Source organism: Ambystoma mexicanum, chromosome 11 (assembly GCF_040938575.1).
Source record: "Ambystoma mexicanum isolate Mex_15411 chromosome 11, UKY_AmexF1_1, whole genome shotgun sequence".
Lineage (NCBI taxonomy): Eukaryota > Metazoa > Chordata > Amphibia > Caudata > Ambystomatidae > Ambystoma > Ambystoma mexicanum.
Genome location: NC_090934.1, coordinates 523,751,556 through 523,895,734, shown reverse-complemented (window position 1 = coordinate 523,895,734; position 144,179 = coordinate 523,751,556).

Genomic DNA, 144,179 nt, shown 5'->3' with positions numbered 1-144,179 from the left:
CTCATGCCCAGTGTCTCACCCCCCCCCCACCTCCCGGTCATGCCCTGTGTCTCCCTTCTTTCCCCCCCACCAACCGCACATGCCCTGTGTCTCTCTTCTTTCCCCCCACCCCCTGCTCATGCCCCGTGTCTCCCTTCTTTCCCCCCACCCCCCGCTCAGCCCCGTGTCTCCCTTCTTCCCCCCTGCTCATGCCCCATGTCTCCCTTCTTTCCCCCCCGCTCATGCCCGGTGTCTCCCTTCTTCCCCCCACCCCCCGTTCATGCCGCGTGTCTTCCTTCTTTCCACCCCTCCAACCCCGCTCATACCCTGTGTCTCCCTTCTTACCCCCAACCCCCCGCTCATGCCCCGTGTCTCCCTTCGTTCCCCCCACACCCTCCGCTCATGCCCCGTGTCTCTGTTCTTTCCCCACACCCCCTGCTCTTGCCCCGTGTCTCCCTTCTTCCCCATCCCCCGCTCATGCCCCGTGTCTGCCTTCTTTCCACCACCCTACCTCCCGCTCATGCCCCGTGTCTCCCTTCTTACCCCCCCACCCCCTGCTCATGCCCCGTGTCTCCCTTGATTCCCCCCACACCCTCCGCTCATGCCCCTTGTCTCCCTTCTTCCCCCCCGCTCATGCCCGGTGTCTCACCCCCCCACCTCCCGGTCATGCCCTGTGTCTCCCTTCTTTCCCCCCCACCAACCGCACATGCCCTGTGTCTCTCTTCTTTCCCCCACACCCCCCGCTCATGCCCCGTGTCTCTCTTCTTCCCCCCACCCCCCGCTCATGCCCCGTGTCTCCCTGCTTCCCCCACACCCCCTGCTCATGCCCCGTGTCTCCCTTCTTCCCCCACCCCTGCTCATGCCCCGTGTCTCCCTTCTTTCCCCCCCACCCTCCGCTCATGCCCCGTGTCTCCCTTCTTCCACCCCCACCCCCCGCTCATGCCCCTTGTCTCCCTTCTTTCCCCCCACCCCCCGCATCTCCCTTCTTTCCCCCACCCCCTGCTCACGCCCCGTGTCTCCCTTCTTTCCCCCCACCCCCCGCTCAGCCCCGTGTCTCCCTTCTTCCCCCCTGCTCATGCCCCATGTCTCCCTTCTTTCACCCCCCGCTCATGCCCCGTGTCTCCCTTCTTTCCCCCACCCCCCGTTCATGCCGCGTGTCTTCCTTCTTTCCACCCCTCCAACCCCGCTCATACCCCGTGTCTCCCTTCTTACCCCCCACCCCCACGCTCATGCCCCGTGTCTCCCTTCGTTCCCCCCACACCCTCCGCTCATGCCCCGTGTCTCTGTTCTTTCCCCACACCCCCTGCTCTTGCCCCATGTCTCCCTTCTTCCCCCATCCCCCGCTCATGCCCCGTGTCTGCCTTCTTTCCACCCCCCTACCCCCCGCTCATGCCCCGTGTCTCCCTTCTTACCCACCCACCCCCTGCTCATGCCCCGTGTCTCCCTTCATTCCCCCCACACCCTCCGCTCATGCCCCTTGTCTCCCTTCTTCCCCCCCGCTCATGCCCGGTGTCTCACCCCCCCACCTCCCGATCATGCCCTGTGTCTCCCTTCTTTCCCCCCACCAACCGCACATGCCCTGTGTCTCTCTTCTTTCCCCCCCACCCCCCGCTCATGCCCCGTGTCTCTCTTCTTCCCCCCACCCCCCGCTCATGCCCCGTGTCTCCCTGCTTCCCCCACACTCCCTGCTCATGCCCCGTGTCTCCCTTCTTCCCCCACCCCTGCTCATGCCCCGTGTCTCCCTTCTTTCCCTCCACCCTCCGCTCTTGCCCCGTGCCTCCCTTCTTTCCCCCCACCCCACGCTTGTGCCCCGTGTCTCCCTTCTTCCCCCCTCCCACCCACCACTCATGCCCTGTGGCTCCCTTCTCCCCTCCCAACCCCCGCACAAGCCCCGTCTCACCCTTCTTCCCCCCCACCCACGCTCATGCCCGCTCATGCCCCGTGTCTCCCTTCTTTCCCCCCACACCCTGCTCATGCCCCATGTCTCCTTTCTTTCCCCCCACTCATGCCCCGTTTCCCTTCTTTCCCTCACCCGCCACTCATGCCCCATGGCTCCCTTTTCCCCCCAACCCCCTGCTCATGCCGCGTGTCTCCCTTCTTTACCCCCCACCCTCCGCTCATGCCCCGTGTCTCCCTTCTCTCCCCCCACCCCCTGCCCGCTCATGCCCCGTGTCTCCCTTCTTCCCCCCCACCTCCCGCTCATGTCCCGTTGTCTCCCTTCTTTCCCCCGCACCCCCTGCTCATGCCCTGTGTCTACCTTCTTTCCAGCGCTCATGCCCCATGTCTCCCTTCTTCACCCCACCCACCGCTCATGCCCTGTGTCTCCCTTCTTTCTCCCCCACCCCTGGCTCATGCCCCTTGTCAGCTGTTCACCCCCACCCCCCGCTCATGCCCTGTGTCTCTCATGTCCCGCCCCACCCCCTGCTCATGCCCCGTGTCCATCTCCTGTACCCCCCACCCCCGCTCATGCCCCATGTCTCCCTCCTGTCACCCCCCACCCCCTGCTCATGCCCTGTGTCTCCCCTGTTCACCCCCACCCCCCGCTCATGCCCCTTGTCCCGCCCCACCCCCCGCTCATGCCCCGTGTCTCCCTTCTTTCCCCCACCCCCCGCTCATGCCTCGTGTCTGCCCTCTTCCCCCCACCCCACGCTCATCCCCCGTGTATCCCTCCTGTACCCCCCACCCTCTGCTCATGCCCCGTGTCTGCCCTGTTCCCCCCACCCCCGCTCATGCCCCGTGTCTCCCGCGTGTTACCCCCACCCCCGTTCATGCCCCATGTCTCCCTTGTGTACCCCCCCACCCCCCACTCATGCCCCTTCTCCCCTACCCCCCGCTCATGCCCTGTGTCTCTCTTTTGTTCCTCCACCTCCGCTCACGCCATTGGCACACGGTGGCCTGCGGAGGGCCGAAGAGCGGGATCTGCTGCCTGCACAGTTAGCTCAGGCCCCGTGTCTTCTTCCCGCTCCCCTCACCCCCGCTCATGCCCCATGTCTTCCTCACGTTCCCCCCGCTCATGGCCCGTGTCTCCCCTGTTCACCCCCAACCCCTGCTCATGCTCCGTGTCTGTCCTCCTCCTTTTCCCCCCACCCCCGCTCATGGCCCGTGTCTCCCCTGTTCACCCCCACCCCCTGCTCATGGCCCATGTCTCCCCTGTTCACCCCCACACCCCGCTCATGCCCCGTGTCTCCCCTGTTCACCCCCACCCCCTGCTCATGCTCTGTGTCTGTCTCCCTTCTCCCCCCCACCCCGCTCATGCCCCGTGTCTACCTTCTTTAGCCCCTCTACCCCCGATCATGCCCTGTGTATCCCCTGTTTCCCCCACCCCCCGCTCATGCCCCGTGTCTCCCCTGTTACCCCCCCAGCCCCCGCTCATTCCCCGTGTCTCCCCTGTTACCTCCCCAACCCCCGCTCATGCCCCGTGTCTCCCTTCTTTCCCCCCCAGCCTCCCGCTCAAGCCCCGAGTCTGCCCTGTTCCCCCCACCCCCCGCTCATGCCCCGTGTCTCCCGCGTGTTACCCCCACCCCCGTTCATGCCCCATGTCTCCCTTGTGTACCCCCCCATCCCCACTCATGCCCCTTCTCCCCTACCCCCCGCTCATGCCCTGTGTCTCTCTTTTGTTCCTCCACCTCCGCTCACGCCATTGGCACACGGTGGCCTGCGGAGGGCCGAAGAGCGGGATCTGCTGCCTGCACAGTTAGCTCAGGCCCCGTGTCTTCTTCCCGCTCCCCTCACCCCCGCTCATGGCCCATGTCTTCCTCACGTTCCCCCCGCTCATGGCCCGTGTCTCCCCTGTTCACCCCCACCCCCTGCTCATGGCCCATGTCTCCCCTGTTCACCCCCACCCCCCGCTCATGCCCCGTGTCTCCCCTGTTCACCCCCACCCCCTGCTCATGCTCTGTGTCTGTCTCCCTTCTCCCCCCCACCCCGCTCATGCCCCGTGTCTACCTTCTTTAGCCCCTCTACCCCCGATCATGCCCTGTGTATCCCCTGTTTCCCCCACCCCCCGCTCATGCCCCGTGTCTCCCCTGTTACCCCCCAGCCCCCGCTCATTCCCCGTGTCTCCCCTGTTACCTCCCCAACCCCCGCTCATGCCCCGTGTCTCCCTTCTTTCCCCCCCAGCCACCTGCTCAAGCCCTGAGTCTGCCCTGTTCCCCCCACCCCCCGCTCATGCCCCGTGTCTCCCCTGTTACCCCCCGAACCCCCGCTCATGCCCCGTGTCTCCCTCCTGCCCCCCGCTCATGCCCTGTGTCTCCCCTGTACACCCATACCCCCCGCTCATGCCCGTGTCTCCCCTGTTACCACCCCACCCCCCGCTAATGCCCCGTGTCTCCCCTGTTACCCCCCCAACCCCCGCTCATGCCCCGTGTCTCCCTTCTTTCCCCCAGCCTAAAGCTCAAGCCCCATGTATGCCCTGTTCCCCCACCCCCCGATCATGCCATGTGTCTCCCTCCTGTACCCCCCACCCCCGCTCATGCCCCGTGTCTCCCTCCTGTTCCCCCCACCCCCCCGCTCATGCCCCGTGTCTGCCCTGTTCCCCCCCACCGCCCGCTCATGCCCCGTGTCTCCCTTCTTCCCCCCCACCCCCGCTCATCCCCCGTGTCTGCCCTGTTCCCCACACCCCCGGCTCATGCCCCATGTCTCCCTCCTGTTTCCCCCCACCCCACGCTCATACCCCATGTCTCCCTCCTGTTCCCCCCACCCACGCTCATGCCCCGTGTCTCTCTACCTTGTGTACCCCCCAACCCCCGCTAATGCCCCGTGTCTCCCTTCTCCCCCCACCCCAGCTCATGCCCTGTGTCTCCCTTCTTCCAACCCCACCCCCCGCATCTCCCTTCTTTCCCCCACCCCCTGCTCATGCCCTGTGTCTCCCTTCTTTCCCCCACCCCACGCTCAGCCCCGTGTCTCCCTTCTTCCCCCCTGCTCATGCCCCATGTCTCCCTTCTTGCCCCCCCCCCCCGCTCATGCCCCGTGTCTCCCTCCTGTTCCCTCCACCCCCCCGCTAATGCCCCGTGTCTGCCCTGTTCCCCCCACCGCCCGCTCATGCCCCGTGTCTCCCTTCTTCCCCCCCACCCCCGCTCATCCCCCGTGTCTGCCCTGTTCCCCCCCGGCTCATGCCCCATGTCTCCCTCCTGTTTCCCCCCACCCCCCGCTCATACCCCATGTATCCCTCCTGTTCCCCCCACCCCCGCTCATGCCCCGTGTCTCTCTACCTTGTGTACCCCCAACCCCCGCTAATGCCCCGTGTCTCCCTTCTCCCCCCCACCCCAGCTCATGCCCGGTGTCTCCCTTCTTCCCGCCCGCTCATGCCCCGTGTCTCCCTTCTTCCCCCCCACCCCCGCTCATCCCCCGTGTCTGCCCTGTTCCCCACACCCCCGGCTCATGCCCCATGTCTCCCTCCTGTTTCCCCCCACCCCCCGCTCATACCCCATGTCTCCCTCCTGTTCCCCCCACCCACGCTCATGCCCCGTGTCTCTCTACCTTGTGTACCCCCCAACCCCCGCTAATGCCCTGTGTCTCCCTTCTCCACCCACCCCAGCTCATGCCCTGTGTCTCCCTTCTTCCAACCCCACCCCCCCGCATCTCCCTTCTTTCCCCCACACCGTGCTCATGCCCTGTGTCTCCCTTCTTTCCCCCGTCCCACGCTCAGCCCCGTGTCTCCCTTCTTCCCCCCTGCTCATGCCCCATGTCTCCCTTCTTGCCCCCCACCCCCCGCTCATGCCCCGTGTCTCCCTCCTGTTCCCCCCACCCCCCCGCTAAGGCCCCGTGTCTGCCCTGTTCCCCCCACCGCCCGCTCATGCCCCGTGTCTCCCTTCTTCCCCCCCACCCCCGCTCATCCCCCGTGTCTGCCCTGTTCCCCCCCCGGCTCATGCCCCATGTCTCCCTCCTGTTTCCCCCCACCCCCTGCTCATACCCCATGTATCCCTCCTGTTCCCCCCACCCCCGCTCATGCCCCGTGTCTCTCTACCTTGTGTACCCCCCAACCCCCGCTAATGCCCCGTGTCTCCCTTCTCCCCCCCACCCCAGCTCATGCCCGGTGTCTCCCTTCTTCCACCCCCACCCCCCGCATCTCCCTTCTTTCCCCCACCCCCTGCTCATGCCCCGTGTCTCCCTTCTTTCCCCCACCCCACGCTCAGCCCCGTGTCTCCCTTCTTCCCCCCTGCTCATGCCCCATGTCTCCCTTCTTCCCCCCCACCCCCCGCTCATGCCGCGTGTCTTCCTTCTTTCCACCCCTCCAACCCCGCTCATACCCCATGTCTCCCTTCTTACCCCCCGTCCCCCCGCTCATGCCCTGTGTCTCCCTTCGTTCCCCCACACCCTCCGCTCATGCCCTGTGTCTCTGTTCTTTCCCCACACCGCCTGCTCTTGCCCCGTGTCTCCCTTCTTCCCCCATCCCCCGCTCATGCCCCGGGTCTGCCTTCTTTACACCCCTCTACCCCCCGCTCATGCCCCGTGTCTCCCTTCTTACCCCCCCAGCCCCTGCTCATGCCCCGTGTCTCCCTTCATTTCATTCCCCCCACACCCTCCGTTCATGCCCCTTGTCTCCCTTCTTCCCCCCCGCTCATGCCCCCTGTCTCACTCCCCCCCGACCTCCCGGTCATGCCCTGTGTCTCCCTTCTTTCCCCCCCACCAACCGCAAATGCCCTGTGTCTCTCTTCTTTCCCCCCACCCCCAGCTCATGCCCGTGTCTCTCTTCTTCCCCTCACCCCCCGCTCATGCCCCGTGTCTCCCTTCTTCCCCCACACTCCCTGCTCATGCCCCGTGTCTCCCTTCTTCCCCCCACCCCCGCTCATGGCCCGTGTCTCCCTTCTTTCCCCCCCACCCTCCGCTTTTGCCCCGTGCCTCCCTTCTTTCCCCCCACACCACGCTTGTGCCCCGTGTCTCCCTTCTTCCCCCCTCCCACCCACCACTCATGCCCCATGGCTCCCTTCTCCACTCCCAACCCCCCGCACAAGCCCCGTCTCACCCTTCTTCCCCCCCACCCCACGCTCATGCCCGCTCATGCCCCGTGTCTCCCTTCTTTCCCCCCACACCTCGCTCATGCCCCATGTCTCCTTTCTTTCCCCCCGCTCATGCCCCGTCTCCCTTCTTTCCCTCACCCCCCACTCATGCCCCATGGCTCCCTTCTCCCCCCACCCCCTGCTCATGCCGCGTGTCTCCCTTCTTTACCCCCCACCCCCCGCTCATGCCCCATGTCTCCCTTCTCTCCCCACCACCCCCTGCCCGCTCATGCCCCGTGTCTCCCTTCTTCCCCACCACCTCCCGCTCATGTCACGTTGTCTCCCTTCTTTCCCCCGCTCCCCTCGCTCATGCCCTGTGTCTACCTTCTTTCTACCGCTCATGCCCCGTGTCTCCCTTCTTCACCCCACCCACCGCTCATGCCCTGTGTCTCCCTTCTTTCTCCCCCACCCCCCGCTAATGCCCCGTGTCTCCCCTGTTCACCCCCACCCCCCGCTCATGCCCTGTGTCTCTCATGTCCCGCCCACCCCCTGCTCATGCCCCGTGTCCATCTCCCGTACCCCCCACCCCCGCTCATGCCCCATGTCTCCCTCCTGTCACCCCCCATGCCCCGCTCATGCCCTGTGTCTCCCCTGTTCACCCCCACCCCCCGCTCATGCCCCATGTCTCCCATGTCCCGCCCCACCCCCCGCTCATGCCCCGTGTCTCCCTTCTTTCCCCCACCCCCGCTCATGCCTCGTGTCTGCCCTCTTCCCCCTACCCCACGCTCATCCCCTGTGTATCCCTCCTGTACCCCCCACCCCCGCTCATGCCCTGTGTCTCCCTCGTGTTACCCCCCACCCCCTGCTCATGCCCCGTGTCTGCCCTGTTCCCCCACCCCCCGCTCATGCCCCGTGTCTCCTGCGTGTTACCCCCACCCCCGTTCATGCCCCATGTCTCCCTCGTGTACCCCCCCACCCTCCACTCATGCCCCTTCTCCCCCAGCCCCCGCTCATGCCCTGTGTCTCTCTTTTGTTCCTCCACCTCCGCTCACGCCATTGGCACACGGTGGCCTGCAGAGGGCGGAAGAGCGGGATCTGCTGCCTGCACAGTTAGCTCAGGCCCCGTGTCTTCTTCCCACTCCCCCCACCCCTGCTCATGCCCCATGTCTTCCTCACGTTCCCCCCGCTCATGGCCCGTGTCTCCCCTGTTCACCCCCACCCCTTGCTCATGCTCCGTGTCTGTCCCCCTCCTTTTCCCCCCACCCCCGCTCATGGCCCGTGTCTCCCCTGTTCACTCCCACCCCCTGCTCATGGCCCATGTCTCCCCTGTTCACCCCCACCCCCCGCTCATGCCCCGTGTCTCCCCTGTTCACCCCCACCCCCTGCTCATGCTCTGTGTCTGTCTCCCTTCTCCCCCCACCCCGCTCATGCCCCGTGTCTACATTCTTTAGCCCCTCCACCCCCGCTCATGCCCTGTGTCTCCCCTGTTCCCCCCACCCCCTGCTCATGCCCTGTGTCTCCCCTGTTCACCCCCACCCCCCGCTCATGCCCCATGTCTCCCATGTCCCGCCCCACCCCCCGCTCATGCCCCGTGTCTCCCTTCTTTCCCCCACCCCCCGCTCATGCCTCGTGTCTGCCCTCTTCCCCCTAATCAACCCTCATCCCCTGTGTATCCCTCCTGTACCCCCCACCCCCGCTCATGCCCTGTGTCTCCCTCGTGTTACCCCCCACCCCCTGCTCATGCCCCGTGTCTGCCCTGTTCCCCCACCCCCCGCTCATGCCCCGTGTCTCCTGCGTGTTACCCCCACCCCCGTTCATGCCCCATGTCTCCCTCGTGTACCCCCCCACCCTCCACTCATGCCCCTTCTCCCCCACCCCCCGCTCATGCCCTGTGTCTCTCTTTTGTTCCTCCACCTCCGCTCACGCCATTGGCACACGGTGGCCTGCAGAGGGCGGAAGAGCGGGATCTGCTGCCTGCACAGTTAGCTCAGGCCCCGTGTCTTCTTCCCACTCCCCCCACCCCTGCTCATGCCCCATGTCTTCCTCACGTTCCCCCGCTCATGGCCCGTGTCTCCCCTGTTCACCCCCACCCCTTGCTCATGCTCCATGTCTGTCCCACTCCTTTTCCCCCCACCCCCGCTCATGGCCCGTGTCTCCCCTGTTCACTCCCACCCCCTGCTCATGGCCCATGTCTCCCCTGTTCACCCCCCACCCCCCGCTCATGCCCCGTGTCTCCCCTGTTCACCCCCACCCCTCCTCATGCTCTGTGTCTGTCTCCCTTCTCCCCCCACCCCGCTCATGCCCCGTGTCTACATTCTTTAGCCCCTCCACCCCCGCTCATGCCCTGTGTCTCCCCTGTTCCCCCCACCCCCTGCTCATGCCCCGTGTCTCCCCTGTTACCCCCCCAGCCCTCTTCATGCCCCGTGCCTCCCCTGTTATCTCCCCAACCCCCGCTCATGCCCCATGTCTCCCTTCTTTCACCCCCAGCCTCCCGCTCATGCCCTGTGTCTCCCCTGTACACCCACACCCCCGCTCATGCCCGTGTCTCCCCTGTTACCCCCCCGCTCATGCCCCGTGTCTCCCCTGTTACCCCCAACCCCCGCTCATGCCCCGTGTCTCTCTCCTGCCCCCCCGCTCATGCCCTGTGTCTCCCCTGTACACCCACACCCCCCGCTCATGCCCGTGTATCCCCTGTTACCACCCCACCCCCCGCTCATGCCCCGTGTCTCCCCTGTTACCCCCCCAACCCCCGCTCATGCCCCGTGTCTCCCTACTTTCCCCCAGCCTCCAGCTCAAGCCCCATGTCTGCCCTGTTCCCCCCAGCCCCTGCTCATGCCCTGTGTCTCCCTCCTGTACCCCCCACCCCCGCTCATGCCCCGTGTCTCCCTCCTGTTCCGCCCACCCCCCGCTCATGCCCCGTGTCTCCCTTCGTATCCCCCACACACTCCGCTCATGCCCCGTGTCTCTGTTCTTTCCCCCCACCCCTCGCTCATGCCCCGTGTCTCCCTTCTTCCCTCCATCCCCCGCTCATGCCCTGTGTCTCCCTTCTTTCAACCCCCCACCCCCTGCTCATGCCCTGTATCTCCCTTCTTACCCCCGACCCCCTGCTCATGCCCCGTGTCTCCCTTCGTTCCCCCCACACCCTCCGCTCATGCCCCTTGTCTCCCTTCTTTCCCCCCCACCCCCGCTCATGCCCCGTGTCTCCCTTCTTTCCCCCCCACCCCCGGTCATGCTCTGTGTCTATGTTCTTTCCCTCCCACCAACCGCTCATGCCATGTGTCTCCCTTCTTTCCCCCCCACCCACCCGCTCATGCCCCGTGTCTCCCTTCTTTTTACCCCCCACCCCCCACTCATGCCCTGTGTCTCCCTTTTTCCCCCCACCCCCTGCTCATGCCCCGTGTCTCCCTTCTTCCCCCCAATCCCCGCTCATGTCCCGTGTCTCCCCTGTTCACCCCCACCCCCCGCTCATGCCCCGTGCCTCCCATGTCCCGCCCCACCCCCCGCTTATGCCCCGTGTCTCTCTCCTGTACCCCAGACCCCCCGCTCTTTCCCTGTGTCTCCCTTCTTTCCCCCCCACCCCCTGCTCATGCCCCGTGTCTCCCTTCTTCGCCCCAATCCCCGCTCATGTCCCGTGTCTCCCCTGTTCACCCCCACCCCCCGCTCATGCCCCGTGCCTCCCATGTCCCGCCCCACCCCCCGCTTATGCCCCGTGTCTCTCTCCTGTACCCCCCACCCCCGCTCATGCCCCGTGTCTCCCTCCTGTCACCCCCAACCCCCCGCTCATGCCCCGTGTCTCCCATGTTCACCCCCACCCCCCGCTCATGCCCCGTGTCTCCCATGTCCCGCCCCACCCCCCGCTCATGCCCAGTGTCTCCCTTCTTTCCCCCCACCCCCCTCTCATGCACCATGTCTCCCCTGTTCCCCCTACCCCCGCTCATGCCCGTGTCTCCCTCCTGTATCCCCCACCACCCGCTCATGCCCCGTGTATCCCTCCTGACCCCCCCACCTCCCGCTCATGCCCGTGTCTCGCCTGTTGCCCCCCCACCCCCCGCTCATGCCCCGTGTCTACCCTGTTACCCACCCACCCCCTGCTCATGCCCCGTGTCTCCCTTCTTTCCCCCCCAGCCTCCCACTCAAGCCCTGTGTCTGCCCTGTTCGCCCCACCCCCCGCTCATGCCCCGTGACTCCCTCCTGTACCCTCCACCCCCCGCTCATGCCCCGTGTCTCCCTTGTGTTCCCCCCACACCCTGCTCAAGCCCCGCGTCTGCCCTGTTCCCCCCACCGCCTGCTCATGCCCCATGTCTCCCTCCTGTTCCCCCGCACCCCCCAGTCATACCCCGTGTCTCCCTCCTGTTCACCCCACCCCCCGCTCATGCCCCGTGTCTCCCTACTTTCCCCCCAGCCTCCAGCTCAAGCCCCATGTCTGCCCTGTTCCCCCCACCCCCTGCTCATGCCCTGTGTCGCCCTCCTGTACCCCCCACCCCCGCTCATGCCCCGTGTCTCCCTCCTGTTCCCCCCACCCCCCGCTCATGCCCCGTGTCTCCCTTCGTATCCCCCACACACTCCGCTCATGCCCCGTGTCTCTGTTCTTTCCCCCCACCCCTCGCTCATGCCCCATGTCTCCCTTCTTCCCTCCATCCCCCGCTCATGCCCTGTGTCTCCCTTCTTTCCACCCCCCACCCCCTGCTCATGCCCTGTGTCTCCCTTCTTACCCCCGACCCCCTGCTCATGCCCCATGTCTCCCTTCGTTCCCCCCACACCCTCCGCTCATGCCCCTTGTCGCCCTTCTTTCCCCCCACCCCCGCTCATGCCCCGTGTCTCCCTTCTTTCCCCCCACCCCCGGTCATGCCCTGTGTCTCTGTTCTTTCCCCCCACCAACCGCTCATGTCCTGTGTCTCCCTTCTATCCCCCCCACCCACCCGCTCATGCCCCGTGTCTCCCTTCTTTTTACCCCCCACCCCCACTCATGCCCTGTGTCTCCCTTCTTTCCCCCCACCCCCTGTTCATGCCCCGTGTCTCCCTTCTTTTCCCCACCTCCTGCTCATGCCCCGTGTCCTTCTTTCCACCCCACCCCCCGCTCTTGCCCTGTGTCTCCCTTCTTTCCCCCCCACCCCCTGCTCATGCCCTGTGTCTCCCTTCTTCCCCCCAATCCCTGCTCATGTCCCGTGTCTCCCCTGTTCACCCCCACCCCCGCTCATGCCCCGTGCCTCCCATGTCCCGCCCCACCCCCCGCTTATGCCCCGTGTCTCTCTCCTGTACCCCCCACCCCCGCTCATGCCCCGTGTCTCCCTCCTGTCAGCCCCCACCCCCCCGCTCATGCCCCGTGTCTCCCCTGTTCACCCCCACCCCCCGCTCATGCCCCGTGTCTCCCATGTCCCGCCCCACCCCCCGCTCATGCCCCGTGTCTCCCTTCTTTCCCCCCACCCCCCGCTCATGCACCATGTCTCCCCTGTTCCCCCTACCCCCGCTCATGCCCCGTGTCTCCCTCCTGTACCCCCCACCACCCGCTCATGCCCCGTGTATCCCTCCTGACCCCCCCACCTCCCGCTCATGCCCCGTGTCTCCCCTGTTACCCACCCACCCCCTGCTCATGCCCCGTGTCTCCCTTCTTTCCCCCCCAGCCTCCCGCTCAAGCCCTGTGTCTGCCCTGTTCGCCCCACCCCCCGCTCATGCCCCGTGACTCCCTCCTGTACCCTCCACCCCCTGCTCATGTCCCGTGTCTCCCTCGTGTTCCCCCCACCCCCCGCTCAAGCCCCGCGCCTGCCCTGTTCCCCCCACCGCCTGCTCATGCCCCATGTCTCCCTCCTGTTCCCCCCACCCCCCAGTCATACCCCGTGTCTCCCTCCTGTTCACCCCACCCCCCGCTCATGCCCCGTGTCTCTCTCTGTCGTGTACCCCCACCCCCCTCTCATACCCCGTGTCCCCCCCACCTGCCGGTCATGCCCGTGTCTCCCTTCTTTCCCCCCCACCCCCGCTCATGCCCCGTGTCTCCCTTCTTCCACCCCCACCCCTCGCTCAAGCCCCGTGTCTCCCTTCTTTCCCCCATCCCCGCTCATGACCTGTGTCTCCCTTCTTATTTCCCCCCCACCCCCCGCTCATGCCCCGTGTCTCCCTTCTTAAGTCTCCCTTCTTTCCCCTCCACCCCCCGCTCATGCCCCGTGTCTCCCTTCTTCCCCCCTGCTCATGCCCCGTGTCTCCCTTCTTTCCCCCACCCATGCTCATGCCCCGTGTCTCCCTTTTTCCCCCCCACCCCCGCCCGTGTCTCCCCTGTTCACCCCCACCCCCCGCTCATGCCCCGTGTCTCCCATGTCCCGCCCCACCCCCTGCTCATGCCCCGTGTATCCCTCCTGTACCCCCCCACCCCCTGCTCATGCCCTGTGTCTCTGTGTCTCCCTTGTGTTCCCCCCGCTCATGCCCCATGTCTCCCTTGTGTTACCCCCAACACCCGCTCATGCCCCATGTCTGCCCTGTTCCCCCCACCCCCCGTTCATGCCCGTGTCTCCCTCCTGTTCCCCCACCCCCCGCTCATGCCCCGTGTCTCCCTCATGTACCCCCGCACCCCCCGCTCATGCCCCGTGTCTCCCTTCTTCACCCCACCCACCGCTCATGCCCTGTGTCTCCCTTCTTTCTCCCCCACCCCCCGCTCATGCCCCGTGTCTCCCCTGTTCACCCCCACCCCCCGCTCATGCCCTGTGTCTCTCATGTCCCGCCCCACCCCCCGCTCATGCCCCGTGTCCATCTCTTGTACCCCCCACCCCCGCTCATGCCCCATGTCTCCCTCCTGTCACCCCACCCACCGCTCATGCCCTGTGTCTCCCTTCTTTCTCCCCCACCCCCCGCTCATGCCCCGTGTCTCCCCTGTTCAACCCCACCCCCCGCTCATGTCCTGTGTCTCTCATGTCCCGCCCCACCCCCCGCTCATGCCCCGTGTCCATCTCCTGTACCCTCCACCCCCCGCTCATGCCCCGTGTCTCCCTCGTGTTCCCCCCACACCCCGCTCAAGCCCCGCGTCTGCCCTGTTCCCCCCACCGCCTGCTCATGCCCCATGTCTCCCTCCTGTTCCCCCCCACCCCCCGCTCATGCCCCGTGTCTCCCTACTTTCCCCCCAGCCTCCAGCTCAAGCCCCATGTCTGCCCTGTTCCCCCCACCCCCTGCTCATGCCCTGTGTCGCCCTCCTGTACCCCCCACCCCCGCTCATGCCCCGTGTCTCCCTCCTGTTCCCCCCACCCCCCCCGCTCATGCCCCGTGTCTCCCTTCGTATCCCCCACACACTCCGCTCATGCCCCGTGTCTCTGTTCTTTCCCCCCACCCCTCGCTCATGCCCCGTGTCTCCCTTCTTCCCTCCATCCCCCGCTCATGCCCTGTGTCTCCCTTCTTTCCACCCCCCACCCCCTGCTCATGCCCTGTGTCTCCCTTCTTACCCCCGACCCCCTGCTCATGCCCCATGTCTCCCTTCGTTCCCCCCACACCCTCCGCTCATGCCCCTTGTCTCCCTTCTTTCCCCCCCACCCCCGCTCATGCCCCGTGTCTCCCTTCTTTCCCCCCCGCCCCCGGTCATGCCCTGTGTCTCTGTTCTTTCCCCCCACCAACCGCTCATGTCCTGTGTCTCCCTTCTATCCCCCCCACCCACCCGCTCATGCCCCGTGTCTCCCTTCTTTTTACCCCCCACCCCCACTCATGCCCTGTGTCTCCCTTCTTTCCCCCCACACCCTGCTCATGCCCCGTGTCTCCCTTCTTTTCCCCACCTCCTGCTCATGCCCCGTGTCTCCCTTCTTTCCACCCCACCCCCCGCTCTTGCCCTGTGTCTCCCTTCTTTCCCCCCCACCCCCTGCTCATGCCCTGTGTCTCCCTTCTTCCCCCCAATCCCTGCTCATGTCCCGTGTCTCCCCTGTTCACCCCCACCCCCGCTCATGCCCCGTGCCTCCCATGTCCCGCCCCACCCCCCGCTTATGCCCCGTGTCTCTCTCCTGTACCCCCCACACCCGCTCATGCCCCGTGTCTCCCTCCTGTCAGCCCCCACCCCCCCGCTCATGCCCCGTGTCTCCCCTGTTCACCCCCACCCCCCGCTCATGCCCCGTGTCTCCCTTCTTTCTCCCCACCCCCCGCTCATGCACCATGTCTCCCCTGTTCCCCCTACCCTCGCTCATGCCCCGTGTCTCCCTCCTGTACCCCCCACCACCCGCTCATGCCCCGTGTATCCCTCCTGACCCCCCCACCTCCCGCTCATGCCCCGTGTCTCCCCTGTTACCCACCCACCCCCTGCTCATGCCCCGTGTCTCCCTTCTTTCCCCCCCAGCCTCCCGCTCAAGCCCTGTGTCTGCCCTGTTCGCCCCACCCCCCGCTCATGCCCCGTGACTCCCTCCTGTACCCTCCACCCCCTGCTCATGTCCCGTGTCTCCCTCGTGTTCCCCCCACCCCCCGCTCAAGCCCCGCGTCTGCCCTGTTCCCCCCACCGCCTGCTCATGCCCCATGTCTCCCTCCTGTTCCCCCCACCCCCCAGTCATACCCCGCGTCTCCCTCCTGTTCACCCCACCCCCCGCTCATGCCCCGTGTCTCTCTCTGTCGTGTACCCCCACCCCCCTCTCATACCCCGTGTCCCCCCCACCTGCCGGTCATGCCCGTGTCTCCCTTCTTTCCCCCCCACCCCCGCTCATGCCCCGTGTCTCCCTTCTTCCACCCCCACCCCTCGCTCAAGCCCCGTGTCTCCCTTCTTTCCCCCATCCCCGCTCATGACCTTTGTCTCCCTTCTTTCCCCCCCACCCCCCGCTCATGCCCCGTGTCTCCCTTCTTAAGTCTCCCTTCTTTCCCCTCCACCCCCCGCTCATGCCCCGTGTCTCCCTTCTTCCCCCCTGCTCATGCCCCGTGTCTCCCTTCTTTCCCCCACCCATGCTCATGCCCCGTGTCTCCCTTTTTCCCCCCCACCCCCGCCCGTGTCTCCCCTGTTCACCCCCACCCCCTGCTCATGCCCCGTGTATCCCTCCTGTACCCCCCACCCCCTGCTCATGCCCTGTGTCTCTGTGTCTCCCTTGTGTTCCCCCCGCTCATGCCCCATGTCTCCCTTGTGTTACCCCCCACCCCCGCTCATGCCCCATGTCTGCCCTGTTCCCCCCACCCCCCGTTCATGCCCGTGTCTCCCTCCTGTTCCCCCACCCCCCGCTCATGCCCCTCATGTACCCCCGCACCCCCCGCTCATGCCCCGTGTCTCCCTTCTTCACCCCACCCACCGCTCATGCCCTGTGTCTCCCTTCTTTCTCCCCCACCCCCCGCTCATGCCCCGTGTCTCCCCTGTTCACCCCCACCCCCCGCTCATGCCCTGTGTCTCTCATGTCCCGCCCCACCCCCCGCTCATGCCCCGTGTCCATCTCTTGTACCCCCCACCCCCGCTCATGCCCCATGTCTCCCTCCTGTCACCCCCCGCTCATGCCCCGTGTCTCCCCTGTTCACCCCCATCCCCCGCTCATGCCCCATGTCTCCCCTGTTCACCCCCACCCCCCGCTCATGCCCCGTGTCTCCCATGTCCCGCCCCACCCCCCCGCTCATGCCCCGTGTATCCCTCCTGTACCCCCCACCCCCTGCTCATGCCCTGTGTCTCCCTTGTGTTCCCCCCGCTCATGCCCCGTGTCTCCCTCGTGTTACCCCCCACCCCAGCTCATGCCCCATGTCTGCCCTGTTCCCCCCACCCCCCGTTCATGCCCGTGTCTCCCTCCTGTTCCCCCACCCCCCGCTCATGCCCCGTGTCTCCCTCATGTACCCCTGCACCCCCCGCTCATGCCCTGTGTCTCCCTTCTTCACCCCACCCACCGCTCATGCCCTGTGTCTCCCTTCTTTCTCCCCCACCCCCCGCTCATGCCCCGTGTCTCCCCTGTTCACCCCCACCCCCGCTCATGCCCTGTGTCTCTCATGTCCCGCCCCACCCCCCGCTCATGCCCCATGTCCATCTCCTGTACCCCCACCCCCGCTCATGCCCCATGTCTCCCTCCTGTCACCCCCCACCCCCCGCTCATGCCCCGTGTCTCCCCTGTTCACCCCCACCCCCCGCTCATGCCCCATGTCTCCCATGTCCCGCCCCACCCCCCGCTCATGCCCCGTGTCTCCTTCTTTCCCCCCACCCCCCGCGCTCATGCCTCGTGTCTGCCCTCTTCCCCCCACCCCACGCTCATCCCCCGTGTATCCCTCCTGTACCCCCCACCCCCGCTCATGCCCCGTGTCTCCCTCGTGTTACCCCCACCCCCTGCTCATGCCCCGTGTCTGCACTGTTCCCCCCACCCCCCACTCATTCCCCTTCTCCCCCACCCCCCGCTCATGCCCTGTGTCTCTCTTTTGTTCCTCCACCTCCGTTCACGCCATTGGCACACGGTGGCCTGTGGAGGGCCGAGGAGTGGGATCTGCTGCCTGCACAGTTAGCTCAGGCCCTGTGTCTTCCTCCCACCCCCGCTCATGCCACGTGTCTTCCTCACGTTTCCCCCTGCTCATGGCCCGTGTCTCCCCTGTTCACCCCCACCCCCCGCTCCGTGTCTGTCCCCCTCTTTTTCCCCCCACCACCGCTCATGGCCCATGTCTCCCCTGTTCACCCCCACCCCCTGCACATGGCCCGTGTCTCCCCTGATCAACCCCACCCCCGCTCATGCTCTGTGTCTGTCTCCCTTCTCCCACCCACCCCCGCTCATGCCCCGTGTCTACCTTCTTTAGCCCCTCCACCCCCCGCTCATGCCCCTTGTCTCCCCTGTTCCCCCCCCGCTCATGCCCCGTGTCTCCCTCCTGTACCCCCCACCACCCGCTCATGACCCCGTGTATCCCTCCTGTCTCCCCCATCTCCCCTGTACACCCACACCCCCCACTCATGCCCCCTGTCTCCCCTGTTACCCCCCACCCCCCGCTCATGCCCCGTGTCTCCCCTGTTACCCACCCACCCCCCGCTCATGCCCTGTGTCTCCCTTCTTTCCCCCCCAGCCTCCCGCTCAAGCCCTGTGTCTGCCCTGTTCGCCCCACCCCCCGCTCATGCCCCGTGTCTCCCTCCTGTACGCTCCACCCTCCACTCATGCCCCGTCGTGTCTCCCTCGTGTTCCCCCCACCCTCCCGCTCATGCCCCGTGTCTGCCCTATTCCCCACACCGCTTACTAATGCCCCATGTCTCCCTCCTGCTCCTCCCCACCCCCCAGTCATACCTCGTTTCTCCCTCCTGTTCCACCCCACCCCCTGCTCATGCCCCATGTCTCCCTCATGTACCCCCACCTCCCGCTCATGCCCCGTGTCTCTCTCCCTCGTGTACCCTCCACCCCCCGCTCATACCCCACGTAACCCCCACCCACCTGTCATGCCCCGTGTCTCCCTTCTTTCCCCCCCACCCCCCGCTCATGACCTGTGTCTCCCTTCTTTCCCCCCACCCCCCGCTCATGACCTGTGTCTCCCTTCTTTCCCCCCACCCCCGCTTATGCCCCGTGTCTCCCTTCTTTACCCCCCACCCCCTGCGTCTCCCTTCTTTCTCCCTCACCCCCCGCTCATGCCCCGTGTCTCACTTCTTTCCTCCCCACCCCCGCTCATGCCCCGTGTCTCCCTTCTTCCCCCTGCTCATGCCCCATGCCTCCCTTTTTTCCCCCATCCACGCTCATGCCTCGTGTCTCCCTTCTTCCCCCCACCCCCGCTCATGGCCCATGTCTCCCCTGTTCACCCCCACCCCCTGCACATGGCCCGTGTCTCCCCTGATCAACCCCACCCCCGCTCATGCTCTGTGTCTGTCTCCCTTCTCCCACCCACCCCCGCTCATGCCCCGTGTCTACCTTCTTTAGCTCCTCCACCCCCCGCTCATGCCCCTTGTCTCCCCTGTTCCCCCCCCGCTCATGCCCCGTGTCTCCCTCCTGTACCCCCCACCACCCGCTCATGACCCCGTGTATCCCTCCTGTCTCCCCCATCTCCCCTGTACACCCACACCCCCCACTCATGCCCCCTGTCTCCCCTGTTACCCCCCACCCCCCGCTCATGCCCCGTGTCTCCCCTGTTACCCACCCACCCCCCGCTCATGCCCTGTGTCTCCCTTCTTTCCCCCCCAGCCTCCTGCTCAAGCCCTGTGTCTGCCCTGTTCGCCCCACCCCCCGCTCATGCCCCGTGTCTCCCTCCTGTACGCTCCACCCTCCACTCATGCCCCGTCGTGTCTCCCTCGTGTTCCCCCCACCCCCCGCTCATGCCCGTGTCTGCCCTATTCCCCACACCGCTTACTAATGCCCCATGTCTCCCTCCTGCTCCTCCCCACCCCCCAGTCATACCTCGTTTCTCCCTCCTGTTCCACCCCACCCCCTGCTCATGCCCCATGTCTCCCTCATGTACCCCCACCTCCCGCTCATGCCCCGTGTCTCTCTCCCTCGTGTACCCTCCACCCCCCGCTCATACCCCACGTAACCCCCACCCACCTGTCATGCCCCGTGTCTCCCTTCTTTCCCCCCCACCCCCCGCTCATGACCTGTGTCTCCCTTCTTTCCCCCCACCCCCCGCTCATGACCTGTGTCTCCCTTCTTTCCCCCCACCCCCGCTTATGCCCCGTGTCTCCCTTCTTTACCCCCCACCCCCTGCGTCTCCCTTCTTTCTCCCTCACCCCCCGCTCATGCCCCGTGTCTCACTTCTTTCCTCCCCACCCCCGCTAATGCCCCGTGTCTCCCTTCTTCCCCCTGCTCATGCCCCATGCCTCCCTTCTTTCCCCCATCCACGCTCATGCCTCGTGTCTCCCTTCTTCCCCCCACCCCCGCTCATGCCCCGTGTCTCCCTTCGTATCCCCCACACACTCTGCTCATGCCCCGTGTCTCCCTTCTTCCCCCCTGCTCATGCCCCATGTCTCCCTTCTTTCCTCCCACCCACGCTCATGCCCCGTGTCTCCCTTCTTACCCCTCCACCCCCCGCTCATGCCCCGTGTCTCCCTTCGTATCCCCCACACACTCCGCTCATGCCCCGTGTCTCTGTTCTTTCCACCCACCCCTCGCTCATACCCTGTGTCTCCCTTCTTCCCTCCATCCCCCGCTCATGCCCTGTGTCTCCCTTCTTTGCACCTCCCCACCCCCTGCTGATGCCCCGTGTCTCCCTTCTTACCGCCCGACCCCCTGCTCATGCCCCGTGTCTCCCTTCGTTCCCCCCACACCCTCCGCTCATGCCCCTTGTCTCCCTTCTTCCCCCCCCGCTCATGCCACGTGTCTCCCTTCGTATCCCCCACACACTCTGCTCATGCCCCGTGTCTCCCTTCTTCCCCATGCTCATGCCCCATGTCTCCCTTCTTTCCTCCCATCCACGCTCATGCCCCGTGTCTCCCTTCTTACCCCTCCACCCCCCGCTCATGCCCCGTGTCTCCCTTCGTATCCCCCACACACTCCGCTCATGCCCCGTGTCTGTGTTCTTTCCCCCCACCCCTCGCTCATGCCCCGTGTCTCCCTTCTTTCCTCCCCACCCCCGCTCATGCCCCGTGTCTCCCTTCTTCCCCCCTGCTCATGCCCCATGTCTCCCTTCTTTCCCCCATCCACGCTCATGCCCCATGTCTCCCTTCTTCCCCCCACCCCCGCTCATGCCCCGTGTCTCCCTTCGTATCCCCCACACACTCTGCTCATGCCCTGTGTCTCCCTTCTTCCCCCCTGCTCATGCCCCATGTCTCCCTTCTTTCCTCCCACCCACGCTCATGCCCCGTGTCTCCCTTCTTACCCCTCCACCCCCCGCTCATGCCCTGTGTCTCCCTTCGTATCCCCCACACACTCCGCTCATGCCCCGTGTCTCTGTTCTTTCCCCCCACCCCTCGCTCATGCCCCGTGTCTCCCTTCTTCCCTCCATCCCCCGCTCATGCCCTGTGTCTCCCTTCTTTGCACCTCCCCACCCCCTGCTGATGCCCCGTGTCTCCCTTCTTACCCCCCGACCCCCTGCTCATGCCCCGTGTCTCCCTTCGTTCCCCCCACACCCTCTGCTCATGCCCCTTGTCTCCCTTTTCCCCCCCCGCTCATGCCCTGTGTCTCCCTTCTTCCCCCCCACCCCCGGTCAAGCCCCGTGTCTCTGTTCTTTCCCCCCCACCAACCGCTCATGCCCTGTGTCTCCCTTCTTTCCCCCCCACCCACCCGCTCATGCCCCGTGTCTCCCTTCTTTTTACCCCCCAACCCCCACTCATGCCCTGTGTCTCCCTTCTTTCCCCCCACCAACCGCTCATGCCCCGTGTCTCCCTTCTTTTCCGCCACCCCCTGCTCATGCCCGGTGTCTCCCTTCTTCCCCCCCACCCCCGGTCATGCCCCGTGTCTCTGTTCTTTCCCCCCCACCAACCGCTCATGCCCTGTGTCTCCCTTCTTTCCCCCCCACCCACCCGCTCATGCCCCGTGTCTCCCTTCTTTTTACCCCCCAACCCCCCACCCCCCACTCATGCCCTGTGTCTCCCTTCTTTCCCCCCACCCCCGCTCATGCCCCGTGTCTCCCTTCTTTTCCCCCACCCCCTGCTCATGCCCCGTGTCTCCCTTCTTTCCCCCCGCCCCCTGCTCATCCCCCGTGTCTCCCTTCTTCCCTCCCAACCCCCGCTCATGTCCCGTGTCTCCCCTGTTCACCCCCACCCCCCGCTCATGCCCCGTGCCTCCCATGTCCCGCCCCACCCCCCGCTTATGCCCCGTGTCTCTCTCCTGTACCCCCCACCCCCGCTCATGCCCCGTGTCTCCCTTCTGTACCCCCACCACCCGCTCATGCCCCGTGTATCCCTCCTGTCCCCCCACCTACCGCTCATGCCCGTGTCTCCCCTGATACCCCCCACCCCCCGCTCATGCCCCGTGTCTCCCCTGTTACCCACCCACCCCCTGCTCATGCCCCGTGTCTCCCTTCTTCCCCCCCCAGCCTCCCGCTCAAGCCCTGTGTCTGCCCTGTTCGCCCCACCCCCCGCTCATGCCCCGTGACTCCCTCCTGTACCCCCCACCCCCTGCTCATGCCCCGTGTCTGCCCTGTTCCCCCCACCGCCTGCTCATGCTCCATGTCTCCCTCCTGTTCCCCCCCACCCCCCAGTCATACCCCGTGTCTCCCTCCTGTTCACCCCACCCCCCGCTCATGCCCCGTGTCTCCCTCGTGTACCCCCCGCTCATGCCCCTTGTCTCTGTCGTGTTACCCCCTACCCCCGCTCATGCCCCGTGTTTGCCCTGTTCACCCCCACCCCCCACTCATGCCCTGTGTCTCCCTTCTTCCCCCCCACCCCTACTCATGCCCCGTGCCTCCCTTCTTTCCCCTCATACCCCCCCTCATGCCCCGTGTCTCCCTTCTTCCCCCCACCCCCCGCTCATGCCCCGTGTCTCCCTTCTTTGCACCCTCCCACTCCCCGCTCATGCCCCGTGTCTCCCTTCTTTCCCACCTCACCCCCCGCTCATGCCCCATGTCTCCCTTCTTTTGCCCCCCACCCCCCGCTCATGCCCCGTGGCTGCCCTGTTCCCCCCACCCCCGCTCATGCCCCGTGTCTCCCTCTTGTTTCCCCCACCCCCGCTCATGCCCCGTGTCTCCCTCTTGTTCCCCCCACCACCCGCTCATGCACCGTGTCTCCCTCGTGTACCCCCCGCTCATGCCCCGTTTCTCACTCGTGTACCCCCCCACCCCCTGCTCGTGCTCTGTGTCTCCCTCCTGTCCCCCTACTCCTGCTCATGCCCCGTGTCTCTTTCCTGTTCCTCCCACCCCCCGTTTATGCCACGTGTCTTCCTCCTGTTCCCTCTCCGCTCAAGCCCCGTGTCTTCCTCTTGTCCCCCCCTCTTATGATGCACCTTGTTGACCTCTTGTTCCCCACACCCCCCGCTGATGCCCTGTTGTGTTCTCTTTATACACTCCGCCTTCCCTTTCCATGGTGGCCATCTTGGTAAAAGATTTTTCTTCCTACACCGGGATGCCGCAGGCGTCCCGGTTTCTGAAGAAAAATCCTTTTTTTACCGCCCAGGGGTTCCCACCTTGAGGACCTAGGATGCTAGTGGTCTTTGTCTATTGAAAAGGACGTTATGGTTACGTTGCACTAACAAAAACCTATGAAATTCAGTAAAAAAAAAATGTGTTAAAGGGACATTATGGTTAAGTTGCACTAATAAAAACCTATGAAATTCAATGAAAAAACTTTGTTAAAGGGACGTTATGGTTAAGTTGCGCTACTAAAAACCTATGAAATTCAGTGAAAAAACTTTGTCAAAGGGACGTTATGGTTCCAAGTAAAACCAAAAAACCCTTGAAATTCGCCAGTTATGGTAAGCTAAGCAACCATAACTCGCGCCACCACCGTGCACTGCTAAGACTAACACCCAGGACATCAAAGATGACATCACAAATATCATTGATGACATCACTGATGACATCACATATCTAGCCCCTTCTTTTTTGTTCACTGCCATATCTAGGCCAGGTGGGTTTATTTACTGACAGTCAGAAACGTAACTTTCTAAAGATATTACATTATAGATATTGCTATTCTCACATGTTCTTACACTACTTTACTTGGAATTTAATCGCATCTTATGATGTACATATATAGGGGTAGGTAGAAGCAGGCCTGAAACACAGCAATCATTTTTGTGCGTGAATACAATCATGTAGATTATACACATTTGCTAATGGTACTGCCTCTTGTTGGCTTACTTTACTCTCCATATATAAGCCCCATATTTGTATGCCTTGTAGTCTATTTATGTTTTGTGTGTATTAGTAGAAATATGTAGTAAGTGATGCATTATTTCGCTATTTAGTACATGTTTCACAGTATGCAAAAATCTTATACAGAAGCATTCACCTTTTTATTATATAACTTTGGAAAATTACAAATATAGCACCTCTGTGGTGTATGCTGCAGCCAATACCTACATTTCTGTATGAGTAGGTTACTGTACTAGATAGAACAATTCAATGGAATGTTCTTTAGAACGCTACATTGCGTGATGACGTATGTAATTTATTTCACATCTCCCGATAATCCCTGATACTTTTTTGCCAACATTACATTCACAACCCCTTGTATGAAAAGTAAATGCACATGTGATGTCATCAGTGATGTCATCAATGATATGTGTGATGTCATCTTTGATGTCCTGGGTGTTAGTCTTAGCAGTACACGGTGGTGGCGCGAGTTATGGTTGCTTAGCTTACCATAGCTGGCGAATTTCAAGGGTTTTTCGGTTTTACTTGGAACCATAACGTCCCTTTAACTAAAATGTTTCACTGATATATATATATTGCTTCTGTGGTTTATTTTCTCTTTTGATCCACTTTCAGGAAACAGCAGGCATTTGGACACGGACAGACCTTATTTAAAACAAAACAAAAAAACCCAATTGGCCAATCATTTTTTGACGAAACAATACAGAGAAGTGGAATGCAGCTGCACAAAATATGGCGCACTTTGTGGATTACACCTTTACAGCAGAGCAGGGCTATATTACAGAGAGAGTGCTCTAGTGCAAACGAACGCATTCTTTCGTTGCATTTTTGCAACAAGGCAATGTTTCCCAGCTCTTTGCCCTGTGGTAAAAGTGCATGGAAAACGATTGTGCTTTAGGACAATGTTGTACCGATGCAAAATGTATCTGTAGTTTGGCCGCTCTGCTTTTAAACTGCTGTACAATGTTTAAAAAAAGGCGCGATGTTTGTGGATGTTTCCACAAATTGGAAAGCAGTCATTATGATGAATTCCTACATTTAAAAAATGTACTCATCGGAGTTGAACGTTGTTATACGCTTGGCTAATAACAATTGTATATGGTCACAGTAGTCTCCATCGTTGTTATGATTTGACTTCTTCTTTGGATCTACAGAGGAATGTTCTGAGTGCCAGTGCAGGCTTTGCAGTTTATTACTGAAACTACTTGTTCGTGCCGCAGGCTCAAAATCATTGCTTTTTTTTCGGAGCAAAAATGTATCCGATGCTGCCAGCACACACACACACACGGCATTTGTTGACATGTACCGGTGGGCGTCTAAGTAATAACTCTGTAGTGCTAGACGCTGATGGTTGGTTTGAGTCAGAGCACAAGGAAAGGTGGCCGACAGACGCAAGAAGGTCAATTCCAGCTTAATTCCAGCTTGGAACAGAACTGTGACGGCAATTGACAAAGGCGTAATCACCCCCCTTAAATGTCATCCAAAAGTAATCCTGCCCTGGAAGCTCTGATTTCCATCCCACTGGCAGTAGCCTGGTGCCCCTGCCGCCTCTTGCGTGTCAGGGGCTCGTCCGCTATGCCAATCACATGCTGCCTTCTGCATGGCGTTCCCTCGACTGCCATTGTTTATCATGTCCTGGGCAGCAGACAATGCTTTCATGTGCTGCCAACGTGCTGGCCCACTGTGCTTCACATAATCTTTTCTGCCGGGCTGCTTATTTCTGCAAAATACAGCACACAGAAATCCAGAACAGCCGTGTGCTCACTTAGCTGCTACACAAACTACAATGGTTGGGGAAAAGTATGATTTGCAGATTCCAAACATAGGGCTCGGCACACCTCCTGGCTTTGATTCTGATGATAACAGTCACAGTCAATAACCTTTTGGGATAAACAGGATGACATGGGAATGGAACAGACTGACGGATCTGTCTTTTATGTCTATCGTTTTCATCCAACAACTGAACATTATACTTACAGATGGGGTATCTGGCGCGCAGAATGCCTACAATAATTATGCACAGCAAACATGATTTACAGTATCTGGAGTGTTGTTTATGTGCATCCTAAAGACATATGCAAGTGTTCGCTGGACCAAACGCTACTGCAGGGTACTTGTTACCCATTTACCAACATTGCTGTTTGTTTGTAGAACACGTTATAATTTCTTTGAAATGCACGAGAAACTAAACCAGACATCCACGGCGAGCTCAGTCTGTGAGAAATCTTGTGTAAAATAAAAACGTATTTGTTATGTAATTGGAAGCGTCCAGTGGGAACCTACTTTTTAAATGTACCACTCCTCTGCTACTAGATGAACTAAAGTGTATCCACACTGGAAATTGGAAGAATGATGATGACCTGGGTAGTGTGGCCTCTAAATGCCCTGGAGACAGAGTTAAGTTTGTTGCATGTCTCTGAGAGACAGGATTTCCTTAACTATCACTCTGATGTCTTTCTTTTCTCCGCTTTTTCTTTTATTAGCTTGTATACGTTTTACCTGATTAAGTGTTAATTTAAAGATTTATCAAATATTCAAATAAACAATGTGCTGCTGAGAAAGTCTCTCAGGTTACAGCATGTACCCGGCTGTACGATGTCTCTAAGGTTACGTGTACCCTGCTTTACTATATGAGTTCCTAATCATAACTGGTTTTTGGAGAATCACTGGTTATGTCCATTGCTCTGTTGATATCATAGTTCCAGTGCAGTATCAGGCATGACTAGAAAGTACCCGTTTCCAAAAGGTGTCTGAATTCAATCCTCAATACACAACTGTAAATGAGTGGGAAGAAGACAGCAACGTTTGAAGGCAGTGATGTCTGTTTATGGTGGGAATTTGTTAATGTCTTTATCTCCTTTTCAGGTGCAAAGGTCTTGATGCTGGCGTGCCGGATGGAGATTCACGTTTCTAGGTAAGAGAAAGCGCGAAGCGCAGCACCTTTATTGTCTTTTAAAGCTAACCTGTGTTTTCTTCTTCTTCTCCTTACTAAGGCCGCTGTGGTGCTTTGAGTGGATGAGAGCGCAATGAAAAACAGGCCCCCGGAATCCTTTAAGGTAAGTACAGTGCTGTACGGTTGTTTAATATTGAAAGCAAACCTGAATATGTCTGTTTTCCTTTGCAGATGTTCCTGTGGTGCTCCGGATGGAAGTGCGCCATATCGCAATGGAATTCAGGTAAGACTGATGGACTTCGATGTTTTGGAAGCGCACATTCTAATATTGTTTTTCCCTTTCTCATTATTGCAGGTCGCAATGTTCGAACAGCAGCTGTGGTAGCGGTTCGCCGGAAGTCCTTAAGCTAGTACTCACAGGTGAGTGATGTTTCTTCTTCTCTTGGTTTCCACAGATTACAGCCCAGTTGAGATGCTGAGTGCTGGATGGTGTTTTCTCAGGTAAAACAGAATAATCTTGTTCTTGTTCTTGCAGGATTACAGGAAGATGCTGAAGACCAGGAGCTGGACACGGTGAGCGTCACATTGCTGGTTGCAGAATAACACGAAGCGTGTTCTGCAGTCAGGGTGTGGTTTATATAGCCCAGGTAAAGTAGTACCAGGGAAAGTAGTTCCATGCCTGTCACACCCAAAGACTACACCGCATGGCTTGGTTCTTAGAACTAGACTGTGTGGGTGCTTTCATGTTGGATTTAAAGGCCCATGTACATAAATGGGACCTAGTTTGAACAGCCCTTCCTTCCTACATATGAGCCTGGTGCCAAAAGCGCCAGGACTGGCTCCAGGAGCCCTTTTGCAGCCGTTTTTAAGCCCTCAGGGTTCTGGTGGGAGACAGGTCATGACAGGTACCCTTTGGGCTACCTGGGTATGTGAATGTTTGAAAAACGTAGATGGTTGGGTTAAGGGTCACAGTGTAAAAACTTATGAAGGTATGAGAAATCTTATTACGTTGGAGTCAATTTATGATGCCTGCTCTCCTGAGCTCAGACAGCACTTGGCTGATTCTAAGGAGATAGATGCCAAGAAGTTAGCTAAGGCTGCTGACTTGTGGGTTGCCAACAGGGCTACTCACAAGGATTCTGGGGCAACTTAGAAGAAGGATGAGGCAAAGCAGCCAAAGAAAGATGACAAGGAGAATTCGAATACCTCTAATACAAAAGAGGTCCCCAAACTGCAACATAAGGGTAAACCACAAGGGAAACCGAATCAGGCTAGTGCACCATCTGGATCCAAACCAGATCGAGGTCAGAACAAACCCCATTCATAAAAACATGTGGGGAATGTTATGTTTGTGGGTCAACTGGCAATGTGAAAGGGTATCCCAGATGTAAGGGTAAACCTTCAGGGGTCCACACTGTCTCCTTAGCCTTCTCCCCACTGGAAGAAGTACCTATGACAAGTGGAAACTTTCACCTACTGGCTGATGAACCCATGAGAGTCTCAGCTAGTGTTTCTTTAGTGTCCCTGGGTTTGTGGGAACAACATCATTTAGATGTCTATAATTCCATCCCAGATAATACTAAAGAGTATTATAAAGATAGTGTTCTTGTGAATGGTCAAGAGACTCCTGCCATGAGAGACACTGGAGCCAGCATAACTGTGGTGGATGAATCATTTTTCAAGGTGGAGGATGTTGCTAAGGCACCCAAATGCCTCACCAAGTTAGCAGGAGGCCCCGTTCTAATGCTTCCCCAGTTACCAGCTCTCATCCAGTGTAATCATATGACTATCAAAATACCTGTTATTGTGCAGCGTGAAGTGCCTGGGAGGGTCCTGTTGGGTAATGACTTGAAAACTCTTGGAGTTGTGTCTAGTACACCCAGGCTTCCAAGTAAAAGAACACAGGAGCTCACTAGGCCTGCACGGGAGAGGACCTTGACAGGCTCTCTAGAGGAGTTGATAGAGGAAATTGTCACTCCCACTCCACAGGAGTTGCTAACTGCTATTTCTGGAAAGAAAGAGTCAAAGAGGAAAAAAACAGACATCACCCCTATGCTACCAACAAGGACATCCCCAAGATTGTCCATAGTCACACATGTGACTCCTCCACCTGCTAAAGTTGAGTGTGAGGTGCAGCCTTGTTTGGTTGATCCAGTTTCTGAAGAGTCAGATCTGGAGGAAGACACTGTTTTGGTTAGAGATCTTAACCCTGTTGACAATCCTGAGCTGCAGTCTTTACTTGCAGAAGGTGGACCCAACAGGGCAGACTTCAGCAGAGGACAAAGGGAATGTCCTACTCTCGAAGGTCTTCGACAAAAGGCTGCTTCTCAACTTGATGGGCAAGAGGTTGGAAAGCATAGGTTGAGCTGGGAAGATGGCCTCTTCTACAGTGAACCGACTGAGTCTATCCCTGGGGACTGCAAAATAATTGTAGTGCCTCTAGCAAACAGACTCAAGTTCCTACAGTTGGCCCAGGAGATACCTTTGGCTGGTCATTTGAGCTTCAAAAAGACCAAGGAAAGGTTCTTCTTATACTTCTACAGGACTAAGATGGGTTCAGAAGTTGACACGTTCTGTAGGAGGTGTCACACTTGCCAAACCTCTGGCAAGAGTGGAGCCAAGAATGTGGCGCCCCTGGTTACTCTTCCAGTGGTCGGAGTCCCTTTTGAGAGGATGGGCATCGACATTGTTGGTCCCCTTGACCCTCCCGCATCTTCAGGGAACAGGTTTATCCTGGTTATAGTAGACCATGCTACTAGATGCCCAGAAGCTATACCTATGAGAACTGTTACGGCTCAGGCTGTGGCTAAGGCTCTACTTGGTATTTTTACCAGAGTAGGGTTTCCTAAGGAAGTGATATCTGACAGGGGATCCAATTTTATGTCCCTCTACATGCAAGCCATGTGGAAAAACAAAGGTGTCACTTACAAGTTCTCTACAGCCTACCACCCACAAACAAGTGGACTGGTAGAGAGGTTTAATCTTACTAGGAAGAGCATGATAGGTGCTTTAGAGGAACCCCTTAAAATAAAGTGGGACCTTCTACTGATATGTCTTCTCTTTGCTTATAGAGAAGTCCCTCAGGAGGGAGTGGGTTGCAGTCCCTTTGAACTTCTCTATGGCCATCTAGTCAGAGGTCCATTGGCCCTGATTAAGGGGGTTGGAGAGTGCTCCTTCCCCCAAGCCAGTCAGAGTGACTGACTATGTGATAGGTCTCCGGAGGAGAGTGTCACACATGATGACAGAAGCAAGTGATAACTTAAAAGCAGATCAGGCTCTGGTCAAACATTGGCATGACCAGAAGGCCAGCATGATTGAGGTTACTCAAGACCAGGTTGTATTAGTTATGGTGCCAACAAGGCAGAGAGCCTTTCAGGACAAATGGATAGAACCCTTCAAGGTTGTGGGCAAACTCTCTTCTCAACTGACTTCTGAACAACAGGTGGAGTGCAAAGTTCTGTTAAATCAGTTTGCCTCCCTGTTTTCACTTTCACCAGGCTTAACCCCTTGGGGCCAGCATGATATTCTCACTTGTGACTGTTTACCTGTGAAAAGCAGAGGTTACAGAATGTCAGAACATGTGAGATCCCACATCAAAGGAGAGGTCAACAAGATGCTTGATCTCGGGATAATAGAGCCCTCTACCAGCCCATGGTCTAGTCCATTTGTTCTAGTACCAAAAGCAGGATCCAAGGAGTTGAGATTCTGTGTGGACAATAGAGCTCTAAATGCAGTCACAAAGACTGATGCCCATCCTTTGCCAAGGACAGATGAACTGGTGGATAGACTTCGTTCAGCCAAGAACCTCAGTACATTTGATCTAACGTCAGGCTATTGGCAAACAGCCCTGACAGACCATGCCAAGGAGAAAACTGCATTCTCAACCCCAGAAGGCCTCTACCAGTTTAAGGTTATGCCTTTTGGACCAAACAATGCACCTGCTACATTCCAAAGGATGGTCAATCAAGTTCTGAATGGGATGGAGAACGCCTGCATGGCATACTTGGATGACATTGCAGTGTTCAACCTTACTTGGAAAGAACATGTTGATCAGTTAGGATATGTTTTGCAGGCCCTTGAGCAAGTCCATCTGACAATAAATGCAAGCAAATGTCAAATTCATCAGAGCAAAGTGGTCTACCTTGGTCATGAGGTAGGAGGAGGTGAAATAAGGCCATTGCCTAGCAAAGTACAAGCTGTACAAAACTGGGCCACCACTACTACTCAAACCCAAGTGAGAGCCTTCCTAGGTCTCACTGGGTACTAAAGGAATTTCATAGAAAACTATGGAGCCATAGCTTCTCCTTTGAATGTGATCCCCTCTCCAGAATTCCCTAAAATGGTTAGATGGAATTAGGAATTGCACTCAAGCCTTAGAAAGCCTGAAGGAAGCCCTTTGTCAAGCTCCAGTCTTAAGAGCTTCTGATTATCACCAACCCTTCATTGTGCAGACAGATGCCTCCAATTCAGGTATAGGTGCAGTCCTTAGTCAACTAGATGAGAAAGGTAGGGATTACCCCATTTGCTTCATCAGTAGGAAACTGAAGGAACCAGAAACAAGGTGGGCAACCATAGACCATGAATGTTTTGCCATTGTGTGGTCTTTGAAGAAGTTTAGACCATACTTGTATGGATCTACTTTTGTGATTCATACTGACCACCAACATTTGAGATGGTTAATGCAAATGAAAGGGGAGAACCTAAAACTTCTAAGATGGTCAATCTGCCTGTAAGGGTTTGATTTCACCATTGAGCACAGAGCAGGATGTCATGACCCAAATGCTGATGGTCTCTCTAGGATGTTTCTAAGCGACTAGAGGAAGAGATTCATCCACAAGGTGATTCAATCCTCCTGTCCCTTAGTCTGGGGGGGCGAGTGTTAGGGAGAATTCTCCAGAATGGCTAATTTCCCTTACCTACTGAGTCCCTCAGCAGCTTTGCTGGATTTCTAGGATTTATTTTTTTCACCTGGTAAGAGTGTGAGCCTTTATTTCCCACTCTTACATGTATTTTTATGTGTGTATTTAACATTTTCTTGTGTTCATAGACTGTGGAGCCTCATCTACTCCATAGGCATCATCTTCTTACTGTGTGATACACAGCACCTTCAGCGCAGTGACACAGGATTGTTTTTTTCAGACTTCCAAAACTCTGACTCCATTTTCTGAGACTGACTACTGTCTCTCAGAAAATGTAAAGTTGTCATTGACTTTATTAGTCTCTTTTTACTCACAGACCCAGTACAAACCATTTTACATAGAGTTCGGAAGGGGTTGATACTACCCCTTCTTGTCTGTTTCTCTTGGATCAGTGTTTTGTTCACTTTTCATTAAGTCTTGGTGGGTGGCAGTGGTAACTACCCTATTTTTCCTACCGCGGTTATCTATCTGGTATTGTTTTAGGCTATCCTGGTAGCCTCAAACTTAATACCGCAGGACCATATACGTTTTTATGCAGTTCTGGCTGGGTTTATTCACCATTTCTTTTTGTAAATGTCTTTCTCGTGTTTTATTCTACACGCCAAACCAGGTTTGGTTCCTTTGTTTGCTATCCTTTCGCGGGCTTCTACCCAGAAGCCTTCCTGAGGTGCCTGTATGTCTGAGGGGGACAGGATGTGAGGGAGGGATTTAGGATTCCCTGCACAGGGTCTCCTTGGAGACTCATGTCGCACTCTGATATGATTGGCTGTGGTAACTGTCTCAGCAGGACAGTCACCCGGCTGTGTGATTGACAGCCAGGCTTTGTGAATGGGGGAAAAATGCATAAAAACAGGTCTCTGGGTCTGGAAAGGCAAAGTCGCCACTGGATCGAGAGAACCAAGGAGAAGCTGACAGAAGGGGACCTCTACCATGACTGAACTGCCCGGTGAAGCCCTGCTGTGGGTCTGAATCTTCAAACTTCGACGACGGGGAAGATCTGTTAGGAATCTTCTCCCCTTGAGCTGGTGAGAACAACCAGTTCACCAAACTGCTCACCAGGCCTCCTTTCTCTGGTCGAATTTGCTGTACAGAGCTACAGTGAAACTGGTAGCCAGGAGGAACGGACCCTGCATGAGTTTTAAGTAGCGCACCTCTTATTTGTCACTTTTCTCTACTGCTGGTTTCTTCCCTGGGCAGCGCAGGACCCTCCAGTCTTCCTCTTTCTTGTCAGTCCGACAGTCGCTTCATGAACCGTGCACCTTCATGACCTGCAGGAATGTCTGCCTCAGCTACAGCATTCTTCTGCTTTAAAGGTACTGTGCTAACCCGGTTGTTCGTTTCGTACAGACGCGGTGAAAGTGTGTGAAATCTTTCGTAAACCCGAGGGCTTGTCCTCCTCCATTCTTTAAAGTAACTTTTCATTTCTTCGTTCTGAACTCTTGGCAAAGACTTAACCGCAAACTACTCTGAACTGTGTGATCCTTTGCAAATAGTTTGGTCCATTGACTTTGGGCCAGGCCCCTTTAATTTGATTTCCTCACTGAATTTCCTTTTTCTAAATTTCCCTGCTTAAATACTTGTTGGTGCTGCTCAATTTCTGTCTAACTTTGTCATTCCCTCCCTTTTAAATTGCTGGAGTGCCATTTTGCTCACACTTCATTTTTGAGCCTAACTTGTCCCGAAACTATTGGGTGCGGTGTAGTGTATTAGTAACGCGATTTTTCAACTGCTTGATAATATTGAAATGTTTAATAACTGATGTGTAAATAAATGTATATTCTTTTACTCAAAAACCTTGAGTCAGTGTTTGTTTGAGTCATATTAATATTAATTGCTGTCCTTTGTGTCACTATTGATACTGCTCACTTTACTCTTGAGATAAGTCTGGCTGCTCAGCCATCACTACCACTTTACTGTTTAGTACAGGCTTGTACCAAAGGTGAATTTGTACTGTCACATGTAGTCCTAATTGTGTGTGGTGTTCCCAAAGGGTACTGCATATAATTCTGCCTAACATCCTCCTCCACTGGAAATGGATCATCATAACATTTAAGTGGGAGCCCAGTGCCCCAACTTCACAGGGACCATGTTATGTGACCTCATATTTCCCTTTTGTCCTGGAGATCATAAAGCATCTAGTCACAACACAAAAGAACACCCTGGGGACTCGGCAGATTCATCACCTACAGGCCTTCACTTAGCCAAAGCAAAGTGCTTGACCACTCTGGTCAGTAACAACCTACGAATACAGGCCTAGAAGTACCATCTACATTGTTGTGTGGGGTGCACGTAAAGGTCCCAAACAGAAGCCCCTTTCACCTGAACAGCAGCATTTAAAACACTGCAACCAAATACGGCCTTGCTTTGCTTTTATTTCACATGAGTGACAAACATATCTACACTGCAACCAAAAACATCCTTGCTTTACTTTTATTTCACATGAGTGGCAAGAATTTCAACACTGCAACAAAAATGGCCTGGCTTTTTCTTTGTGTTGTTGTAAAATTAAAGAACAATGGGGAAAGGGTCATACCCATCATTTTCAATGAACCAATTATTCTACTCTACTCAGAAACTTCAATAAAAGTGAGACTCACAAAACAAGGCACAACCACCGAACCGATTACCACATCAAATGGCCTAAAGCCTGGATGCCCCCTAGCAGCAACCCTCTACAATCTGTTTACATCAAACATTGAACAACATCTGAACAGTAATCAAACTAATCAGCCGAAAATAAATTCAACATCTGTTCCGGTTATGGCATACGCTGATGATATTATCTTGCTTGACAAAACCTCCTCTGGACTACAAGTCGCCCTGACATTATTGAGTAACTACATGAACAACAACGAGCTAACAATCAACATCTCAAACACAAAGACAATGGGCCTCATTACACGGGAGGCGGTAGGGGATTACCGGCACCGGTAAGGGCACCGGTGCCAGTAATCCCCACCGCCCTACTACGAGGTCCCTCAGCGGGTCCCATCCTTAATGTGTGGTTAGACCACACGTTAAGGACAGGACCCGCTGAGGGACTTCAGTGCAAATAACGGTATCGCAAATAGTGGTACAGTTATTTGCTCCTTCCCCATTCCCATTGAGCCCTATTGGGGCTTAAATGGGAATGGGGAATGGTTCCCGAAATGGGGACTTACCGGTCCCGCAAAGGTCGGAGTAGGCAGGTAAGTCCCTATTCCGGGAACCCGGCCTCCGACGGCGGTAAGGCGGTAGCCATGGTGCTAATAGCGCCATGGCTACCGCCTTCCGTGTAATGAGGCCCAATTCTTTAACCAACCCACAACCAAAAACATCATACCAACCAGTATTCAACATCAATGGACACGACTAGAAAACGTGACACCATTTAAATACCTCGGTTTACTAATCAACGAATCCTAGACCGAAGATCAATGGCTGGATAGAGAAGAACAAAAGTCACAAACATTGGCACGCCAAGGATGCATACTTCACAGGATATATGGAAATTTCTCATTCAGACCAATCATCACCTATGACAGACTAAAATAAATCCCTATAATAACTTACGGAACAGAAGCAATGATGAACACTGACAAAGTAAACTGGATGAAATTTGAGTCAACTTTTTGGCGTAAGATTCTCCACCTTCCACAGTTGAGAATACAATACAAACTTGCTACTCAATCTTTTGGATCTATTGTACGCTGGAAAAGACAAGACATCTACCAAAAAATACTCTCTGAAGAAAAAACTCCTGCAATTCAAATTTTGAAAGCCCAACCAAACACCTTTAACAACATGGTGCTAGAAAAATGGAAAACATCTATCATTAAAGAAATGGAAAATGAAGAGATATCTGAAGAACTCTTAACCATGCGACCACAACACGCAAATATTAAACTACTGCAGAATGATTGGATCAAAACCATTGAAAGAAAAATAGCTACAAACAGACCCTTCAACGTAACAAAGACAATAGAAAAATACACGAACCACCACTGTATCTTCAATCATTCCCAGACCAAACCATCAGGTCAACATTTTTCAGAATTTGTCTGAACATTTTACCAACAAATTCTCATCTCGCAATAACAAGGCAGATTGTTAGAACACAAAACTACCATTGATTCTACAAAACTCAATCAATACCGGAAACCATATTCCATCTGGTCATGGAATGTCAGTCCCTTGCACCTCAACGCAAACAATCTGGCGCCTACTTCGATCTCTCATCCTAAGAAATGAATACAGAAGAACGATGGGCTGCCATACTGCATGCATGTCATACATGTAAAGTCACCCAAGAAGGAGGAATCAAAGCATCCTGTGACCTGCAAACAGGATTTTTAAACATTAAAAGAAAAAAAACGCCTGCACATGTAGTTGCAAATAAAAATGGCTTTAAAAAGCCACAGTGGAAAAATATATCACTGCTCACACAGAAAAGGTCAGGGAGGCAGAAAATGATGTGGGGGTGACCAAAGCAAATGTTTATTATGTTTCATCCACAACACTTTAGTCACATATGAAGAGACACTTACTTCAGGAAAAATCTTTTCTGGCTGAGGCAGGAACTTCACAATGACAAGCCCCATTCCAGCTGGATATCACACCTCTAAAATGTGATGGTGCTGGAGGTGTCAGAATTGCCTATTCTTCAGAATGGCTGGCAGGAGCCCAGGGAGTTCAAAGAAGGCACAATGTGTCGGAAGCATGACAAGAAGGTGTGAGTCATTGTAGCACCCACTTCAAAGAGCCCACACATTCCAAAGGGACTCATAAAAATCTCTGGCCAGAGGAAGACCAATGGCTTTGAGGGATGAAGCAGCCCTTCTACATGTTGAACAGACTCTCCCAAATGATATTAAAAGACTGATTTCATTTTTAGCGTTTTGTGCAGCCATCAGACTGAGGATTGATTTCAATTTCATGCCTTTTTTCATTTAATTTCTAGGCAATTTTGGGGATATTAATTGCATTTACCTGCGACTTTGGGGACTGCAATGGCCAGTTAGACTAATTTTCTGGCTGATATGAACATATTTCAAATGTGAGAGTTGGAGAAAAGGTGGAAAACGAAATTAGGAACATGCTTGATCACTTACATATTCATAACTGTTGTACATTTTGTGAAAATGACAAAAATGTGCCACATGGCCATGCTACATCATATGGATTTGGCGATCAGCTTATCAAATTCCACATGACCAGCTAAAACCAAATATCTATTTCAAATGGCAGTTGCTAGTATAATTATAAAGTTATGATACATAACTATTTTTTTTTCTCCAAAAAGTTGTAATGAGACGATGCTAATAAATGCAAAGAGACAGATGGTGCTCTCCGCACCTGAACCAATCCTGCCAGGGGGCTGAGAAAGGGATGGTAACTGTCCAATCCGAGTGGCAGGGATAATTACAGGGTACTCCCCCTAGATTGTAAAATTAGTGATGTCATTTCTGCTATATAAGGGGGACTGGACTCATCACACACACAAAACCCGAGGAGGCAGAAAAGGAGGATGGATAGAAGACTGCTGAACCTTACCATCTTTGAGCATAAAGTGACCAGACCATTGCCCTTTCTTTCCAGAAGGTCCTGATATATAGCTGGCTTTCCTGAATCATAAACCAAGGCTTTCTATGTAAGTATCAATACTCCCAGCCTTAAATTGGATAAGCTCTTCTTTTTTATATCAGTGCATCGAATATCACCATTGAAAACCCCGAATTGCCAGTGTAATTCAGTCATCTCCTCATAGAAGAATCTCTTGTTTGCGTGAGTATGTTAGCATATCTACTTTGACAAACCTCTCAGTTGTCTGTGTAAATCCTTAGTATTTTTTTAAATAAATCAATTCATTCCCCATTGAAATTCACGGTTCAAGTATGTTGCAATTTGAAATCAACCATATCATTCCTGTTGTTTTTATTTAATTGTTATAGTCATTAAAGTGTTGGCTCAAAAGAATTATTTTCCTTGTCACTGAAAACTGATTTTCATATTGTAAGCTAAACCCTTTCCATTTGCCACTGTATTTTCCTGTTGCATTTCCTGTCTCCCAAGAACCGATTTTCCTACTTCATGTCGATTCTTCTGTGGTGTGCTGATTAGTATCTCTAAAAGGTTGCCTATCTCCTAAGTGTAAGCAATATAAATTGTCTTCTATTCTTTCCCCTAGGAGTTGTGAATAATAATCAAAATCCCATTCTGCCATTTTCCTCCAAAAAAGGATTTCCATTTCTTTGCTGGCTTCCTATCTTGTGGTGGTTGGCTTCACCCCAAATCCAATTTTCCCCCTATATTCCTACTTCTTGCCACTGCCTTCCATTCAAAGGAATCAAGTTTAATTGATGTTTGCGGGGAGTGTTGCAGGGGGGAGTGCTTAACTGTTGGTGATATCACTTTGTGGTAAATTGTTCTTTCCCTGTTCTGCCATTAATAAAAAAAAAATGGAATTCACTGTAATAGTATATCTGAACCTGATGGTTTTGTAGAGATTATTGCATTTTGTGTTGCCACAACATGGTGGCTGTGAAATTGTTTGATTTTCCTTTTCATTTAATAATAAATTAATAAATATCTTATTGATACACACTGGCCTGGTTCCTAGTCCATTATGACACGGGGTGTTGTGTGCCAGACCGGTTGGATGCCTACTCAAATGAATCTGTAGTTTGTTGGTTTGTTTGTTTGTTTATTGAATTTCTAATGTGCACCAGACCCAGAGGTAACAGGGTGCAGCAATAAGAAGGTGCAAAGCTTACAAGGTTACGTAATGAGAATCAATATGACATACAGGGTAACTACAGAAAAGTGTAGATATAATTGTACAGATAAAATACAGTTTCAAAGTAATTACAGTGAATTTCAAGAATAATTCCAGGAATAATATACAGTGGTTACAGAAACCAGACAGGGTATACAATTATGCAGTAGTCTCAGATTAGACTAGTCTTCAGTTTGGTTGAGAAGGGTTATGTACCTCTTTCTGAAGTGTAGGTAAGGTTGGTCAGCTCTCAACTGATGGGGTAGGGAGTTCCAATGTTTGGCGGCCTTCACAGGGAAGCTATTGCCGCCAATCTTTATGGATTAGAATCTCGGTACCACAAGGCAGTTTGCATTAATGGTTCTCGTTGGCCTATTAGAAGATCTTCTCATCAATTTATCAATTAGGAAGCTAGGGGCAGCATTGTGTAGTGCTTTTTGAGTCAAGGAGGCGATTATTTGCTGTATCTTATCGTGTGTGGATAGCCCTTTATATTGGCATCTGATGGAAGTCATGCATTCTCTTTTGTTGATGCCTAGTGCGGCTCTAAGAGTGTCATTTTGTAGTATTTGCAGTTTATGGATGTTAGTTTTGTTGGTGCCACAGTAGAGGGCATTGCAGTAATCTAATCTGGAGAGAATTAATGCTCTGGCCAGGATAATGCAGTTATCGTTTGACAGGAAGGGCTTGCCCGCTCTGATCAACTTGCATGTGTATGCTGTTGACGAGGCCAGGGATTTCACTTGTTTCTTGAAGGACATGATTGTGTCCAGGGTTTTTACTTCCTTTGAGACTTTGATGTTATTGCCATCAATGTTAAATGATGCATATGCAGGACCTAATTTAATGATGTTGGAAGGGGTGCCTAAGATTTTCAACTCTGTCTTGTCATCATTCAGACAGAGACCATGGGTGGCCATCCATGCCTGAATGATGAGATAGATCCTATTCACCAGTGCCAGGTCCCTGTCATGATCCCCAGAAAGCGGGAGGAGAATCTGTGTATCGTCTGCATAGTTAGTGTAGATGATACCCAGAAGGTCCAAATCATCGAACAAAGGTTTGGTGAATATATTGTAGAGAGTTGGCGACATCTAGGAGCCCTGAGGCACCCCGCAGGTGATCAGGGTCAGATCGGCTTCTGCTGAAGGGGAGAACACTCTTATGGTTCTATCACTCAGGAATGATTCTATCCACCTAACAACTTCAGCGGAGAAGTGGGCTGCTGTAAAATTTCCTTAAGTCTGCAACAAGCAGCTACTTAAAATTACGAATGCTTGTACGGTTCAGCAGGGGATAACATTATGATTTTATTTTAAATTAACCCGTCTTATTATATTGGTATCTATTCAAAAATATGTAGTACTCTCTCCCTGACACATCATGGTTGGTAGGCAACTCAACTACTGTAGACAATGCTTCCAGCCTATGAATGATTGGTAAATCTTACAGAGTTAATGGATTCAAAGCAGGAGCAATTCTAACTTCAGGACTGACCCGCGTTGCTGTGTTTCTTTGTGGAAAAGCACAATTTGAGTTATTTTATACCTCTCAACATATCTAACCTTGTTTTAACAAAATGGAGGCCACACCTTCAGGTGAAGGTAAATCCATTACAAAGTACTTCTTTTCTTACCTGTGCAAATATGATTATCATTGATAGTAAAAACAATGGTTCCCATTATTTCACTTGGAAGACCCTCCCTTTATTTTTTGTCCTCTACTAAAGAGCATACATCCGTTCTTCTTCCCTTCTTGGTGCACCTCAAACTGCCTGTCCTGGATTGCCATTTGGCAATAGTGCAGAAACCCTGTTTTTTTGATTTGTATTAATACAATAATCCAGGTAATTCCATCAAAGAAAGCCTAATCCGCTAATCAGATTCCCCTTTTATAATCACCATAGCATAATGTCTACCTGTGCCCTACTATATCAGTATCCTGATCTGCAGCACATGCTCTACAAGTGGTACACAAGTAGTACAGAGCAGGTTCAGAGGTCACAAGTGGCCATTTGACGGCTGCAGTAACTGCTAAATCTCTGCAATGAAGGGGCTGCATTTAAGACATGCACCCCTGTACCAAACCCAAAAGTATGCATCTATTATTCTGGTGTTAGAATAATCTCTAAATATAGGCCAAAACTGAGTTACGATAAGGATGAATGGTATTTGTCATAATTATTACAGCCACAGCAATTTTTATTTCACACGTGTCAAATACGTGAGCACAGCTCAGCTATGAAGGTATTCTGCATATTCTTCCCAAACAGGGCTGGCAGGACTGAAGCCTTGGGGATTTCTTCTCTTTGTTCCTTTTTTGAGGGCAGGGAACAACCTCCCCTGGAGACAAGCACTCCACATGAAGCTGTAAAGGGAAAAGGAATCAAAGAAGCACACCCATTCACACAAGAGTAGTCTCACACCAGGATGTTGCATATCTAAAGGCCTTTGATTCTTTTGAAAAGGGAAGGGGCAGGCTTAGTGTAGCTAGCAGGAGATTGTTACAGTTGGAGGAAGGTTCCACCAGCTTGTTTCTCTCTGCTTCTATCATTCCTACCTGTCCACTCAATTTCCTGTTGCAAAGAGCACTTTCGGTGTAATTTCATAAGGCAACGTCCACTTATTACAAGAAGAGGGATTGGACCCCTAGAGCAGGCTAGCATTAGTCCAATCACCTCTGGGTGTTCACCTTTAAACAAAGGGGTCTCCCACTACTTTGATTCATTTATTTGTAAACAAATTTGAAAGAATTCATTGGAATGCTGTTAGGAGAGTGGATTTTTCCAAAGTCCTTGCCATTGAGGTGAAAACTGAGCATACAAGGCCGAGGGAATCTTTATCCATTAAACAATCCATACGGACCATTGGGAGTGACCTGCTGATGGAACAACATCTGCATTTCTGTCAGCTACAACACCCAGGACATCGCCATGCTGTAGGACACCTGCAGATGTGGATCAGACATCCTAGTGCTTGGGACTGAGAGTGTAAGGACAAAACTTTTCCTTGAGCCCCCGAATTGGAACTCACAACAACCAGAGGATCAAGACAGTTAGGAAGACTGTATTTCTCCATTCAAACAGCTTCAAACCAGGATTTGAGCCGGTATGATGCCTTAGAGCCTAAAGGACCCTCCAGAGCTTATTTTGGGTCTCTACCACCTAGAAACTGATTGTGCTGCATGTTTGAACTTGTTCACAGCGGCACCACCCTAGCCGTGCATGCCATTGCCTCGGCTCGAATGTCCAGCCCTTTATTGCATCTGCCACTTTTGAACCACCATTCAAATGACGAGCATCTTTGCTGCCAATCACCATCGCCAGTCAAACTGACCCTTGTTGACAATCGGGCCCAGAGCATCGAATGCTGCATTGAATTAAAAAAACAGGAAGAAATCTCAGTTGGGGCATGTGATAGACCGGTTTCACTGGTAACTTCCAATCCAGACCTAAAGCCTCCTGATTATCCTACTCTTGCGAGAGAGGACTCAGTGGCCACTCAGATGACTATTGTGTTAGCACTGGGTTCAGTGATCTCAGGGTTGCCTACTGGCATGGAGCCTCAGATGGTGGACAGGAAAGATTCAGATCTTACCATCCTACCCGAACTGAGTGATGTGCCTTCAGATGGAGCCATGTGTCAGGCTGACTCTGGCAGGGTACAGGGAATCTTTCCCACCGTAACAAGCTGAGGCAGAAAGAGGATCCTGAGTCATAGGGCCTCATTCCGAGTAGGGCAGTTAAGGCTTAACGGGCCTTACCGCCCTACTACGAGTTCCCTTTGCGGGTCCTTCCTTAACGCCTGATTTTAGCAGGCGTTAAAGACGGGACCTGCAAAGGGACTCCGGGGTCAATAACGGTACCGTAATTTACAGTACCGTTATTGCCGCCTTCCCCCTACCCATTGAGCCCTAAGGGGGCTCAAATGGAAATGGGGAATGACCCTGGTGAATGGGGAATTACCGGTCCTGACCTCGGAATGGACCGGTAATTACTCCATTCACCAGGCCGGAGTTTGGATGAATTCGGAGGCAGCCATGCTGCAAATAGCGGCGTGGTTACCTCCGAACTCGGAATGATGCCCATAGAGTTGTCCTGAGGCACTTAACAAAGTGGAAGAATGATAGAGCAAAAGCTGGGGCAAGACAAAAGCCCTGACCAGTTCAATGTCAATGAGCTCAAGGATTTGGGGGCAGGGCACAGCCAGGCGCTAAGTGTTAACCCAGGCATCAAGAGTGCCCTACCATACTTGGATCATGACACACTTGCTGGTCACTTAGATGTGACTGGGACATCTGCCAGATTGTCAGGTTGTTTTCACAATCCTTGTATGGATCTAAAAGTAGAAACTATGCATTCTATCCATTCCCATCTTGACACTGACAGGACAAGAGAGGCACAACGGAACCCTTAATTCCACTACCTGCAGTTGGATGGTCTTGTGAGAGGAAAGGTTACTTCTCTCAGGTGGGATCCCCCCAAGGTGTCATAACTGACAGGGGACCCAAATACCCAATGCCCTATCTATGGATGTGCAGGAATCATTGATAAATCAGCATGTATGTGCTGACAAACACCCTTCCAGAGCTGGCGGACAGCGTTGCACAGGACATCAGTTCTTGTACTCCCAGACTATGGACAGGGAATAGCAAATCAGACAGGCACCTTTAAACCTGGAATTGGAGTAGACTCAGTTCAGCTGAGCAACAACGTTTCTGATCAGCCAATTTCCTACCTTCACCGGCAGGTAATGGCATTAGAAGAAAACTGGGAAATGTTAGAAGGGAATGCATAACTTGGGCATTGGAAAATCTCTCTACGGAGAGTTAAAATGGACATGCTGCCAGAGCCTGGATCTAGAATTGCTAGTGAAAATGGCACCTGGATTTTTTCTCAACTTGAGGAGGAGCCTGATCCTTTGGTTATTAACATTTTTGGCTTAGGGGCATGTGACTGATTTCCTTTGGCAAGGGTGTAGAATTCCTGTCTTTTCTACTGTCCTTAATTACAAAAATAATGCAGGTAATTCTTTCTCAGTTAGGGTACCCTGCTAATTAGATTCCCCTTTTATAAGCTACACACCAAAAATATAGTGTGTACCTATGCCCTGCTGCATCAATTTTCTGATCTGCAGCGCTTACTAAACCCGTGGCACAGAGCAGGTTCAGAGGTCACAGGTGCCCATTTGACAGCTGCAGTGACAGTCAAGTCGCTAAAGCACCGGGGTGGCATTTATACCATTCTGGTGGCAGAATCATCTTTACAGATAACCCACAGCTAAGTTATGATTTGTGAATAGTATTTCTCATAATTATTACAGCCACATCAATTTGATATCAGACATATGTCAACCCTGTGACGGCAAGCTCAGATATATTGGGATTATGTGTATTCTTCCCAGACAAAGCTGTCCTGGCCACTGCTGGCAGAAATGTAGCATTGAGGGTTGCCTATTTTTGTTCCTTTTGTGAGGGCACGTAACACACTTCCCAGAAGACAACCGCTCCACTTGAAGCTTTCCTGGGAACAGGAATCAAAGGAGAACACCCATTTGAGCAGGAGTAGCCTCATAGAAGGGTACTGCATGTCTAAAGGCTTTTGAATATATTAAGAAGGTGGGTGGGTGGCATTTAAAATAGATACAGGAATCTCTTTACAGTTGGAGAAACGTTCACTATCTTGTATCTCTCTCTGCCTCTTTCTTTCTTTCCAGCCCCATCCACTTCCTGTAAAACAAAGCACTTTGGGGAGTGATGCTGGGAGACAAAGACCAATTATTTCAGAGGGATTAGACCCCTAAAGCAGGTTAGCTATATTTAAAAAAAAAAAAAAAAGCTGTGGGCCTTCTTCTTTAAAAGGAGGGATCTCCCACCAATTCTTTGATTCAATTATGGACAAACACTCAAGAAAGAATTGATTGGACCTCTGTTGGGAGAGATGATCTTTTCAAAGTCCTCCACAAGTGAGGGGGGGCAGAAATGACAACAGAGTGTGCAAGGTATAGGGAAGCTCTGTCCCCTAACCATAACCAGGGACTATTTGGGTTTACCTGATGCTGGGACAAGAGCTGCCTTTCTGCAAGCTACAACAGTACCAAGGCCCTCACCATGTTGTAGGACACCTGCAGTTGTGGGCCAGTCTCCCTAGTGCTTGCCAGAATGATAACAGGGCCTACGATTATCCTTGAGTACCTGTGTTGGGACTCACGGCAACCAGAGCATGAAGACAGTCAGGAAGTCTCTGTTTCTCCAGTCTAGCTACTTTGATATGTGATTTAAGCCTGTTTGATGATTTCAAACCCTACTGAGATGCTGTTGGCTCTCTACCACCTCAAACCCTTGTGATACATGTTTGAACTTGTGCACCTCCTTACTGTGGTATCCCAGTGCGTTGCTACCTCGGCTAGAACTAGCAACTCTTTATTTCATCTGCTGCCATGAACCACCAAATTGCTGCTGATTGCAGTCATCAGTTGAACTAGCCCTGGTGGACCATCATGCCCGTTCATCAGACGCTGCATCGACCCGCTCAAACTGGTAATCGCTCTACATCCTCTCTGCTGACAAACCGACCAAATGAACTGATCCTGGTGGCCTTCACGATCTACAAATCCTCAAGAGTTTGTTTGAACCGATCCAGTAGAACTGTGCATCCTGTCACCAGCATCTTCACAGTCCAACTGATCATCAACCTGACCCATCTAGAACAATGCAATTGCTGCTCCTAAACTGCTGAACTACACATACAAACCAGTTCACCGACACACCATGCCAGCAGAGCACATTGCTGCCTCAGCTCAAAACGGAAGCACATTGTTGCACCCACTGTCTTCAAACCACCTCTTCGACCTGCCAGAACCTTCCCTGCAGATCTTAATCAGCAGTTGACCAGACCCTGGAGCAACCTTCCAACTGCAATCTTGGAACACTGCACTAGAACCGTTGGACTCAAACTGTGCATCCAGTCACTTCACCACAGAACTTCTACTGCTGACACTCATGAACTGCACTACTTCAAACACAATGATCTTCAGCTCAGTGCCAGCTCAACAACCACTCCCCATCTGAAACAACACAACTGACATAGTCAAACCTGAATTGAACTGCACAGACAGCAACAAGAAGCCTGTTTCTACACTATCGAACTGCCAAAAATCACAGGAAGCTCTTACTGACTCTTAGCTGCCACCTGTACAAGTTTTGGGCCTTAGAGAGTCGTTAGGTCATTAATCCCCTTTTTGCACCCAGGAAGGTGTCCTTTTAAAGTACATTGTGATTAGTACTTACTTTACACACCTGATTAATTTCCCAGAGAGCTGCATTGTACTATCTTTGCTTATTCTCTTTTGTTTTCTCGAGGGTGGGTTTTGTGTAGAGTTTTTCTAATTTGTTATGTTCTGCAGATGGTGTGTTTTATTGAAGTATGTCTATTTCTATAGAACCTTGGTTGGACATTAACTTTATTTTGTACTCTTATGCATTGCTACTGTTTCACATTGACACACCTCTTGATAGTATAGCCTTCTCTCGGCACACATTAACACAAAAGACAAAGGATGAATATATCTTAAGTATTCCTGTTTTATCATTATGATTGGGTTCACCCTTTGTTTTAGCAGTTTGAGGGGTGAGCATTTGCTTTAGTCATTACTCACCTGTGTGCTCTTGGAGGGCAGGAGTCATTTCGTCACACTGCTCTTCTTCCTCTTTTGTGTTTGTCAACACCTGGGTTCTGAAGCTGGTTTGCTGGCATGCTTATGAGCGAGGGTTTGAAACTCTGACAATGAGGGGCGGTCTTTCGCCTCAGTGCAAACCGGTTCTTGGTAAAAACATGTTCAAGTGTGTAAATGCAACCTTGCTCAAAATATTTTTTGTCAATCTGTATTGCTTTACAGGGTGCTGCCTGCAAAGCCTTAACTATCAGGGAATGATCCCAAGGGGGTGGACCCTGAATGTGCCACTAGATGTGTAATTGAAAAACTCTTTGATAGACTGTTGACCAGGTTTTCCTCTTTCTCAGATATCATCCAGCGTTCCCTAAAATCCCTAATGGCTACCAACCGAGTCCTAAGGAATAATACTGACAATTCCTTCTGGAAACCCTCCTGTAGTAGGAGAGGCATCTCCAGAATTACACATTAAATAACCAACAAGTTATTATTTCTTTACCAATTACAAAAATTAGCCCAATGACTCTCACAAACTTTGTATCAAACGTATTGATGTGGCATTTGACCTACTCTTTAAAGTAGAGTGGAAGCTTGGGATCATAAACATTTCTTGCACTAGCATCACTGGGAACCAACCCTACCTGAGCCAGAATGAACCACCATAAGGACCTTTGTCTTTTCTAAAGCTATCTTCACCATTGGTATCAATTATATTTGATAAAAAGGCTTACATCAGTCCATGGGTCAACTGAACGTCAAACCATATACCTTCTTGGTGGCCTGGGACTGGAATCACAAGCAGACTATTTTCTATTGTGCCATGTCTGGGGATGCAAGCAAATCCACTTGGGGATCGCCAAACCTCCTGAATATCACCTTTGAGACTTCTACTAAATGCCGTGCAAGTGAAATTTAAGTCTCAGGTATGACATTGGCAAGGGAATGACAAATAAAAAAGCTGACATGTGCCCATAAGATTGAAGCATTTCCCTGGCCATAGAGCATCTTGAATACATAATATTGCCCAAGATGGTCTGTACACATCTTGCTCACTCAGCAAGAAGAAAAGCCCTCTCTCTCTTTGTGCAAAGTTGGACCCCTATGGATGGTACAGACTAAGATGGAACCAAGTGAGACTTGTCCCGGTTCACTAGAGACCTGCATTGTTTCAGACACTGGCAAATAGTCTGAACATGTCAATGTTATTGCCCTGGAAGAGCTCTGACTAACCAGTTGTTGAGGAAGGGAAGCATTTGTATCCCTGGCAAAGACGAGCTGCCAATACTATAAACCACTGTCCACAATCATCATACTACCCATTTAGGGCACTTTCACACTGAATGGAAGAATCTTCAACTGAACAGGTCCCCTCTTTGACTGCCAACCACAGGAACCAAAGGTTGGTTAGCCTGATCTGAATGTAATAGCATTCATCCTGCACATTTATTGTTGTCTGCCAGTCCTCTTTTTGAATAAATGTTCTGATTTTCAGAATTATTTCCATTTTGAACATCCTTTTGATTTATAAAAATGCAGGGCTTTGATGTCCAAGATCATGCTGATCTTGCCAGACGGCTTTGTAAACATGAACATTACTGAGTGAGGCCTATGATTTTACTCACTCTTGCAGACCCTTGTAATGGATTCCTTGATAAACAATTCCTGAACTACCATCCTCATAGCCAGACTCTGCTTCCTGTTTCTTGGGATAGAAGACGTAATTGGATCAGATAGTGTCAGTTGTACATTAAACTCTATGTGGCAGCCAAACCATACTGTCCATATTGCCCACACATCTGCAAACACTCTCTCCAATGCCCTGGATAATTGTTGGAGTCTTTCTCCTACTAGCCTAAAACTTTATTGTCAGAATCTCTCTGTCTTTGATGGAGACTTCATTCTGAGCACCATCTTCTGGAATGCCTCTCTCTTCTGCTGGAATTTAGTTGATGGCAGAGTCATGGCATTATGATCTCCCAATTACTTAATATTGGTTAACGTTTTTTCTGTCTTCCTCAACTTGTCAGCATATTTGTCTACTTTGAAATGTGTATGTACTTTCTTTTCAAATGAATCATCCAATAACGTGTTTCCTTTGAAGGGTAATTTAAGATCTATAACCTTCTGTGACCTGCCCATATGCAAGTCTCTGAAACAAGCATGTCTTCTGGCCAATTAGGATGCTCTCATGTTCATTGCTACCCCTTTGCCTCCATTGTCTGAGAGGTGTGGCATTATTTCAACCTGATTTTGCATGTTTACCAAAAGTGGGAAAACAGTATGTTATCTCCTCTGTGGTTTTAAAGACATTCGTGAAACAGCAGATGATCAACCCCTGGCAGATGATCGTTTGCAGCCAAAATCCACCTTTCTGATTACTTTGTCTGCAACAAAGGTTTCATCTGCTGACATTGAAAAGCCCTGCATTAGGCTAGAGAGTATATCATCTAACTCTAAAGACTTCGGCAAAGTAGTTTCCTCCCTTCCGAGGAGATACAAGTTGAACATAAACCTGGGCATCACAATATGCTCTGGATTGTTCCATTACTTCATGATAATCTCCCTGATTTCATAAATCACAGGGTGACCCTGCTTTGAATTATTTCTCTACTGACTGATATCAACTTTCCACTTTATCACTGTTCAAAATATATCATTCTAGAGACTGTGTCCTCCTCAGAGTTGGAAGGCTGGGATGGTGAGGAGGAAGAATATGTATCTGACACAGACCTAATTGTCATCATCAGTTTACACAACACCTAGGTTAGCCTTAACATGTCCATAGCTCAATTGATAAGATTAAGACAATATTGGAATTGTCCACTTCCAGGAAATTAAACATTTTATAAATGATTTCTTTAAGATCACCCTCTTCTGCATTATGAGGCATAAGACAGTGTGGATGAAAACAAGTATCTTTTTTTCAGATTCCAGCTCACTCCATGAATAGCACTTTGGCATCAGAAAAGTGCGTTCACCAAAGACAGAACAGAGGAAGAGATGAAATGAAGAGGGGACCGGACTTAAGAGCAATTGGAGTAGTATAAGCCCCAATATCAGGTGTCCAGTGTGGGAAAGGGTGACAGGAATTGCCGCGGCCTCACACCACCTGGAAATGGTACAACGTCCTTTTGCTGACAGTAGTGTTTTTGATGAATTTTTACTGAAAAAATTCCATCCGAGGGATGAGGAGGGGGTCGGGTGGGGTAAATAACATAGGGAAATGGAGGGTTTGGGGGGAGCAGAGTTTTTTCGATGGATTGTTTTCAGTAAAACATCATCAACTGAAAACACTACTGTCTGTAAAATGACATAGAATCCTGGAAATCCAGGCTCAGTGGGCAGTCAGCAGGGCCTGGTGGATCATCTTAGTGACACCCGCCCCTTTCTTTACAACAATGAGCGAGCGGCATGTGCCAGTAGCAGTGTTGGTTGGGTCAAAGCAGCCTGGGAAAGTGCACAAAACAGTGGGGACCGGACGCGCTGAGGCTGCAGGAGAAGTAGCGGACTGCGCAGACCTCATCCGGCAGGTAAGAGAGCAGTGCAGAGTGCCGCAGTGACCGGTCTAGAAGCTAAAGATGCACAGCGGGGTCTGGCGGTGGGTCCAGCATGCACCAGCTCACCCATTGCTGCCAGAGTGGTCTGCAACCTGGATTGAGTGCTTAAGCAGCATGGGCGAGGCGGGAGCAGAGTGAGAGTGTGGACCCCATCAGGCAGTATGGTAGGGCTCAGGAAGCGAGTCTGAAGAAGCCCAGGAGTGGGCCGGAGCAGCTAGTAGGTGAAGGGGCATGCCAAAGCAAGTGGGAAGCTGTAGGAATGCTCTGTGATTCAGGCAAGCCTGGACACAGTTCAGATTAAGAAGGGAGGAGGTTTGGCCCTCCCTGCCTCCAGATCCTTCCAGCACCACTGAGCCAAGTGGAAGGAAATCGGTCTGGCGAACATACCTGCTCCTATTCCCCAGACCCTAGAGTGGACTAGAAGATACCTGAAAAGTGCTATCCCGTGCATGGACAGCGAGGCTCAGGGACAGAAAAGGTCAAAGATAAGGCTCGGGCAGCACAATGCAGGGCCATGGGCGAAGCAGGGGGAGCGGGCTCATTGTGGTGTTGTGAAGTAGCTGCTCGCTCACATGGTGAGGAGTGGCAAAACAAACAGCAGCTATGAGAGGAAGGACAAAACAACTAAGGTGACACAGAGTAAAATGGAGTTGTACACAATGGGGATGGCAAAAAAGGCACACTATCTGACCTCGATCAGTGGAGAGGGAAGGAGATTGTACACCAAGAGGAAACCAAACAGGAGCTAACGATGTCCCAGATACTACAGGCAGTGCTCTGAGCCGTATCTGACAGTGATGCTGGAGAGAGTAGGGGAGGCTGATGAGAGGATTCGTGGCTTGGAGGACATGGTATGAATCCTGCAGTCGCAAGTGCAAGCACTAGAGAGCAAATCTCAGATTCTCAGATTCTAGAGGAGAGAGCAGAAGATACAGAGGACAGGTCAAAAATTGACAATATTTTTATTGTTGGACTCCCCAAAAGAGCAGAGGGACTGGCCACGGACCTGTTTGTGGAGCGATGGAATTAAAAAGGGGGTATTCCCGAGGGCGGTGAGAATTTTTTTCTCAATAGTAAGGGCACACAGGGTCCTGAGTAAACCACCTCCACCGGGAGCCCCTCCAAGAACAGTGGTAGATGAAATTCAGAGACCTGATACTCGATGCAGCAAAAAACGATGGGACCCATCAAGGTAAGCAACATCAGTGTAATGATTTTTCTGGAGTACACTATGCAAGGACAGTGTGGACGGAGGTCCTTGAAGGAATCAAATAGACAACTTTGAAGCAAGCAGCTCAAAAACATGCTCTTGTTTCCGGCCAGGTTGAAAGTGATTATGGATGATAGTCCTGGATCGGGAGAAGTCTGGGACTGACTGGAGATTAGAGGCATACAGCCGGCAGGTCCATCGGCATTGGCAAGTAGGCGCTGAGTCCCGGGGGTGCGCAGAAGGGTACAGGCATCCACTGAGGTTGGGGGGAAGGAGGAGAGATGGAAAGAGGCAAGAACATGCCCTGGCATGGACGACAGGCTCACCGTGAGACCAGATTGCACACGCAACAAAATCCAACTAGGCTCAACCAGAGATGCGAGTAACCTGTAACCCCCCAAGCCACATGATGGAGGCAGAAGGTGCTGGAATGGACTGAAAGTCAGGACACATCACACAGGCAGGCAGTGCAGCTGATGGAAGAGGGGGGGTCACCTGCATAAGGGTATCCAAGACAGCAAGGGGAGGTGCTCCAAGAGGGTCGAGAGGATGGGGAGACACAACCAAGGGTAACAAAGGGATAAGGAACAAATAGAGAGCAAATGGGGTGTTTCTGCATGGATGGGCAGTAAGGGGTGAAGTAAGGAAGGTTGTGAAGGGGATAGCAGAGGGTCGGAGGGGAGAGGTTTAGTTACTTTCAGGGTGACCAATACTTTGCAGTTGGGAAGCAAGTATGGGCATGGGAAGCAACGGAAAAGGGGGGATGGAAGGGGCTGGATAGATGGGGGCAGGGAGTTGGGGAATGCAAGGTAGAGCAGCATCAAGGCCAACACACATAGGACAAGTGAGAGATGGAACAGTAAAGGAAGGGATTTGGGAATGAACACTTTTTGCAACTCAGAATGGTTAGTAGAGGTGCACAGAAATGCATTTTCTAGAATGTCAATGGGTTGAACAATAAAGTAAAAAGAAGTGCGGTTTTTCAGTACCTAAAGCGTCACAAACTCGATGTGGTGCTACTCCAGGAAACACATCTGCTAGGGGAATCCTGTGGGTTGCATGGAAAGGGGCCATATAAGTGCATAACACATGCAGGATTCACCAGGGGGCCTTCACATGTGGGCATACTTATTAAGAAATTGGTGGCATTCCAGGTCACAAAGACATTACAAGACAGGAGAGGACGGGTTGTGGGAGTGTCTGAGAAACTGGGCACAGAAAACATGTCAATCACTAACGTGTATGCCCCCCCCCGCCCCAGGTTGCTGGCGGACACACTGCAAGAGGCAAAAATGGTGGTGCTGGAATGGCCACATGGAACAACAATAGTGGCGGGGGACAACAGGGACACCAAATTGAGGGACTTCATAAAGGCCATGGGGCTACTGGACCTGTGAAGGGAGGCCCACCTGACAGTCCAGGAGTGCTCATTCTTCTCGGCATCACATACATCATTCTCAAGGATAGACCACGTATTTGTCCACAGCTCAGACAGGCACAACGTGGATGGGGTAGAGTACATATCCAGAGAGCTCTCAGACCACACTCCACTGTCATGGGAAATCCAGATGAGGGCAGGAGTGTGGGGGAGACCTGGTGTCTGGGCACCTACTACTTGCAAGATAAGGACATAGTGATGTTACTGAGGGAGGAAACAAGGACATTTTTCTGCCTCAACAAAACATTGGTGAAGTCAAATATTATGGTATGGGTGGCATACAAGAGGGGGAAGCCATGGCAGTGTCACTTCCAAAGAGAGCGCCAGGGAGAGGCGACAGAAGGAAGACGAGGCCAAAGTAAGTGTATTGGATGAACAATGGAGAGAGGTCCAGTCAGAGGGGTTATTAGGTGATCTTAATATGGCGAAGGAGGAGATCAGGTTCTGGGCTTGCTGCTAGCGCTTGAATTCCTGTGTTGGACCACGCAGAGAGGTGGGCTCCTCCATATCATGGCAAATTCCATCCAATGGCCACAACACACATTGCCCATGTACATTTGTTATTGAATGTTAACACCTTGTTGGGACACTGCCCAAGCCCTTCAAGCCCAAATTCAGCCCCTCCTCTCACTGTGCACACAGATTTTGATGGTTTTCTTTGCATGAACAGGAGAGGGAGGGACAATTGGATGAAGCCCAATGACTTCAAACACTAAAATGAACACAGTGCTCATTTTGTTGTCTGATGCGAGGAGCTACTGGGAAGCCCAGGTGAGCTACCAGATGTGTCCAAGAGCAAGATAGGGCAATGTGTAGTGATGACGTAACATAAGGGCTGTTCACCACAGTAGCAAGAGTTCTTCCATTTTGGAATAGACCTTGCAAGAAACAGTAGCTACAGAATTAGGCCGCTTGTTGGAGTTTTTTCTTTAACCATTTAATTAGAATGTGTGCAGCCTTCCCCAGTGAGTGAGACATGCTGTACAGATAGCAAATTAATTGTGTCAATTATAGCATTGCACAGGAGCTGGGAACAAATGTTGGTCTTATACGATAAGGTTAGTTTTGCAGTTGCGAAGGACGAACTCTATGAGAACAGGGCCTGGTCATGGGCAGGGCCAAGCATTGAAGCTAGGTTTGGAGCAATAGAGCTCCCAGTGAAAAGCTGCTGGACAATTTGAACTGCAGATATTTTTATGTTTTTATTAACTACAACAAACAAATACGAGGAATTAATTCCCAAGAGTGGTGCCTCCAGTGTGTGTTTATAAGCACCTGGTTCCTGAGAGAGATAGAGCATATGCCTTGTTAGGGGTGCATCGTGTTCTCAGACAAAAGTCATAAGAGGTGGTGCCCAATGGAATACAGCTGCAAGGAAGCCATTTTATTACCAGGTGCGGTTGACCTAATTATTCACAATAACTCCCTGATTGGGTCCTATTGGGGGTATACACATTATGAGTTGTCCAAATTTGTCTTGACCAATAAGGACACTACATTATTGCAACAAAGTACCAGAGTTTGATGAACCAATCACATCAGAGTGTTTTCTGCTGACTACACAATAAGGTTATTGTGTAAGGGGTTTTATTTAGATATGCACGACCAATGGGGAAATTAACTAGAGTGGATGTTTAGGATATGTTTAGATTTTTGCATAGGTGTTAGCCAATGGGCAACATGGGATTATGTTGTATCTGATATATTATGCTTATATTAATGTGTGGTTTGTCGCTATAAAAGATGTACCTTAAAATAGGTGTGTTGAGTGTGGTTTCAGTTTGCAGTTCTACGGGACTGACATACACTCCCAAATGTATTTGCATGTAATAACACTTTTTTTTTCCTTGCAAGCTGTGCACTCATTATTGTCCCCTTCTGGAGAGATTTTGTATCATTCGGTTTTGGGGATCTGCCCTAATATACCTAGGTATTATTTGAAATGGACCAAACATATGTGAAAGTTTTCTATGCACACACATTGGACTTGAAGAGGCACATGAAAACACTCCAATCACCACGGGGATGGAAGTCCCTTCACTCTGTCTATTAATGATGTAACATGGGATACAACTTTGTGTAAAAAGTGTTCTTCAGTCCCTAGTACCCCAACCATACCATAGTTACCCCGTCTCTTGGGGCTTACTCAAGCACCAATGTCCCAGTTGGCTCTCCACCTCTGCTCTCCAAACCTTGCTTTCGCTCTCCTCCCTGCACCTTCTCACCTGCTTTGCTGTCTTTTATGTTCCTCCTTCCACATTGTGAAGTTGTGTTGTGTTGACGAATCCTGAAGGGCTGACACAACATACTGTAACAACAGTGGGAAGCCTGATGGAGCACATTGTGTGTAAATGTAAGTTTACAAGTATGTGTGTGTTGCATGAATGCTTGTTTCGAATTTTATGCAATGTTTGTGTTTTTAGTGTTTGGAAAAGTGTTTAAATATGTGTCCAAGTGCGTGTGCTTTTGTGTGTGCATGTATGTAAGTATATGTTTATGATTGTGTGTTTGTGCGACTGATTGAGTGTATCTCTGCAAGAGAAATTGGTGTGTGTGGTTATTTTACGGGGCTGGGAAGTCACACAAGCATCATGTAAAAAATACACTGTATCTATGCTGGTGCACATTGTGAGCATAGCTTTAGGGAATTGATTTACAGTATGATTGTTGACATATGGTGTGGGCTCAGCTTGATGAACCTGATTAATTTTGGCAATGCTGGTATAGATTGTGGAATAGTTTCATGAAAATGATGTGTCGTAGAAATGCTCACATATATTGTGGGCACTGCTTCATGAAAGTGATTTCCAGTGGCAATGCTAAGCTATGAGGTGGGTTCAGCAAGGGCACCAATGGCATATATTGGGGCTTCAGCTTTGTAAACGTGTTTTACAATGGCAATGTTGGTATATATTGTGCGCACAACATAATCAAAGTGGATATGCTGGCATATTTTGTGGATAAAAATTAATGAATGAGCTTTATAGAGGCAGTGCAGACCTATATTTTGGATACAGCATCATTGAAGTGATTTACAGTGTGGTAATTATATTACTGGAATGCCTCTGGTGGTACGTAATCATCTTTATTATCATCATCTAGTTTATTTTTGATTAAACAATCAATGAAACTCTCAGACAATACATTACAGTGCGCATTGCTTACAATTCCATAATTAGTAACAATAGTAATACGATTAGTATTACATTTTTCTTTATCCAATTTAACAAGTATATGGTGACAAACATAAGAATGGTGAAACCATCTTTACAGGTAAATATCAGTAATTTAAAATGTCAATGCTTGCATATATTATCAACAAAAATTCTCCTCTGCACTTTAGGTGAACTAACATCACATCCACTGCATTTATTTCATGTGTTACCCCAGAGAAGCAATGGTACATTGTGTGGCTTTTTATAGTTTTTCTAAAATAATTCTCTGAAAAATGCAAAAACAAATCAAATAAATTCTTGGTGGAGAACCCCCTCAATGTCCCTACATTATTTGGGGTACCTTCGCTATGCCTGGGGTTATATTTATCATCACCACTGAAAATATTGACCAGCCACCATTCATCGACCATGAATCACTGAAGAAGAGTGATTATTAAATTTCACCAGAAATGTACATATAAAAGTGTACATGTTTCCTATTCATGTTTGCCAAAGGCATTTATAATGGATTCCTACTGAATCTCCCTGATTTTAGTTGGTGCTACACATAGTTGGATTTCATAGAAACACATTGGCTTTACAGCGGTTTTCTTTCGTCATTCTTCAGTAAAAGTGTTTGGTTTTTGAAGCCAGAGCAGGAATGCAAGGCCTAAGTTGGTCATGCGATTCATGTCCCCATTCCACCTCCAAACTCGGGAAAATTGCCCAGAAGCACACACTGATGCTAAGGTAGGTGTGTTTGTCTTTCGCACCCTGTTTTGCACTCTGTGGGCTTTGATAATGAGTCCCAGTGTGTTCTCAAACTCCTGTTTAAAACAACTATCACATGTACACAATGTGCCTCATTACACGGATGGCCCTAAGGATTTACTGGTACCGGTAAAATACCGGTACCGGTAAATCCTTACCGCCTTACTACGAGGTCCCTTTGCGGGTTGGGGGATTTAACGCCTGCTTTTTCCAGGCGTTAAAATCCAACCCGCTAAGGGACCTCGGAGCTAATTATGGCACCGCAAAATTGCGGTGCCGTAATTAGCGCCTTCCCCATTCCCATAGAGCCCTATGGGGCAGAAATGGGAATGGGGAAGGGCAATGGTGGAAGGGGGATTTACCCCCCCTCCAACCTTGGAATGGGGCAGTAAATCCCCTTTCCGCCAAGGCGGTGCCGGTATTTTACCAGCATGAGCCATGGCGCTAGCGCCATGGCTCACCGCCTACCGTGTAATGAGGCGACACACCACACATACACACAGACACACCCACCCACACACTCACACTCTGATACACACACACACTGTAAAAGACTTGCATGAACACCCATTTGCACAAAGATACACAATCATATAACAACACATACTTATACATCCATAACATGTACATAAATACACCCTAGTGAATACACACTCATGCACACTCATACACATGCACTCATAAGGGCACACACTCAATGAATTCATGAACTGGGATATTTCATTGGTTCTCCAACACAATTACCTCTGCATCTTATGTCCTTTCAGCTATATTTGGAAATGCATTACAGATTTGAATGTATTCGACATTTTTTCTTGCGGGAAACCCACCACTCAGCCACTCTGCCTGCTTGTTCATCCAATGAGGGAGCTGGGATGAAGATGTGTCCTTCGCTACTTTGGTTTACACGTACCCCACTGCTGCTAGTACCCCATTGTAGCTTAGTTTATCAACCATATGCAGGCATAAAACTGGCAGGCATTAGGATGTTGGACACAGACCTGCTACTTCCGTGCCGCATTGACTCTAATAATTTTCGCAGGAGAAGCAGGAAAACACTAGTCCTTTTCCATACTCAAAATGCAATGTCAAAACACGCTAACATGCTGGCTTCACTGGTAAACGCCCCAAATGATCTAATTTCACTCATTTATCCTTTTCACTCATCTACAATTCAACAACTTCACATGACCACACATCCACCACAAAATTACACCTATACATCTAACTGCACCCACACCTTCATTTAACTATTAGCTCATTTTAAATAAAATTCATTCATCCACTTAATCCCACTGATTGTGTCACTGTCAAACTCACATTCAAACCCATGCATGCACACTAATTCACCTATTCAACAACCACAACCATGTATCTTTCCATTCATGTATTTTATTTTATTTTTGCATTTACAAATTGCACGTACAGCCTGGCGGCATCGTGGCGCTGTTACATAGAAACTAACTTAGTTACAGGGGGCTTACAATATGTGATTGCATATTGAGACATTGAAACATTACATGTAGCTTGCATAATGTGATTGCATATTGAGACATTTCATAGTACCAGTGCAGGCTTTTCCATGTACAGGTTCAAGTAAATATCCATGTGTTGATGGCTTCACGGAAAGCGAGGTGTGATGGTTCTGTTCTAAGGGTGAGTGGCAGGGAGTTCCATTGCCTTGCGGCAATGAAGGGGAAACTTGCGCCACCCCCTCTGGCATATTTCACTTTGGGTTACTACCAGTCGGTTGGCGTAGGCTGTTCCATGCACATCCATCAATTTATTCATCTATCACCACAAATACACTCATACATGCATTTAGCCACATCCATTCACATGTTGACATCAAGCAGTAGTCTAAACAATCATGCTCAGCAACACATCAATCCATTGAGCATGCACACAAATACAATCATGCATCGAACCTTCTAACTATTCATATAAAAATACTATTCAACAAGCCTGACCTCAGCTTTGACAATGATTGTTTAAAGTGTTAGTGCAACCACCAAATCATTGTTAATGCCAAAGGGTTCTTCATCCAGTTGAGTGCAACTTGGAATGTTTCGATGATCACAAGATATTAATGAAGTTCATTAACCAATCATTACAGATATTTTAAATTAAAATGATATTAGGAAACAGATAAGGAAAAATACTTATTTTACAATAACCATGTTTTGTTGTATAGGCAATCTTTCGCCAGGGCCACTCTAACCCAAGCCCAAACTGACCTGCAGGAAGGTTGCACACTTAAAAATTGATTTAACTCACCGCCTTCATATTCCTGCATATTTTTCCAGGATTGTGTACCAGGGGACCTCCACCAAAAATGAACTCCAGGGATTAAAAGTAATCCAAAAAAGTTACACAAATGAATTGCACTCAAACGGCTAGGAAGCACAGTCCAGAAAGACACGCAGAACTGAATTGAGTGAAGTGAGCTGTCGACTGCACCCACTGCAGTGGAAAATTTAAACATAATTTGCCAAATTATCATACAACATTTTAGTTACATTTTTAAGACAGGTTGTAAGAGCTGAATGCTGGGACCACGTCAGTACCCTATATCCAGATATATGTTGAATGCTCCTAATTGGTGGATACACCTTTTGGCCACAGTTGCATTAACACCCCTTTTGAAGTCACAAAAATTCCGACACCACCCCTCAATTAAGTGATTGTGCTGATCAGTCAAAAACACTTTCTGGCAATGTCCAATGTACAAAACAGCTCGGGATTGCAATGGGTGAGGCATTCACACTGAGTTGCACCAATGGTGTGCCCCCACTGACATCACTGAAGACAGTATACAATATTGCACCCTGACGACATGAAAATCTTGCCCAGGTTATTGTCGCCTCGTCCCACGCCCCATTGCCCCAACCTCACCGCTCTGTCCCTCCAGCTCCCTTCTCAAGCCTTGCTGCCAAGTGTAGTCTGCAAAAACTATACCACACCATGGATGGAAATTAATCTTTGGTATTTAATTTGTATGTATCTGTCAATTCTCCCTGTGCACCCAGGTGCCTAGCTCATTTGTATCAAAAGTATCTCTTACATTGACTCTTCGGTGGCTGCATTCTCCTGGGAAACTTCAGCCGTGTAACACTTCAGCAGCATTGAAAGACCTTCCCCAAAACAATAGGTAGTTGTGTCTACCAACAGAAGTACACTTTTAAACTGAATACACATGTATACATCTTTAATTAAATAATTCCCATCTAAATGACACATACATGATCATACAAACATCACCACCGGTGACAAAAATGTATCTAACCACCACCAAAATGGAGCATAATGCTAGATCACAATGTTTTATATATATGCATTCACACACCCATGACTCTTCTTCAATGTGTTAGCCAATGCCAATATGGCAATATTTAAAACATGATTATTTTATAACAACTGTCCAACAGGTTTCATCCTGTTTAAAACATTTCGTCAGATACATGGATTTCTTCAGGGACCAATGGTGTATGCAGTGGTATGATGATACTTGACACTCATTTTTCACCTAAGACAACACCTATAGATAAAAAACATATTTGTTAACAAAAGGAGAGCTATACATATTTGAAACAGTTACAAGAACAAGATATAATTTCAACTGATTTGTGAAAACATTGCTCATATTCCATACGCAGGTCCTCAGTTACCCTTTATAATGGCACAGTTGCAGTAGTTATCACTATAAACAGGTTAATAATACCATCACTCAACAGTAACAGCAGCAATAATGAGCGAACACTAGCAGGAGTTAAAATGCAAGAGATGAAACACTATGATTTTTAAATTACTCAAAATATAACATTAATCAAAACGTGTTCCTAAGTGACTCAAAAGAGCCAACCTTAAAAGAGCTTCTAGTTATTTTAAACAAGCCTACCTTCATGTGCACAAAGGAGGATTCCATAGGTGTAGTGTAATACGTTTAAAAGGTACGGACATTTACTGGTAATGTACATTATTGAGGAAAGAGCAAGTATAAAATGTTGTCAGTTTTTTAATTGGTAGCCAATAGGAAGAGAGTGTATATCGGTAATGCTTACCTTAGCTCTGCGGGAACGTAGGTTGCCCGGATACTATGAATGCTGCTACTACACCTGTCTACAAGCGCAATATAAATAAAATATCATATCATATCATACTACTCTAGAAAACTAAAACTATTCTCCTGTATTAACAAGAAAAAAGGAACAATCAATGATTCTAATGTGGGTCGAAAATCTATGGCCCCTTCCCACTCTGTTGTGCTTCTTTTCTGTGGTCTGATTACCCTTCACTTTCTCACCTGTGAGTTTTAGTTAGGGAGCTCTCCATCCTGCTGTCATGCAGGGGCGCATTGGTTGATGAGGCAAATTAGCAAGGTGAGGTGGAACTCTTTGCTGAAGAACTCGGAAGAGCCTGGTGGTCGAAAGTATCTTGATATTAGAGCCTTGCTGTGGTCAATATGTTGTAGTATCGAGGGTTAGATTGGGTCTAGTGGTTAAATCTCTGTTTTCACGTTGTGTCTCTCTGGCAAGTTGAAGTGAAAGCCTCACAAAGGTAATACAAGCATTTTGGAACACTCGCAACATCTTGTTAATCAAGGTAAGTCTGCGTGCATAATGCGGCAAGCATGCGGTACAGCTAGATTACGGCCCTCATTACGAGTTTGGCGTTAGCCATGGAGCTATTAGCTCCATGGCTGCCATCAAACCGGGCTCGTTTGCTGGGTTCCTGCAATGAGGAATAACCAGGTAATTCCTCCTGGCAGGAACCATTCCCCATTCTCATTTGAGCCCCAATAGGGCTCAATGGGAATGGGGAGGGAGGTAACAACGGGCACATTACAACATTCCTGTTGTTACCTCCTTCTTCCCCTTGCGGGACCCGGAAAGCACGCCTGGTTTTACCAGGCGTGCGATCCGGGTCCCACGATGGGAAGCTTGTAATCGGCCCTGACGGAATGAAGGGTGCTGGTCCCCTACCGGCCCCCTTCATTCCGTCAGCACCTGCCTCGTAATGAGGCCCTACGTGTGTTTGCTGATTGGTTTTGCTAGGTGGCTGCACGCTTGAAAACTCAGAGAAGTTCGTAATAGTCTGCGGTATGTACGAGTGCATAGTGTTGTTTTCATGTACGGTCTTTGATTAAATATTTCTTTAACTCTACACCTTGTCTTTCAGGTTGTCGGAGTGTCAAAGTTCTGAAGCTCTACGGTAGTTGGCCGCCGGCCGCCGAAGAATGTAGTGGGTCTGAGGTGCGGAACTCGGAACTGATCTCCACAACTGAAGGTAGCTGCTGCGAAAATCAGGTCAGGTACGATGAATTCTGTTGTCTGTGGATTTTCTGCTAACTTGGTAAGTCTGTTAACATGAACTTTCTCTTGCTTTGCTGTTCTGTGGAACGGAGCACTGGTAAGCATTGTGCCACTGTCAGGGGCTTAATAGTCCTCCACACTACTAGTGCTCTCATGTGATTTAATCTGTGACCCATGAGGCCGCCATTTTAAGGGATCCCCCAATCGCTGGAGTTTCTATGGGTCGACTGTGAATCAGATGCTAATAAGCATGAGAAATGCCTGGCACGCCAGGCCAGTAACCATCTAGCCCCCCAGGCCAGTAACCATCTAGCCCCCCGCATGTCTGCTCAAAGAAAACATACTACCCTGCAGTAACAGTGCCAAACCTCGGGCTTTCGAGGTGATTATGACAGTTCCCCCCTCCACCCCAAGGCCTCTCCTAAGGATGGATCTTGCGGCAGTGGTTAGGTCGGATGGTTCTGATGAAATCTTTCAATTATTCGGGGAGCATGAACGTTATTACTGGGTTCCCAAGTTCTATCCTGTGGGCCATACCCTTTCCAGTCCACCAGGTAAAACTATTTCCTCCTGACTACCTTAGAATCTAAAATGTCTTTTACTTCAAACTCAGGATCACCCCTATAAGCACTGGGTCTGGAGGTTCCTGCACTCTGGTTCCTGGGCAAACTGGCTTAATAAGGAGACATGAAACACTGGGTGTATCTGCATATGGGGTGGAAGGGTCAACGTCATAGCTTCAGGGTTGAAGAAATCCTGCAGGTTTTTGCTTAGAAGACTTATTCTGAGCATATATTCCACAAGTATGGACAAAAGCGACAATATCCTTGTGCAAAGTAGGCCACCACAACAACCGCTCAACTTTGGCTGTGGTTTTAGCAATGCCAGGATGGCCATCCAACAGAGCACCATGATAGTCTGTTAAAACTTGATCTTGCAGGGCCTGTGTGGACAGATATAGACGTCCATGGAAATACGGTAAATTATCCTGGATTGAACACTGAGGCCCTTTAGATGCCCAGACATCCAACTCTGTGGCAGTCATATTGAGTCAGATCTTTGCCTTTAAATCCTCTAAGGAGCAGTATGTAACACCCACACCTCCCAACATTTTTTCTTCAGGAATGATGTTCACTGGATTTCGGCCAACATAGACATCTTCACCTTCCCCTACACGTGATAAGGCATCCACCTTGCCGTTGCACACCCCTGGGCATTGAGTGATGATGAAGTCATATTCCGCAAAGAACAGAGCCTAACAGAGGTGCTGAGATGACTGTGCCTTCGCAGAATGCAGATATTGCAGATTCCGATGGTGCATAACGACAGTGTTAGTGTGCTGAGTTCCTAACAAGTGATGTCTCCACTCCTTGAATGCATTCTTAATAGCCAATAATTCCTTATCGCTGATAGCATAATATAATTCTGCTGCAGAAAACTTCTTTGACCAAAAGGCCACTGGGTGCAACTGTCCGGTATCTGGGTTCTTTTGGGACAGTACAGCTCCCATAGCAGCTCTAGAAGCATCAGTCTCCACCAGAAATGGCAGATTGGGCTGAGGATCTCGTAACAATGGGGCCATCGTGAACTTACTCTTCAATGCTTGGAATGCCTCTTCAGCCTCGACTGTCCAATCAAATTTTCTGTGCTTCCGAAGTGACGATGTAATATGATGCATGAGCTGAGAAAAAACAGGTACAAAACTCTGATAAAAATTGGCGATTCCAAGGAAACTTTGGTCTCCTTCTACCGACATGGGAGATGGCCAGCTCAGAACTGCTTCCACTTTCCTATTATCCATCTGAATGCCCTACGGTGACAGAACGAATCCCAGGAACTCCACCTCCGTCACATGGAAAGAGCACTTCTCAAGCTTGATGTACAATTGATGTTGCCGTAATTTGGTAAATGCCGCTCGAGCGTGGGAAATGTATTCCTGTGGCCGAGTAGATTAATATATCATCAATGTACACCACTGCGCACACATCTAACAACTCTCGTAGCATGTTGTTCATAAAATTCTGGAAGACTGTAGGGGCATTGCACAGCCCAAAGGGCAGCCCTTGATACTCATACAGACCGTACCGGGTACGGAGGGCGGTTTACCAATCATAACCTTTTTTGACCCGCACGAGATGGTAGGGTCATCGAAGGTCTAATTTGGTAAAAATCTTTGCATGCTTGACTTGGTCCAACAACACCTTAGTGAGTGGAAGTGGGTATCTGTTCTTTACTGTGATCTGATTGAGCACATGATAATCTATGCAAGTATGAAGGTCCCCTTCCTTCTTAGGCATGGAGAATAGGGGAGAGGCTGAAGGCGAATTCGAAGGTTGGATACATCCATTAGTGAGGTACTGATCATGGTAAGCCTTCAAATGAGTGTTCTCCTGTTCTGTCAAGGCATAAATCCGACTGCACAGGGCCTGGCATCCAAGTATGAGATTGATCTGGCAATCGTAGGGCAGATGCAGTGGTAGAACATTGGCCTGTTCCTTCTCAAAAACGTCCTGGAAATCTCGTTGCTCCGGGGGTAGGATGCCCACCAATCCTAGCACAGCCTGTACCAGATTTCCTGAGTCCTCATCCATTCTATAACATGAGTTCTTGCAATCCTTTGCAAAAGTCAAGATCCTGGTGTGCCAATCAATGTGCGGGTTGTGTTCCTCTAACCATGGAATACCTAAAATAAGTTTGATCTGCGGAGCACTAATTAAGTCAAACAAAATCTTTTCTCTTGTGTGTACATTTTGCTGGTAGGGATTTTAGGTGTTTTAACGGTCACCCTTGCATACTTGTGTAATGCAAATGAACAGAATATCAAGACGAGTTGTTTATTTTAAGAGAAAGAATATTTCAGGTAATTGCTGTGGCTTGTGCCTTATTAATTTTTTTTGAATTGGTGAGAATTGTCTGTGCGCGCTGCTAAAAATCTTCTGAGCGGCACCCAGAAGCAAGCTTGGCAAGCGCACATGCTCACAGCTTAGAGGGAACAGTGCTCCCCTGTATTAACAGGAGAAACGGAACAAGCAATGATTTTAATGTGGGTCGAAAATCCATGGACCCTTCCCACTCTGTTGTGCTTCTCAGCTGTGGTCTGATTACCCATTCACTTTCTCATCTGTGAGATTTAGTTGGGTAGCTCTCCGTCCTGCTGTCATGCAGGGGCGCATTGGTTGATGAGGTGAATTAGCAAGGTGAGGTGGAACTCTTTGCTGAAGATCTCATAATAGCCTTGTGGTGGTAAGTATCTTGATATTAGTGCCTTGCTGTTATCAATATGTTGTAGTCCCGAGGGTTAAGTTGGCTCCAGTGGTTAATTATCTGTTTTCAAGTTGTGTCTCTCTGGCAGGTTGATGTGAAAGCCTTACAAAGGTAATACGAGCGTGTTGGAACACCCGCAACATCTTGTTCATCGAGGTAAGTCTGCACGCATAATGAGGCAAGTGCGCGGTACAGCTAGACTACGTGGTTTTGCTGCTTGCTTTTGCTAGGTAGTTGCACGCTTGAAAACTTCGAGACGTTCGTAATAGTCTGCAGTAATTATGAGCAAGTAGCCTTTTTTTCATGCGCGGTCTTCTATTTAATATTTCTTTAACTCTGTACCTTGTCTTCCAGGTTGTCGGAGTGTCGAAGTTCTGAAGTTCTGCAGTAGTTGGCTGCGGCCACCAAAGTATGTTGCAGGTCTGAGTTGCGGAACACAGAACAGAGCTCCACTACTGAAGGTAGCTGCTGTGGAAATCAGGTCAGATATGATGAACTCTGTTGTCTGTGGATTTACTGATAACTTGGCAAGTGTGTTAACATGAACTTTCTCTTGCTTTGCAGGTCTGTGGATCGTAGCACCGGTAAGCGTTGTGCTGCCATCAGCGGAGCCAACGCAAAGCATGTGCAAAGGCGTGGGTGGGGCTTAAACAGTCCTCCAGCTCAACTACTAGTACTCTCATGTGATTCTGTCTGCGACCCACAAGGCCATCATTTTAAGGCAACCCCCAATCCCTGTAGTCTCTATGGGTCCCACTGTGGTTGGGATGCTAATAAGCATGAGGAATGCCTGGATTGTGAATGCCTTCGTTTATGGTCACACAAGTGCAAACTAATAACAAAATAAGCTGCTATAAATAACATCAATCTGAACTGTTATAAATACAGTGGAGTGTCATATACAGATGGCAAATGTATACAGTATAATCTCAAAACTCAAAAGATGCATTGGAAAACAGAACTCAATCTAAGGTGAAGACTTGGGAAAGTATAGCTGAATCAAGCCAATATACCAAATCAAATGATGATATCATTATAAATGTACTATCATTTGTATATAACTTGGACCATATGACTAAATCATTCATTCCTGTAATATGGAATTTGGTGAGAAAAATGGAATGTTGTTCAGATTCTATACGTTTGTTTGTGTCATTGTGTTCATCATTGCTTGGTTTAATCTTACGCAATACATGAATTCTTCACATTTGTGTCCCTTCTCAAGAAAATGTGAGACTAACGGTGCAGTGATGGTTTAATTGTGAATGCAGCCCCTCTGCTCACCAATGAGTATTTTTACTTTTGTTTCAGTTTTATCGATTTACAACATGCATGGCCACCAATGGCATCGATGAGCATACAGGTGTTACAGTTGCTAAACGTATTTTGTAACCACGGAGTGGTGAGACCAATATATACTTCAACAATTATTTTGGTCAAAGAACAACCACTGCAGCTGCCAGATGGTGTATGTCCCTTTGGGCTAATCATGCCCCATGTCTCGTAATCGTAGGTTGTCTTACTACAGCCTGAGTGACATCATTTTTCATTAGTAAGTCTCTCAAGTTATTTCCCCTTCTGTACGCAAAGCATGGACTTTTCAAAGGGATTTTGCCTTCTTCCAAGACTTTCCATGTTTTTAATGATTTTCTGAACTTGATTAGAGAGATGGGTAAAATGGCTTCCCAATACTAGATTCTGCTCTGTTGTTGGCTTTACATTATATTCAAGGAAGGATTGTATATTGTTATTCTTTGCCCTTTAAAGTTCTTTATGTATAGTTTTATTAGAATAACCACGTACCTCAACCGAAGAAATAGTCCCACTGGCAAATTCTCTCTAAGATGTTTCGGATGACAATTAGTGAATAGAAGAAGGGTATTGCGATCTGTGGTTGTGTGATTTGGTCTAATTTTGAGACATGGGTTTTCACTGGCTTCCCAAATGGTCAAGTCTAAAAAATGTATATCATGAGTACTGAAGCTCATAGTGAATTTTATGAAAGGATTTTGCTCATTGAGCCACAGAAGACAGCTGTTCAATCCATTAGATGTACGTCGCCACACCATGAAAGTATCATCTATGTAGCATCACCAAGTTATTATTTTTTCACGAAAAGGGTTCACATTGTTTGCAATTCTATTAAGTTCTATATTCTCGACGTATAAATTGTCCAATGTAGGGGCTACTGCAGAGCCCATGACAGTGCCATAGCGTTGCTGATAAAGTTTATCATAGAAAAACATTTCTGTGCGAGCAAGCTCTGTGCACCATAATATGAATGAGTTAGGTGTTGTGCTGTGTTGTCATTTGCAATACAGTAGCTCTGCAACCATTGTCAAGGTTGCTGCCTGAGGTATTTTAGTGTACACTGAAATTATGTCAAGTCCCACAAGTAATTCACTTTAATGGTCAAAAGTATTATCCTCAACAAGTGGTATCTTGTAGATATGAGGCCATAGATTTTACAAATGGTTTTAGATGAAAATCTGCAATCTGGATTTGTCAATGTTTTTTGTATTTTTTTGAAGAACACAACATTTCGGAGTAGTAGGGTTTAAGGCGACTAAAAAATTGGCCACTTGTTTGCATAACCAACCTCTCTCAAACACGTTTTCAACTTTATTAGACATAAGTTCTTTAAGGCATCCAGTAGGATCTATTTCAATCAGTTGATAGAAAGATCGGCCTTTGTGTTGACTATAACCTTCATTAAGGCAGTCTGTCCTGCTTAAGATAACTACAAAACCTGCTTTATCAGTCTTTCTTGTGATAATCTCACTATTGTGAGCTGAACTAGAAATTGCCAGCGACTCAGCCTTGGTGATATTTTTGAATACTTTACATGGTTGACTTTTGAATTTGTCCAGTGCTTTTATCACATGTTCTTCAAAAACAATAGCTTAAGCGGTGTGACTGCTACAGGGGGCACAACAAGTGTAGGGGGCGCTGAAGCCTGTCTCATTTATTTGTTGCTCAAACATGTTCTGGTCAAAGTACTGTTTCAAATGTATCTTTCTTACCAATAGCTAAAATTCATAACGCAATTGAAAGTTAGCATGTAACAGAGTGGGTACAAATCCAAGACCCTTTTCGAGAACTACAGTTTCTCTACGAGTAGGGTCATAGGCAGACTGATTGACCAATAAGCTTTTCTGCTCTATGTTATTTGAGGTTCCTTGTCCCATTCCATTCTCAATGTGTCCCTGCCTAAAGAAGAAAATGAGCCTTGCTAACCCCCTGTTATACTGATTTGTGCCTGATCTATTGTTATATCTTGCACTTCCTCTAGGAGTTCTGCATGTTTGGAAACAATCTCTGTCAAGTGCTATGCCGTCCAGAGAACTGTATTTTCCTGAACTTAACGAAGTGTTTGTAAACCTCACATACTTGGGATTAGACATTTCAGGGCTGGCTATAGGATTGTAACCATTGTTAGTTTATCTGAAAGACTTTTTGTGGGAAGAATTGGATACATCTTTCATCATCCTGTGTAAACTATCTCTGAAATCCTTGAACTCATTGAGTTATTTGTTAATCTCCTCTAGACATGTTTTAAATATATCTAAGGACACCCATTTTATGATTTCTTCTTCTAGTGTGATCGGTTTGTTTACCAATGTATCACTCATATCCTTCGTAGTGTCTATAATCATGATTATCCAATCTCTCCCACATTTGTTCGCAATATAGCTCCACTGGATAACACCACTAGTCCCCTGATGAAACCCTGTCTCTGATGAAAAGTTTTAAACGGGATGGAAACGTTTGGCAGTTGTTATAAAATAATTATGTTTTAAAATTGCCATATTGGCATTGGTTAACACACTTAAGAAGATTCATGAATGTGTGAAGGCATATACATAAAAAATGGAGATATAGTATTTTGCTCTGTTTTGTGTTGGTTAAATTATTATTTTGTCACTGGTGGTGCTGTTTTTGTAATCATGTATGTGTCATTTTAGACGAGAATTATTTAATTAAAGATTTAAACTTTAGTATTCAGTTTAACAGTGTACTTCTGATGGTAGATACACCATTGTTTTTGGGAAGGTCTGTCTTTCTGTTCTGTTAGTCTGTTTCCTGCTTCATTTGTGGGTTATGTTTGGTTGTCAAAATAGGAGTAGACAGGATAGATTCACAAGATGGTTGTTTCACACGAATTTTGGAGTGTGTTTGTTGAGTGTAGGAGAATTTTGGAGAGCTTTGGATGAACTTGTTAGTTGTTGGAAATGTTTGCAGTATTTGTAATTTGTTGATCCCTGTTGGAACTCCTTATCTCTATTTCTCGTGATTTGTAATGTTTTTGATGTTTGAAGATCACTGTTTTATACTGGTTACCCATTTGTGTGCTTCTTCAGCACCCTATTTAATCATCCTATATTAACCTTGCTAGCGTATGAAAAATTGAAAATGAAAAAAGCTGTCATGGTACTATCCCTGTTAGTTCTTCCTATCATGCCACTAAAAACAATGAAAACAATAAAAATAGTATGCAAACACTAGTCTGTTCCTGTGTTTGTGATCCATTTTGAAAACCCGACTTAGTCACCCACTATACTGTTTGTGTGATGGGCCTTGTATAAAATCGCTTTGTTTGTCTTTTTCACTGTTTTGTGCTTAGTACATTAGCACTGTATTCAAATATTTTTGTTTTTGGAGGGATTGCCAGAGATTGAGCTGGTGATCCAAGAGGGGGATATAGAGGTTATGGGGGGAGTAGTGGAAGAGTCTGGTCATTTGGAGGGGCCATGTCAGAGTAGGAAGACATTGTGAGGGACTCTGTGGTTGAAGGAGACAGTTGCACACCGTGGGAGGATGTGTGCAATAATGAGGATGAGGTTCTAGTATCTGCAGGGACACTGAAAGTGTTCCGACTACATATGAGTAATGAAAGTACTCCCTCAGTCTTGGTGGGGAGGAGGTGGTACCCACCAGCTGCAGGGACAGGTAGCTACAGAAGTAGCAGGAAACAATGGAAAGAGCTTGGAGCAGGACGTGGAGGTGATAGAGGAGACAGAGGAGCCAGAGATTGTCTCCTTGCAGATGGCTCAGAAGGAGGATATTGGGGTCACTGCCACATTGCCTGTCCACATGGTGTGAGCAAAGCAGTCTCCAGATGTCAATAAGGGGGTGATCCTGGGTCAGAATACATTCCCACTGATAACATCTCTGCCTATCTGTTCATACTTGTGGGAATAGGTCAGCTTACCAGGGGGTGTGATTGTTAAAGGGCAGCAAGGGTAATATGGAACTTCGACAAGAAAACAATCTATTGTGGTGCACCAAGCAGTAGCTCCTCCAGCACTTTCTCGATGATCAAGCACTGTAATCTGTACCACACATATGTCTGTTTACAGTGCTGATCATGGGCCACAGACCAGGCTAATTCTGTACCTCCCTATATTAATTAGTGACAACAGTGACAGGCGTCACTTAAGATCATCACTAGTCACTCTCTAGAAAGTGGGCAATGTACCTTTACACTGGGTCAGCCCAACAATCTTGCTGACCCCATATGTCCCAGGACTGTCTGACCCACTTCCACTATCGACTTGTAGTGACGTTTTACAATAAGCAGTGATCCGCCTGTTGAGTGGCAATGTTCATGTTATGGCACCATTCTCAAACACTACTCTTCTGTCCCAGAGGTCGCCAAACAGGGGCAAGGGGAAAACCTTTTAGTCCCTTGATCCTACTCTTTGGAATGAACTTACATTGAATATTCAGCTAACATATAGCTTCTTTGCAACTTAAAACTTTGCTGATTGAGAATTATTAAACAATTTTGGAATTTGATTATGTCCTTAATTTGGCCCCCCACTGTCCTTTGATTTATTTGTTTTGGTTTTGTGTTGGATTTGTGCAAAGGAGAGGTGTGACTGGCACATTGTTGAGTACTTTTACATTTGGATATTTGCTCACAAAGATGTGACATGCCAATCGAATGCTTCCAGTTATACAATCCCACCCCAGAATTCTGTGCAAGGAACAGGCAGTGAGGTATCCAACGAATCAAAATGTATTTAAAAGAAGAAGACAGTTTTAACAAAGTGGGTCTCCAGCTTTACCCTGGTGACCACCACAGTTTTTTATGCATCCGATATAAAAACATGCACCCAAGCAAGTCCCTAAAGTCCCGCTTGGCCGCGGTACGCTGCTTCATTTGCTTTGTTTGCTCACGCTTCTACTGGATGCCAAAGGACTTTAAAGGACATTCAAAGAACACGACTACAGTGCCCAGAAGGTGAACATTACTATCATTGACTTTGATATTAGCACTGTTGCGCCAAAACATCCCTTCTGATATACATTTTCTATTTAGTCTAGGCTTGTGTCACGTCAATTTGGGGAGTCGCTATATAATCGTGAATGAGAGCTCACTGCGCGCGTGCACCCAAGCAAGTCCCTGAAAGTCCTGCTTAGACGCTGAGCAGCGGAGTCACGTTATTAGATTCTTAGTAGATAAATATTTCTTGTTCTTAGCCATGCCTTTGAATGAGTATATTCAATTGATTCTGTTGCCATTGCCATTGCCTCCCGTGTTTGGTGAATCAATTTAGATTGGTCATTATAACCGGGAGTGTGAGAGTGCAAGAGCATTAATAGCCATTGTTCAGCAGGGGTGTAGGCATGTATGTCTACATGCAACCGTGCATGCTAAAATCTAACATGCTGGATATGTCTAAACCACCTCTCACTCCGTAAATCACAGAACCAAATAAACAAATAGACAAAGCAAAATGATCTTCTTCAAGTAAAACTAGCACACTTACCCAACTTTCTAAGACTTCTGCATTGAGTAAAGACATCCGCCTGTTTTGTGCCCCTTTGAAGATCGCAGACACAGCTTTCCCAAGGACCCTTGTTAACGCTGACATACTTAAGGTAATCCCAGCAGTCTGTGAGAAGTTACGAGAGTCCAATATACAAGGCGTACCTGATACTACCATAGTACAGGCCATGAAGTCCCCGGATAAAGAAAAGGAGTTCCGTGCTCCACTGACAATAGTGGAAGAAACATCAGAAAATGAGGAAGTATTTTCAGATATTTCAAACCATGCAAGCATTAGAGGAGAAGTGATCTCTTCATGTACAGTGTCCCCAGATTATCATGCGCGGTGCTCAATGGATTCGAGTATTTCAAAGGCCGCTTCCGATATTCAACCAACTCCGAGGCAACGACTATCGACCAAAGAGCAAATTAAACTACCTGTCAACAATGGATTCATTGAAATCGCCTTGGTGACGGTGAATACAACGATACAAAGCCTACTCAAATTATTTGAAACCCTTGAGTCTAAAATCAATCATCAATCCCTTCAAATTGAACAAATAGCTAATTGGATTACAAAACATCCTCATAAACAACCTGCATGACCACTGTAAATTCACTCCAACGAAATAACTGAGAATATGGACAATCAAAATGTAAGGATGCACCTGGCCACAGTAAGTACAGCAGTCCAGGCTCTACCAACATTTACACAAATCACACCTCCGATTGAAGTCAGTGAAGTTTTACAATAAGCAGTGATCCGCCTTTTGAGTGGCAATGTTCATGTTATGGCACCATTCTCAAACACTACTCTTCTGTCCCAGAGGTCGCCAAACAGGGGCAAGGGGAAAACCTTTTATTCCCTTGGTCCTACTCTTTGGAATGAACTTACATTGAATATTCAGCTAACATATAGCTTCTTTGCAACTTAAAACTTTGCTGATTGAGAATTATTAAACAATTTTGGAATTTGATTATGTCCTTAATTTGGCCCCCCACTGTCCTTTGATTTATTTGTTTTGGTTTGTGTTGGATTTGTGCGAAGGAGAGTTGTAACTGGCACATTGTTGAGTACTTTTACATTTGGATATTGGCTCAGACAGATGTGACATGCCAATCAAATGCTTCAAGTTATACAATCCCACCCCAGAATTCTGGGCAAGGAACAGACAGTGAGCTATCCAATGAATCAAAATGTATTTAAAAGAAGAATACAGTTTTAACAAAGTGGGCTCCAAAAATACTCACAGGAGAAGGCATCCAATTACAAGCATAACCATTTCTTCAAGAGAACAAACACATGGTGTCATTGGCAAGTTGGAATTCTAGAGGAAATAGTCATTTGCAATGGGGATATAACACAGACATAAATGAGGTTGATATCGTAGCCCTACAGGAGACGTGGATGATATTGGCTCTGGTGTTGGATGAACACAATTTGATTCTGCTCCCAGTGATACCTGCCCACAAAGGACGTCCTATGGCAGGCTTGCTGGTTGCAGTAAAAATCAGCTCAGGTCTCAGTTTGCAAACATGGGCAACTCCAAACAATTTCACCCAACTTTTCAGAATCTCAAATGGCAATCAAGAACTTGCTCTGATTAATTTATATAGAAATCCAGTAGCTATTTCTGATAAAACCCTCTATAAAGATCTTGCTACCTTGTTTGAACTAATAGCAAAAGCAAACGAGATCACAACAACAATATTGGTAGGAGATCTTAATCTCAATTGCATTGACCTAACCAATGGAAAACAAAACTCAAGGGGTCATCAAGGGAATAACTTCATGAAAGATGCCAATATGAGGATGGCCAATGGCTCTTTACCGGGTGACGTTCCTTCGCAGCCCACATGGCAGAGAGGAATTTCTAGGAGTACCATTGATTATGTGTTCTTATCTGAAGATTTATTCATGATGGCGACAAAATTTGAAATAATAAAACAAACATCAAGTGATCATCACATGTTGATATTAACGTGGCCATGGAATGATACTCGAAATGCCCAACAGCAACAATGGATGACCCAGAGATTAACCATTAATAATGCCAAATCACACTTCAAATGGTCTCCTGATAAATTATCCTCATTGAATACAATCCTTAGTGTTCAACAATCATGGTTCCACTTCGAATCCTATTTAGGAGCATTGTCATCATTTAAAAATGTGTATTACCTTAATGTTATCTACACAAAGAGACATAATCACACCGTTGATCTTTTAATACAACAAGCAAAAAAAACCTATAGAAGAGAACTAAGATCTTCTTATCAGCTCAGCATGGTCGATAGAACACAAGCACGCAAATCCATAAAATGTAGATACAGAAATTGGATACAAGCACATAAAGCTAAAATGTTTCAACAAGACAGTGAAACCTTTATGCTAGCAGTATCTAATAAAAATGCTTCACAAATTTGGACTTAATTAAATGAAAGAGCGGGACAGAAACATGCCCAGTCCCAGTTAAATGATGTACCAGAGAATCAATGGGTAGCACACTTCTTGGAATTGTATGCCGATAAGAACTTTGATGCTTACAAATATAAAACTCAGACTGCGTCGCCGTGGATCCTTGAATGCTCAGAGGTGATAGTAGAAGAACGTATACTCAAGTCATCATCCTCACGTGCTGCAGGCCCGGATGGTCTCACAAACCACATGATGAAACAACATCCTAAGCTCTGAGCGATCATTCTTAGCAACATCTTTCAAAATATCCTCTGCACGGAAAAGATACCACAGTCATGGCGCTCGTCTCTTACAGTTCCCATATTTAAGAAAGGGGACCGAGGAATTCCATCAAACTATCGACCCATTGCTTTACTGGATACCCTGGGAAAAATCTTCTCTCATTTAATTTTGAGAGATTTCAATAGATGGACAGAAACTGGTAAACATCATGATTCGGACCAGGGAGGATTTGTGGCAGGAATGGGTAGAGCAGTAAACTTACTAACACTCAATGCTTTGAAAGAACAATCTCATAACACCAAAACATCGATATATTTTGCATTCATTGACCTTAATTCTGCTTTTGATTCAGTATCAAGAGTACAATTAATAGAAAAATTAAACAAAGCAAAATGCCCTACAAGTCTAATTGATGTCATATACATGTTACATTCTTCTACATCCATACAAATTAAACTTTCTGTTATGGGTCTGTTATCATCAGTGATAAGAACAGCAAGAGGGCTGAAGCAGGGATGCATCCTTGCTTCAGCCCTATTACAATTTTGTATTCATGATGTGAGAGAAGTTTTCCTCACTATTGACTCAGACTCACCTAAAATGAATAAGGTGGCGATGCAGGCCCTATGGTATGCAGACAATCTTGTCTTAATATCAAAGATGCCCATTGGGCTACAAAAGTTACTGTCCGCTCTTACTAAATATTTTGATGACAATGAACTAACCATGAATCTTAAAAATAAAGAAATCACAAATCGTTTTGTATGCCCCTAAACGCACCAACAGAAACAAATTGGAATGGAGAATCAAAGAAATCAATTTAGACATTGTACCCAACTACAAATATGTAGGTCTACATTTTGATGGTTGTCCTTCACAAGATTTGCAATTGACCACCATAAGAAAAAAACTAAGCTCAGCCATATCTCAGACCAGGTTAATCTTATACAAATTTGGAAAATGTTCGATCAAGGCCACAATTTTGTTTTGGCGACAAAAAAATCTCTCCTTCATTATTATCTGGCCTGGAAACGTGAGAAATCACAACATCAAATTATCTCAATAAATTAGAGGCCACATTTAGGAGACACATTTTAAATGTCCCGCAGTCTACTCCTGGACCTTGGCTGAGGTATGAGCTGGGCCTCACATCTTTAAAAGCCAAATTTCATTGACAATTGTGTGCTCTGCTTCGCAAATGTATTATGTATATCAAAGATGGGACAGCCCTTGCATTGTTGTCATCATATATGCTCTCATCTACTCATGTTTTTGTTCAGAAGTGGATCACATATGTTTATAAGATTATGGCTACAGTGGAGGTCACTTTAGAGACCTTGATCATGAATCCTGATAGAGCAAAAAAGAAGATATTTTTTGCAAGATTGGATAGACACACGGTCATCTTGGCTCCAATACAAACATTTCAATGGACAATGGTTTGGTGAAAAGAAGATGGGAGACCTCGAACCATATTTGTCCAAATCTCTGTCCCCACAAACACGATTGGCTATTATGAAACTACGACTGAACTTGTGGCTTACGCGTGATGTTATGGCCCAATGAAAACAAATCAGTGCTGAACACAATTTTTGTAGATTTTGCACCAGCTCGTCAATGAAAGAAACTCTTGAAGATCTCATCACAGAGTGTACAACTCTAGTTGATCTGGGAAACAGGTTCTTTGAGAAACATATGCTTTCAATTGCAAATGTGTTGTCTGAATATAGATGGGCTATGATATTGGGCTTTCTGAATATGAGCCTACGAATAGCAACGGCTAATTTTCGTAATGCTTTACATCTGAGAGATAATGACAACAATGTATATACACATGATAAATAATCAATCTTTTGTCATTCATGCAAAGAGTGTAACTAATAGAATGTAGTAATATTTAAAGATTAAGGTTTATATTATCTGTAAAGCAGTAACATGTTCCTTTTATTAATTACAATTAATTGTATTAATTACAATGAATTTTTATATTTTAGAAATGTATACCCTTGTATTTCCGTGGTGATAAGAGTGTGATGTTATGCTTTTCCTTTTATGAAATTGTGAATTGAAAACGTTGATTAAAATCAGCTAAATCAATACAAAAAAAATACTTTAAAACATGTTTTACCTGCCTATGTGAATCTTACTATTATAAGTCCACAAAGACATCCACTTTCTACGAATACTAGACATATCTACATGAATTACATTTGGGGAGCTTTTCAGAAGATGAAAGGGTACGCATTTTCCTAATTGAGCAATCTCTTGGCACTTGATTTTCTCCATTATCAGGACAAGCATGGTAGCAGAGAAGAACTGCCTAACAAACATTTATCAACCACTTTTTCAAATTTATGATTTTCTCCAGTATCAAGAATGATTTAATTTCAATTAACTCTTCTATAAAAGTGTGAAGTTTCGAATGTATGGATTACATGTAAGACTTGCTTACATAGTTTCCTAAATATTGAAAGTCAAAATTGGTTTTCATTGCTTTATTTACCCCATGCTGAACCTACATGTATATTGTGTTCTCAATACAGCTGGTTGTGGCTTTCTTTGGAAATGAATACACAGCTTTCACTCAATATGCTAGCACTGCTTAAAATCTGCACACATATGTGTGTGGGGGTATGTGGATTTCAATAAGTATGAATGTATTCCTTTCACTCTAGATCATGCACCATTTTAAAGAGGCCTGTGTATAATTTTTTATAGTCTCTTTATTTTTCGATTTTTAGACATACAATTCTCCAGTAACAAATACTTAGTTGCAGACCCCCTTCTCTACCGCATTACACCTGACTTTTCCTGGGTGAAGTGTATGACTGTGCATTTGTATGTTGAAGTCCAGATTTGAAATGAAGGCAGTATAAAAGATATGTTCCAACATTTGGGGCATGCGCATACCACTTAGTAGCTTTTAATGGTTTTCTATCTGAACATGATAGTTAGCAAAATGTACAGTCTGACAAGTTTCTTTTAATTCTGACAGCAAGAAGAGGCTGACATCTCTCTTAAATGGCACAATCCACGCTGATTGATTATCTTATTCCAAGAAGGCTTTACAAATGATATTCTATTTTAGGCCTCATTTTGGTGCTTTTACATAAAGAAAGTTCCTGTTTAAACACACTTCATGCCTGAACCTTCATCAGCATTAATAAGTGGTAATGATATGTATTTAATTTCAGATAAATAAAATGTACAGCATTCCAAGGAAATAACCACCCATCATTTTTCAGTACCATCCTCATGTTCAATATCTGTGAGTGTGTCTCTGTTGCTAAGGTTACGAGCTCAATTTGAATTCTTCCTCTTGTGCCTCACCCTCCTCTTGTACGTCATCCTTCTTTACCAAAAGCAAGTGCAACAGAGGTGCATGGATGATTACATTTCACCCCAAAACACCATATTCACTTCACACATGTCCCTGTTCTTTGAAGTGGCACATAGCCGGATGCTACCTGCGACTGTCCAAAGAAAACAGCTGCTGCTGTAGCATGTGAAAAACACTGAAAATGTACAATCTTACACAGCCACTGACCGAATCCATAAAATGTTTGTGTACTGATGAAGATTCAGATAGGATCATTGTATTCAACTCTGCTTTGTAATAAGCATACTGCCCAACATGTGTTGTACTCATCTGCATACAAAATTCACATGTGCTTAAGACTTCTCTGGCAAACTATTCCACCTGTGAAATACAACTCTTCCTAAGACTGCTTTGACATACTTCCCCATGCACAAAGTTAAAGTCTGCTTATGACAGCTTTGGTGTACTACTATGTGGAAATAATTCATGATTGCCTAAGATTGCGACAGAGTTCTCAATAGAGAAAAATTAACATGTACCTATGACTACTTTGCTATATGTCCCCACCTACAAACTTCACGTTTTTCTAAGACTGTTTGGCCATATTTCTCCACATACAAAATACATATCTGTTCAAGGCTGCTTTAATGTACTTCCCTGACACAGAATTGTGTGCATAACAATTCTAGGGTATACTCCTCTGCATACAATTTTCATTTCTGCATATAACTCCTTTTCAGTACTTCTCCATCTAAAAGTTCAGGTGTCCCTAAGTCTGGTATGGTGTACTCCCTTACACACAAAATGTCACTTGTGCCTAACACTGCTGTAGCATAGATGTCTGTGTATACAATTTAAGTCTGCCCAAGACTGCTTTGGCCAAGCCCACCCCTTCAAAATGCACATGTGCCTAAGACTCTTTTAGCCTAATCCCTCATATAGAACATCCACATGTTCCTAAGACTGCTTCAGCATACTCCCTTGACTACGAAATGCATGTGTGCCTACCACTGTGCTTAAATACGTCTCTACCTACAAATTCCATGTGTGCTTAATACAGCTTTGGCATACTCCGCCACCTATGAAATTCACAATGGCACAAGACTGCTTTTCTTTGATTTTTTTGTCTTTGCAGTTGTGCATTTATCATGAGAAATGCAAAGTACAAGTATCAAAATGCAAAGTTAGAAAATAGACTAAACATAGATAACGTAGATATTTCTATATAGAAATAGAAAAAAGACTATACATAGATAACGTAGGAGAACTTGAGGGCTTCAACATAAATGTTTAATTACATCTTTCTTATATATTCTGACATTTCAGCTCTGTTTGAACCTCACCAATGAAGCTCTGACACTTTAAATGAAAGGATGCCAAGAAAGAACTTAAAGAAAATGTACTTGATTTCCCAAGAGAAATCACTTTATTTTAACTCACAGAAAACAGACAGTGCTTGAGAATTAAGCTACAACACCCACCAAAACTTTGCTCAGGAATTATTACATTAAATGGAGCTTATTTTTCTATTTCCTCTCAGGGTGATAGGAGTCACATAGTCTGTCTGGCATTTTAAATCAAGGCAGCTTGAGGCATCTTGCTAGGTCCCTATGGCACTAACCATGGCCTGGGAAGTCGTCCTTGCCCTCCCTAGGATAATGCAATACTAGCCTTATAGACCTCGGTAGGAGTCATTTGCACTTTAGATAATGACCCTTTCCCAATTTATGGCTCGAGGTCAGGTCTATAAGTCACATAACAGTAATAGCAATTCATGCTTTGGAGTTTAAGCAGTGAAGTACAAAATGTTATAATAGTGTTGGGGACGGAACCCCAGGTATGGCAGAGGGACACTGGAAGTCAGCGGACTTGGAGGGCCCAAGACCCTTGCCCAGTATACACAGAGGACTGCAGATTATTACAGGCAAAACTAACAGGGATCATTACAGGAACAAGAAATATTCATGCATATCTCGCTCTTCCTCGGGTCGCAGGCCAGTTTTACTTCCAAATGGTGTCAGCACTAAATCACAACTTTGGTCCATTCCCAGAAACTTATTGGGCCAAGTGATTGATTATTAAATTACCTATACTGGACATTAAAGATATCATTCGACTGGTCCTTGCATGTCAGGTGTCTGGCCTGTTCCATCCCCAAGTCACTAACTATAACATTGTTGCAATGGTGTGGATTTACCATTGGTTCTTGCCCATTGCTACCAACCCTAGAGTGCTAAACTGTGATTGGCTAAAGCTGACGTCCCCCTGCCTGGGATACGCAAAGGTTCTAAGCTCACTGTGTACGTCTTCAAGGTAATAAGAATGATTCAGTAACTGTTTTAAAATGTCCATACTATCTGTAATGCTTACCTATGCTTACCATGTCTGTAATATTTTGGCTACTTTGTAACCATACCAAGTGCCTGGATGCCCCAGGGCCAGGTTGCGCTATATAAATAATAAACTAAACTAAACTAAACTAAACTATGTGTCTGTATTTTGTGTGCACTACCTTTGCTTATAAGAATGCTCTCATGATCGGCGCAACATGTGTTACATATTGTTGCATATTTTTTGCAGTCTGTGTCTGGCTCTCTGGTACCAGCTCTCCTTTTCTACCGCTCATCTCTGTCCATTCAATGCTTTGGCCGCTTCATGTGTTCAGAGACCACAAATTTGAGCTGTGCATCTCTGAATTAGGAAGCTTTATTTGCATTTTCTGCAGCTGGTCAAGCACATTGTCCTCGACATTGTATATACATTCATACAGCATTAAGACCGGAAAAAACACATTTGCGTTGATACTTAACTAAGAAACAAAGGTGCACGTGTTCATGCCTCTCTTCCACCACATATATACACCAGCCAGGTAAACTACGTTGGCATGGTTTCTTTAGATTAACATCAAAAGTCTACAGTTGACCTCTTAAAATCCTTAGGGATATAATTTATGGCTGGGATACAATTACGTTTCAGTCGCATTGACATCCATCTGCAGGCAGTTTAACATGTATATATGTGTCTTAACTATTCATGTGCACAGTTTTACATAAACTGAAGGAAACAGTTTCGAGTGGAGTATTTGAGCCGAGCTAATGTGAACATGCAGCACACAGGCTACGTAATATATTAATTTCTGCAAATGTGCATTTACATAATCTGTAATTGAGTGTCAAATTGGAAGATTCTCTCATTATGAGGCCATCGAAGTCTGTAAAACAGCTTCGGCTTTCTCTGTTTGCCATATGCATACCTGTGTAATACTGTGTGCTTCTGGTAACCATGTTAAATTAATAGAATTTGTCTGGATATCATTTTTTTTAATTTTGAATTACATTTGCCTACATTTTTGTTTCCACATCCGTGCCTTAATAGGTTTTGGAATCCAGATTTATTTACGTTTCCAGTTAGTATTCAACATCATTGGGAACGTATACGATTTATTTCAGAAATTCATGGACCTCTATTGCACAGTTTTGTCCTGTGTAAAGAAATGGCCCTCTCTCTTGATTGCATGGTCCATATAAGAATGAAACACCACAATATCCAACGCAACTGAGGGTTACCATCACAATGCACTTCTGGACCCACAATGCCTGTCGGCCACTTGTAGAGCGGGACCCCGCGCTCTCTATGATATGATATGATAGGTTATTTATAACGCGCTTAATATCAAGAGGTGTATAAGCGCGGACCAATTCGAGCACATTGCCGCTGAGCTATCCTATCCTCCTCTATGTACTGGGGTACTTCAGAAATAAGTTCTGGCTGTGGAACAAGATGGAGGTGCTCTGGCTCCACTGCGCATTTCAGAAACCAGTAAGCTCTCCCTGCTCCTGGTTCCTGGCTTCATGGAGCACACAAGCCGAAGGCTTGCCTAGAGAGGAATCCCTTGTATGAGGCATTCGGTAAACAGGTAAGAAATAAAAAGTGTGTGCGTGTGAGGATGTTGCATGTCTATGATCCATGTGTGTATGTTTGAATGTATGTGTGCATGCAAGGGTGTGTATTATGTGTTATGTAATGTGTGTGTGTGTGTGTGAATTAATGTGTGTATGATGTATGGGTGGCTGTGTCTGCATGTGAACTAGTCGGTGTATGATATGTAGGTGTGCATGTGAATGAGCCAGCACATGGTGTGTGCAGATGATTGAGTGCATGTTGTGTGAATATGTGTGTGCTTGCGTTTGTGCTGGGCTGAGGAGCTGATTTTGATGGTTGAGGGGGGTGTTTATTGAGCATCCATGATAAAGCAAGCATGGTATGTGTTATTACATTTCAAGATGACATTTTGGTGCATGCAATTTAGCCATTTTTTACTGTGGCATGATATTTCTTTTTACTGAAACTCTATAATAAATCAAACATGATAAGTGTTATTACATTACTAGACTGGCATTGTGATGCAGCCATTCTATCTCTTTTTTGCTGTGAAATGTCATTTTTTAAACTGGGTAAATATGATAAAGCAAGCATAATAAATGGTATTATGTGGTTAGACTGGTATTTTGGTGTAGCTGGTGTCACAATTTCTTACTGTGGCATGGTATTTTATACTGGGCATCATGAATCAAGCAAGCATTATAAGTGTTATTACCTGGATAGAGTAGTATTTTGGTGCAGCCATTCTAGACATTTCTTACTGTGGCATGGCAGTTTTTACTTCCCATCATATATTGTAAACTAAGCATGATATGTGTTATTATGTGGCTAGACTGGTATTTTGGTGTAGCCAGTCTACCTGTATCTTACTGTGGCATGGTATTGTGTTCTGGGCATCTATGATAAAGTAAGACAACTGTTATTATATGGCTAAACTTCAATATAAATGCAACCCGTATAGCTATTTCTTACTGAGGCATGGCATTTTTATCTGGGCATCTATGGTAAAGTATGCATGATAAGTGGTGTTGTGTGTCTAGACTGGAAGTATGACACAGTCAGTTTAGCTATTTCTTACTGTGGCATGACATGTTTTACTAAGCATCAAGGTAAAGGAAATATGATGTGTTAATATGTGTCTAGAATGACATTGAAATGCAACCCGGTCTAACAATTTCTTACTGTGGCTTGACATTTTATTTGGGCATCTATGGTAAAGTATGCTTTACACGTTTGATTATGTGGCTTGACTGGCATTTTGGTGCAGCCAGTCTAGCTATTTCCTAATGTGGCATGGCATTTTAATCTGGTCATATGTGATGAAGCAAGCATTTTAAGTGTTATTATGTGACCAGAGCTCAATTTAAATGTCGCCAGTCTTGCTATTTCTTACTCTGGCATGGCTCTTCTTCAAGGGTAAAGCGAACATGATAAGTGTTATTTTGTGTTCTAGACTGGTCTATATTTTGCAGCCAGTTTGGACATGTTTTCTTATTGTGGCATGTCATTTTTACTGGCAAAGGAAGTATGAGTTTGCTCTTACATGGGATTCTGTCATAAATTGGCAGAGCCAGTGTGGTCATTTTTTCGTATTTTATCTTTACTGCCATTATGCACAAAGCAAAGAGGACTATGTTCTTACATGGTAATACTGGCATATATTGTCTCAGCCAGCTTGAAAATGTATGGGCACAACCAGCGTGAACATGTTTAGACTAGCAACTAGTGTAGGCAAAGGAATCATGAAAATGTGGTGGTAAATGCTCTTATGCACTGTTGTGGATATGCAGCTATTGGATTTTTTCAATTAGGGTTGTGGTACAAACACAATTTTAAAATGGGTGGCTTTGCATCCACTTTTTCACAGAAGGTGTGCAGTATAAATTATACTGCACACCTTCTGTGAAAACGTGGGTGCAGAGCCAGCCATTTTACAATTGGTTTCCTGTTTTATGGGTTTATTTATTTTTACTTCCAGGGGTCTTTATAGAGTGTTTGAAAAATAAATGCAGGATCTTTGTTTATCAGTGTTTTGCTGTTTGACTTCTGCATAAAATCACAGATAACTGTTTTTTTTTCCAGTGTAATCACAGAAATATTTTTTTATTGTTTCATTGCGTGCATAAGAAGGGTAACATCTCTCATAACTGGCTGCAAGAACAAAATATGCCTAGGGATGAGAGGTTAACTTTGACATACACCCTAATGCAACCATTGCTCAAAGATTATTGTGAATCACAGGTTGATTTTGACCTGTTTTGACACTGGCATTGCTATGTTTAAAAGATGGTAGGCTTTGAGAACTTGCAATTTCTTTAGGCAATGCATAGTTAGATTACATTATTTGCCAAGGATCACACACTTTTATTAAGCAGCGTGCTAAAGGCCCCTTGTTTTATGGCTGGTCGCTTGGTGACTGTTGTGATGCATCCCAACTAACCAAATTCAAGCAGCACTAAAAAGGGAAAAGAATTACGGGGTGTAAGAATACCTATGTTCAGGTACTCCCCACCCCACACCCCCATAGCGGAAATCAAAAGCTGGCACCCTGTATATATGCACAGTAAGTGAACATATCTTGAAGTGAAATACATACAAATGTAGTTCAATTGACCGTGAACATTGGACTTTTACAAAAAAAAAGTAATAAACACCAGAAAAATAACCAGAGAGAGGAAATGTTCCAATAAAGGTGCTCACCTTTTAAATAAAGCAATCAGTAGCAAAACTTTCCCTGGAAAGCAAAATCACAATGTGAGACAAGTGTTTGTGGTTTTGTGGGTACGCATCTGCACTGTGAACATGGCAACCCGGGTAAAATCCTGGTAGTCAAATACTTGAGTAAGCTTTCCAAGCTCAAAATAACTAAGGGGTTGTGTCCACCCTCTGAAAAAAGTTACACAGTCAGGGAAAAAATAACTGCACCAGTCTCCAGGATTGCAACATTTCATGCCACATGCTGGACAGAAATTCATGACTCACCCTCTCATCAGTTCCCCTCCTCACCCCCATGTCTGGCTTTCAACAATACTCTGCTTCATTAAGATAACTTGAAAAGTAGACATACCATAGTAAGGTACTTGCACAAATACATAAATCCTTATAGAACTAGGTTAGGTAAAAAGTGTACAATTATGGCAGTATTCGCGCCAGTTGACTGTGGCAGTATTCCTGCCAGCTTGACTTGGAGACTACAAATATCAGCATGCAATTCAGCAAAAGGCAAATAAATTGCCTTTGGGTTTTGAAAGGCTTATTAAAAAAATGTAATGCACGAAAGGGTTACCTGTTTGTGGCTCAGTGTTTGATAAATGCAGGGTTCATCTATGATGTGATGAAAATATTACATTCTACCAAAAATAAACAGTTTTTGGTTTTAAGTATGAACATCTGAAAATAATGTAGCTAGTTTAAAACTGTTCTGTGTGATATTGGCCTGGAGGAGGTTGTAGATTTAGGCAACTAACGTGTGCTTTCTGTGTGCTTTCAGAATGAAATGTCCATTTACATTCTACACACGGAAATGTTAAAACAGTCTTGTACAAAACATTGGTCCCTTAAATGAGCCCACATTTATAAATTGCTCCTAATTTAAAAACTCTCCTTGAAGAATTACAGTGCTAAGCAGCAATTAAAGGAACTGCAACTTCTGATGGGACGCTGGGTTCGGGAGCTCTAGAGAGCCACAGGAGGTTGGGAGTATACCGTGACACTGTAGGCTCATGCTAGCCCCATACATGGAAGCCATACATGACTTTCAATTTTTAAGCCATCCAGCAGCTAACACTTTTTAGCACTCCTCCGGACAGATACACATACACAGAGGGTCTGTGGGCGCAAACAGAGACACCTGAAAATCAATTTTAAACCAATTCTTGTAAATACAAATATTTGTCAGTGGTCAAGGTCTATTTTGAGAAATTTAGCCAATTTTAAGATGTGATTTGGCAACCACAAAAATGTCTCATATTTGTCTACAATGCCTCAACATAGTTCTGACTACTGACAAATACAAATATGTTTTTTTACAAAGAAAATGATGAAACATTGAATGTACAATGTTTTTGAATAAGGTCAGGGGACCCGAGGGGAAGCTATGGGAGAAAGTAAACAGGCCTGCATGGGGGGGAGTAGGGCCCTTTTCCTATCGTCTGCCAAGACCCATCTCCAGCCACCCTTTCATCCCACAAACATACACTCATCCTTGTTCAAACTAAGGCACCACTGGGATAGGGGAAACAGTGTTTTCTAGTTTGCACCTAGATGCCATTTTTCTTCCAGGGATGTTTTCCTGGTGTTTATCGAATTTCACTGAAAACAGGAAAGCCTTAGTATAATGCATCATTTTAATCAATTTTTCAAAACAGTTTCTTGGGCGGAATCCCCCATTCCCAAACCCATTAAGTTGGTTCTTGCACCCTCGGTACACCCAGTTGCTCTGGTATATTTGTGGGAAATGCTTATGTCCCTCAAATGAAAAAAGAATCACCAACCACTACTGGGTGAGTGACTGGTGGGTGAATGGGTATGAATGTGTGCATGCAAGGATGTGGCCTGTCCTAGCGGTGTTGGATCATGAACATGTATATGTTTTACTGTCATTTTTGGCCAAACCTAAATTGATAGATGGTATTTTATGGAGGATTTCTTATTGGCTTTTATGGCATTTCTTATTCACATGAGGAGCACAGCAATATGATGTGTCTTATTAAATGGGGAGGGTGGGGGTACATGTGCATACAGCAGCTACGTTTTCTTACTGTAACATTGCATGTTTTACTGATGTTGAAGGCAAAGTCATCATGAAGAGTATTCTTACATGGTGGTGTGGGGGTTGGGAAAGCATGTGTGCAGCCAGCAATAACCTGTGTTCTTCCTGTGGCAAGGGATTTGTACTGCCATTCAGGGCAAAGCCAACAAGAGACGTTTTGTACGTGGGAATACTGGCATGTACTGTCAGAGCCAACATGAACATGTTTTATTATGGCATCATTACTATGCTAATATTACTGGCCAAGCACAGAGTTGGCTGGAACTCTTGGGCTACAGGAGCCACGGACAGCCCCCTTGTTTCTACATTAGGTGAAACAATTAAGGTGTGAATAAAGCAGATACTTGCATCTTTCACCAAGTGCATTGTATGGTGTGCCCCTGCAAAAGCATGATCATCATGTGCATGCCTGTTGTTCCCGGCTGGGTCAGAGTGTGGCACAGCCGTGCTTAGCTGCTAACCTTCGGTTGGCCATCAGTATGGCTCATAAGGGGACCCACACTTTTTGTGTTATTCCACTGCTCTTGGCCCTGAGGGCCTGAATATCATCTTGTTTGCATTGCTTGCATAACCCTTGTGGCAGCTTAAGAGGGCTGCAAAGTGATCATAGAAGGCATAATGTTTAATTATGGAATGGACGAAAGGACATTATAAGGACATTCTGGTTCAATTGAAATATTAGAATATTTGAAAGGTGCCAGCAGTGGGAGCAACAACTACTGCTCTCTTCTAAACAGTCTCTGCACAACCTAAGGTTTTCCCATACTTTCATACTTTGAGTCTCTGCTGTGTCCAAAGGCTGCTGTGCCTTCTCACAACTAACTGATTGGTTCTATATCTGTTTCCTCCTCTAGGTTCCCACCCTACTGTTCACTATTGGTTAACTGCTGTGCCATCTAGTTCTGTTTCCTCTTCTATGCTCCTATTCCACTGTTGGTATCCGTAGCTGAGCTTGTTGTGTCCACTAGGCTCTGTCCCACTTTCTAGATTCCCACTCCACAGTGGTTACTGTTTGTTACTGTACCTCTGTTGTTCCACTAGGCTCTCTCCCACTCTCCTGGTTCCGACTCCATGGTGGTTACTGTTGGTTGCTCTTTCTCTGTTGTTCTAGTAGGCTCCCTCCCACTCTCTGGGTTTCCACTCAACTGTGGTTACTGTTGATATTGTTTAAATAAAAGGAAAAATCCCAAGTTGACACTGCGCCCAGTTTGTTCAACAAGTGTTTTATTATATTGATGCCCTTTGCAATGACACGTTTTTCGGTCCCTCTTGGACCTTTTTCAAATCAGGTTTTGTTTTCATATATATTACCCCTTGGGGTTAAAGCAAATAGTAGTCTCTCTTCAAGTCTCGGGTTAGATCCCTGTCAGCCTGGTTCTCGCGTCTAATCGCGTGCAGTGGATTATCCTGAGGAGAAAACAAGCCCTGATTTGAAAAAGGTCCAAGAGGGACCGAATAATAAAACACTAGTTGAACAAACTGGGCGCAGTCTCAACTTGGGATTTTTCCTTTTATTTAAACCATTCAGATGTGGTTTTCACTTGGCTAAACCTCTCCCCAAGGGGACGCGACCACATTGAATTTGTTGTAGAGAAAAGAACATCTCTTACTTATTTCTGAAAAAGATGTCGCCATGTTAGACCTGACCAGCATAGCCAAGCTCCTCTAAGATACTGTTGATATTGGTTTGTTCACCTGCCTTGCTTCTTGTTGTGTTCCCTACTTTGTGATCCCCCCTCCTTCTTTGTGCATCTTGCATGCTCCTCTCTCTCTCTCTCTTACTCTCTCTCTTTCTCTCTCTCTCTTTATTTCTCTCTCTCTTTCTCTCTCTCTCTCTCTCTCTCTCACTTCCCCCAACGTTCCTCCTTACACCATCTTTGGTGCTCTTGATTTTCCCATCTTCTCTAACTGCTACTCTATCTCCTATCCTATCCCTCTCACTAAGTCTGGAAGAAGATTGTTCAAGTGGGATATCCTGGTCTCCAACCCAGGCCATCCTATCACTGATACCTACATCAGAGCTTCCATCAGACAGACTTTCACCAACCACTTTGTCATTCCCTCGCCAGAGGTCTGGACCCCTCATATGGTCTCTGTTATCTCCACTCTCTCCTCCTCTCCCATGGATGGTGACACCCGGTGGGAGGTCCGTATGGCCTCCCTCCATTCCTCCAAAGCCTTCATCAAAGTCTATCTAAATGGTACCATCATGGACCAGGGCTCTCAGACCAATCTCCTCTTTCTGGATAGACATCTCCTGCATCTTATCAATTTCCTTCCTTCTCCTGCTGCTCCTTCTACCACCTCTCTGGCTCCTCTGCTTCCTCTTTCCTCCTCTGCTGCCTCTCTGGCAGCCCCTTCTCCTCCTCTCTGGCCCCTATGCCACATCCATCTACTGCCGCCTCCCCTTCTTCCTCCTGTCTGGTCCCTATGTAAAATCTGTCTGCTGCCTCTGCCCACACTCACGCTTCTGCTGGGTGTACATCACTCCTGTATCCCACCCCAGAAGACTTTCAAATGTGTCAGCACACTCCGCCTTGCTACTCTCAACTCTCGATCGGCTGTCAAACACTCCTCTGACATCTGCCACCGCCTCCAAGACTTTGACCTCGATCTCCTCTCTATCACTGAGACATGGATCATGGCCAGCTCTGTCACACGTTTTGACACTGTACTCCCTGAGGGCTACAAGATCCTCTGTGAGCCCAGAACCAACCGGCCAGAGGTGGAGTGGCCCTGATCTTTCCAGAGTGGGTCCCTGCTTCTGTCATTCCTATGCAGGCCCACTTTTGAATGCCCGGTCTGCAGGTTTTCTATCTCTTCTCTCCTGTCCTCTCTTTGACTGTGGCCACCATCTACAGGCCACCTGGCCAGGTCACCCTCTTTTTTCAGAATGGGCTGACCTCTCCTCTTCTCTCCTTGCCTCTACCTTTGAATTTCTCCTTCTCAGAGACCTAAAAATCTACTGGGATGCTTCTAATCCCACCTCTGAGCTCTTTTGCAACCTTTGCAACACTCTCTCCCTTTGCATTCTACCCTCTGGTCCACACACTCTGCTGGACACACCTTGAATGTTCTCATCTCCTCAGACACCCCCCTCTAACCCTCTCACTACTCCCTCTTTTGGACTGACCACTTTTTGCTCTCCTCCCACTTGAAACTTTGTGTGCCCCAGGCAAACCCTAGCCATGCACGGCCACCTGCCTTCTAGGTCATTGGGCCCATGAAACGAGCATCAGTGGATGCTTTTGCCTCTAATTTCTCTGCTACTCCTAATCTGTTGGCTGACTCACACTCTGATACAGCCCTCTTTAACCTGCATCTTTTATCTCCAACACCTTGGACATCCTTTCTTCTGTCATGAGAATCCGTCTAAAGCCTACCTCCAAGTGTATCTCTTGGCATGACTCCGACATTGCCACCCTGAAACACAAATGCAGGGTGGCTGAGAGGAATTGGAGGGCTTCAGGCACATCTTCGGATAAACTGGCCTTCTGCCTGATCCAAAGGCAATAAAGACTCTCTGTCCTCTCCAAGAATAGGGTCCATATTCAAACCTGCATCTCTGCGGCCTCTAACAACATGGCCAAACTCGTAAGAAAAATCTGCAAGGAGCTGGCCAATCCTACTGCAGCCTCCACCTCTCCTGTTCCCTGCCAGGTGCTCTGTGCAGCTCTGGCCTCTCATTTTGCCACTAAAACTCAAGACATCTTGTCCTGGCTTTCTTCTTCCTCTCCCTCTCCCTCTACCTCTCTCAGCCCCCCATTGGCTGCCTCTCCTTCTCCTCTTCCTTTTTCCTCCTTCTCTCTGATCACACCTGATGATGTTTCTAGATAAGTCTGATCTATGAAAATGTCCAAACAGGTGCTCCCCTGCTCTCCCAGAACCATCAAGGACAACATTTCCACCTTCACTCCAGCCTCAGCCGATTTCTACAATCACTCTTTCAACACTGGATATTTACCCTCTCTCCACAAGCACTGCCTTGTGTACCCCCTCCTAAATAAGCCTAATGCGGATCCTACCTATCTGGATAACTATCACCTGATTTCTATCACTTAGCAAACTCCTGGTAAATCTCCCAGCTTACTCTCCACACTGAATTTACTGGTTGTCTCCATGATCATCCGTCTGGTTTCAGAGCAGCCAGAGGCAAGGATACTGTTGTCCTGAACACCCGTGAAGATCTGCTCTCTAATCTTGACTCCAGCTCTCCCTCGGTCGTTATACTCCTTGACCTTTCCTCTTCTTTTGACATGGTCAACATCCCCACCCTAATCTATCGTCTCTGCGAGAACCTGGGCATCACCGGTGCAACTTGGGTCCTTTCTCTCCACCACCTCTTTCTCTATATATGATGTCCCCTTGGGCTCTATCCTCTCACCCATGCTTTTCAATGTCTATCTGGCCCCTTTGGATGACCTGATCTCCATCATCTCTTCTAACTTGCATTGTTATGCCACTCAGCTCTCTTTCAGGATTCCTGTTGCCTCCTCTCGTCCCTCGCTCATTCCTGACTGTCTACCGTGATTCAGGATTGGTGTGCCTCCAACCATCTCTGCTTTAGTGCCAGTAAGATGGAGATCCTTCTCATTGAACCCTTGCTCCCACCTTCCCTCTCTCACTCTGGCCACCCTCCTTGGGCCCTCTACCCTCGCCTCATGTCAGGCAATAACCTTGGTGTCATCTTCGACTCCATGCGGACTGTGAGGAAGGCATGGTATCAACAGTTGGACAGACACAAGTGATGTACATTTCAAAAACCTTTATTACTATCTTCATATAGCTAAAATGGGAGTAATCTCGACCATCAACTTAAAGAAAACGGTCCTAGTCAATCTTGTCAAAACAAAAAGAATCATATACTAAAGATACCAAATCCTGCCCTCACTCTCAATATACAAATGTGAAAATAGATGTTTTCAAAGGAAAATAGTGTTTCAGAAATAGATGTCAGATTGGCTTCTATGAACTGGCTACATCTCCCTTCCCCACGTTCAAAGCAGGGGGTCTCAGCATTTGTGGTAAGGATAGGTGAGCGACACAATTCTTCAGGGGGCCACACTTTGGCTTGCAGGGACGCCTTAGGAGAGTGTGTCCGGTCTTTCAACAGCTTACAGTTCAATTAGATCCCTCAGGTTTCTCTCACTGAAGTCCAGGTCTCTTCCTTCTTTCACAATCAGACTTTCCTCAGTCGGCTTGAGTCTGTCCCTTTTTTAAAATATCACAGTCGGTAGGTCTTTCTCATGTATCACAGTTACGATGAAGGCTTACCTCGGTCGGGCTTGAGCCTCCTCATTTTTGGGGTTCCCTTCCCCTGGTTTTTACACAAATCAGGTATACAGTTACAGGCTTCCTTATGCCGGGCTTGAATCTGTCTCAAATACCACAGTTCAATTACCAGCCTCCCTCTGCCGCACTCAATTCTGTCTCAAATACCACAGTTCAATTACAGGCTTCCCTTTGCTGGGCTCAAATCTGTCTTTCTCTTGGGGTCCCCTTTCCCATGCTTTTATACAAAACACACAATCATACTTCCCTGAGTCAGGTTTGAGTCTATTCACCAATAGACTTCCCTCAATCAGGCTTGAGTCTGTTTAGTTCAACACATCAGTTGAAGTCTTTAGAAACTGCAGAGGATTTTTCTAGACCTCTGCATGACCAGTTTGACCAACCCAGTTCCACTGTAGGCTTCAGTCTCCCGGGTTTGAGCCTGTCTCGTGAAATGCCTTTCAGGTATTGTAGTTTAACATTCTGGCAACCTTTTGCTTGGCTTTGCTTATCTAATGAGCAAATTCAAGTTCTGAAACACTTAGCAAGCTTTTTTTTCGAGATCACAGTTCACTGTCTTGCAATCTTTCCCTTTGATTTACTTTCAAGGCATTCACTTTAAAGTACATAAACACTTCTCCTAACAGGGAGATTCTATTCATGATTCACAGAGACTTTCTGCATTGCTCTTCATTTCTCTTCATATTGTAGGAGCACTCTTCTAACTTGTATGGCTTCAGAACAATTGTCTCTTTATCTTCTTGCTTTTACTTCAGATGCTTATTAACCTTGCTTATTACTGTTATCACATGAGCCTTTTAAAAACCAGGCTCTCGCTATATTCAAGAACTCACCACTCTGTTCGGCTTTAGCGTCTTTTCCTTCTTGTCTTTTCAAGGTTCGGCATCCACCATCGGCCCTTTTGGTTCCACCCCAACACTTTCAAACACGTCAAAGGAATATGCCTTTCAGCACTTTGGCTTCTCATGGCAAACCTCTACGGCCCTTTAGAAACACAGATTTCTCACCTGGCTTCTGTTTGCTCTCGTTTGAAGTTGAACAGCCCCTTGGCCATCCATTCTGTGTAGCCTGGTTCCCCACAGCCCTAGCAGAGCTGCTCCTTCTTGTACCTCACCTTGCTCCACGTTCTAAATAATATTTCTGGACTTCAAGTGCCACAATCTTTCATTCTTATTTTGCTCCCACTTCACCAGCTCCCTTTATTAGCATTCTGGTGGTTTTGGGAGTAACAGAGTGTCTTAATGGGATGTTTCCTGAGGTCAGGGTCTCACCACCTGCCCCTCAAAGGCCTCAGCTTTAGAATTTCACCCAGGGGAGGCACTCTGGCTTGGGCTATGCCAGGTAATCCCAGCAGCACCTGGTTTGGCTTCCTGGAGCCACAGGTCCCTTGCACCACGGCAGCCTTTCCTGTACTCACAGGCTAAGTCTTCTGGCAGTCCTTCTCCTTCCAGGTCATCCAGGGTTCCTTCAGCTGTTGTTCCTTCCTCCCTGCCTCTATGCACCATCCAGCATCCCCAGCTCGCTCAGAATGTGCTCCACCTTTTATACTGGCTTGGAGGGTTAACATGAGTCGTTGCCCAGCACTGCCTGACTCTGCCTGACCTGTTTAATGGGACAATATGGAGACTGCCCATAGGAATCGATGGTACATTAGTTCCTATGGGTAATCGTCACAGCTCCTGTTTGTCTCTTCTTCGTCTCAGTGGTTTTGGGAAAAAACAGTTCCGAGGAATTATTGTAGTGTTTCCGAGTGGTAGTAGAACAATTATAAAAAATGCTGTTAGGAGAATGGTAACACCCATGGTGCTGTAAAGCATGGGATGATATATGTGCTCTCCTTTTCCTGGTTCTCATACACCTGCCTTTTGTGTTGGTACCTGTTGGAATTTGGGAGAGGGCAACGGTATAGGATTCAAAATGGTGTTTGATAGAAGTGGGAATGGAGGTGTTAAGGAAAGGGGGACACCATGTATGACCTTGGGACGTCTCCTCCCTCTCTGAACCACTCCCCGGGTCTGGACCTAAACACGATAACCCTTCTCTGGCCACCACAGAAGAGGATACAAAGGGGGTTGTTGAGAAAAAGCCCTTGCTTGCCCTACCTTAACTCACTTTCCCCCTGAAGCTCAATGTCTCCAGAGCCCTGATTTTATCCAGGCTCGACTACTGCAAAAACCTCTTTCTCAATCTGCCTAACTCTACTCTTTGCCCCCTGCAACTAATGCAGAATAGGACTGCAAGCCAATAGACTGTATCTCTCCAGCCCTGAAATCTCTCCTATGGCTCTGGGTGTCTGCAAGTATCAAGTTCAAGACCCTATGCATTGCCCATAACGATTTCTGTGATCAGGGCTCACACTACATCATTCTCCCTCTAGAAAATACCTTTCTTCTATATCCCTTCGCTCAGATACCTCCAACTCTCTGAGGGTCAGATGCTTCTCCAAGCAGAGAGTGGGGGGAAGATTTCTCTCCTCTGCAGGTGCCTCCCTCTGGAATGGCCTCCCTGCCCCTCTCAGACTGGAACCGAACCACCTGAAGTTCCAGAAGCTGCTCAAGGCCTTCCTTTTCTCCTCTTTTTTCTCTCGCTCACTTCTTTGCTAACTTCGCTATCTGCTGCACCGACTGGTTGCTTGGTACCCTCAGAGCCTCACTGGGTGGCATGCTCTCCCAGGACCAGTCCTCCTTGCACTGGCTCCTGGCCTATCATGCACTTATGGGTTCTAACTGTAACCCCTACAGCTCCCTGCCTCTTTGCACTTACCCAGAGCTGTGTTGCATGGCTGCACTTACACTTAGCCTGCTGCCATGTTCGCACTTTCCCCTACCTTCTCCCTTTCACTTCCACCTTTCCCTTCCCCCTGCACTTCTCGTGTCATACTTGCATGATCTGCATGACACAAGGCCTAGTAAGACCGTTTGTCTTGTCCTCCCGTTGTGTTCCCTCCCTTGTCTTGTGTCGCCTAGAAACACTTGTGTACAGACGCGTAATAGATGCCATATCATATCATATGTAATTAGTTGATATAACATTTGGTAGTCATGAGCTACTTAGTTATTAAATTAAATGGAAATCTAAAATGTTGGACAATAAATATGGGACATTTCTTTAATTGAGGCCCATTAATGTGAGCAATCTATATTTGTTAATATGTTTATTTGCGTCTTTAAAACCATTTGTCAAAAGGACCTAAGTTTATGGCAAGCTCCTGCTCATCTGTGGTGTGCCTAGGTCTTCCAAATCCTTAGGTCTCTCTCTCACTATTTTCATCACTACTTTACACGCTCCTGCACAGCACTTTGCTGGCGATACTTGTTGTCCATACTACAAAGCATTCACAAAAACACACTTTGACTCTGACAGTACATCACTCCAATGCACTTTGATAGCAGTATTTTAATGAGACATTCCAAACAGTGCTGCTGTAGGCTAAAAACGTTTTTATTCAGATAATTTAGGTGTGTCACAGATCATATGCAACTCCTACACATTCTATTCGATAATGTATAGTTAACACCTCTGCCCGAATACGGTTAACTCTGGCTGGTGAGCGTAAGAAATCTTCAAAATCAAATCAAAATCAAATATATATCTCATGGGACAGTAATGAACATTCTCATTTGGGCTGCTGTACAGAGTTTCGTCTGTGCATTGATGTTTTCTGTTGGAAATCACAGGAAAACAGATGAAGACGGAATGACCACTGAATCTGAGGTCCACGTTTAACAATTCTGAGTGATCACAAGATACACATGCATGATGTGTACAGAGCATATTTTGCAACAGATCCAAAGAACTAAGATGGATGGCAATTCCCCAGAAATAAAATACTTTCAAAATAGAATATATAAAGTAACCCAACAAAATGTAGAATGCTGAGCAGCTCTATTGTACGCCTCTTTACCTCTCAAAAATGATTGATTGTAGAAAAGAGGAAGCACTTTTCTGGGAAAAGTTCTTAATGTACGTTAAGGGTGTTCCTATTTTCTCTCTCAGATACCTTGTCTACATTCCATACAAGTTATTATAAATTGGAAGACGTTGGTATTGTTTAGGAATATGTTGGATCCTCCACCCAACTCACTCAATGTTTGTTGATCTCCAAAACGTAATACAGTGAAAGGAATACTCGGTTTTAAACACGTGGATGATATACTAGAGCACTTAAATCTAACTCCGACACATCTGATTGAAAAAAGTACAAACATGGAATTGGATCCCAAAAAGAAATGTAGCTGGTAAATACAAACGCTTTTTCTCTATTAATAGTAATGAAATACCAGATGCAATGTCAAAATAAGACGTTTGAGGCTAAATCTGTATCCGACCATGGAGATTATAGGTACACTCCAAAAAATCCAAATGACATTTGAGATGGCATCTGGGATGTCAAGGGTGTTAGGCATATCAGTGCACGGTGGTGGTGCGAGTTATGGTTGCTTAGCTTACCATAATTGGCGAATTTCTTTTTTTTTGTTTTACTTGTAACCATAATATCCTTTTAACACAGTTTTTCCACTGGTTGTGATAGGTTTTTATTAGTGCAATGCAACCTTAGCGTCCCTCTAAGAACGTTTTTTCACTGAATTTGAAAGGTTTTTATTAGAGCAACTTAACCGTAATGTCCCTTTAACAACGTTTTTTCATTGAATTTGATAGGTTTGAATTAGCGCAACATAACCATAACATCCCTTTAACAAATAGTTTTCACTGAATTTTACAGGTTTTTACTAGGATACCCTTAATTTGTATACATGTAGCATAAAACATAATGACCCTCCTGGACAAACGTGATAGCCACATTATCCACAGACTAAGCGACTGTCTGTGTACGTCGGGCAACATTCACATTACCCAAAAGCTCAGGGGTTGTCTTACATTGTTGTAGTGTGTAGTAAAGAACGTGTAGATGTTTAAAGGGCAAAACATATGTGTGTTACAAGGAAAAATGAAGTTGGTCTACTAAGTTTGAATTTAGAGAAGCAACAGGGCAATTACATAAGGTGTGCAACTTAATGGAATTTACCAAGCAGGAACATGACCTGTGCATCCAAAAGGTATTACCTCAGTGCTGTTTGAATACGCACTGAGAAGCAACTGCCAATGGGAGATGGGCAACATAGCAACAGCAGAGCCATACTAGAAAATGGTAAGTACACTATATTTCTTCCTGTAACTGTGCAGTTTGTCTGTGTACATGCCTAGTGAAAAGTATTTTTTTTTTACACAGAAATGGCAAGCACCCTGGAGTGGCTTGAGAATAATTCCCATCTTGATGCAATCAGAGACGATAGTAAATGTAATGGTACACATTGCAATTTTAAAAGTAGGAAAATCAATGCACATTGCTTCACATGTAACTGAAATATTTTTTTACATAGTACAAAGTATGAATGAAGGGAATGGCCTGGATGCACCAGTTGCTCATACAAAACCAAACTGCCAGTATGGGAAATGGACTAGTGAGCATGGGGGAAAAAATTGACCAATTGAACAACAGTTTTACAGACTTAAAAGTGTTTGTAGAAGGGGGGCACTGTTGCGCACGTCGAAGATGGCCGCCTAGGTGGAGAGCTCCGGCTAGAGCGAAATATCCTGTTACTCCGAATATCCTTCCAGTCAGCAACTGCTCAGAAAATATTTACAAAATATGGGGGCAAAGGACCCGAGGAAGTGCCCCTTAAAAAACAGAGCTCGCCGATATTGGGATTGAGGAGATATTGATCGGTGAAGTCGCGGCACTCAGAGAGCTGAGACGTAACCACTGCTGGGCTCCACGCTGCTCCCGCGCGAGCCCGGAGGGGGAGGTGCGGTCTACCAACATACAGGTGCTGCAAAGAGGCGGCGGTGCTCCGGCTCCCCCTCTTCCCCGAACGAGAGCTTGGGGCAGCTCCCTCCGCATCAGGCCTGTGAGGGCCCACACCGAGCGCCTGAAGACGGCCGGGACTGCGGCACGTGCCCCAGATCCCTGCGGCAGAAGTCCAGCGGAGGCGCGCTGGTGGAGTAAGTGGGCCGCTGTAGGAGGCGGGAAGCGCCAGGGGCCCTGTAACATCGGGCGGCCAACACCAAGGGGAGGCACGGCGAGAGGCGAGACACCCTGCGATACAGCCTGTGTCGCATGGGCATGGGGAGTATATGCATCAACGAGATCGAGGCATCCCTGCGTTGGCGGCGGCTCGGAGTAGAGGTGGGGAGCGTGGCTGGCCGCAGGGTGTGAATTTGCTTAACACACCGAGTACCTCACCAACTTAGAGAACTGCACTATCACGATCCTTCAGACAGGGAAACCTACGCCAGATAAATTAGCACTGGATTGGACGGCATACCCTGTGGTCAATACCCGTTCATACGCCGGAGCTTTGTGGTTCCGTACCTAGGCCCCTGCAGTGAAGATCTTTCGCCCATAGCGACAAAGGCCCAGTTTCCTGCCTGTACTGCGGCGCACCCTGGCTGTGGGATCAAGACAGGGACTGCACTGTCAACCTCCATCGTAGCCACAGTGGGCAATAAATGAACGCAGGGACAGCGGTTCCATTCACGTGGGAGAGCACAATCCATTCTGCAGGTGGTCACTTTGCCTAATGGGCCGCACTGAGAAGAAGGCCACAGGGGGCAGAAAGACAGGCCCAATGGACTCCTTTGCCAGCTCCCAGCTGCAGGTGACAACAGGAGGGGCAACACAAACACCGGAAAATCGAGACACAGATCCCCTGGACCGCCTGGCAACAATTATACAGAATAGGTTCCTTGCCGTCAACGTAAAACTGGATGACATAGTGGCGACGATTGGATCCTTGAAAGCGCGAGTGGAAAAGGAAAGCGCACGCATTTCGGAAGCAGAAAACAGGATAGGTGTAAATGAAGATGTGCTTTCGCAACATGGCCATGATATAGCCCTACTCCAGACGGAACTACGCAAGACTCAGAACAAGTGCGAGGATCTCGAATCCAGGTCCCGCAGGAACAATATCCGCATTGTAGGGGTGGCGGAGGTGTTTGGCAAAGGCTCCTTGGAAAGGCAGGTGGAAGAACTGCTGAAATCCATTCTGGGGGAAGAATCTCTTTCTAACCATTTCCTCGTTGAAAGAGCTCATCGCACCCTTGCACCAACCCCCAAGCCGGGCGCTCCACCCCGAACCATTATTGCACGTCTCCTGAATTATAGGGACAGGGACACGATACTCCGTCTGGCCAGGGAAAAAGGGACATTGCACCATGAAGAAAACAGGATCCATATATATCCGGACTTTTCTGCAAACATACAAGCGCAACGTAGATCCTATGAGCTGGTCAAGAAACAGTTACGGCTGCGCAATACGCCTTATGCTCTAATTTTCCCTGCGAAATGAGAATCCAACATGGAGGCAGGGCCCATTTTTTTGAAAACCCTGCAGAGGCAATGGCATACGTGGAGGCCTCCATCCCACTGCCCCCCAGAGAATGCATAAGGGACCCAAATGCAAGACCCGGCCCGGGTGAAGGCAGAGGAGATCCGATAGATGGATGAATTGCGCCTCCTTTGCAGCAGTAACATGCTTTTCTTTCCGCAAAGTCAACACAGCTGAACTGGACTAAGATCCGATGTTATCGGGCCGTAGAGTCTCCCATGTGGGCGATCAGACGGCTGGTCATTGGACGGCAACGAAGCACCCTCAGGAATGCTCCAACTGGTTATTTGGGTCCATCGTCAAGTTGGGGCAGATGATGTGGGTGGAGGGTGGGATTAGGCGAAGATGGATGTTTTTTTGTTGTGATACCCAACCGGATGAGTTTAAGTCTGGGAGGAGAGTTTGCACTGTTCGAAGGTTGTTGGGCTGTTGAAATAAGGTATCGCAGGTACTGGTGCTACCCTAGTTCTGGGCACTCGTGCATTTATGGTTGTTATAATACATTGCAATGTGTATATATAGGAAATGGGTGACGGGTTGAAGATTAAACTAATGTCATGGAATGTTCGAGGCCTAAACAACCCAATGAAGGCCAGGAAGGTTGGTCATTATATCACCAGACATGGGCCCCACATTTTAATGTTGCAAGAAATGCATGCACAGGGCTCGGCTAATGAGAAAATACTGGCAAAACGGGGCAAACAACGCTATTACACGAATTACTCCTGGCAGTCCAGAGCGGTATGCACTCTTATTCACAAATCACTAGGTTTCATCGACAAGGGCCACCTTGTGGACCCGATGGGCAGATATGTGTTGGTCTGGGGGGAAATTGTGGGGAAACACGACCCTGGTGAACACCTATGGCCCCAATCTCGATGATCCGGACTTCTACTTACATATAGTGGAGATCCTTGTTAAGCACGAAATGGCAACTATACTATGGGGAGGGGACTTTAATGTGGTGCTGGACCAGACCCTGGACAGATCCGCCAAGGCAATCAGGCCACCTTCCAAGACGGCGCTAGCTTTGAAACAGATCATCCAGCAACTATCCATGCTGGATGCCTGGAGAGTGCTTCACCCAACAAGCAAGCGTTACACGTTCTACTCTTCCGTACATGACAGCGAGTCGCGCATAGACTACTGGTTCGTCCCCTCAAATACAACACACGCCCTACATAATTGCGAAATCCTTCCCCGCACACTATCTGATCATTCCCCGGTGACACTGGAAATTAGTCTGGGAAATGCCCCTAGGTCGGCTAGGAGATGGAGAATGCCTAGAGATATATTAAAAGACCCAAACGTTGCTGAAAACCTACACACAGAAATTGCCAATTTCTTTGCAGACAACATCGGGTCTGTTGACCACATCTCATCCGTGTGGGAAACATTTAAAGTCTGGGCGAGAGGGACCCTGATATCTAAAACTACGGGCCTTCTAAAGGAGGTACGACGGGACCTTGAGAGGGTGGAGAAGGAACTGAACGTACTAGAGGAAGTTTACAGCCGGACGCACGGTGGAGACACCCTGGCTGAAATACACAAATCCCTTAGGGAATTTGACTGACTGGCAGTAAGGGAGGTACAATATATAGCAGCCCCTGCAAGGGCTCGCAGATATGGGGAAGGGAATAAAGCAGGGAAAATGCTGGCCAATCTGGTTAAGCATGAAAAACAAATGGCCCCGATCGCATCAATTCACACGACACAAAACCTGTTAATAACAAGCGAGCAGGGAATAAATGATGAATTTGTTGATATTTACAAAACACTATACGCAAATAAAGATAGGAAATCCCCAGATGAGATTAAAAACTACCTTGCTACATTGGACCTCCCTAAACTTACAGAAGAAAATAAACTAATATTGGAGCAACCTGGAACGGCAGAGGAGCTCACCGAGGCAATTAAGGGGCTTGCGTCTGGCAAAGCGCCGGGCTCGGACGGCCTTGGAGTGGAATTTTATAAGGAATTCCGGGAAGAATTGGTCCCCGTTTTGCTGGAAGTGTGGGGAGAGGCCCTGGGTAAACAAATTTTGCCACAATCGATGCACGAGGCCATAATAACAGTGCTGCCCAAACCCCGACGCCCGCCACAAGATATGTCATCCTATAGACCCCTGTCCCTGATAAACTTGGATGCCAAGATTTTTGCGAAAGTACTGGCGTACCACATGCTACCCGTAACGCCAACACTAGTACACACGGATCAAAGCGGGTTTATTCCCCAAAGATCCAGTGCCTTAAACCTACGCAGGCTATTCGGCATAATGTCACAGATTAATCCAAATAAGCAAGCAGTAGCGATATCCCTTGACGCTGAGAAAGCGTTTGACTCGGTCTCCTGGGAGTACCTTTTTCTGGTATTGGAGGCGTTTGGGGTGGGCCCGTATTTCATCCAATATGTCAAACTGCTTTTTACAGCTCCATGTGTGAAGGTATGCACGAACAGGACTATATCTGAACTGTTCAAGCTAGGCAGGGGTACCAGGCAGGGGTGTCCCTTCTCCCCTATCCTTTTTGCCCTGACAATTGAACCCATGGCGGTGGCAATACGGTTAAGACATAACAACAGAGGCATAACGCTGAAGGGAGCCACCCAAATAACATCATTATACGTGGATGATACGCTGCTTTATGTCCCTGAACCCGACAAAAACATTGTCCCTATCATGACAGACATCAACGAATTTGCAGATTACTCGGGATATACGGTCAACAGTGCCAAATCAGAAGTATTCCCGCTCAATCCCTACACAAAATGCCCAACTGAAATGTGCGGCCTCAAATGGTCTGAACACCACATCAGATACCTTGGGGTACTGGTTTCTAGCAATAAACAACCCTTATAAGCTGATAATCATGATCGGGCACTACAAACACTTAACACTAAACTGCAGGTTTGGAGGCATCTCCCAACTTCATTACACGGCAGGATTGCCATTCTTAAAATGATTGTACTTCCAAAATTGCTATATCTATTTGTAAATATACCTATATGGCCGGGGAGGGAGTTCTTCTCCAGGCTTCGATCCATGGTGGTGTTGTTTCTTTGGAAAGGAAAGACGGCTAGGATCAGCTGGGAGACAATGACAGAACCATATGAAATTGGGGGTATAGCTGCACCAGACTTTGAGCTTTATTACACAGTGTCACAGGCACAGTTTGCAAGGTACTGGTACGATGAATCGGACAACTCACCTCACACGCGAATAGAAGAATACACCACGATGCCCACCGACATTAGGTCGATCATCTTCAGCGCTCGACATAAGGGCTCTTGTGAATGTGACCCTGTGAGCTGCACGGTAAAGGCCTGGGGAACTATATACAAAAAACTGAAAATAGAGATCCCATATAACCCCAACATCCTCCTGTGGAAATACCCCAACCTCCCCCCCACATTTGACACCAGTATATAGGAAGCTTGGAACCCGAACACAGAGATGAAAGTGGGAGACATGTACATAGAGGGAAAATGTGCGACCCTAGCTGTGTTCACGAGGGGCATGGGAGGTGGGCAACTCCGGACACTACAGTACTACCGAATGAGGTCCGCATATCAAGCACGCTGGCCATCCTTCCCTGATGAACCCTCTTCCCACCCGTGCGTACAGCTGGTCACAACACAGGGTGGACTGGGAATTTCCAAACTTTACAAGATAATACAGACATACTCCTCTACGACCAATCAGGTGAAGGAGAAATGGGAAGCAGATATGAAAATGCCAATACCCGAAGATAAGTGGGCAAGATACTGCGCACTCACGAAGAGCGTGTCCCTTAATGCGGGACTGTGCCAAATACAGTTTAAAATCCTAAACAGACTGCGTTATACCCCCGCCAGGATCACTACATTTACGCCTGACGACCCAGGCAACTGCCCTAAGTGTGGGTCCCCGGCAGCGGGATCCTATCATATGTATTGGGAGTGTCCAGCTGTTGCACGGTTCTGGGAGAGGGTTGCAGATATGTTAACTGAAATTACACAGATCCCCCCACACTTGACCCCACAAAAATATCTGTTTGGTGATATCGGTAAATGTTCCGAGAAAATCAGAAGGCTGTTCAATGTGTCATGCGTCATAGCCAAGAGATGTATACTGAAAGCGTGGAAGAGCCCAAACACCCCCACCATGGACACTTTCCTGCGTGAGTTAACCTACATTAATGAATGCGAGGAGCTGTATGTACTGACTCAACCAAGTATGAGCAAGCCAAAGGACATCTGCGGCCCCTTCAGGGCATACCTCTGTGATATGCTTTCAGACAATGAAACAACCATGTAAATGACAGATTGTTAAACACTCAATGGTAATATTGTTGTATATGCGACTGTAAACTGTGTTAATTGGGTGCCAATGTAACTGCTGAGACCATCAATAAAAAAATGTTTTAAAAAAAAAGTGTTTGTAGAGGGGCATATAATGGGAAATGTAAAGTATCACTGCCTCACTTGCCCCTGTACCCTTTCACCCTGTACCAGCCACCCATCCCCACAAATGTCCAGCACTCAGAGACACAATGATGCAATCTCCTTCCCTTCCTCTTCTGATAACCAGTTTGTGGAAAACCCACTTCCCCTGTGTACGTTTCCCATTCCGCTACCCCTTCCCTTTTTTAATTGAATGTTTTTAATGTGTCTTAATAAATTGTATGTGTTTAGTGTTGCTCTGTGTGTCTGTTTTTTTTTTTTTTAAAGCCCTGTTAGGAGTCTGCATTGCGTCAGACTCTCCGACCTGTCCATAATCAAGATGGTGGTGTCCTACGGACACCACACCTGCCTTGGCTGTACACAATCAAAATGGAGGTGTCCTACGGACATAACACCTTTCCGGACATGTCTGAAAAATGATGACGCACCTTTATATGGATTGGGGGCTTAGTCCCTGTCTGACGGACACCTGAGCGCATGTGCATCTGATCCCCTGTGCCCTCCAAACCCTGTGCCTGTCCGCAAATGTCTGTAAAGTTGTGTTGCACTTTTAATTAATTCAGGGATCCCTCCTCTGTCCTATGGAAACCTGGGCGCATGCGCATCTATTCTCCTGTGCCCTCCAGACGATGCCTCTGTCCGCAGATGTCCGCAGAACCATGACATAGTTTAATTCGTTTGGGGATCCCACTCCTGTCCTACGTATACTTGGGTGCATGCGTGTATCAGATCTCCTGCACCCTCCGAACACCCGAGCGTAGGCGCTTCTGCTCCCCTATGCCCTCCGAACACCACGACTGTCCAGATCTGTCTGCTGTATCTGACGCACTTTTAACTAGTTTGACTATCCCAGCCCAGTCCTACGGACACCTGCTCACTGCATCACTGCTGCATCTGCTGCTGCTGCCTCCTCATCATCACTCCCACCACCACCACCACCATCTTCTGGAGGGCCTGTCAAGGGTAACATGCATGGTGATGTACAGTGGGAACAAGAAGAGGAAGAGGATGAGGTAGTGGAAGTCCCCACTACCCGCTGCCAATGTGAGTCTTGGGTGTGGAGGCTCTTTACCACCATTGGGGTTACCCAAGGCTCGTGCAGCCAAGGTTCACTGCAATGATTGCCACATGTTACTCAGTCAAACCTGGGTTGTACAGCTACGGGATCACCTCCATGCAGTGTCACCTGAGGTTGAGCCACAAGGCAGCAGTTCAGAGTGTCATCCACTTTGAGCAGGGTAGTAGGTTGAGTTCTTCTTCAGCATCCTCAGCATCTGCTCCTGTCACCAATAGCAACACTCCTGTGGGACAGCAGATCCCTGAGCCAGCCTCACAAGCCATACGCACTACAGCAGACCCTACCTTTCAAAGGTCACTGTATTGTGCATGTACTATGACGCAGCACTCTGCATAGGTGAGCAATTCCAGAGTGCTTTCAAGGCTACAGTCTGGCAGCACGAAGGAAAGTGCCCCCTACCTTCATGAGGCCCACCCAACATCTTCCTCTCTCTACCATCCCCTTCGTCCCTGCGGTTGGTGCCCCTTCTCTACCCTCCCTTCCCGTCCCTTCCTTGTGTGTCATGTTAAAAAATACCCACAAAAATACAAAACAACCAAAACCCCCCCAAAAACAGCTCTTTTCAGAGCCACCTTTCACAGTTTAAAAATAGAAGTATCAAAGAATTGGTGCAGGCCCCTTTGCAGTCCAGGTAGTCCGTAGACTTGCAAAACATGTAGGTGGTGACAGCATATAAACCATTGCATTCTTTTCCAGCAGAAAGTGGTGGCTCTCAAAATAGCCTTTTTGTTTTTTGTTTTGTTTTCGGAAGGTTTGAAGTGACCAACACCTACTACACACTTGTTTGCTATACTTGCAAAAAGGGCTGGAAAGCATTTTGGATATTTCACAAAATATATTTCATTTTGATCAGCACTCTCTCTGATGCTTTTGTAAAACAAAACAAAAAACACATTGGGAACATTTGCACAGCAAGTTTAAGTGACAGATGCTATGTTATTGCCCAGAATGCACACCAGAAAAGGGACACGCTAAGTACATACATTGCATAATTAACACAATACACCATTGGAAGGAAAGCAAAGAAATGCATGCATGCATTGGCAACAGTGTTATCTGTGAATTTGGAAGAATAAATGAAACGGGAATGGATTTCTGCACTCATGTAACAAGCATCTATGTATGAGAAAATTGATAAAACTCCACACACAGTAACATTCTTCTTTCTAATCTGTACATCTTCCTAGGCCTTTTTCTCACCCTACTAGGGCTTCCAGTATAACATTTCAAAAGCAAGTAGTGCAACAGGAACTCAGACGCTTTCAAAAGTGCAGGCCTATAGGGCATACTTATCACTTCAGCACTGGCCCTCGTAGCAATTATGCTGATGCTCCCAAGTCCCAATTCCTATACAGTGCTGTACCATTGTACACACACACTAACTCTTCCTGCCAACAAATCCTCCTACAATTCAAAATGCTGTGTTCTCCAAGTGCAATTACTGTTCCATTAAAACACATAGCCACTAACCTCCGTCTTTTGCAATTTCGGTGAAAACAGCCTCCTGAAAGCCAGTGACGTCTCCAGTGGAAGATAAAACCCAGAAGAAACTCTTCACATCCAACAGAGTAAGTGCAATACTGTTGTAGTGTTCTGCCTGTTACTCACACAGTGCAGTGTAGTGGTGTTGTTGCCTAGAAAATTCTATCCAACCCAACAGCGCTTGATTCACTTTTCCTCATAATAAAGGTCCACTCTCTGTATTGTCATCTGAATACCAGTATGGTAACACCCACTACTTTTGTAAAAACATTGTAATGTCCTTATTTATTCATGCACAGTATGCTGTCATACACACTGAAACAAACCTTTCAGACATCAACACACACAGATACCAGTACAAGCTTCCAAACCAGAAGTAAGAGGCCATTCCACAATCACACACCTTGATGTACGCCTACCCTCATATTCAGACACTCATGCACTGTGCACACAAATACATTGCACAACTTCCAAACCCACACTTTCCTTTTTTCTCCAACAGACACAAGATAATGCCTACCAAAAAGCAACTCTGTACAAAACATTGCAGAAATACAGCAGATCAAACTAAAAGCATGCAAAATAGCCATCCGTCTTTAGCAGAGTGTGTACAAAACATTCAAACAAAACAGCTTATACTGTCACTGAGCAAAACTGAAGCAGCTAGCAGGAAAAAAAGTGTGACCCCTCTTTCAAAATGTAAAACTAAAAAAAAATGTATTCAAAAGAAAACAATTACTAGATGTGCTAACGCTGCATCTACCAATGTTAACATTCCCACAGGTAAGCATTCCAAAAAAATAATTTTACAAAAAATGTTCCATAATTGGCGAATTTCTTTTTTTGTTTTGTTTTACTTGTAACCATAATATCCTTTTAACACAATTTTTTCACTGGTTGTGATATGTTTTTATTAGTGCAATGTAACCTTAGCGTCCCTCTAAGAACGTTTTTTCACTGAATTTGAAAGGTTTTTATTAGCGCAACTTAACCGTAATGTCCCTTTAACAACGTTTTTTCATTGAATTTGATAGGTTTGAATTAGCGTAACATAACCATAACATCCCTTTAACAAATAGTTTTCACTGAATTTCACAGGTTTTTACTAGGATACCCTTAATTTGTATACATGTAGCATAAAACATAATGACCCTCCTGGACAAACGTGATAGCCACATTATCCGCAGACTAAGCGACTGTCTGTGTACGTCGGGCAACATTCACATTACCCAAAAGCTCAGGGGTTGTCTTACATTGTTGTAGTGTGTAGTAAAGAACGTGTAGATGTTTAAAGGGCAAAACATATGTGTGTTACAAGGAAAAATGAAGTTGGTCTACTAAGTTTGAATTTAGAGAAGCAACAGGGCAATTACATAAGGTGTGCAACTTAATGGAATTTACCAAGCAGGAACATGACCTTTGCATCCAAAAGGTATTACCTCAGTGCTGTTTGAATACGCACTGAGAAGCAACTGCCAATGGGAGATGGGCAACATAGCAACAGCAGAACCATACTAGAAAATGGTAAGTACACTATATTTCTTCCTGTAACTGTGCAGTTTGTTCTGTGTACATGCCTAGTGAAAAGTATTTTTTTTTTACACAGAAATGGCAAGCACCCTGGAGTGGCTTGAGAATAATTCCCATCTTGATGCAATCAGAGACGATAGTAAATGTAATGGTACACATTGCAATTTTAAAAGTAGGAAAATCAATGCACATTGCTTCACATGTAACTGAAATATTATTTTACATAGTACAACGTATGAATGAAGGGAATGGCCTGGATGCACCAGTTGCTCATACAAAACCAAACTGCCAGTATGGGAAATGGACTAGTGAGCATGGGGGAAAAAATTGACCAATTGAACAACAGTTTTACAGACTTAAAAGTGTTTGTAGAAGGGGGGCACTGTTGCGCACGTCGAAGATGGCCGCCTAGGTGGAGAGCTCCGGCTAGAGCGAAATATCCTGTTACTCCGAATATCCTTCCAGTCAGCAACTGCTCAGAAAATATTTACAAAATATGGGGGCGTAGGACCCGAGGAAGTGCCCCTTAAAAAACAGAGCTCGCCGATATTTAGGGATTGAGGAGATATTGATCGGTGAAGTCGCGGCACTCAGAGAGCTGAGACGTAACCATTGCTGGGCTCCACGCTGCTTCCGCACGAGCCCGGAGGGGGAGGTGCGGTCTACCAACATACGGGTGCTGCAAAGAGGCGGCGGTGCTCCGGCTCCCCCTCTTCGCCGAACGAGAGCTTGGGGCAGCTCCCTCCGCATCAGGCCTGTGAGGGCCCACACCGAGCGCCTGAAGACGGCCGGGACTGCGGCACGTGCCCCGGATCCCTGCGGCAGAAGTCCAGCGGAGGCGCGCTGGTGGAGTAAGTGGGCCGCTGTAGGAGGCGGGAAGCGCCAGGGGCCCTGTAACATTGGGCGGCCAACACCAAGGGGAGGCACGGCGAGAGGCGAGACACCCTGCGATACAGCCTGTGTCGCATGGGCATGGGGAGTATACGCATCAACAAGACCGAGGCATCCCTGCGTTGGTGGCAGCTCGGAGTAGAGGTGGGGAGCGTGGCTGGCCGCAGGATGTGAATTTGCTTAACACACCGAGTACCTCACCAACTTAGAGAACTGCACTATCACGATCCTTCAGACAGGGAAACCTACGCCAGATAAATTAGCACTGGATTGGACGGCATACCCTGTGGTCAATACCCGTTCATACGCCGGAGCTTTGTGGTTCCGTACCTAGGCCCCTGCAGTGAAGATCTTTCGCCCATAGCGACAAAGGCCCAGTTTCCTGCCTGTACTGCGGCGCACCCTGGCTGTGGGATCAGGACAGGGACTGCACTGTCAACCTCCATCGTAGCCACAGTGGGCAATAAATGAACGCAGGGACAGTGGTTCCATTCACGTGGGAGAGCACAATCCATTCTGCAGGTGGTCACTTTGCCTAATGGGCCGCACTGAGAAGAAGGCCACAGGGGGCAGAAAGACAGGCCCAATGGACTCCTTTGCCAGCTCTCAGCTGCAGGTGACAACAGGAGGGGCAACACAAACACATGAAAATCGAGACACAGATCCCCTGGACCGCCTGGCAACAATTGTACAGAATGGGTTCCTTGCCGTCAACGTAAAACTGGATGACATAGTGGCGACGATTGGATCCTTGAAAGCGCGAGTGGAAAAGGAAAGCGCACGCATTTCGGAAGCAGAAAACAGGATAGGTGTAAATGAAGATGTGCTTTCGCAACATGGCCGTGATATAGCCCTACTCCAGACGGAACTACGCAAGACTCAGAACAAGTGCGAGGATCTCGAATCCAGGTCCCGCAGGACCAATATCCGCATTGTAGGGGTGGCAGAGGCGTTTGGCAAAGGCTCCTTAGAAAGCCAGGTGGAAGAACTGCTGAAATCCATTCTGGGGGAAGAATCTCTTTCTAACCATTTCCTCGTTGAAAGAGCTCATCGCACCCTTGCACCAACCCCCAAGCCGGGCGCTCCACCCCGAACCATTATTGCACGTCTCCTGAATTATAGGGACAGGGACACGATACTCCGTCTGGCCAGGGAAAAAGGGACATTGTACCATGAAGAAAACAGGATCCATATATATCCGGACTTTTCTGCAAACATACAAGCGCAACATAGATCCTATGAGCTGGTCAAGAAACAGTTACGGCTGCGCAATACGCCTTATGCTCTAATTTTCCCTGCGAAAATGAGAATCCAACATGGAGGCAGGGCCCATTTTTTTGAAAACCCTGCAGAGGCAATGGCATACGTGGAGGCCTCCATCCCACTGCCCCCCAGAGATTGCATAAGGGACCCAAATGCAAGACCCGGCCCGGGTGAAGGCAGAGGAGATCCGATAGATGGATGAATTGCGCCTCCTTTGCAGCAGTAACATGCTTTTCTTTCCGCAAAGTCAACACAGCTGAACTGGACTAAGATCCGATGTTATCGGGCCGTAGAGTCTCCCATGTGGGCGATCAGACTGCTGGTCATTGGACGGCAACGAAGCACCCTCAGGAATGCTCCAACTGGTTATTTGGGTCCATCGTCAAGTTGGGGCAGATGATGTGGGTGGAGGGTGGGATAAGGCGAAGATGGACGTTTTTTTGTTGTGATACCCAACCGGAGGAGTTTAAGTCTGGGAGGAGAGTTTGCACTGTTCGAAGGTTGTTGGGCTGTTGAAATAAGGTCTCGCAGGTACTGGTGCTACCCTAGTTCTGGGCACTCGTGCATTTATGGTTGTTATAATACATTGCAATGTGTATATATAGGAAATGGGTGACGGGTTGAAGATTAAACTAATGTCATGGAATGTTCAAGGCGTAAACAACCCAATGAAGGCCAGGAAGGTTGGTAATTATTTCACCAGACATGGGCCCCACATTTTAATGTTGCAAGAAATGCATGCACAGGGCTCGGCTAATGAGAAAATACTGGCAAAATGGGGCAAACAATGCTATTACACGAATTACTCCTGGCAGTCCAGAGCGGTATGCACTCTTATTCACAAATCACTAGGTTTCATCGACAAGGGCCACCTTGTGGACCCGATGGGCAGATATGTGTTGGTCTGGGGGGAAATTGTGGGGAAACACGACCCTGGTGAACACCTATGGCCCCAATCTCGATGATCCGGACTTCTACTTACATATACTGGAGATCCTTGTTAAGCACGAAATGGCAACTATACTATGGGGAGGGGACTTTAATGTGGTGCTGGACCAGACCCTGGACAGATCCGCCAAGGCAATCAGGCCACCTTCCAAGACGGCGCTAGCTTTGAAACAGATCATCCAGCAACTATCCATGCTGGATGCCTGGAGAGTGCTTCACCCAACAAGCAAGCGTTACACGTTCTACTCTTCCGTACATGACAGCGAGTCGCGCATAGACTACTGGTTCATCCCCTCAAATACAACACACGCCCTACATAATTGCGAAATCCTTCCCCGCACACTATCTGATCATTCCCCGGTGACACTGGAAATTAGTCTGGGAAATGCCCCTAGGTCGGCTAGGAGATGGAGAATGCCTAGAGATATATTAAAAGACCCAAACGTTGCTGAAACCCTACACACAGAAATTGCCAATTTCTTTGCAGACAACATCGGGTCTGTTGACCACATCTCATCCGTGTGGGAAACATTTAAAGTCTGGGCGAGAGGGACCCTGATATCTAAAACTACGGGCCTTCTAAAGGAGGTACGACGGGACCTTGAGAGGGTGGAGAAGGAACTGAACGTACTAGAGGAAGTTTACAGCCGGACGCACGGTGGAGACACCATGGCTGAAATACACAAATCTCTTAGGGAATTTGACTGACTGGCAGTAAGGGAGGTACAATATATAGCAGCCCCTGCAAGGGCTCGCAGATATGGGGAAAGGAATAAAGCAGGGAAAATGCTGGCCAATCTGGTTAAGCATGAAAAACAAATGGCCCCGATCGCATCAATTCACACGACACAAAACCTGTTAATAACAAGCGAGCAGGGAATAAATGATGAATTTGTTAATATTTACAAAACACTATACGCGAATAAAGATAGGAAATCCCCAGATGAGATTAAAAACTACCTTGCTACATTGGACCTCCCTAAACTTACAGAAGAAAATAAACTAATATTGGAGCAACCTGCAACGGCAGAGGAGCTCACCGAGGCAATTAAGGGGCTTGCGTCTGGCAAAGCGCCGGGCTCGGACGGCCTTGGAGTGGAATTTTATAAGGAATTCCGGGAAGAATTGGTCCCCGTTTTGCTGGAAGTGTGGGGAGAGGCCCTGGGTAAACAAATTTTGCCACAATCGATGCGCGAGGCCATAATAACAGTGCTGCCCAAACCCCGACGCCCGCCACAAGATATGTCATCCTATAGACCCATGTCCCTGATAAACGTGGATGCCAAGATTTTTGCGAAAGTACTGGCGTACCACATGCTACCCGTAACGCCAACACTAGTACACACGGATCAAAGCGGGTTTATTCCCCAAAGATCCAGTGCCTTAAACCTACGCAGGCTATTCGGCATAATGTCACAGATTAATCCAAATAAGCAAGCAGTAGCGATATCCCTTGACGCTGAGAAAGCGTTTGACTCGGTTTCCTGGGAGTACCTTTTTCTGGTATTGGAGGCGTTTGGGGTGGGCCCGTATTTCATCCAATATGTCAAACTGCTTTATACAGCTCCATGTGTGAAGGTATGCACGAACAGGACTATATCTGAACTGTTCAAGCTAGGCAGGGGTACCAGGCAGGGGTGTCCCTTCTCCCCTATCCTTTTTGCCCTGACAATTGAACCCATGGCGGCGGCAATACGGTTAAGACATAACAACAGAGGCATAACGCTGAAGGGAGCCACCCAAATAACATCATTATACGTGGATGATACGCTGCTTTATGTCTGTGAACCCGACAAAAACATTGTCCTTATCATGACAGACATCAACGAATTTGCAGAGTACTCGGGATATACGGTCAACAGTGCCAAATCAGAAGTATTCCCGCACAACCCCTACACAAAATGCCCAACTGAAATGTGCAGCCTCAAATGGTCTGAACACCACATCAGATACCTTGGGGTACTGGTTTCTAGCAATAAACAACCTTTATAAGCTGATAATCATGATCGGGCACTACAAACACTTAACACTAAACTGCAGGTTTGGAGGCATCTTCCAACTTCATTACACGGCAGGATTGCCATTCTTAAAATGATTGTACTTCCAAAATTGCTATATCTATTTGTAAATATACCTATATGGCCGGGGAGGGAGTTCTTCTCCAGGGTTCGATCCATGGTGGTGTTGTTTCTTTGGAACGGAAAGACGGCTAGGATCAGCTGGGAGACAATGACAGAACCATATGAAATTGGGGGTATAGCTGCACCAGACTTTGAGCTTTATTACACAGTGGCACAGGCACAGTTTGCAATGTACTGGTACGATGAATCGGACAACTCACCTCACACGCGAATAGAAGAATACACCACAATGCCCACCGACATTAGGTCGATCATCTTCAGCGCTCGACATAAGGACTCTTGTGAATGTGACCCTGTGAGCTGCACGGTAAAGGCCTGGGGAACTATATACAAAAAACTGAAAATAGAGATCCCATATAACCCCAACATCCTCCTGTGGAAATACCCCAACCTCCCCCCCACATTTGACACCAGTATACAGGAAGCTTGGGACCCGAACACAGAGATGAAAGTGGGAGACATGTACATAGAGGGAAAATGTGCGACCCTGGCTGTGTTCGCGAGGGGCATGGGAGGTGGGCAACTCCGGACACTACAGTACTACCGAATGAGGTCCGCATATCAAGCACGCTGGCCATCCTTCCCTGATGAACCCTCTTCCCACCCGTGCGTACAGCTGGTCACAACACAGGGTGGACTGGGAACTTCCAAACTTTACAAGATAATACAGACTTACTCCTCTACGACCAATCAGGTGAAGGAGAAATGGGAAGCAGATATGAAAATGCCAATACCCGAAGATAAGTGGGCAAGATACTGCGCACTCACGAAGAGAGTGTCCCTTAATGCGGGACTGCGCCAAATACAGTTTAAAATCCTAAACAGACTGCATTATACCCCCGCCAGGATCACTACATTTACGCCTGACGACCCAGGCAACTGCCCTAAGTGTGGGTCCCCGGCAGCGGGATCCTATCATATGTATTGGGAGTGTCCAGCTGTTGCACGGTTCTGGGAGAGGGTTGCAGATATGTTAACTGAAATTACACAGATCCCCCCACACTTGACCCCACAAAAATATCTGTTTGGTGATATCGGTAAATGTTCCGAGAAAATCAGAAGGCTGTTCAATGTGTCATGCGTCATAGCCAAGAGATGTATACTTAAAGCGTGGAAGAGCCCCAACACCCCCACCATGGACACTTTCCTGCGTGAGTTAACCTACATTAATGAATGCGAGGAGCTGTATGTACTGACTCAACCAAGTATTTATTTTATTTATTTTGTATATTTGTTACACGCCCAGACCCTCAGGTGTCACGGCGAGGTTATAAGATAGCTTAGGAATTAGTCACAATCAAAACATTACAGAGGGTGCAATACAAGAAATAGGTTACAACATATTCACAAAAATATACAGTGGCCTAAGTATTTACAACAGTGTCCGATGGAGGGGTCCTATCTTAGGGTGCTAATATTGGTTGAATAACCAGGTTTTTAGCTGTTTCTTAAAGAGCTTGAAGGAGGATGCTGTTTTGATGGTGATGGGTAGGGTGTTCCAGTGTTTGGGGGCTAAAGTGGTGAAGCTGCTGCCCCCTGCTCTAGTGGTTTTGAATCGAGGGGGGTCCAGGAGGAGTTTGTCGTTGGATCTCAGTAATCTTATGTTAGTTTTAGGATGCAGAGTGTTATTGAGGTAGGTAGGTCCTTTTTTAGTAATGCATTTGTGGGTGATGCATAGTGTTTTGAAAATGATGCGGGCTTTGATGGGGAGCCAGTGGGCATCTTTCCTGGTCTTGGATATATGGTCTGAATTTTTTATGCCTAGTGCTGCCCTCAGGACTTTGTTTTGCAAAAGTTGCATTTTGGCTAGGTTAGTGTTGGATGTGCCCAGTAGTAATACGTTGCAGTAGTCCAATTTCGATAGGACCAGTGCTCTGGCCAGGGTGAGGCAGTTTGCTGGGGTCAGAAATTGTCGGCTGAGTGCGATTAATTTGGAAGTGTAGGCCGTGGAGGAGGAAAGTGCATTGATCTGTTTGGTCATGGTCAGGCTAGCATCGAAGTACACGCCCAGTGTTTTTACTTGTTTTGACACTGGGATATTGGTGCCGTCGATGTTGATAGTTGTATATTCTGGCTGAAGGGTTGCTAACTTGGCTGGAGCTCCTACGATGAGGACTTCCGTCTTCTCATCGTTAAGACATAGGCTGTTCAAAGCCATCCAGTTTTGTATGATGACATAAATGTTATTGATAGCTAAAGTGTCCTGGTCATAGTTGCCTGTAAGAGGTATGAGGATCTGGGTGTCATCCGCAAAATTAGTGTAAATGACACCCATATCGTCAAGTGCAGAGAACAGGAGCTTGGTATATGCGTTATACAGCGTGGGAGAAAGGCAAGAGCCTTGGGGCACTCCTATGGGGACTGGGATGGGGTTGGCTGCTTCTTTGCCTATGGACACTCTGGAGGTACGGTCAGTTAAGAAATATTTCACCCAAGCAGTGGCAGCCCCAGAGAAGTTGAATTCACGGGCAAGTGAGTTGCAGAGTTTGTCGTGGTCCACCAGGTCGAACGCTGCTGAGAGGTCCAACAACAGGAGAATGCAAAGTTTCCCTGAGTCTCTAATGGCATCCATCTGGATTTTGAGGTCCAAGAGTGCTGTTTCAGTGCTGTGGTTGGGCCTGAAGCCTGATTGTCTGGTGCCAAGGAGCTGGTTAGATTCTAAATGGGTTTGAATTTGGTTGTAGGCCAGTTTGTCGATGATTTTGAGTAAGAATGGGACCGTGGTTATGGGGCGATAGTTAGTTGGAATGGTGGGGTCTAGATTTGATTTTTTTAGAAGTGGTGTAACCCAAGCTTCTTTGATGCAAGTCGGAACTGTATTGGAGTTGAATGAGGCATTGACAAATTTGGTGATGAGGGGGGTCAGGGTGGGTGCACAGGCTTTGACTAGTTTGGCTGGGACAGTATCTCCTTTGCAGTTGGATGCTTTTAGTTTGGAGATAGTATCGAGTACGAGATTGTGGGTGACTGGTGTGAATTGGAAGGGGGGTTGGAGTTGTCACTGGAAAGGGCACAGGGGTTGGGGAAGGGGGGGGGTTTTGTAGCTAGGACTAATTTTTTGGAATTGATTTTGTTTTGTAACGTAGTGATTTTGGAGGCAAGAGCATCTTGGATGGTGGTACACCATTCTTTGCTTGTGTTTGTGGATGTGACGGTAGGAAGTGGATTTTCAAGTTCTCTAAGGATAGAGAAGAGCTCTTTGGAGTCGGAAGCTGCATTACTAATGCGGGCATTATAGGCGTTAGCTTTGTGAGAGATGATAGCTGATTTGTATAGAGTATTATCGTCTTTGAATGCTTTGGCTGAGTCCGGGGAGGGGTGTTTATTATGGGCATGCTCAAGAGAGGGTTTTTTCCTTCTAACGGCGATTAGTTCCTCGTTGAACCAGAAATTGGATTTTTTGTTGAGGCGCCTTAGTTTGGAGGTTACAGGTGCTATGGTGTTAATCGCTGTGGAGAGGCATTTATGGTAGTACTCAGCGAGAGTAGTTGGGTCATTGCTGAGGATTGAGTTGGTATCTAGCAATTTGTTCAAGGTGGGGTCGAAGTTCTGAGCTGTGAGCTTTTTGGAGTTTCTACTTTCGATGATATCCATAGGTATGTTCTTGGGTGTGCAAGGGTCGTCACTAGTGATAGTAAATTCTATACAGAAGTGGTCTGTCCAATTCAGTGCGGTAATCGGGCCTAAGGTGATGTTGGTGTTGAGGGTGAGGATCCAATCAAGGGTTCTGCCCTTGGTATGGGTGGGGACATTGACATGTTGGCGGAAGTTCATGTCATTTAGTGCCAGAATGAGGGCGGTTGCTTTGGTGTCTTGGTTGTCATTAAAACCTAGATTCAAGTCACCAATGATGATACATTTCGTTTTGGGTTTGAGGAGGGGCGCCAGTATTAGTGGGATGTCTGTTTCTGGGTGGCTGTTTGTGCTAGGGGCTCTATAGATGACCACTATGTTAATTGTGGTGTTTTCATTCAATGAGAGTTTGGCGAGTAGTAGTTCGTACCCTGAGATTATTTCAATGGAACTTGATCTGAGTAAGATAGTGTTTTTTGCAATGATGGCCGCACCACGTCCTGGAGTGATGGTTCTATCAGATCTGAGAATGGTGTAGTCTGGTGGAATAGCTAATGCTAGCAGAGGGCCTGATGCTTGGTGTAGCCAAGTTTCTGTGATTACTAACATGTCAAGGTCAAGTTCGATGATGAGGTCATGAATATCAATGGCGTGGGCTCCAAGGGAGCGGGCATTGATGAGAGCATTTTTGAGACTAATGGGAGGGTTGGGCTCCTTAGTGGGAGTATTTATGGTTGGTGAGCCACTTAGTGGGGTAGTTTTAGTTGCTCTAGGCTGGGTGTGTTTGTCGTTTGTTGTGTGGGCCGTGGGTTTGGGTGATCTGGGAGGCTGGGTCATGGTAGAAGGGTTGCGGTGTGGTGGCCTTGTGTGAGCTCTTAAACGGGGTATTCTCTCGTCTCCTAGGATAGGGTGTGTTTTACCATTGCTTGAGGGGTTGAGGTGTGCATGTGGATCATCAGAGATGGTCGAGGTGGGGTGGTGTTCCGTACTGGTTGCGTGGGAGTCCTTGAGCCTGGAGAAGAGAATGGAGGAGGATGGGAAGGGAGGTGTGGTGGGGAGGAAGGGGGAAGGACAGGGGATGGGATGGTGTCTTGGGCAAGCTAGTTTGGTGAGGCCATTGCTGAGGGCGAGGAAGTGAGTGCCAGTGCATGGGGTATCTGCTCGGACAAGGCAGAAGTGGAACATAATGCGCAATATCCAACTTAACATAGCTAGGGATATAGGGGGTGGTGTAAAGTGAGGCTCGGCTCGCTTTCTAGCACCAATTGGGATAGATACAGTAGTCAGCAGTGAAATACTGTTAGGCTAATAGCAAAAAATCCTAAGAGGGCCTGTGGGCGGTCAGGAGCGACCATAAAGCACAACACAATATCACAGTGATCTCAAAGCGACCATAGGGCACAATACAATATCACAGTGGTCTCTGAGCGACCATAGGGCACAACACAATATCACAGTGATCTCTAAGACCATAGGGCACAACACAATATCACAGTGATCTCTAAGCGACCATAGGGCACAACACAATATCACAGTGGTCTCTGAGCGACCATAAGGCACAGCACAAAATCACAGTGGTCTCTGAGCGACCATAAGGCGCAGCACAAAATCACAGTGGTCTCTGAGCGACCATACAATTGGCAAGAGACCAGGAGGGTCTCGAGTGGGTCAAAAGGTGTATTAATAGAGGACCATGTTTATGCAGTAGGTGGTGAAAAACACACTGTTCAGAGCTACTGAATCTGTAACAGTACTATGAAGGTCTGCCCAATGTGGACGCTAAATTTCAAATAAGCACGGAGAGCTAGATAGGCTATTTCAATTGGGCACTGGACAGAGAGTAGTATATGCACAGTGGCTAAGATTCAGGTAGCAAAGGCCCAGTGGGTAGCAGGGACTAAGTTAAACAAAATCAAAGAGGGTATGGTTCAGTATAGTCTCCATAGGCTGCAATGACTATGCTACTCAAGGGTACAGTGGGCAGAGTGGGGCAGTGATCAGCCTAGGCGCAGTAGGCTGCAGTGACTAAGGTGCAAGTAGCAAGGTACGCAGGGCTATAATGATTGCATTTCAAATGGCAAAGGCACCAGTGCAGGCAACAAGGTAAAAGCAGGTGACCATATTGCTGGCAATGATGGATAGGATATTATAGCTACCTGTTGAGCTGCATGATAGTGGGCAGAGTTATATGAGCACAGCTCGCGGCAGCGCAAGGAGTGTTATAGAATGGCTCTATGTCATTAGGTGGAGCGTAGATACTGGATCACGATGTCAATGTTTTTCGTTTCCTTGCTGGTGGTGCTAAGTGAGGCCCCAAGGCTTACCGTGATAGGGCCCACCGTAGAGGCGGACGAGGCTCCCTCCGAGCTAGCTTTAGTGAACAGGGGTGAAGGGAAGGGCACTTCCTCGCCTTCCAGTCGCCAACGGGCGCAAACAGGGCAATATACGGCCTTCATGTCGGCCGCCGGCGCATCCGCCTGCCGGCGGATACTGGATACAAGATATGGGCCAGATCGAGGCTCAGCCTCGCTGTGGTGCCGCGTCGCGCCCGGCATGGGCGGGTCAGGCGGAAGATTGGGACACGGTCAGGCAGGCCGTGTGATGCCGGTCTGCGCTGCAGCCTGGTGTCCGTGGCTGCATGATGGGAGGGGAAGTATGAGCAAGCCAAAGGACATCTGCGGCCCCTTCAGGGCATACCTCTGTGATATGCTTTCAGACAATGAAACAACCATGTAAATGACAGATTGTTAAACACTCAATGGTAATATTGTTGTATATACGACTGTAAACTGTGTTAATTGGGTGCCAATGTAACTGCTGAGACCATCAATAAAAAAATGTTTTAAAAAAAAAGTGTTTGTAGAGGGGCATATAATGGGGAATGTAAAGTATCACTGCCTCACTTGCCCCTGTACCCTTTCACCCTGTACCAGCCACCCATCCCCACAAATGTCCAGCACTCAGAGACACAATGATGCAATCTCCTTCCCTTCCTCTTCTGATAACCAGCCTGTGGAAAACCCACTTCCCCTGTGTATGTTTCCCATTCCGCTACCCCTTCCCTTTTTTAATTGAATGTTTTTAATGTGTCTTAATAAATTGTATGTGTTTAGTGTTGCTCTGTGTGTCTGTTTATTTATTTTTAAAAGCCCTGTTAGGAGTCTGCATTGCGTCAGACTCTCCGGCCTGTCCATAATCAAGATGGTGGTGTCCTACGGACACCACACCTGCCTTGGCTGTACACAATCAAAATGGAGGTGTCCTACGGACATAACACCTTTCCGGACATGTCTGAAAAATGATGACACACCTTTATATGGTTTGGGGGCTTAGTCCCTGTCTGACGGACACCTGAGCGCATGTGCATCTGATCCCCTGTGCCCTCCAAACCATGTGCCTGTCCGCAAATGTCTGTAAAGTTGTGTTGCACTTTTAATTAGTTCAGGGATCCCTCCTCTGTCCTATGGAAACCTGGGCGCATGCGCATCTATTCTCCTGTGCCCTCCAGACGATGCCTCTGTCCGCAGATGTCCGCAGAACCGTGACATAGTTTAATTTGTTTGGGGATCCCTCTCTTGTCCTACGTATACTTGGGTGCATGCGTGTATCAGATCTCCTGCACCCTCCGAACACCCGAGCGTAGGCGCTTCTGCTCCCCTATGCCCTCCGAACACTACGACTGTCCAGATCTGTCTGCTGGATCTGACGCACTTTTAACTAGTTTGAGTATCCCAGCCCAGTCCTACGGACACCTGCTCACTGCATCACTGCTGCATCTGCTTCTGCTGCCTCCTCATCATCACTCCCACCACCACCACCACCATCTTCTGGAGGGCCTGTCAAGGGTAACATGCATGGTGATGTACAGTGGGAACAAGAAGAGGAAGAGGATGAGGTAGTGGAAGTCCCCACTACCCGCTGCCAATGTGAGTCTTGGGTGTGGAGGCTCTTTACCACCATTGGGGTTACCCAAGGCTCGTGCAGCCAAGGTTCACTGCAATGATTGCCACATGTTACTCAGTCAAACCTGAGTTGTACAGCTACGGGATCACCTCCATGCAGTGTCACCTGAGGTCGAGCCACAAGGCAGCAGTTCAGAGTGTCATCCACTTTGAGCAGGGTAGTAGGTTGAGTTCTTCTTCAGCATCCTCAGCATCTGCTCCTGTCACCAATAGCAACACTCCTGTGGGACAGCGGATCCCTGAGCCAGCCTCACAGGCCATACGCACCACAGCAGACCCTACCTTTCAAAGGTCACTGTATTGTGCATGTACTATGACGCAGCACTCTGCATAGGTGAGCAATTCCAGAGTGCTTTCAAGGCTACAGTCTGGCAGCACCAAGGAAAGTGCCCCCTACCTCCATGAGGCCCACCCAACATCTTCCTCTCTCTACCTTCCCCTTCGTCCCTGCGGTTGGTGCCCCTTCTCTACCCTCCCTTCCCGTCCCTTCCTTGTGTGTCATGTTAAAAAATACCCACAAAAATACAAAACAACCAAACCCCCCCAAAAACAGCTCTTTTCAGAGCCACCTTTCACAGTTTAAAAATAGAAGTATCGAAGAATTGGTGCAGGCCCCTTTGCAGTCCAGGTAGTCCGTAGACTTGCAAAACATGTAGGTGGTGACAGCATATAAACCATTGCATTCTTTTCCAGCAGAAAGTGGTGGCTCTCAAAATAGCCTTTTTGTTTTTTGTTTTGTTTTCGGAAGGTTTGAAGTGACCAACACCTACTACACACTTGCTTGCTATACTTGCAAAAAGGGCTGGAAAGCATTTTGGATATTTCACAAAATATATTTCATTTTGATCAGCACTCTCTCTGATGCTTTTGTAAAACAAAACAAAAAACACATTGGGAACATTTGCACAGCAAGTTTAAGTGACAGATGCTATGTCATTGCCCAGAATGCACACCAGAAAAGGGACACTGCATGTATTTTAGCACAACATGCTCAGTACATACATTGCACAATTAAACAATACACCATTGGAAGGAAAGCAAAGAAAGCATGCAGGCATTGGCAACAGTGTTATCTGTGAATTTGGAAGAATAAATGAAACAGGAATGGATTTCTGCACTGATGTAACAAGCATCTATGTATGAGAAAATTGATAAAACTCCACACAGTAACATTCTTCTTTCTAATATGTACATCTTCCTAGGCCTTTTTCTCACCCTACTAGGGCTTCCAGTATAACATTTCAAAAGCAAGTAGTGCAACAGGAACTCAGACACTTGCAAAAGTGCAGGCCTATAGGGCATATGTTTCACTACAGCACTGGCCCTTGTAGCAATGATGCTGATGCTCCCAAGTCCAAATTCCTATGCAGTGCTGTACAATTGTACACACACACTAACTCTTCCTGCCAACAAATCCTCCTACAATTCAAAATGCTGTGTTCTCCTAGTGCAATTACTGTGCCATTAACACACATAGCCACTAACTTCCGTCTTTTGCAATTTCAGTGAAAACAGCCTCCTGAAAGCCAGTGATGTCTCCAGTGGAAGATAAAACCCAGAAGAAACTCTTCACATCCAACAGAGTAAGTGCAATACTGTTGTAATGTTCTGCCTGTTACTCACACAGTGCAGTGTAGTGGTGTTGTTGCCTAGAAAATTCTATCCAACCGAACAGCACTTGATTCACTTTTCCTCATAATAAAGGTCCACTCTCTGTATTGTCATCTGAATACCAGTATGGTACCACCCACTACTTTTGTGAAAACATTGTAATGTCCTTATTTATTCATGGACAGTATGCTGTCATACACACTGAAACATACCTTTCAGACATCAACACACACAGATACCAGTACAAGCTTCCAAACCAGAAGTAAGAGGCCATTCCACAATCACACACCTTAATGTACGCCTACCCTCATATTCAGACACTCATGCACTGTGCACACAAATACATTGCACAACTTCCAAACCCACACTTTCCTTTTTTCTCCAACAGACACAAGAGAATGCCTACCAAAAAGCAACTCTGTAGAAAACAATGCAGAAATACAGCAGATCAAACTAAAAGCATACAAAATAGCCATCCGTCTTTAGCAGAGTGTGTACAAAACATTCAAACAAAACAGCTTATACTGTCACTGAGCAAAATTGAAGCAGCTAGCAGGAAGAAAAGTGTGACCCCTCTTTCAAAATGTAAAACTAAAAAGAAATGTATTAAAAAGAAAACAACTACTAGATGTGCTAACACTACATCTACCAATGTTAACATACCCACAGGTAAGCATTCCAAAAAAATAATTTTACAAACATTTTTCCACCACATAGTCCATCAGAACCTTATTAAACAGTGGAGAAATCACGCTCAACCTTTAAAACCTACTTTAAAACCTACCACAGAAAACTGATCCTGCAAGCTCTCACAGACAGTGCAATGCTTCTCAAAAGGAACTTGTTTATATTATTATAAAACCGAATGAAACCACTAACAAAATTAATTAGTAAACTACAGAAAGTACTTCGCAACATACGAAACATCAACATAGATACCTTTGCACACTTCTGTGCAGGTGAGTGGATTCACACAACCAGCACCAAGCCATATTTCAATGAAGAGTGATACAAACAAGAGCAAAGAAACCCAATTGCCATACATAGCAGTGGCAAAGGGTATGCAGTGGTAGACGACACTATTATGGCAGAAGAAATGATAATTGAAAGAATATCCCCAACCAACTTACAATCAACTCTCCATTGCACCAAACCAATCCATCCCATTTACAAATGGCTGGGCGTCTCAATTTGTAACATACAAAAACAACCATTCAAATCTTTATGGCAGTTCCACAATCAGTATGTGAAAGCAAAAGAGAAAATGAGAATGAAAATATTGCAGACCATGGAATGCTGTCCAGTGCGCAATTACACAGGACTGCAAGATCATTCATTAGCTTGCGTTTCCGGGCCTGCATACAAATGCACCTTCCACCACATGAAAATGTTCGCAACGCACCATTCCACTGTATAAAATCTCATCCAGAGACTGTATTTTGCATAAAGTCCTGCTTTAGAACTGGAGCATTTAAATCAAATTCACCAACATGGCACAGCCAAAGAACTCTTGGAAGAAATAGACCACATCCAAAGAAAATCTTTTAGAAGTGAAGAGCACTTACAAAATGCAGTAACTTTACAAAAGAGTAGCAACAATCTCAAAGATGGCCACCTTCTAATACACAAAAAGAAAAAAGAAATTGTAAAGTTTAAAAGCACATCTGCTGAAGTACCAAACCAGGTAGTTGTGTGTTGTCCAAAGAACCTTTTATACAAAGAGCACCAAAACTGTAGATTGAGGGTACAAAATAGAAGAAAATGAGGAATCCCAATGGTTCTAAGGAGATCTCTACCTTATAACAGAAAACAAATATGAAATTAATAACCCCTCAATACTTTGCACATACTGCACTGCAAAGCTTGATAATAACCAAATGCCTTCACGGTCTACCACTAATAACTTGGAAATATTTCCACTTCAAAAACCAATCCAACAGCTAAATTTGAATGAGAACATTATAATTCAAAAAGTAGAAAAAGAAGGTCAGCCGCGCACTCTGGTTCCAAGTCATTTAATCCTGATGTAAGTAATAACAGGGTTGAAACCCAACACAGTTAAAAAAATAATAACAGGGCTGAATCCCAGATGCAAATAGTCCCAACAATGTTAAAAAATTACCAGGGTTAAATCCCAACTGCTACAGTTCCAAAGCACAATATAGCATTATAATTCAAACATTACACCCATTTCAAGTGATAATACGCCTTACACCTAAAGCAGCCAAGTTACCTCCTTCTGAATTACTAATAGAAATTTGTGGCAAAGTAGGTTATTTGCCATTGGATCTTAAAGTAAATGTGGACACTCTGGGAGTGCAATGGCCAATAGAGCAATCTTTGATTATCATAGTGAATGGTGTACCTACAAAAGACAACAAAATGTGGCAGCAACTAGTAGACTAAGTTAAAGAAGCCCTAAAACATCTTAAAGAGAACAATACTACAAAGAAATAAACATTGAAGAAATACTGAGAGAAACAACCAAAATAATTCAGGAATCCTCATCCACTGGCCAATTTGAACTTGTAGATCCTATTATAGCATCCAATATTTTAGACCAGTATACTTTTCACCCCCTCCACTGCAAAGACAGCATAGATGATGCACTAGAAACATATCAAATGTGGCAAGCCAAAGGATATCCAATCAGCATATGGTAAAAAAGTGTAGAAAAACAAGATGTTGCTCTCCTCTTTACTACCGGAAAAGAGGTAAGGTATGATGAAAGATGCACAAAAATAACAGCATCAGAATACCACTCTTTATGAATGTATTCTGAAGATACCAGATTCAGACAAAATGTTGAATACATATTCCACCTGATGTTTGAAAGTGAACTAGCAACTCTATGTTACTGAGTTGCACGCACATTGAAAACAGGTTCCAATTTTTTAAACATGTCTGCTATGCAACTACTTCAAAAGGTGCACAACAAAGATGATGTTTTGCAGTCAAGTATCACAAATCTCTTGGCAAACATACATGGTATGAAATAATACTGGTTCCAACGGCACACATATGTACAGTGAATGCTATGCAACTTTGTCCCATCCACCCGGTTTGTCAATTTAAGTTGTGCAGAATATGCAAGGGAAGACTTGCACGGCTTCCTACGCAGAGCAAATGAAAACAAAGCAGGGATAGACATGAAAACACCAGGAGAACTCTGTTCTCTTGACCATGTAAATGTGTCAAGGTACTTCCATCACTGCTTTATTGCCATGTTGCACTTCATCTGTAATAAAACAATTCCTGTTCTCTGAGAAGTGCAACACTTCTTTTGGAGAAAAGAATATCAATCCAGAGGGGCACCAGACATCCACATGCTTTTGTTGATAAAAGATTCTCCTAAATTTGGTCAGGACAGTGATGACACTGTTTTACAGTTCATTCACAAATATGTTGCTTGCAAAGTCCCTTCTGAAAGCACGCATAGTGAGCGACATGCACACATTTCGCGGATTAAAAGACATAGATGTGCCAAATATTGTCGACGCAGATATAAAAGGAAAGGCAAATACTACACCAAATTCTGCTTTGGTTTCCCTAGACCAGTTTCAGCAAAAGGACAAATAAACACAGAGTGAAAGGCAAATCGCCTAAGAACACATACTACATTAAAAGAAGTGAAGCTTCAAAGTACATCAATGATTACAATGCAATCATTGCACTGTTGGGCAATGCAAACATGGATGTGCAGTACATTGTTGACAATTCCAATGCTGTTGCACAATATGTCAGAGCCTACTTAACCAGAGCTGAGAATCTGAGCTCAAAGACCTCTGAGATGACATATTATCTGACAAAACACTCTCACAAAGATTATACAGCTTTGGCATAAAAATACTCTCCCACAGAGAATGTGGTTGCTATGAAGCTGCAGACCAGTTAACAGGCACAGCCTTATATGGCAAATCTGAAAACATAGTCTGGCTATGCCTTGGTCTGACTACATCCAACAAAGGAGTGCTCAAATTATACCAAGACACAGAAACAATAGACAAAAATGATCCCAGCAGCCAGGATATTTTGACAAACAATTTATTGGACGCATACATCCCAAACAGGAGTACTGCTTTGGAAATCATGTGTCTGTACCACTTAGCCCAACATTTCTCATACAAGAATAATATTAAACCAGATGAAAAAAAGGTAAATACATAATCAAAGGTTGTGAAGGCAGCCTAGTCAACCTTACCAAATCCAGCCTCATTAATCAAATTAAGCTATCATGTAAAACTCCTCAACATAGAGAACTGTACTACATGTCCGTACTCCCTACAGTTAAAAAATATGTTGGACAATGAACGGCAACAAGAGGAAGACGTTCAAGCACAACCAAATGCAGACACTTCTGAGAGCAGGCAACCTTCTCTTACGGGAAGCCAGAAGCTACTTGGAGACCCACTTATTGGAAATTAAGCAGAATTAGTCATGACTAAAGTAGAAAACATCATGTTTCAGTATGAGGAATCTGAAAAAAAACATTGCTCTACTGAAATCACAACTCAATGATGAGCAACGTAGCATTTTCCAGGAAGTAACTAAAGAAATTGAACATGGTGTGCAGCACAAAACTAAAACTTGTAGCTGTTATAATTATAAACCTGTACTCCTGTATGTAAGTGCGAAGCTGGTTCAGGAAAAACATTCTTAATAAAAAATCATCAGCAAGTTCCTCCAAAAATTAACAAACAACAAATTTGCAGCTGTTGTAACAGCCCCAACAGGTTTAGCTGCCCATGACATAGGTGTACTTACTTTGCACTGATTGCTACTTCTTCCAGTAGAACAACACAACAAATAAGACTACTACAAACTTTCAGCAGAAGCTGCAATGGAGCTACATAGAATTTTGAAACAAATGAAAATGCTCCTTATAGATGGGGTGAGCATGGTCTCCATCCTAATTTTGGCATTGATTCACCTCAGATTGCACGAGATCCTGAAAACAAACTATAAAGAACTCTTTGGAGGAAACCATGTTATTGTTTTCAGATATCTTCTGCAATTAACACCAGTGAAAGGTGAACCTATTTTTAAAACCTTAGGACACAAACTGTGCCCTAACACCCTTGGCAGCATAGGAAATGTAAATCTCTGGCAACATTTCCAATATAGAGCACTAACTGAAAACATGGTCAGTCTGCAGACCTCACCTATGCAAACATTTTGAAAAGCATACACATTGGTGTCCTTTCTAAAGATGCATAGACGATCTTACATAGTAGACTCATCCATGAGCTGTAGGGGCATAACACATCCACTACTGATGTCATGGAACGATTAGCACACAGAAATCTGAAATGCATGTCTTTAAAGCCAACCCTAGAAAGCTGTGCACAATTCAATGAAACAATGTTGAAAAAAGAAATGCAGCCAATACTGCAAATTAACTCCACAGACAAACTAGAAGTGCAAGGTATGACGTTGCCTATATGTCAATAAGCCCGATCATGTCTAAATAGCTTAGAAATCTCCAACACAGCTGGTTTGGAGAAAATGTCAACATTGTGTTTGAACTGTAGAGTAATGTTAAAACGTAACCTTGACGTCGAGCAAGGTTTACTTAATGGAGTATTTGGTACAGTTGTTGGCTTCCAGACATATCCACAAGACAACAACATTCAGTTTGTCAACATCCACTTTCACAAACTTTCAAAAGTTAAAAGGATAGTACGCTCATTAGCCTGATTCCTTCTTTTTAAAGACATGTATGTACGCAGAGAACAGTTTTCTCTGTCTCTTGCATATGCAGTCACTATTCATAAATGGCAAGGTCTAGCCCTAGATCAAGCATTGATTGACATTGGCAGTAGAGTCTTGAAAGAACATATGAGTTACATAGCACTGTCACGGCTACGTACACTTGAAGAAATATTTCAGGTCAATTTTGATGCAAAGTAAAAGCTGACATTCCTTGCTTTGTAGAGTACAACAGACTACATGCATGGCACTCTAGACACCCCACCTGGATATGTACTCTGCTCATCAAAACTGAAAAAACAATTCAAGAAAATTAATGCAAACAGAACTTATAAGAGATCTCCCAACAGTACCACCAAAGAAATTGAAAACAGATGCTACTCCTTCAAATAGCACAACCACAACATTATGTAGTTAAACCACAAATGCACATCCGACAGCACAACCAAAGAGAAGTATGTCTTCAAAAAAGCAAGCAAAGCTCCAGCAAATGACTCAAACACAGAACTCTCAGGTCCATTCAAATTTTCAAACACATCTGGTGTTAATTGCTATGCATATGTAGCAATGAATATTCTGTTGCAATTGCCACCAATAGTAGAAAATGTGTACTTGCACGGTGCAGAACAGTTGTGTTTGCAATTACTACTCCTTCATAGAAATGCAACAAACAATCCTGACAACACTTACTGTGTCTCAGAAATAAGGCAGGACTTTGACTACTGCTTGGGAATGGTGAAATTCAACATAAACACATATGAAGATCCACAAGAATTTCTATTGTACTTACTACAAGGGCTTGAAAGTAAAAACATACCTCTAAATGGAATCTTGCAGTTGAGGTTCAGGAGGAAGCCCCTAATGAGTGCTTTGTATATGTATCTATACCCAATTGTGAATCCATGCCATTTCACCAGCTACTGCAAAATGCAAATCATGGCATTTTATGCACTATTTGTAATTCAGACAATCGTTCCACCTTACACATAAACTCACATAGCCAATACATAATAGTAATGCTTTTAAGATACAACACAGATAGTACCGAAAACAAATGCAAGTTTACTAGCTTCACATACTGGCAAGTATCACTTGGCAAGAAAACCTTCACAATGGTAGGCATAATCTACCACACAGGTGCCACAACCAGTCCAGGTCACTGTACTGCATATATTAAAAAGAAATGTGGGTGGTTTGATTTCAATTATACTTCCATTACTCTGAATATATTCCTGAAACCAAAATGTAATCACTGACCTATAGAAATAGCATAGCCTACTGCCTGATAGCCACCAAAATGTATGTAACTGCAATGCAAACATACCCTTCTACCCTGTAAGACTGTAACAACTTAGCATACACCAACTGTATCCTTTTCCTTCCTCTTGTAAGATCCTCAATTTTGAAATTCTGATATTATGTTGCTATATGTGCTGTTAAAGGGTATCTATTTATTTGTACATAAAGGAGACCAGGTACGGAAAACCTAATCTAGTAAATCACTCATCTGTCTAACACAAGGTAATTGGTATTGACCTATAACCATTGGTCCTGAAAAAATAGACTTGGTGTGCAAACAAATTTCATACATTTGACCATTTTTATTTAAAATCCTCAAAATTTGTAAAATTTAATCTAAAAATCATTCTCTAAAACACATAATATAACCCAAGATTTATGACCCACATGGTGGTTATAACAACAACCTAATGGGATGACTACATCACACATAACAACATATCAAATTTCAACAGACACATAACATTTGAGATACACTATGCATTTAAACAAAGTGTCATTTAACAACAACCATATCCCGACATGTTTCAGTTTTTAGTAGCTTCTTAATGCTTGAGCTTTCTTCAGGGGAAATAACCTTTTCACATACGTTTTCACCACCATGTAATCCCGGGTTAGGAATAAAACGATCCAATGGTAGGGTCACCTCTGAATGTGACTTTAGTGGTGCAAATGTCAAAGTCCCAACAATAGCAGAAAACTTCTTGAATCAAGTTTATGTTTTTAAATATGGGTTCTCAAAGTAACCCTTGCTCGCGCCGAGATCTCAACTAGGTTGGTAAAATAATTACCAGCATTCACTGTTGAGTTACGCTTCCGTATCTCATACGAGGAAAAGTCATCAATGGAGTCCTATACGTTCTCTAAAATCTCGTGTCACTGAACAAGCTTTCCTAATCACAATCACTGCGAGTATTCAGGAGTTAAAGGGTATCTGTCATCCTGATTTTGAATTTCTCCGATATGCTCAAAAATCCTAGTCTTTAACATTCTGATAGTACTTCCAATATAGATTTTACCACATTTAAATGGCATCCCGTACACCACATATTTGGATTTGCAGTTGATACACTGGCTAATTTGTTTCGTTTGGCCATTGGGTAGTAAGAAATCTTTCTTTCCTTGTTTTATGTGAGGGCAGAGTTTACATTTTCCACATTTGAATGTTCCTTGTAAAGGTGAAAGATTGAAGAACTCCCTTGAATGTTGATTAGGGATTGGTTTTAAGAAACTGGGGCTGATTTGGTTGTCAATTGTAGGAGCCCATCGGGAGGAAATATTTTGATGGCTTTCCAAATATTTGTTGAGACTCAGGTCTATCAAGAGGATGTTCCAATATTTGTTAAGTGCTTTTATTGTTTTAATGGCTTCAGTACTGAATGTGGTGATGAATTTGAGAGAGATTTCCTTGTTGATATTTTTAAGTTTGTCCATTAAAAGATAACCCCTGGAGATTTGTCTGCTTTCTGGAATGATCTTTTTGACAATATTTTGTTTTCATATCCTCTACGTTGAAATGTGGTTTCAAGTTTACTGAGATGTTCATGGTAGATATTGGATAAGCTTCAATTCCTTTTGGTACTTAATATTTCACCATATGGAATATTATTTATGGTGTGTCTCAGATGGTGAAATAAAGCATGAAGAAGACTGTTACCAGCTGATAATTGTGTGTAGAGTTTGGATTGTATCTGTTTATTTTGTACAAAGAGATCCAGATTCAAAAATTAAATGCTTTTGGGATTCACTTGTTTGGTGAAAGAAAGGTTGTAATTGTTCTGATTTAGTTGAAAAATATAGAGGTCTAGGGTTTTGATATCTCCCTCCCAGATTATTAAAATGTCATCAATGAACAGCCCCAAAATGGGACATTGGTAAAAAGTAAGTGGTTCCAAGCATGTTTGAGTTAAAAAAACAAAAACATAAATAGGTTTGCATACATAGGGGCAAATGTGGACCCCATTGCGGTTCCTTGTAGTTAGTTGCCCAAAGATGTTATCAAAACAGAAATTGTTATGTTTTAATGAGAAATTGAGCATGGACAAAATCATTTCATTTTGTTGTTTGAAAGAGACTGATCGTCTTTTTAGAAAATATTCTGTGCTTTTCAGACCGTTTTCATGTTGAATACTCGTGTACAACGAGACCTCGCCTAAGGTTACAAAAAGATAATTATCTTATTATGGTGTTTTGTTAAGTTGTTGGATTATATGTTTACTGTCTTTTACAAATGAAACTAGACCAGATGCCAATGGCTGAAGATGTGTATCAATATATTTAGAGATATTCTCATTGATTAATCCTATGACATTGATTATGGGTTGAAAATATGGTATTCTTGTATATTGTTTGCGTAATTTAGGCAAAAAATATATGGTTGACATCGTAGCATCCTTGGTTATTAGACAACAATATCCATTTTCTGTAAGGAGATCCTTATCAAACCAGATTTTGATAATGTTGTTCCACTCATTTTCAAGATCGCGTAAAGGCTTGGTTGATAATTGTTCATAACAGATCTGGTCGTCGAGATTTTGACGACCTGCTTTGACATAATCTGTTCTGTTTAGAAGAATGATTGTTGCTCCTTTGTCAGCTGCTTTCGTGATAACTGTCACATCCTGAGCTAATTGTTTGAGAGCTGTTTTCTGTTCCAAGGTGAGATTGTTTTTGGATCTGGAATAAGAGTTTTTTAAATAGTTTTCTCTGATTTTGTTACCGACCACCTTATGAAAAATATCAATCACATTGTCCGATGAAAGGGAAGGTATAAATGTGGATTTTGGTCTAAGAATGGTTTCTTCTGACATAGATGTTTCTATTCCTTGTTCTTCAAGAAACAATTCTGTTGAATATTCCATGTCTCCTCTTAAGTTCAAAAGGTCAATGGTGTGTTCTACCAATATTTCCGATAATGGTGACAGAATTTGTGTTGTTGTAGCTGTTTATTAATGGGTGTTTCCTCAAAAATAAATTGAGTTTAAATTTTCTGCAAAACTTGTAAATGTCCAGTTGGGTTTGAAAATAGTTGCCACAATATGTTCGGCTAAAAGAGAGACCTTTACTCAAGGCAGATTGAAGTGCTAGGGTCACCTGAAAGTCAGAAAGATTAATAATGAGGTCTATTTCCACCTTCCTTGTTTTTGTGATCTTGTTTCTACGGCTTGCTTTCCTTTTTTATCCTGTGAGACTGTAACAACTTAGCATACATCAACTGGCCCATGAGTACATTAGTTGCACTGCTGTACAGGTTTCTCCCCAATGACCCAATGATTATACACACAGAAATAACATGTATGGAAAACACACACTCATATCTTTTCACCCATAGTACTTAAAAAGTACTGGGTATGAGTGTCTACAAACTGTCCTCACAAACCTCTAACACTTTAAACTGTTATAATAAGCCCACTGCTCTCTAACTTTGCCCATACCACTGCAATGATTATGACAACTGACTTCTAACTGCATCCATAATACTACAATGTCACTTGGCAATAGTGTAAAACTTAAACCTGTCAACAGGAATGAAGGTGCTTCAAAACATACCCTACACAACTGTGAAACTGTGAACAGTTAGAATATGCCACCTGGTATCTAACTGCAACCGTAATACTGCAATACTACTTCCCAATACTACAAAAGTTAAAATCCACCTGCAAACCTGAAAGTTATTCAGAAGATGACCTTCAAGACTTATTAAGTATCAACAGCCAGAATATGCCAACCGGTATGTCAGTACACTCATAGTACTACAATGTTACTTCCAGCGGTCAAACTGCTAAAATCCACCTTCCACAATCAAACTGCTGCAAAACATACCCTTGAGAACTGTAAAACTAACAACAGGTAAAATACTGCCCCCCCACAATACTGCAATATTAGTTGTCAATAGTACAATATTCAGAAAACACAAACAGAAATCAAACTGCATTAAGGGATACTGGTAAAAAGAGGAACCAGATAAACAGTTAGAATACACCAACTGGTATCTAAATGCAACCATAGCACCACCAAGTCTGAAAAGCATAAGACATACACCATTTCAATTCCTCCTACTGCAATAGTGCTTATAACAGCAAGACCACATAGATGTGCGCCTTACACATTCCTGTAAGTACTGCACACTTCAATGAAACACAGTATGGCACATAACATCAAATAAATGTACTAGGTTTCTTTTTTTAATCCTGCATGGATTTTCTTTTCCCACAGACCCAAAGATTGTGCAACCAAACACATGAACCATGCACATTGTACATTATACTTGATTGAAGCATAGAACTTGTAATATACTAATTATGAGGGTCCACAAAGTACATGAATGTCTGAAATTGTGTACAATACGACATTTTGAAGTACCTTCCCTAACATGTTACACATTTTATTATCACAGACAATGAAACAAAGATTTCTCCTACATTTCCACATGCAACAAAGAAAATGCTGGCACAATATTCAAATGTGCTATTTCTACTTCAATTGTATTCTGTCCACTGTGTTCCAAAAAGGTATGCAGTGCCTCAACAATATGTACAGTCAATATATGTGTATTAGTGTCATGCTTCTTTATAATGGGCAAATCACATTTCTATACACATGTTTGTGCAATGCTTATGCCAGTGTTCACATTTTTTTTGATGCATGGCCGGATTATACTGTGGTGGTTGTCGCCAAGCCCTAGACTCTTGGGTGCATGGCCTATGGCCTCTGTCCATGCACCCAAGAGGCAAGGGTCTGTCCACAACCACCACAGCATAATATGGCCATGCACCCAAGAATATGCCCAGTGGCCACAACCCACAAACATAATTGACGCACCTGAGGCCCTGTCCAATTTTGTACACATACTAGTTCCCTTCTTGCAACCAGTGGGCAAACTATCATGCACCCAAAAGTCTAGGAGCATCCCACAAGCATCACAGCATAAGACAGCTTTGTACCTACCTAAGATTCTAGCCAGTGTCCACAACCCACACACATAAGCCACCCGCCAGATGCCCTGTCCACTTCTGTAAATATACTATTACAGATCTTGCAACTAGTGGGTAGACACTCATTTACCCAAAAGTCTAGGAACAGGCCACAACCATCACAGCATAATACAGCCATGCACCCAACAATCTGGCCAGTGGTCACAACCCACACACATCAGCCAGCCACCCAAGGCCCTGTCCACTTCTGTACACATATTATTACAGTGCTTGTACCCAGTGGGCACACTGACATGTACCCAACAGATAAGGGGCAAGCCAGAACCATCACAGCATAATAAAGCCATGCACCCAAGAACCTGGCCACAGTGCCCACACCCCACACATAGAAGACTGCCACCTGAGCCCGTGTCCACTTCTATACACATACTATTGCACTACTTGCAGCCAGTGCTCAGACTCTTGGGGGCATGGCCTCTGCACCCAAGACTGTAAGGGCGAGGCCACAACCATCGCAGCATAATGCAGCCATGCACCCAGAAATCTAGTGGCTAGCCACAGAAAACACAGTATACTACAGCCATGCACCCAGGGAATCTGGCCACTGGCCACAACCCACACACATAAGCCAAGCACTGAAGGCCCTATCCACTTCTGTACACATACAATTGCAGTATGTGCAACCAGTGGGCAGACACTTGGGTGCATGGCGTATGCACCCAAGGTTCTAAGAGCAAGCCACAACCATTGCAGCATAATGCAGCCATGCACCCAAGAATCTGGCCAATTCCCACAAGCCACAAACATAAACTAGCTGCCCGAGGGCCAGTCCACTTCTGTACACAAACCATTACACTACAGCCAGTGGCCAGACTCTTGGATGCATGGTCTCCGGCCATGAACTCAAAAGTCTAGTGGCTGGCCTCAAACACCACAGCATAACACAGCCATGCACCCACGAATCTGGCCTGTGCCCACAACCAACACACATAATCCATACTATTACACTACTTGCAACCAGTGGGCACACTTGTGGGTGCAAGGCCATCGGCCTTGCACCCAAGAGTGTAGGGGCCGGCCACAACCATCATAGCATAATACAGTCATGCATCCAAGAATCTGGCCAGTCACCACAACTCACACACATAATCCAGGCACCCAAGACCCTGTCCACTTCTGTACACATACTATTACAGTGTTTGCACCCAATGGGCAGACTCTAATGCACCCAAGAGTCTAGGAGCAGGCCACAACCCGTCCAGCATAATACAGCCATGCACCCAATAATCTGGCTAGTGGCCACAACTCACACACATAAGCCAGGTGCCCGAGAACCTGTCCACTTCTGTACACCTACCATTACAATTCTCGCACCCAGTGGGCAGCCTCTCATACACCCAAGAATCTTGGGGCAGTCCAATAAGGCATCTGCCAGACGCTCTGTCCACTTCTGTGCACATACTATTTCAGTACATGCAACCAATGGGCAGACTCATTCACCCAAGTGTCCAGGGGCTTTCCACAACCACCACAGCATAATACAGCCTATACAAACATCCTCATATCAACTACGTTCCACTCGCTGACAATAATAAAGCCTGTCTGCAGTCACCACATAAGTTTCCCACCCAAGGACCTGTCCACGAACTGCTGCGGTGTCCGCGAACTGCTGCGGACACAACGCGGTCTTCTTCCACCTAAAGAAATACATCACATAAACCATATTTCACTCCTCCACCCTTCCCAGCCCCTCTTCCCAACACTGAATGCCCCAAGGCATGTTTCCCAGCCCTGTTTGTCGCTGCGCTATGCGTGGATATCCATACATGTTGGCCATTTCAGAAAAATGTGACGCACATCACGTTTCCCTCTAGCCAATCAGCAGGCGTGTTGTATGTCCATGGACAACATGCGGCCTTCATGGCTAATCGAATCCTGCCCGCGAAACAAACAGGGACAAAGCAGACCCAGACATCCCAAATTTCTTGGGACCTACATTTTGCCTGTTTTTAAAAAAACTACTGTGCGAATTTACACCAAATTTACAAAAGCACGCTTTTTGCACCAAGCCACCACTACTGCCTATAATTTGGTGAAAATCCATCCAGCAGTTTCATCTGTAGGCATGAGCAAAACTTTTTCCCATTGCGTCTTTTGAAAAAAAAAAAATTTTGGGACCCTCTCTATAACTTTACCCCCACTTGACGAAACCTAACCAAATTTACCAACAAAAAAAAAAATGCAGAGCCTATTTTGAACTAGCCTGCTGTAGCCCACTGTGCCTAATTTTAACCAGCCTAGTCTCTGCCAATCTGCTGTATCTACACTGTACATTGTGACTAAACTATACTAGCCTATGTTCCCCAATCGAGCTAGCCCACTGTGCCCAGCCAACTGTGCCTGATTGTACTAGTCTACTGTGACAGAACAAACTCCAGTGAACCCCGACCCAAACAGTTCATGGCAATCCTTTACCTAACCACTCTTACCTTGACAGCAACTCTTTACCTACTCCACCCCAACAACACATCCCTTCTCCTATGAACCCACTAACTCATTCATCCCCGCCTCAACATCTCACATACACCAAAACTATTGGGTATGTCAATACTAAACAAATCGACCAGCAAACTGCTCCATCAGCCCATTAGAATGGATCCGCCGATTTGCTGCTCCCCCCTCACCTTAGAACCCTTGCCCAGTGAAGGACAGAAACCTAAGACTTGGCACAAGGTTCTTACCCCCCAGGTCCCTCATCAAAAAACAGCCCCTTCACTCTCAACATAACCACGTTCAAGCCAGCTCCCCCCAAATCTTGGACAACACCCAAAAAGCCCCCACAGGCATAATTGAACACCCTCTGATCAAAGGTGCTCTCATCAATGCTCGATCACTGTCCGCCCATGTGCTGGACATCGCAGACCTCATATCCACTAACAACCTGCACTTCCTAGCCATTACTGAAACCTTGCTGCATCAGGCAGCAGGCCCAGCTCTATCTCTCGCTATCCCAGAGGGCTATTCAATAATAAGGAACGATAGGGACTCAGGTTAAGGAGGAGGATTCGCCTTTATCACCAAAACATCCCTTGGCCTTAGAATGACCCCTCTGTCCAGCTTCCTGTCTGCTGAACTCCTGTCGCCTTTATCGCAAACCATCCTTATGCACCTCATATACAGACCTCCAGGACTCATCTCCTCATTTGAGGAAGAGGTATCTGGCCTCCTGACCACTAATACCAAAACAGGATCTGAAGTCATCCTTCTAGGTGACTTCAACCTGGACCTGGGCGATCCTAATGACGCCAATGCGCTCTCCATGGAAAATACTATCTCCCAACTAGGGTTCAAGCCAGGATCACAGCCCCAACACATAACAAAGACAGAACCTTGGACTGGTTGGGGGAGCACAACTGATCTGCCTCCATCCTTAAAAATGAACCAACCGCATGGTCAGACCCCCACGCCATCTCCTTCTCCATCTAAGGGAAGACGCAAGCAAACACCCCTCCAGCCACTATCCCACAAACCCTCACCAGGAATAATCACAACATCACCTTGCAGATCCTTCGCCCTCTAATCCGCAACATCCTTGCTCCCGCAAACTACTCCATCCTAGATGTGGATAAACCTGCTGACCTCTATAATAAAACATTCAAATCTGCAGTAGATATTATTGCTCCTATCAAACTCACTAAAGCTAAACCGGCAGCCCACTTGAATAAAAGGTTCACCCCAGAGCTTAAAATCCTTTGGAATGCCAAAGGAGCGGCAGAAGCCACCTGGAGAAAAACACCCAACCAGGCCAACAAAACACTATTAACGGTAGCGGCCACCACCTACAAAACCTCCATCCTCAGGGCCAAAAAAGAGACTTATGACAACAAAATTGAGAATGCCAAATCTAGAACAAAAGAGCTCTTCTTCATCCTCCGGTAACTAGAGTCCCCCTCCACTCCCTCAGAAACCTGCGTGAAAGATACAGACTGGTGTGAGAGGATACAGAAAGCCTTGGCAGACAAGATTGCCATGCTACAATCCAAAATTGAACAGAAAAAGCTCAGCCTAGCCAAAAAATCAAACCCTCCACTACCGCCCACCTCTAAAACTCCAACATGCCCCCCCTTCTCTTTCACCCCGGGGTCAACAAAAGAAGTGGAAAGCATCATTAAAAGCCTCAAGCCCTCCAGATGCCAAGGGGACTCCTGCCCTGCTCCCATCATCCAGGAAGGTGCCAACAACCTGGCCCCCTTCATAACCGCCCTAATCAATGCCTCCTTCAAAAAAAGCTCAGTCCCTAGCAGCCTCAAGGAGGCTTGGCTCATGCCCCTTCTAAAAAAAACTAATCTAGACCTCAACAACCCAACCAACTACAGGCCAATTACCACCATCCCTTACACCCTAAAGATTTTAGACAGAATGGCCTACCAGCAAATCCAGAAGCATCTGGAAGAGAACAACCTCCTGGGCATTAGACAATCTGGCTTCAGACCAAGGCATGGAACAGAGACAGCCCTCCTGGACTTAAAAATCCAGATGGACGAGGCAAATGATAAGGGCAATCTAGCCATTCTCCTGCTGCTTGACCTCTCGGCAGCCTTTGAACTCATCGACCATCGGATCCTCACAGAACATCTGATGGCCTCAGCTGCTTTCTCTAGCCAGGCGACTGCCTGGGTTCAATCCTTCCTAGCTGACCAAACCACCCGGGTCTTCTCACCGGGGGCTTCAGCCCACCCCATCCCCATCTTCTGTGGTGTACCACAAGGTTTTCACATCTCACCAACCTTATACAATATCTTCCAAAGCTATTGTTTGACCGCCTTGATAACCTGGGTGTCACATACACAAATTATGCTGACGATACCCAGGTTCTCATCACACTATCAGGTTGCTATGAAGAGGATTCCATACAGATCAACAGCCTCTACCTGGAGATCCAAGCCTGGATGGCAGAACATGTCTCATGCCTCAATGGCAAGAAAACTGAGCTCCTTCTCATCGGCTCCCAACCACGACTAAACAAACTGGACACCCGTTCTGCTTCTATCAACATAGACGATAACGTAATCACTGTGGCTAAAGAAATTAAAACTCTAGGGGTCTATCTAGATTCCACACTCTCGCTCAAAAAACAGGTGAATGCCACAGCCTCCTCCATAGCTTATACTAATAAGCTCATCAATGCCTGCAAGCCCTTCATCTCGCCTTCCAGTTGCATTACACTAGTCAGAGCGCTAGTGCTCTCAAAAATGGACTACTGCAACACTCTCCTTCTTCGCACCTTAGAGTGCAATTTGAACAAACTGCAGGTGCTGCAGAAGAATGCCCTCGGAGCGGCTCTGAAAATCCCACGGCACTCACACATCTCCAGCTTCAGACAAGAAGCCCATTGGCTCCCTGTACGAGACAGAATCACCCTTAGATCCCTCGTCATCATCCACAAATGCCTATCTAATGAAGCCCCCAAAAACTTGGCAGACAAGTTCAACAAACACACCTCAACCAGACCAACCAGAACGTTATATTCTCCTGTCTATCCATCCCCAAATTCTACCTAAAAAAAGCATGCAGCTCCAGCTTCAGCTTCCCGGTCCTAGCAGCCAAACAATGGAACGCTATGCCACTGAACCTTAGAGCAGAACCTTCCTTTTGGACCTTCAGAGCAAAAGCGAAGTCTTGGCTCTCCATTGTCTGACACACCAATTAGTGTACTCTTATCCTATGTCTACCTCTCGACCACCATGTAACCCGGTCAACTGCACTTACTGTTTTTATCTTGTATGTTTATATTCTGCTGTAACCTCCTCTAAGTCTCCGGCACCCATTAAATCAGGGTTCGGCACACGGTATAAATAAAGAAACTAAACTAAACTACCATTAGAGGAATGTGCCACTGCCATTAGAGAGGTTCCTAATAAAGTGTTTGATATTCTTTCCCCCCTCTGTCCAATTAAATACAAGAGACAGAAGGGACATAAACTATGTTTCTCTACTGAAATTCTTTTGGCTAGAAAGCAAAAAAAGAAAACTCAAATGCAGATGGAGAAATCATTTGTATCCTCTTGCTCTGACAGAATATAAACTATCAGCCAATGAGTACAAGAGATTGATTTTTTAATCTAAAAGTGTGACCCTTAATAATAGAATAGAAACAGCCCCAGAGAAATCCACAGAGCTCTTCACAGTCCATAAGGAACTTAAGGGACCTGTAACTGAACCTCGAGTTATTGTTGACAATAGCTGGTGTCAGAATATACTCGATAGTTTTTGGCAGAAAACCGAGCAACACCAAATACGCATCAAAGAAAAATATTGACTCACAACACGATTTAGAGGATATAGATACTATAAGGATGGATGATACCACACAGACTACTAATCTTTTCTCATTCTCCAAAGTCGCTGAACAAGAGGTACTTGAGATAACAGAATAACTTAAACCGACATCCTGTAAAAGCGGTGTCTTCCCGTTTACCGTGTTCAAGGAATTTGCTAGTACACTCACCCCCTGGATCACAGAGTTTGTCAATCGCACTTTTACTGAGGCGAATGTGCCCACTGCAATTATAGAGGCATAGATCACACCACTGTTAAAAAAAGACAATCTGGATCCTTTGATACCAGAAAATGATCGTTCAATAAAACATGCCATTTATATTAAAGATCCTTGATAAAATATCATACTTCCAACTCCAAGCATTTACTGAGAAAAATGATATCCTTGCAAAAGAACAATCCGGTTTCTGTATTAACCACGGGACCAAAACAGCCTTGCTAGATTTGAAAACTAACATCACTGAGATCAGCGAAGAAGGGAGCTCTGCATTACTTCTATTGTTGTACTTGTTTTCAGCGTTTGACTTAGTAGATCATAGTCTACTGGCAGATAGATTACAAACAATAGGCCTATGCTCTCCAGAAGCAGTTTCCTGGTTAAAATCCTTTCTCGGTCCAAGAACAGCTTGTGTCGCCAAGGTGGCACCACAATCGCACAAAGCACTCATAACATGTGGAGTCCCTCAGGAATCATGTTTATCCCCCTTGTTATTTAACATCTATATTAAATGCTTATGTGATCTTCTTAAATCTCTTGGCATCACATTTGCAAAATATGCCCATGATACCCAGATAGTTTTTAAACTGTTAGGGGTCTGTGAGGAGGACTTGGCCAACATAAATAAGATGTTATGTTATGTTATGTTATGTTACCTTCACTTGTAAAGCGCACGGTCGCCCGAAGGCATCATGGCGCTGATGAGGAAGCTACCGAGCAGGAAGAACAATAGTAGGCAGGGAGTTAAAAAAGAGTTGTTTTCAGAGCTTTCCTGAAAGCCAGGTGGTTAGAGGTAGACTTGAGTGGCGGTGGGAGGGTGTTCCACAACCTGGCCGCAGCGATGGAAAAAGCTCTGCCACCGAGTCTTTCCCGGTTGAACCTAGGCCCTGGATTGCCTGGTGGACAATACACAGTGATTTGAATTTAACTCGCTGAGCCACTGGGAGCCAGTGAAGTTGGCAAACACTGGCGAAATATGTGCTCCATAAAGAGAGCCTGTGGCCAGTCTAGCTGCCAGGTTTTGCATGCGTTGGAGACGCTGGAGAAGGCCCACTGGCTGAGCGAGATACAGGGAGTTACAATAGTCCAATCGTGACAGGACTAGTGCGGCCACCACAGGAGGGCGCATAGCTTCTGGGATCATAGGGAGGACCTTCTTAAGTACCCTAATCTGGTGGTGGGCGGATTGGCAGACCGCTGAAACCTGGTTTGACATGGACAGGGAGGTGGAGAGAATGACCCCTAGGTTCTTAACTTTGTCCACCGGACAGGGCAGGGGGCCCAGAGAGGTAGGCCAGAAAGCGGGGGGCCATAGTGCTGGGCTAGGAGAGCAACCCACCAACATCACCTCCGTTTTGTCGCCATTGAGCTTGAGCCAATTTTGGTCCATCCAAACACCAACTGCTTTTAAATAGTCGTGAAGACAGACTGAGACCTCGGTGTGGTCCTGATCCAAGCGGATCAGGATCTGAGAGTAATCCGCGTAGGAATAGCAATTAAGTCCATACGAGCGGATAAGGCAGACAAGCGCCCAGATATAAATGTTGAACAGGATAGGGGAAAGAGACGATCCCTGGGGGACACCACAGGTGAGAGCACAAGGGGAAGAAAGGAAAGGGGGCATAGCAAGGGTCTGAGTGTGGTCTGCGAGAAAGGAGGTGAACCAGGCCAGGACTGGACCAGATATCCCGATTTGTGCCAGACGTGAGAGAAGGATAGGATGGTCCACCATATCAAATGCGGCGGACAGGTCCAGCAAAATCAGAGCTCCAACTCCACCTGCATCAGCAAGTCTGGACATATCGTCTTGCACTGAGACAAGCACACTCTCTGTCCCTCTTCCTGGCCTAAAGCCTGCCTGGGCAGGGTTGAAGATCTTAGAGGATTCTAGGAAGGAGGACAGAAGGGGCCTGACCAGAGATTCCAAGAGTTTAGACAGGAACGGGAGCAGGGATATGGGGTGGAAGTTCGAAGGGATAGTCGAATCCAGTGTTGTTTTTTTTAGCAGGGGAATGACCCTTGCAGATTTAAGTTCTGGCGGAACCAGGCCAGACTGGCAGGAGTTATTTATAGCTGCTGTAATGACGGACAGAATGTCTGGGGCAATTGTCTTCAAAATGCTTGCCGGAATAGCATCTTCTGGGGAAGAAGATTTATTTTGAGGATCGCTGCTAGAACCTCAGCCTCAGTAAACAGAGGAAAGGTAGACCAGATAGCCGGGGGGTCAGTGGAGATAGGTGGCACAAAGCTAGTAGTGCAGGGGGATTGCATGGCGGAAGATTTAGCGATGTTAGATCGAATCGTGTCGATCTTCGTGATAAAGAAAGATGCCAGATCATTACATAGCTTTTGCGATGGTTTAACCGTGGACGTAAGGGGCTCAGAGGAAGATATTTGGGGCAATCGAAAAATGGTTGGCCCTAAATTCCTTAGCCTTAAACAATAAAACAAAACAAGCTGCTCATTGTTAGTACTCCCCACATATTTAAGAATTTAGATGCAAGATACAAGGCTTTTCGTTATAAACGGAAATTCTATTCAAGTATCTGAATCAGTAAAAACACGAGGAGTTTTTTTTTAATGCCCATCTTTCATTTCAGAAACACATGTCATATCTTAAATCATCATGCTCATATATTTTTTTTTAAACATGTTTTTATTGTTTTTCAACATATATAAATAATCAACACAAAACGTCACTCAAGCCCCCCCACCTCCCTTGCCCATCCCGGAAGTCAAATCTCAGGAAAGTCTATCCGCCATATATGTCTGTTATTTTAATATTATGCGAGCACCATTTTTCCATATAGTCCGGCTCATATTTTACACATCTCCTATGGCAAATTTGCCCTTATCTGTCAGAATCTAAGAGAGCCATGATTGCAGCAGCAATAGTCAATACTAAATTAGTCTACTACAATAGTGTTCTCATAGGCACATCTAAAGACAATTTTGGTAGACTTCAGATCATACAGAACAGCGCAGTTCGTGCTGTGTTTGGATTTAGCCGACAAACCCATATTACTGAATGCCGGAAGAAGCTGCACTGGCTCTCCATCGAGCAACTGACTAATTTCAAAGGTTCCATCCTCGTATTTAAATGTCTTACAGTGGCTGCTACTGAATACCTTATATCGAGAATCAAAAAAAACACGTCAAAGTGGACTCTTCGCTCTAATGACCAGATGCTACTGACCAAGCCACGCATAGTTTTGAAAAATAAGAATCGGTAAAAACACAAGGAGTTTTTTGAATTCCCATCTTTCGTTTCCGAAAAACGTGTCATATCTTAAATCATCATGCTCATATTTTGCACATCTCAGATGGCAAATTCGCCCTTATCTGTCAGACTCTAACAGAGCCAGGATTGCAGCAGCAATAGTCAATACTAAATTAGACTACTGCAATAGTGTTCTCATAGGCATATCTAAAGACAATTTTGGTAGACTTCAGACCATACACAACGGCACAGTTTGTGCTGTTTTTGGACTCAGCCGACAAACCCATATTACTGAATACCGGAAGAAGCTGCACTGGCTCTCCATCGACAACTCACTAATTTCAAAGGTTCTATCCTCGTATTTAAATGCCTTACAGTGGCTGCTCCTGAATACCATATATCGAGACTCAAAAAAACCAAGTCAAAGTGGACTCTTCGCTCTAATGACCAGATGCTACTGACCAAGCCACACATCATTTTGTAAAAACTGGGTAGGTCTAGCTTTAATGCATGGGCTTCAAACATCTGGAATCTCATCCCCCTGCAAATAAAACAAAGTGCCACCCTCCAAAAGTTTAGGAAATGGCTCAAAACATTTATATTTGATGCCTAACTAAACAATAAATGCATTCCCTGAAATCTCTGCTATGATCTTCTTGATTTGTATACATTCTCTAGGTATATGAGTTATCTGTTCTTTGTTTTTTGTTTGTTTGTGCTTTGTGAGCACCCTGAGACCTTTGGGTTAGCGTTGTGTGATATAAGACTTGGGTTAGTTAGTTAGTTAGTTTGATATTTAGTTAGTTAGTTAGTAAGTTAGTAAGTTAGTTAGTTAGTTATTTAGTTAGTTAGTTAGTTAATTAGTTAGTGACAGCTTCTTTAACTGATCAACAGAACACCTCAAAAGTATGGGTAATTTTTTAGTGACATGACATTTCCAACCTTA